General features: G+C 36.2%; 8 protein-coding genes and 2 long non-coding RNA genes across 11 annotated transcripts; 5 read left to right on the top strand and 5 right to left on the bottom strand.

Moving 5' to 3' along the window:
- Nucleotides 1-5,459: 5,459 nt before the first annotated feature.
- LOC131936242 (mitochondrial ubiquitin ligase activator of NFKB 1) lies at nt 5,460-10,915 on the bottom strand. The gene is made up of 5 exons (XM_059293150.1): nt 10,631-10,915; nt 8,761-8,908; nt 8,014-8,213; nt 6,918-7,101; nt 5,460-6,501 (listed from the first exon to the last, which is right to left on the bottom strand). The coding sequence occupies exons 2-5, from the start codon at nt 8,884-8,886 to the stop codon at nt 5,950-5,952; spliced, it is 1,062 nt and encodes a 353-aa protein (XP_059149133.1). The 5' UTR covers nt 8,887-8,908; nt 10,631-10,915; the 3' UTR covers nt 5,460-5,949.
- Nucleotides 10,872-17,710, top strand: LOC131936243 (uncharacterized). Its single transcript, XM_059293151.1, has 6 exons — nt 10,872-10,949; nt 14,156-14,399; nt 14,808-14,955; nt 15,257-15,405; nt 15,949-16,128; nt 16,846-17,710. Exons 2-6 carry the CDS (start codon nt 14,189-14,191, stop codon nt 17,025-17,027), a joined length of 870 nt encoding a protein of 289 aa, XP_059149134.1. The 5' UTR covers nt 10,872-10,949; nt 14,156-14,188; the 3' UTR covers nt 17,028-17,710.
- Nucleotides 17,711-18,525: 815 nt separating this feature from the next.
- Nucleotides 18,526-21,580, bottom strand: LOC131936241 (elongin-B-like). The gene is made up of 4 exons (XM_059293149.1): nt 21,519-21,580; nt 20,221-20,364; nt 20,000-20,102; nt 18,526-19,715 (listed from the first exon to the last, which is right to left on the bottom strand). Exons 1-4 carry the CDS (start codon nt 21,519-21,521, stop codon nt 19,600-19,602), a joined length of 366 nt encoding a protein of 121 aa, XP_059149132.1. The 5' UTR covers nt 21,522-21,580; the 3' UTR covers nt 18,526-19,599.
- Nucleotides 21,581-22,807: 1,227 nt separating this feature from the next.
- LOC131936240 (uncharacterized) lies at nt 22,808-26,726 on the top strand. Of its 2 annotated transcripts, XR_009386035.1 has the most exons (5): nt 22,808-23,273; nt 24,051-24,289; nt 24,695-24,835; nt 24,951-25,067; nt 25,432-26,726. It is a non-coding gene; the product is annotated as an uncharacterized LOC131936240 (long non-coding RNA). The 2 variants fall into 2 exon arrangements; XR_009386034.1 differs by lacking the exon at nt 22,808-23,273 and having other exon boundaries at nt 23,882-24,289.
- A 1,853-nt stretch (nt 26,727-28,579) lies between these two features.
- On the bottom strand, nt 28,580-38,655 carry LOC131936238 (Na(+)/citrate cotransporter-like). Its single transcript, XM_059293147.1, has 9 exons — nt 38,627-38,655; nt 37,579-37,695; nt 37,160-37,255; nt 36,069-36,173; nt 32,043-32,140; nt 31,420-31,538; nt 30,120-30,281; nt 29,402-29,539; nt 28,580-29,012 (listed from the first exon to the last, which is right to left on the bottom strand). The coding sequence occupies exons 1-9, from the start codon at nt 38,650-38,652 to the stop codon at nt 28,887-28,889; spliced, it is 987 nt and encodes a 328-aa protein (XP_059149130.1). The 5' UTR covers nt 38,653-38,655; the 3' UTR covers nt 28,580-28,886.
- LOC131936256 (Na(+)/dicarboxylate cotransporter 3-like) lies at nt 38,654-44,333 on the bottom strand. Its single transcript, XM_059293169.1, has 7 exons — nt 43,742-44,333; nt 43,064-43,213; nt 42,520-42,635; nt 41,147-41,313; nt 40,742-40,817; nt 40,334-40,418; nt 38,654-38,731 (listed from the first exon to the last, which is right to left on the bottom strand). The coding sequence occupies exons 1-7, from the start codon at nt 43,844-43,846 to the stop codon at nt 38,654-38,656; spliced, it is 777 nt and encodes a 258-aa protein (XP_059149152.1). The 5' UTR covers nt 43,847-44,333.
- A 5,456-nt stretch (nt 44,334-49,789) lies between these two features.
- On the top strand, nt 49,790-52,030 carry LOC131936249 (uncharacterized). The gene is made up of 3 exons (XR_009386036.1): nt 49,790-50,012; nt 51,263-51,409; nt 51,958-52,030. It is a non-coding gene; the product is annotated as an uncharacterized LOC131936249 (long non-coding RNA).
- A 3,584-nt stretch (nt 52,031-55,614) lies between these two features.
- Nucleotides 55,615-74,426, top strand: LOC131936255 (mucin-17-like). Its single transcript, XM_059293168.1, has 20 exons — nt 55,615-56,568; nt 59,099-59,315; nt 60,676-60,854; nt 61,217-61,621; nt 62,342-63,067; nt 63,669-63,915; nt 65,252-65,362; nt 66,208-66,318; nt 67,111-67,234; nt 67,837-67,971; nt 68,164-68,213; nt 68,467-68,638; nt 69,086-69,351; nt 69,735-69,883; nt 70,363-70,525; nt 71,072-71,221; nt 71,852-72,074; nt 72,487-72,605; nt 73,282-73,416; nt 74,068-74,426. Exons 1-20 carry the CDS (start codon nt 55,615-55,617, stop codon nt 74,424-74,426), a joined length of 4,995 nt encoding a protein of 1,664 aa, XP_059149151.1.
- Nucleotides 74,427-77,210: 2,784 nt separating this feature from the next.
- LOC131936263 (sulfotransferase 1B1-like) lies at nt 77,211-84,072 on the top strand. Its single transcript, XM_059293176.1, has 6 exons — nt 77,211-77,282; nt 78,312-78,477; nt 80,730-81,056; nt 81,861-81,964; nt 82,147-82,312; nt 83,369-84,072. The coding sequence occupies exons 2-6, from the start codon at nt 78,315-78,317 to the stop codon at nt 83,482-83,484; spliced, it is 876 nt and encodes a 291-aa protein (XP_059149159.1). The 5' UTR covers nt 77,211-77,282; nt 78,312-78,314; the 3' UTR covers nt 83,485-84,072.
- A 204-nt stretch (nt 84,073-84,276) lies between these two features.
- On the bottom strand, nt 84,277-122,226 carry LOC131936264 (uncharacterized). The gene is made up of 43 exons (XM_059293177.1): nt 122,066-122,226; nt 120,819-120,923; nt 120,366-120,576; nt 119,763-119,834; nt 119,155-119,274; nt 118,540-118,706; nt 117,576-117,845; nt 114,826-115,019; nt 114,057-114,414; nt 112,774-113,248; nt 111,477-111,670; nt 110,869-110,933; nt 110,101-110,267; nt 108,875-109,164; nt 107,759-108,004; nt 107,160-107,335; nt 106,230-106,381; nt 105,775-105,945; nt 105,126-105,265; nt 104,172-104,441; nt 103,270-103,770; nt 102,796-102,946; nt 101,946-102,301; nt 101,323-101,460; nt 100,242-100,363; nt 99,765-99,902; nt 98,729-98,834; nt 97,988-98,250; nt 96,656-96,884; nt 95,834-95,967; nt 95,558-95,720; nt 94,664-94,764; nt 92,991-93,305; nt 91,665-91,738; nt 90,654-90,937; nt 89,610-89,719; nt 88,966-89,158; nt 87,407-87,936; nt 86,789-87,061; nt 86,358-86,441; nt 85,831-85,958; nt 85,609-85,711; nt 84,277-85,303 (listed from the first exon to the last, which is right to left on the bottom strand). Exons 3-42 carry the CDS (start codon nt 120,562-120,564, stop codon nt 85,626-85,628), a joined length of 8,205 nt encoding a protein of 2,734 aa, XP_059149160.1. The 5' UTR covers nt 120,565-120,576; nt 120,819-120,923; nt 122,066-122,226; the 3' UTR covers nt 84,277-85,303; nt 85,609-85,625.
- Between the last annotated feature and the right edge of the window lie 637 nt (nt 122,227-122,863).

Below are 122,863 nucleotides of genomic sequence, written 5' to 3'. Positions count from 1 at the left end.
TTTCGGGGGGGGGGGGGGGGGGGTAGACTTTCTTTGGGGGAGGGGGGGCGGACACTGTTAAAAGTATATATTTGGGGGCGGTAGAATTTTTTTTTGGGGGGGGGGGGCAGAGGCGTAGCTAGGGGGGGGGCGGGGGGGCGGCCGCCCCGGGCGCCGACCCTATGGGGGCGCCAAAAGGGGTGGGAAAAAATTTTTAAAGCTGATTTTATGCTGCAGTTTTAAATTATAAACTGTCTAAGTTAAGAAATGTAATGGCTACACGCCTTTACATACTGATTTAACTGTTTTCTACCTTGATTTCTTAATGTAAAACATATACTCTTAAGAAACAGTGACCGGCAAAACCGCTTTGAAGCTTTTCCTAGATGGGGGGGGGGGGCGCTTTTTCAAGACTTAAAACGGAAGAATTTACACTAGATTGTTGAGTCGATAAACGTTACCACTATTAAAAGAAACCAATTGTATTAAAACTATTGTACGATTGTTGAACTGTAAAATACGTTAGTGACTTTTATCAAGATGGTGCAGGGGGGCGCTTTTAGGCTAAATAAAATAGCAAAATTACACAGGATTCTGAGTAAACAACCTTTAGCTCTCAGAAAGAAACGAATTGTACTGTGCATTGTATAATTGTGTAACGTTTTTAAAAAAAGTTAGTTACGTTAAAAACAGCTCTACAAACTTTGTCCAAGATGGTTGTGATGAGTGTGTGTGGGGGCGGGGGGCGCTTTTTTCGCTAACAAAAATCGCAAGTATTTGTACTGGATTGGTGAGTAGATAACTCTCTTAACACTTAGTAAAGAAACCAAGTGTATTAACGCGTAATGTACAATTTCAATAGCCAGTTTTGTTAAAAAAAAAAAAGACGCGACTAGTTCTTTGTAAGATTCTTACGATTCTCTCAACTTCAACGTGAGAGATCAGATAGTTTTGATTGATTGCATTACATCTTACCTGGATCACTGAACTATATTAGAGAGAACTAAATATCACGGATTCTTGAATCCCTAAGCCACTAACCACCACTTTTTTCCATGCTCTTATTTCATTCTCCACTGTCTGTAATCTAGCTCCAAGCCATACAGTAAAAGAGACCACATTTAGTTATAGATCCTGATTTAATTTTTTTGACAATGCATTTGAATTCCACATTTTCTTAGAGTGTTAAAATAACTTAAAACGCGTTTTATTGCTGCTGATTATAATTAGAACGTCATGGGCTATCATTAAATTGATTGTTACTGCTTCTTCAATCAATACAATTAGTTCTGCATTTGTTGTTGACGTTGTGCGAGCAGTGTTTCTTTCAGACTTTTTTCTCCGTGGGGGCACTTGAAATTTTCGAGGGGGGGGGGGGGGGCGGTAGACTTTCTTCGGGGGGGGGCGGACACTGTTAAACGTATATATTTTCTATATATAAATTATATAAATTTCATTTCGTTCTGGGGGGCGGTAAAAAATTTTCGGGGGGGGGGGGGGGGCTTTGCCCCCCCCCCAAAGAGATATCTGGAAGAAACTCTGTGTGTGAGAAGGCAGGGAAAATCTGCAAAATCCAAGACTACGAGCTGTTAACATCCGTTGAATTCCAGTTTGTTTTCTCTAGCTTGTTTTGTCATACCATCAACCAATCAACGAAATACCCATGTCGTATTCCAATGTGAACAATAAATATTTCTGATAACTTCTTCTTGTATGTCACTTGTGTGTCCTTACTCCAACAAACTTCGAATCCAACTATGTACCATATCACAACAGAGATCGTTCCAAAACTAGAACATAAAAGGCTGGTCTAAACATATTAGCGTTAGCTACAAACTACCCTCTAACACAGATCAGGCTTATTTTTTTTACTGACATTACTAATCTTTCGCAAAAAAAGTTAAACGCATCTTAATGTGAACTAAATTGTCGTAAAGTTTTAAGGAATGAAAATCATACAATGTAATTATTAAACCTTGTCCGGACTGTAGCATACACGCTTACACACACGCTTACACTCTTACCCACACACAAGCTTATATATAAACACACTATCACACACACATAATTATACACACACACATGTATATATATATATATATATATGTATATATATATATATATATATATATATATATATATATATATATATATATATATATATATATATATATATATAAGCGGGGGGGGGGGCGCCAAATTGAAAGTTCGCCCCGGGCGCCGGGAAGGGTCGCTACGCCTCTGGGGGGGGGGGGGGGGGCGAAGAGACGCCTGATACATGTTGGAAGCTTCAAATACATTTTTTTTTAAAAATCTACGTTCCATTCTAATGAATATTTGGTCATCACTTAATCTATTTGCCCTGAAGTCAACTTACTATTTACGCTAGAATTTTAGATGCCATTTACTTCTACTCTGGGAAAAAAAAAATTCCAGCTACTGATAGAAGGTTGTTAGATCTACTTCTCGTTTTCACATAAACTCAATTCGACTTTCTTAAGGATGATACCACATTTCCATGAAATGGATATTCAATCTAAAATTGAGGATAAAAATGATTGTGTCCCAATCGGCCTATATATAGTAATCACTTGATCAGCCGGATGACCAGGGTGAGATGTTATTCGTGTTTTCACGCCGAAGAGCTGACCACGGACGTAGGGCCTATAATAAGGGGCTGATAACTTTAGTTTGGGACTAAGATCGCAAGTTACTGCAATGATCGGTGTAAATGCCAAGCACCACCCAACACCCCAAAATTTATATTTTTTTTATTTATCTAAACAGTGATATTTCTTCTTTTAATATTGAGTATGCTAGGACAACATACATGATTTATTAAATTAAAAGAACATTTACTTTTTAAAATATGAAAGTGTGTCTTCATACTTTCTGACTCCACCCCTTCCCTCTCCACATCACACAAGTCGTCCCCCGCCCTCCACACCAGGTGTGTGGCTTGTTTACAGAAACCCTTAATTAGCCTATTAATAGGCAAGTAAAACGGGCCTTTTTATGAGCTACAACGCTATTTACTAATGAAAGAAATTTTGCATGGGGTTTTATATGAGACGTCTTTTGTGGAAGACTAGGTATTTTTGGTTATAATGTCTCAATTCCTTCAGTGCGAAATCCTTGTAGTCCTATATACAAATAAAGATCAGAAAATAAGTACAATTACCAAAATAATAACGGTTAATAAATAGTAAAATAAATGTGTATGTAATTAAATGAGAATGGGCGCGGAAAGAAAAAGTTATTTCCGAATGAAACGGTTTGTATATAGCCTACTTCTTAGAAAAATGATTTATTTAGAAATCGTTAGTAGTATCTGGTTTGCCATTTCCTTTTAGATTATCATCAGCAGGGGCGTAGCGAGGGGAGTGCGGGGGGGTGCGGACCGCACCGGGTGACACCATTTACGGGGGTGACACCAAGGCAAAAAATAGCAAAATATATAGAGAAAAATGATAATTCCACTTAATAGAGTGATTAATTAGAGTGTTAAATAGCCTTTTAAAGAGGTGGGGGGTGCAAATCGAAAGTTTGAGGGGGGGGGGGGGTGTAAATCGAAAATTGAAAGTTTGTCCCCGGGAAGGGTCTTTGCGCCTCTGGGGGGTGACACCATTAAGTGCCGCACCGGGTGACACCCGACCTCGCTACGCCACTGATCATCAGTGTTTCTTCCAGACTCTTTTCTCCCGGGGGGGGGGGGGGCTTGGATTACTATATGTATTAGATTTTCATCTGTATTTAATTACATAAACCCCAATTTAGAGAGAGAAAATAATTATACCATGTTTCAGGGCACATTTTTATTATTTTAAATAAATTATTTGCATTAAGTAGGCTAAATTAAGGCATTCAGACAAAAAATATTAACACAAAAAAATAATAAATATATGTAGGAAAACATAAAAGAAGTTTAAGTGGTGGTGGCAGTGGCGTAGTGAGGTCGAGTGTCACCCGGTGCGGCACCTAATGGTGTCAACCCCCCCCCCCCCCACTCCAGCGCAATATATATATATATATATATATATATATATATATATATATATATATATATATTCTTCAGACATTATATATTGCAAAGTTGAGTTGATGTAAGTTCCTCCCCCCCCCCCCGTCACCCCACGGTGATTGCTTTAAATTGTGCTCAGATAATACTAACGATTTGTATCTATATTTGGTTATAAATTCAACTGGATGTTGCATGTTTTCTTTATCATTAGCAGGTTTACGTTATGGGGTAACACCCCCCCCCCCCCCGGCACCTCTCCCTCTTCCACCCGTGTCGGGATTTGTCCACTTTGCTCTTAAAAGACTATTTACTTCACTGTAATTAATTATTTAACTAAGTGGAATTATCACTTTCCTGTATATATTTTGCTATTTTTTGCCTTCATGTCACCCCCCTAAATGGTGAAAAATCAGCGCGCTGTTAAAATATTTCACACAGCTGTTTGGCTGATTAACTTGTGCCCCATTAGGTTTAATTAAGGGAGACCGAAGTTGTGTTGTTCACTCATCTGTGCATTCTCGTGCTGACAAGGAGGTTCGCAAAACCTTAGCAGATCAATTACATACTTAAACAACACTAGTGCTAAACTAAAAAATATAACTTGTTAACTCACACTCACAGCTCAATAAATTTATTTAAAATTACTAGGTGTTAAACGTTGATGATTAACAATAGCAGCCGGCAAATTTTGCGCTCTCCTCCCCTGAAAAAATGTCTTAAAGGAACCTGACTTCAGAGGGTAAATGCTTCGCGAATCGCGACGGTTAATGATTTAAGGAAAATCGATTGTATATCTTTACTAAAAGATTGCTGGTTTAAAATATCACAAACATTTTTATAATATTTTATTTCATCTTGCTTTTTTTTATTAGTCGTGTAGATCTGATCAATAACCCCCATAGAGGGCGGTGGAGGGTTCAGCTTTTGATGTTACTCTTTGTGACTGAAAAGGTTTCTTTTTTTTTCTTCTAAAAATTACAAGTTAAGTTAGGGAAGACTACCTCTGGTCAGAAACAAATCATTTTGCAATTTCGTGGTTATCCCCCCTTCTTTAAAAAATATTTGTTGGTGCAGCGTCTCTTTCAGCACGACCACCAACCAAAGCTGTTTCTGAATTAAACATGTTGTATTACAGTAAAAAAAAATGTAAAAAAAATAAATAGATGAGTTTCAGGATAAACAATAAATTATATGTATTTGATTATGATAATGCTTTATTTAGACAAAAAAAAAAATAATTTAGAATGTTTCATGGCAAGTTTTATTATTTTAAGTAAATTATTGGCATAAATTACAATAAGGCATTTAAGGCACTTAAAAAAAAAATATTTACAAAAAATAACATTTGAAGGAAAACATGAGAAGAGCATTACTGGTACAAAATAAAATAAAAACACTGTGCATGATTTGTGATTTGGTGCGGGGGGGGGGGGGGGGGGGGGCACTCTCTCCCCAAAGAGATGTCTGAAAGAAACTCTGTACCCTAATGTTAGCCCACCTTATATAAATCTAAGCTCTTTGACTTCTGTTCTATAATGAAAAACTGGTACCCGGTTTTCAACAGGAAATTTTCATAGGCCAACAATATTATGGTACAATAACAGTTTAAATTGTCTAATATTTTCACCTAAATTATTTAGTTGGGAGTTAATGCAATATATAAAATAGAATATAAATAAAATGAGAGCCTAACTTATTTAGTTGGAAGTTAATCTAGGCCTACATTAGTGTACAAGAAATATTATCTTCATGAAAAAAGATTTAAGAATATTTTTCAATTCACATAACTAACAATAAACAGTGATGACCTGCATTGTTACAATTGAGCTCAGCACTGTAATGATATGCACATATTTGAAAACCAACACAAAAATTAGCTTTCAAAGGAATTTCTAAAAACCCTTGATTAAAAAACTACAAAGATATACTAAATAAGTTAAGATGTATAGCTAGGGATGGTAAACTGGAATAAAAGAAACATCTGCTCGACATATGGGACATTTCTTTGGTTCAGATAGACATTCAGCGCAATCACCACACAGGGCTAGATGTCCACATCCAACAGCCACACATTCTCTTGGGTTTGTTAAACAAACAACACACAGTTCCTCATCAGAGCTATAAAAATCTCTATCAGTATCAGTATTAGCTTCTATTATGTTACGTATGGCCTCTAACTCTAACCGTGTCTTTCTCTCTTCCCTCACTTTATTTATGTGTCTGCAAATCATGTACGCCAGCAAGCTACCTCCAACTAAGATGAAAATCGCAGATTTTTTTTTCAACTGGAACGACTGATTTTCTAAGTGGTGAACTAATTCGCGTAGTGTCATTTTGGTGATAATGTAAGAACCAGTGGATGGTAGGGGTGCTGTTATCTTAATTTTTCCCTGATCCAGGAACACTTTACCGATGCTTAAAACAGCTGTTCCATTGAGTAGCATAGACTCTGTTTCCTGAACTCCTTTCGTTACATCTCCAAACAGCCTGTCCAAGCCTATCTAGATGGTAAGAAGTAATAAGAAAAAATAAGACGTGTTTATGTAATCAAATAGAATTTACAAACAATTTTCATGTAGTTGTGGTTTTTTTTGTAAATTGTTTTTCTTAAGTTTACTTTAGTAATTACAGATGTTTTGGCTCTTTCCCATTAAACCCAAAAAGAGAAAGCAACTATGCAATTTTATAATTTGAATTGGCTAGTATTTACACCCACCCAAACCGAACAATAACTTAACTAATCCTAACCATAAAAGAGCAACAAAAAAATCCTACAAGCTAATTTACAAAAATAACTATGATTTTCAAATTAATAAGATATAGGCTAATTATTGCGTGTATGTGTTTGATTTCAAAGTGAGCACAAAATTATAGTTCAAATAAATTTTAAAATTTTGATTTAAAAAATCTGAAATACTTTTGTAAAAATAGAAGATCTTTGTTTGAACTTGTCATGGGTAATGTCCAGTTCCCCTTTTATCTGACCAGCACTTTCACATTTATGTACTTCAACTCTGTACTTTGAATCTTCTGGCTCGGCAGTCATTAAAGCAAACTGTGCATATGAAGTGGAATCCTGAACCACGGTTTTAAAGTCGATCCTTGTAAAATAATATTACATTTTAAAATGTTATAATCTTTGGTGCTGATTTGTGCAAAAGAAAAAATAATATTTCATCAAAGAAAACTGAAAAGTAATTAAAAGAATCTTTAACATAAGAAGGTTATAGTTCAAATAAATGAATAAAAAATCTCCACTTTATTAATTAGGAAATCTAGATAAGGAAATGAAAGACATAGTTAAAAGTTCACATCTGAAAGCTACAATCAACAGTTTGTACATTCCCCACTACTGTTAACAGTTCAATAGGGCTTATATTAAAAGTAAAATTATAATTAGAGTATTCTTATTGACAGATAAAGTAGAGTTAATTATTTTCTGTCAGCCATGGCTATAAAGGAATGTGTGGTCAGCACTATGCAGTCACCTGTATCTTTCCCCAGCCTGTCTAATACCCAATAAAACATAAAGTTTCCATCCTATGAGCAGAAGCAAATATAAGTCACCCTGAAGTACTACATCACCATTCAATAGACAAACAGATCACTTTGCTCAAACGGTTTATGAAAGCTTCATATAGAATAATTTATTTGATGAATTATTGACATTCTTTACTGAATCTGAGCAAACAAGCAAATAAATTGTAGGTGTAATCCAAATCCATTGCATGAGCTTAGATGATAGATATGAAAGTTATACCTCTTTATGAAAACATAAAGAAAAAGTTATTATTTTGGACATGGTGATCCACAGGGCAGATGAAGTAGAGTTTAACTGTTTCTGTGACCTTGGCACAACTGCATTTACTTTCCTAAACGTGAGTCTTGTACCCATCAGAGTGTGTATGGACACAAGTCAGTATCCAAACTAAAACATTCAAGTTAGTAGTCCTGTGCTCTACCATCTGACCATCCCACACAAACAAAAAGAAAAAAAAAAACAGAAAATTTACCAATTTCCAGCAACGTATTTAGATTTATGTTCTGTCATCTGTAAGCGTTGTATAACACCCTGTTGTTCTCCATACTGGCTTTTGAGGGTGTGTTCTGTTGCTGTCACAACACCCCCCACTGCTGCATAGGCTAAACAATAATTGCCTTGTAACTGCAACTGCTTGTATAAGTCTGAATCTGGGTGCCATACTTGCAGATTCTGTGGTGATTGTTATTCATATTATTGCATATAGTCCTGTTATATATATATATATATATATATATATATATATATATATATATATATATATATATATATATATATATATATATATATATATATATATATATATATATATATATATATATATATATATATATATATATATATATATCCTATAATATTTTAGAAAGTATACTGGTTTTATTATTATTAATCAGTCCCACATAGCATATTTATAATGGGATCAACTACAGCCACCTTAACCCTAGCCCCAAACTTTACCCTCTCACTGACCTTAATCTTGACCCTAACCAAATTCCTGATTCTTTTCATTACACTAACCATGATCATCCAGAAAAATAACTTAACGATGAAAGTAGATACTAAAAGTGATTTATAGATCTCACAATGCGAATATACAATCATTATAATATATAAATAAGCAGTAATCACATTTTAGTTTAAATGCTATATATATTGCTATTATCCAAAGTCTGTTTACAATATAATACACACAAATATAAATTGTATATTGTATACTTACTTTAATTTGTCTAGCTGTTTCTGTGTGAGATCTGTACAAGGCATAAAATGTTAACCCTATGAGACTTGATATTGCACTGCTGATACCAAGTATAAAGTCTAGCTGTTCCATCATCATGTGTTTCATTCAGGATTAATAATACTGTTCACTGCACAACAAAACAGTAAATGACACTGTTATTATCAGCTGTTTGAGAGATAAGTTACTGATAAGCTTATAATTTTTAGTCTTTAAAGTATGTAAAAATTCGAGTACAGGCTATGCTATATTAATTATTAATTACATAAACATACAACATCATTTGATTTTTAGTGATGCTATGTGATGCAAAAAATAAAATAAAATAACAAAGTCTCAGAATTTGCACAGAAAACAACACAGTAACCAAACATTGTTCTTGCATCTCATTTTTTTATTGACCCAATCACATGTTTAACTTTTATCATTAAAAAACTAATTATATGTAGCATGTTATATATAGGCTATACTATAGGGCATATGGCCTATAGAAAACATTTGTGCAATCATTATAACTGTATACAATATACACTTTTAAAAGTATGTTGTAGATAATGTGTAAATGTTTTTAATAAATAATATATAGATTCTAGCCTGTGTGTGTAAGATTTACTTTGTCTGCCAGTTTATGTATAGGCCAACAGACCTGTAATATACAGGGTTTCTTGCAGCCATTTATCTAGGGAGGGTAGGGGGCACTGGTTAAGTATGTCCTATACATATTTACATATGCCGAGGTCACAGAAACAAGTGAACTCTACTTCACTTGCCCTAGAGACCATCAGGTTTGAAAAGGGAACTATACTTTACGAATATATTTTCAATATAAGTAATTTATTTTTTTCATACAATTTTATCCAAGTGGTGGATGTGTTCTGGGGGAGGTGGGGGGCACTTCAAGGACAATACCTCCCCCTTCATAGGGTGCCTGAAAGAATCACTGCTGGTATTGTATAATAGTATGGCCTATATAACTATATAACTAATTAATATTATAGGTCATGACCAATAGCCTATATATATATATATATCCGTGGCGTAGCGAGGTCGGGTGTCACCCGGTGCGGCACTTAATGGTGTCACCCCCCAGAGGCGTAGCGACCCTTCCCAGGGACAAATTTTCCATTTGCACCCTCCCCGATCAAGTTTTTGATTTGCACCCCCCTCAAACTTTTGATTTGCACCCCCCCTCAAGTTTTTCTCTATATATTTTGCTATTTTTTGCCTTGGTGTCACCCCCCAAAATGGTGTCACCCGGTGCGGTCCGCACCCCCCACCCCCCCCCCTCGCTACGCCCCTGATATATATATATATATATATATATATATATATTTATTTATATAGGCCTATATATATATATATATATTTATTTATTTATATAGGCCTATATATATATATATATATATATATATATATATATATATATATATATATATATATATATATATACATATAGGCCTATATATATATATATATACTATTACTATATATATATATTGAATCTATATACTATATATAGGCCCTAGGCCCTGCCCCCCCCCCTGGCCTATATATTTATAATTTTATATAATATAATAATATACATAATTCATTAGGCCGATACTTATGCTAGGCCAGCTGATTGGCTATTCACTATACTATAGGCCTACTATTACTATATTCTATCTATTCTAGTTAGATTATATTCTATCCTTCCCCCCCCCCCCCCCCATAGATCTATATCTACTTACTATACTTTAGAAACTATAGACTAGTACTAGATCTAGTAGTATAGTATAATAAGTATAGAGAAAGGCTATGTAAAATATTAAAATATTATTAAATAAGTTATTATTGAAGTAAGAATCGATACCTCGTCCTCATTCATGTCCATTTTACACACTCTAAATACATCCAGATTTTCTAAATCTAATAACTAATATGCAGATCTAGAAATATAGATTTTAGAATCTAACTCTACACTGCCATTATGGGCCATACGCCTATCAAGTTATCAACGCAAACGCAAATAGGAAAACAATGTTAAATGACTATGCCTAGGCCTAAAAAAATGTAGATCTAGATATTTTTAATTTAGGGTCTAATGTCAAGGCCATATCTCCTAAAGTAGTAGACTGCTACCATCAGCTGACAGTACTGTGCAGCAAGTGTCGATCTAGAATCTATGACCGGTGAGGTTTACGTGTCAAAAGTTTAAATTAGTACTTAGATTAGATCTAGATCTAGATCTAGATCTAGATCTAGATCTAGATTTAGATCTAGATCTAAATCTAGACAAGATAAAATTCTAGATCTAATCTAGATTAGTATCTTATATAGATATCTAGATCTAGATATATTCTGATATATCGTTTAATCTTTCCATCGACATTTTTGAGTAGACTAGTCTAGATCTAGACTAGACTAGACTACTAATTCTACTATTCTAAAGTACTCTACTCCAGCCACTAGCCACTAGCTAAAATAGGCATAGAATTCATAGATATTGTAGCTAAGCTAGAATAGAAAGTTTTTTGGTAATCTATCGTTTTAGTTTAGGTACGTAAAATCGCCCGCGACTTGTAATGTGAAAAACAGGTGACTCCTTAAATTTTAATAGATCTAATTGTTTCACATTTTGAGGAGGATTTATGTTTTTTAAAATACAAAAATGTTTCCTTGGTTCATTTAGGCCCTAAATTTTAGGGCTTTTAGGCCTATGTACTCATGTACCTATTTTTAAACAATTGAATTAAAACTTTTCCGTAATAAATGAAGACTAGCTATGTTTCCAACGATTGTAGGAAAAAAAGTCACAGGAAAAAAAAAACAGAAAAAAAGTCACAGGAAAAAAAGTCACAGGAAAAAAAGTCACAGGAAAAAAGGTCACAAATATATATTTGCATGGTATTTGTTAATACTTAATACTTTTATGTATTAAATATTTAGAGAGAGCAAATTAACTTAGGATTAATTAAATGTTATGTAATGTGTGCAGGCTGTATACGCATAGGAATGTTTAAAATTCATCTAAAAATATTTATTATAAGTATGTAGATTGTAATTATTTTAAACTTAAGATTAGTAGCATTTAATAGAATGCTCCAAAGTCCACGTTTTTCATCGTGTTTTTTTTAAAAATACCAATATTAAATTACCGTGAAATGGTAAGTTCATCTGACTTGCTGCCCTCAACTCATGGCAACAATAGTTATGTTTAGTTCAACCACCTTTATTGCCCACATTTATCACGCTCATTACATAACAAAGCATATGATCAAAACAGAAAGCCAACAAGGTTCAAAGGCTGTCATTGACGCATAACGTCAACAACACAAAATATGTTGGGACAATGCCTACTGAGGAGAGGCCGACCAGAGAATAGCCTACGGCAAAATGTGCCTAAATTTCTTTTATAATTAACTTTTCTACCGCATATTTAACTAAATACGTAACAAAAGTTGAGATTGTTGTGTTAATTATCTTAGAGTATTTTTACTTACAATTGTTATAAATCATAATTGTTTTAACGTCTATAAATAATTTATGCTATCAAAAAATACAAACCACAACAATAAACATACAGAATTTTACAATACTTAACAAATAAATAAAAATATTTCTAAAAAGTTTTTTGTGACTTTTTTTCTGACTTTTTTCCTAGCAAAAACTGACTTTTTTTCTGTGTTTTTTTTTCCTGTGACTTTTTTTCCGTTCACCGTTTCCAACAGATGCAACCATGCTCAATTACTATAGCAGCCATCTTGTCTAAGTTTTATTTTTATAAGCTAATAGCGCCAGATTCAGTGGGAAGCCACTCTATTTTACAAATGGCTGCTGTTTATATAGCAAATCTTGCTCTCAGACACAGCTGTTTAAAGTTAATTTTTGGCCTATATCAATATATTTAGCCATTGATTTAGGTTTATTATTCATTTATCTATAATATTTGACACAAACATATGACAATAAACTTCTATTAAAGCCTTGACAATGAGGTAACGTTTTCGTACATTAATAGCCGCGGGCGATTTTACGTACCCAAAACGATAGATTACCGTTTTTTTATATTTATTATTTTATAGATCTAGAGTAGATAAGATATCTAGAACTATAGAACTAGATTCTAGAATCTAGTTTTAAATTGAAATCTAGCCCTGTCTGTTTGTTGTTGTTTGTTAGTGTAGTTTTTTTAAAAAGTCATTAGTCAGTCTAGATTTATATCTAGCTGGTCTATTATATTAGTCTATACGCTAACTAATTCAAGGCCACAAGGGTGTAGGACAACATGACAAAAGGCAGACAAGGACAATAGGCCGATAGCCGACTGGACATAAGCCAGGCCAATAGACTCATGTCATGTTTGCCTGTCGTCCCTACTGGGACATAGGCTGCTGACAAGAGCTTTCCAGACATCTCTGTCCAGGGCTAGTCTCTCCAACTGTCTCCAGGTGTATCCAATCTTCTTGGTGTCTTCTTCCAGGTCACGTCTCGGCCAACAGACTAAAGTCACTTAAAGGCCGACAGCCAAAAGGCTGACAGACCATAAGGCAGACAAACATAAAAATACTAATATCGCATAATATGTGTTACTAAATAGATCCTATCTAGACAACCAACAAAAAAAGGCATGAAATATGGCGCAGTTCTAGAGAAGAGACATTTCTAGTTGCTATCTTTAAAAGGTGAACCATCAAGTCCAAGCAACTGAGATTACGAGAGTGTCTTAAACACAAAGGATCAACACCTAAATTTTGTAATATAGTCACTGCTGTTTTTATAGCTCCTTCTATGTCAGCAAGGTGAGACAAGCATCAAAGTACAGTCAAAAGCCGCTGGCACATCGCCCATATACAGTTCACCCATATACAGAGACGATGCTAGTTGCTATCCTTATAAGGTGAACACTGGGGGTCCATGTGCCTGGGGATGACAGGAGTGTCCAAAAATACAAAGGATAAACAGATAGGTGGCGTTACCAGTAAGTTTCACAAAGAAATATAAACCAAATGAAGTTGACCGATCACGTGCCTTGACCGGACTACATATTAAACATATTTATACTATATTCGTTGGATTGATCGATTCAGTTGTGATACAAGTGTGCCAAGAACAAGGAAGAGAGGAAAATAAGATGGGGGCAATATTGCTTGGTGAGTCGTAAAAAGAATGGAGAAAAAAACAATATTTTCAGAAAGATGACAGGATATCAAATGTCATTGTAGAACGTGCAAACAAAAGTAGGCTTGAATTTTTATGTGCCATAGCATATAATTTATCATTCTAGAACCTATGTTTTCTATGTTGTACTTTAACATTATCATTATGTAACTGGTTTTAATCAAATTTAAATGTCTGTAAAGTAATAAATACATTTATTAAAAATATTATTCTTTAGAGTTGTATTTGAGATAAAAGATCAAACAAGAAGATGTCAAGCACTGATCCTGCAAATAGTGCAAAAACAAGATTGAGAATTCTCACATATGTGACTCCAGAAGTTCCCATCACGATTTTCACCATGCTTCGAGATTGCATCGAAGAAGTAACAGAAATGGAAGTTGATCTTATGGTAGAAGATAGATTCCCAGGTCCAAGCCCTTCACGAACAAATCCTTTCTCTGCTGATTTAGCTGACATTGGTATGTCTAAATTCACACCATTTTCTCACAGAATTGGTTTAGAAAATAATTGCTAGGCCCTATATTCTATCAACAAACACATTTAAAAATCTGTTCTGCATCTAGCTGATGTTGCTAATATTTAAAATACTGACTATCTTAAATCTAGCTTATCCTGAGAGTTTTAAAGTATCACCAGCTATACAGTTATGTGATTGTAGCTAAACAATTAAAACCCAGAATACTGAGGTCCATATTTTAAAAAAAATGAAAACTGCCCTATTGTAAAATACAATACTCTATTGAGAGTACATAATAATTTAATATGCTAGTATTTTTGTTAGGACATTTTTTTAAAACAAGTATGAGATATTTTTCAGTCATTATCCATTTTACTGATTACTTGAATGATACATTTTATGTTTTCAGTCATTATGCATAGCACGGATTACTTGCGGTTAAAAGTGCACAAGCAGGACCATATGGAGCTATGTCGTGCCGCGCCTGTACACAAGCATCCACTAGTGACTGACAGGCCAATCTATTTCTCAGAAATTATTATCAATTCAGCCAACAAGTGAGTTTTTTCTACAAAAAAAAAATGTTACAATAATACTGAATGATGTTTAACAATTATTTCAAACATTTATAGAACAGTGTGTTGAATTTATTTAGCTGTAACGGGTATCTGGAGACTAAACTGAGCTCATGGATGCTCTGGTGACATAATTGCTTCACAAGGCTTTAACAATGAATTAAAGAACTCTTACCTCTCACTTTGTTTTTAAATTTAAAAGAATATATTAGTTTTGACAACTAGCTTGAAGATGTAGACAAATTATTATTGAAGTGTGCAGGTGATTGTGTTTATTTGCTAGAGAAAAGTACAAAAGCATCCAAGACCTGAGAGGCTGCAGCTGGGCATACAACAATGATTCATCTCTCAGTGGAAATCTGGTTGTTTTGGATTACTTGAAAAAACATTTGAAAACAAACGCAGCTCATTTTGGGAACATCATTCTCTCAGGTTTTGTAGAGTTTATTTCTTTGTGTTTTAAACTCTGCTGCTGTTTGTCTTATTGTTTCTATTGTTGTCTCATTGAATATATAGTTCGTCAAGATTTTTGTCTTACTATTTTCTGCTTCTGATTTTTTTTATTTTTGTCTCATTTTATCTGTTGTTTGTCTAGATTTTTGTCTTTCTGTTTCTGTTTTTATTTGTTTTATTGTTTCTATTGTTGTTCATCTTTATTTTGTTTTATTGTTTCTGTTGTTTCATTTTATCTGTTGTTCATCTAGATTTTGGTCTTACTTTTTCTGGTTTTTTTTATTTCTGTTGATGTTTTTTTTTAATTTTGTCTTGTTGTTTCTGTTAATTTCATTGTTTGTATTTGTTTCTTTTGTAATATGACAGTTGTCTTTTTAGCTAAACTACTCTTTAATTGCATTAAGAAGTAAATGTATTTCAAGTTAAATCATCTTACTTCTTAAATCTTGTAACAGTTTTCTATTATTCAACATATTGAATTAGCTACCTTTACTTTAAATAGCAAGTGTCATGTTTTCATAGGTTCTCACCTGAACTCGATAAAAATGGTTCGGGATTTTAGAGTAGAGGCTGCGGCAGTTGACTCAACGGTACTGGCTGGCTACCTGCTAGAGCATGAAGACCATCACGACAAATTTACCTCCGTTGAATCTCTAGGACCATTACCTATTTACCCATTTCTTTTCAACAGTCGTTTGTCAGGTATGCATGTTTTTTTTGTAGTTGGAATTTTTGTAAAATTAAGTACCCTTTTGGACCTGATGCTCCATGAAAGCCGGTGAAGTTGGGTTCGTCTGTTTCTACTGCGGCAGAAAAAAATGTTCTGCATCATTTCCCGCCATGTTAATCTTCCTAATCTCTAATCAAATGCTCATCAGAGCTAGGTGGAGCTTTTAAATCTCATGTGTTAAGTTTGTAGGGACTGAAAAGTACCCTAGACTAAGATTTGTCTATCATTTCTGAACATTTTTAACTAGATATCTGCATGAGTATTTCTATTTATAGGCTAATATAGTTGACTATTTTAATTGGCATCATTACATACTGACTAGAAAATAATTTAAATACGCAATAATTTTTGCACTGTTTATTAACAGTGATTCAAGCAATTCTTCAAATGGTTAAAAACTAGACTAATGTCAATCTTCCCCCCCTCCCCTTAAAACAGCCTTACATATTATTTTATTTAAGTGTAGCTTATTCTTTGTTCTTAATCATACTACTGGAGGTAATTACCTTCAACTTGATTTAGTTGTATTCGTAGGTGTAGCATGCTAAGTGCCATATAATTCATATATGGCCTGTAGTCTACTTTTCTTAAATGTAAATTTAGTTAAAGCAACATGTTTTTAAGTTTTTTTATTTTTTTTCTCGAGCAAATGACTGTAGTTAATTAATATATCATCTGTTTATTTACAGCTAGACTAAAACACAAAATCACAGATATGCTACTCTCTTTAACCAAGTCACCCAAATGGGCAGTCCAGCTCAATGATTTGGGTATACTCAGATTTGTGCCAGTGGAACCAGAATTTTACCACTTAGAAGATGACATTGTGAAAGGCACACTTGGGCTGAGCATTAGTGCTACATATTACTAAAGATTGATCTATATAATAATTAGCAGTGATTTTTATTAAAAATTAACCCAGGGAAATTATTTCAGTATTCATGAAAATATGTTTATACACTGTTGAAAAAATATAATAAATATTACATATATTTACTGCTCAAGTATATTTTGTAATGCTTAATAACAAGTTAGTACTGCTGTACAGGAATATATTTTGTTACTCATGCTAAATACTTTTTTTTTAAAAGCATGTTTAGGACAGAATCACAGTGGAGGAATGTCATTTTTAGCAACTTAAAGATTGGGTAAAAATGGGGGCTATTTAGTCTTTTAATTTAAAAAATATTTATGTGATGAAGGAACTTGTATATTGAATTTTATTTTAAATCCTGTTTATTTTAGAATTTTTAAAGGTAACATGTTTAAGATTTTTTTATGTAGTTCAAATTTTTTTTTAAAGTATGTGAACATTTTTCTCTGATAATTTTTTGTCTTAAACTCCAGTAAAATGATTCATTTTTGTTGATCCATTAAATATGTTGTAAATTCATTTAAATATTTTATAAATACTCATTTTTAAAAAAAAAAAGTTGGTTATTAATCATAAGGGTAAAGCTAACATTACTTTTTTTTGCATCGATTAATCATCTTTGAATCAAGAAAATACTTGTATATACATGCTTATTATTATTAAACAAGTTTTTATTCTAAGTTTCATTGTTGTTTGCCTGTGTATTGTCAGAGAAATAAAAAAAAGTGTTTATTGCTAAAGCATTAACCTTGTGAAATGGTTACATTGTGTATTACATTTGTTAACAATATTGTGGCAACCGTTTTATATGTAAACTAAAAATCCTATCACTTTTGCATCAGATCCTATTCTATTTCTACATGCTTTTGCTTGATTTTCAAAATGTATCTTCCATGACTGTTGGCCCACCCATTTTTTTCTTGGTAGTTAAATCTCATCTTTTGCTTTGTCAGCTTTATTCCAAGTAAAAAAGCTATCTGGTGACTATGACCTATAGACAATTGTTGAAGATGTTTACATTTAAATTCTATTAAAAATAAACCTTAGTATTTTTGATAAAGATGAAAAATATAGTGTGAGATGTCAAGCAGTAATTTCAATTAAAGGTAGACAATATTGGCTTATTCTGTTAGAAAATGCTGTCAATACTGATCTAGCATGTGTGAAATAACATTTGGCCCAACAGGTTGCTACTTTAAACAAAATTATTAAGAAAAGTTCTACAGACTTTAATTGTATAGTACAACACTGGCTGTAATTTAATGTGTCAGTATAGAATTTTGTCTCATTCTTCCCATTTCCCACTTAAAGGAAGTTATAGGTTCTTAATAAAATTGCATTAAAAATAGAGAGCATGTAATGAAAATATTGTTACAGCATAATTAACAAACTTGTGAGAAACAGAAATTTAAATTCTTTAATAAGTTAACACATCTTTAACCATAACAAAAAAAACAATAACAACAACAACCAAATATAATTGGCAAACAGCAGCTGAGTGGTAGAAATTAAGATTTAATTTGTTTTTGGTCAACATTACAAAACAGAAAACATTCAAAAGCTTAGTAGGTCAAATCTATGAGAAGTCCTTAAGGTTATGTCGACAGTGTTTCTGACGTGAGGCTGTTGCGTCATTGTGTATACATAGTGAGCAGATTAACCATCTGTTTTACAAATTGAAACAACACTGGTACCAGAAGGTGCATTTGTATAAACTCCAAGTAAACAATACCACATGGCCAATTTACTGACACACTTCCCAGCTCGTTTATAATAAATATTTCTATACAATCGGGTAAGAAATACATTTAAGGAAAACCATTAAGACTAGTAAAGTGCTAGAATTATATATAAGCCTTCAAAAAGTGCCCATTATTTTTTAAATATCTAGTAAACAAAATTAATAGGGTTAATTGTATAGAGTAAAAAAAACTCTGCACTAATGATATAAAGATTTAAAGAAAACACCAAAGAAATGCCTGATCACTTGCTGTCACTTAAAAAAGGCTTGCGCTCTTAAACACACATAGAAACATGACCAGGTTACAGTAGGATACAATATTCACTTGTATAAAAACACTTTTCATGTTCTATAAATACAAATTTCACAATAGTTTTGGTTCTTTACCAAATCAAATGTATAATTATGACCAAGGTTTCATAATGTTTTGAAGAACATATTTCTCAATTAACACTTTGTATAATCAATATTAAACCTCAAGAAAAACAATTACACCCATTAAGTGGAAAAAAAATAATTATTCACACAAAAATTGAAACACAAGTAGCTAAAGTGATTCTTGCACTCTTAATTTAAACGCTCATACAAAAAAACATGTAACATCAAATACAATAACTGCTTATAGTAATAAAACTAGTACGGCTTTTACATATCTATTCTAATTTATAAACATTTTTTATATATATTCCTAAATATGAGCTTACTTTATAATGTGTTGCTCAAAGCCAATAAGCTTCATCAAATTTTTAAAAAGCCAAGGATTATCTAAGTGTTTGTATTTGCTTTATTGCCGTTATTTTCCCTCTAAGTTTCTCTGGGCTAGTTGCTTTACACAGTGTTAGATTCAGGTTGGTGAGCCTGGTTTGCATCCTGTGGTTTCATGACATCGGGCAGTTCAGGTGGGCTAGACAAGGGATGAATGTCCAACTGTTCCCATTCACCATCTAAAAAAACAGGTTTCTGTAAGTCTCATCATGAAATTGAAAATCATGAATAAAATAAAAAAACTGCTGATAATTTAAGCTAAACATTGAAAATTTTAAAATTCTATTCTAAAATATAGAACATGCAACGAATTAATTGAGCAGTAGAACCTTAAGAAACAGGAAAACATACTGTGTTTAGTTTAATAAATGGACTTTCACGACCCAGAACACTTTGTATAATATTAATATAGAATTAACAGATTATGGTAAAAACAAACGAGTACAAAATATATTCTACACACCTTCTGTCCTAAAAATCAAACCAATAGTAGCAGGCGACTGAGCTCTAGCCACCGAACTGGTATAACCGTACTCAGACAATAGTTTATTTTCATCAGCTATGATCTATAATAGAACCAAAAAGTTTTGTTAAGAGGAGAATCAAATGCACTATTACTTGTAATGAATTAAAACCTGCAATGTAAAATAGGCTGATAGTGAGCTTAGTTGAGTGAAACCTTACAGTGTCATCTTTGTATAACCTCATCTGATCTGGTGGTACTTTAAGAATTCCTTCAATAATTTTTTTGACCTCGCCCATTTTGGTGTTTTCCTTGGCATCTGTAAAGATGGTTGTCTTTTTACGCCGAATCATTAAAAAGACATCCTGTTAATTAAAAACAAGTTTTTATTATTAGTATTCCTCCTATAGACTAGAAAAAAAGTAGATATTAAAAAAAAGCCAGAAAACAAGCACAGTGAGTACAGCTCTAATTTAAGAAAAATATTAAACTCAAAAAAATTAAAGATTTTCAACAATAAAATGCTAGGTGTAAATTACTGTATTATCTCTATATCACTATTATATAGTTTCACTAGTTTGTAAGTCATTGTAGTGTAGAATAAGCTTATTTGTCAAAGCTGGTATTCATCAAATAGTTCAAAGTCAGATGAGATCAAATATGGAAGTTTCCAGCCTGATCAAAATAATAGATTCTTATCACATACTTAATACATAAGAAGACACATGTGGAGTTTGTTATTTTAAATTATTTTTAATAATTAGCCTACTTTTAATAGACAACAACACAACATTACAACACAACAACTTCAACAAGTACAAGAATGGTCTAGAAAGGCCCATTAAAAAATTAAATATAGGGAAGCCTATGTTGGATGTCTTATGTATTTTATTATACTGTCTCTAAACTACTCTAAAGCTCTGTAACTCTGTAGGCCTATGACTTAATGACTTAACCGACTAGAATCTAGTCTTAACTAGATCTAACTAATAACTAAACATTCTATCTAGATCTAGATTCTAGTAACTAAGCAAGACTAAGAGCAAAAAAAAAAGAGTGGATCAAGAATTCAAAAAAATAGGCCCTACACTACTGGGACTAAATTCTAGATCTAGATGTATTTGATGTAGAATTCCTAGCTGTTGCTCATGTTAAGTAGGATTAAATGAAAAAAGTCCTACTGAAATAGATCAATTCATTATCTATAACCATTGTGCATAAATCCATTTGAGGTAGATCTAGATCTAGATTTCTAGATCTACTCGAAAATAGGCGATGATTGATTCAGGATTTGATTCATCAAGGATGACGCCATTTTTTTATTAAAAATTCCAATGTTACGCCTAAACAAGCAAATTAATACTTCATGTCAAGTAAAATAAAATAAATATTGAACAGCTAACAACTTTAATGAACAATTCCTTTACAATAACATAAGAACCTTATTTTATAACAAAACAAAAGCAGTTAGATTTTGCTAATCAAATTCTAATATAAAATTGAGACCATGGTAACTTACCATTGTTTGTACCTATCTAATCTACCTAAATTCCAAAATAAATAGCTAGTGACCGAGAAGCTTCCAAATAACCGAAACGACCCAAGAATTAAGAATTAGTGTAGCTATTATTTGATTTAGATATATACTTCCAAATTATCCGTTGCTCTTGTTACAGATTTACTTTAAACGACAGACCTACATCATGCATAATATGATCACATGTGTAGACATAATATGAACGATATTGCTTAGTAAGGAGACTAGTAAAATGCAATGGCGTGTCGAGGTATTTAGATGTCAGGTGCCAACTGACGGGGTAGATACTTAGATACCCCATACATATATTATATAGGCATATATATATATATATATATATATATATATATATATATATATATATATATATATATATATATATATATATATATATATATATATATATATATATATATATATATATATATATATATATATAGGCCTATATATATATATATTGCAAATAAAAAAGCTTTTTTAAAATGTTCGACTTAGCTATAGATGAAAACTGGAAACAGAGTTTCTTCCAGTCATCTTTTTTTTGGGGGGGGGGGGGGGGGAAATTTATATAGAAAATATATACATTTAACAGTGTCCGCCCATCGTAAATTTTAATCCCTGTCACACAAAGGTTAGGTTCATGTCTATAATTAAGGCGTCAGACTCGCCTATATATATATAGGCTACTTCTCTTATAATCTGTTCTGAAATTTATGTCCTGTAATTAATTCTGGTGAGGTTGTATATTGAATGTGAGATGTTTCAATTTTTGTCCCAGAACCACTCGACGAAAACGAGTGTTCGACTATAATAGAAGAGAACCTTGGAAGGCAAAAGCGGCCGGCCCTATCACACCTTACAACCTAAAGAAAAACACTTCTTCATCTGTCAATGTCTAACCATATACTGTCCTATATTAGACCCTTCCTCCAGCTTTCAACGTTTTGCCTAAATTTAATACCTAGGTCAGTTCGGTTGGGAGTTCATTGACTCGACCTTATTACCCTTAGCCAGTACACAGCTAGGTGTGAAACCAGTTCCATCCTATCAAATTACGGCCTGTCCAGTTCAGGTGGAAGGGGGGGGGGGGATAATCCACTAACGGTGACCAGGGTCCGATAACGACCCCCACCACCCACCAATATACGTTAAATCGATATGGGCTCAATTACTCTACAAATACCACAGTCGACCTTATACATCTCCGCCATCCATCTCTGTCCACTGCTACTTTGATTAGATCTACGGCGGTCAGCTCCGTCTACCCAGCTAACACAGTATGTAATACCAGGGTCGGCCCAACCTTGGCCCAATGTTGTAATCATGGCCAAACATTGGACAAGCTTACGCCAGGGTACAGCCAAGATTTGTACATGCTTGCATCCCTTGATACCTTGATATTTAACCGTTTTTACCTTGGCTGCCAAGATTACACTGATTTATGGATTCACTGCAGAAATTTTAGTTAAATATGCTTGTTAAACTTAATATATGTTAACTAAAATTAATTTATCTTTTAATATCATGCTCTAATGTAAACATAGCATCAATAACAGACTACGTTGCATGTGTTAAACATTTTGTTAATCTTTTTAAAATTGTGTGCGCTACTGCCACCGGCCCCCTGTCGCCCATTGTCCCTTTATTCACATTCCTTCCTATTGTTCGCAAGCCAGCATCCCGGTCCTGCGCCATTTTTCTTAACAAAAGACTTTGTATCCAGTCACAGTAAAACAGGTAGGCCCACTGTAGCCATTTTAGTTCAACAGTGAGAAGTAGTATAACTGTATTTATGCAGAATCTGGAAAACTCGTATTTTTTTGTTGGAAACTTTCACTTTATGGGCCTAAGTCATCAAATAAAAGTTATAAAAGGTAGACTCTAGTTTATTTGAGGTAATAAAATGAGCCTAGATCTAGTCTAGATCTATATATTAATAATACTAGTCTATATTCTGTTTATTTTGGCATTAGGCTATAATTACATTTTACAATAATCTCCTTTATGATAGATCTAGATTCTAATAATACTAAATAACTAAAAATCGTAATCAGAGGGCGGTTAATTTTGACAGCACTTTTTTTGTATTGAAAAGTATGCAAGTACGTTTGGGGTTATATTGATTATTGATAGATCGATGTATTTATTGGTTTTCAACTTTAGGTATAATTATCACGCACAGGGAAAGGGGGGGGGGGGGGCTTAAATGTTTATAAATTAATAAATAATCATTCACTTTAACTTTTTAAAAAAAAACTTAATTTTATTGTTCTAGGCCTATTTGTGTAAGGATTTGAAACTGTCTTTAATAATTAATTCAGAGAGAGAGAGAGAGAGAGAGAGAGAGAGAGAGAGAGAGAGAGAGAGAGAGAGAGGAACAGTAGACACAATTATAGAACAAATTTCTACATGTTAAACAGTGTATTTTGATAGGTATTAATTTTGAAAAAAATTAGTCAACTAGAATTCTAAATTGATTCAAGATTGTCATTCAAATTTCTATTACTGTTACAGCTCCCTATGGGAGAATAAGATGTCATCATCATCACTCCTTTGTGGCCCCTGGGGAGCAAAGGGCTGCAACCACACATCTCCAGCGGACTTGGTTTTGGGCTGCTCCTCTAATCTGTGCCCATGAGAGCCCAGCTGTTTTCGCTTCCTCCTCAACCGTTCTCTTCCATGTTTTCCTTGGCCGGCCCACCCTCCTTTTTCCCTGGGGATTCCAGTCTAATGCATGTTTTGATGAATAAGATGTAAGTTGTGTAAATAGTAGTGTGGAGACCTCAGAGCAACACTTAATTTCATGACCAACAGCGATAAGATGGTACTATTAGTAAGCCATACTTAATGATCAACACTACTCATATTATCATATAGAGGACAGAGTAGGCAAATGGTTGAGGACACTATTGCTAAAGTAAACATAAAGCCAAGTTAGTAGTACATTCATCAGTTCACCTAAGTCTGATATATACCCAATTTAAGACTATGAAATAAAAAAGGTGGCTAGATATAGTGTTGACTACACAATCCTTTATATACAGAGATCAAATAAACAGAGATACTTAAAAATTAGTATCTAATCTGGCTATCATTTATTGTATCACTCACTCATTTTATTATTATATTTAATAACTAAGAATGCCATTTATTTTCAGGCCTCCAGGTGTTGTGTATATCAATCAGCCCACTTGAGATATATTAATCTTTTAATAAATTATAAGGTCCCCACTGCTTGATACTTCACCAAATACTGGCTACACCAGAAGATGACTAAATGTTCTTAACACTTAACAACTGTAAGTTTACATTGTTTCAAAGTGAATAATAATTTTCATTTAGTAATTTTTGCTTGCATGTAATGATCAGCATGTGTAGTTAATGCCTTTACTGATATTAGTAAAATAATTTCAGACCACAAGCATTACTTCTGGGTCACTCTGAAGGGTCTAATCGTTCAATTACTGAATTAATAAAGTTGATGAAATTGCTCAAAAATTGTCTGGCACCTTCTTAACTCAGAGACATAGGGTAAGGGGTTTATAATATTTATATACATACTATTATTTTTTTTTATTACCAGGTCTTTTTTTTTCACTTTTGTTTATAAATATATATATATATATATATATATATATATATATATATATATATATATATATATATATATATGCAGTATAAGTGTTACCTGGGTAGCATGAACACCCCAGACCACCAGTCTTTATACCTATATAATATATCGTTACAAGGTAGCAAACATGTTGTTAAGGGCTTCTTGTTGTATGTTCAGTGCAGTGCAAAATAAAATAAACATAATAAATTTAGTGCAAAATGAGCAGTGTATGGTTGTAATTATTTCATAAATGACTTTTAGTGTGTAACTTATCTTTTTTAGAATGTGGATGGATTATGACATACCTTGCACAAATCAACAACCAGGCTTTTATTGGATTTGAATCCCAAAGGAAAGAGAAAGTTTGTTATCCAAAACAAACATGGAAAATATCAGAAACCAACAAAACACAAGCAGGCAGAGTGTTATGGACACAACTTTGGGGAATCTCCTAAAACCAAGTATAAAAATAGAGAGGTGTGGTTGTGTCTCTCAGCTCCACAAGGGTCCACAAGAATGAGGACAACATTGATTTTTGTAATAATTTTAGATCAGATTTAAAAAAAAAAATTGATCAGATGGATCAGGTTAACAGTTTTATACATATTGCATTTAAGTGCTTAACGAAAAGAAAAGATGCTCTTACCAAAATAGTCTAAGAACAATGCTGATTTTAAATTAATAAATTGTTTCCTTTTGTAATAATATAATAATTTAAGTTGGCATTGTATGTATGTTTAGTGTAGATTTAATGCCCTAAATGAAATATACAATTGACATTTTTTTCTTTAAAGAATTAGTTGCAAATTTCTTTCATTATTTAGTTTCACTGTACAATCTGAAAAAAGCTTGCAACATTTGTATTGACAATACTTCTGCTGGTGATATTTATTTCTAATTAATGAAGTAAATTAATATATATTCAGTTTACTATAATTAAATACCTCATACTCGAGACAAAAAAACATTTATTGAATATCGCAGTGATATTCCTGTTCTACACAATGCGTATAAACCCTCGAACCATCTGTCTTTTGAAAGATTGTACATTTTGTATACGCAATGGCATTCATTTCAACACTATTTAACCACAATTATAATCTAGAGATCCTGAACATATTTTCGTTCTGTTATTTATGGACAAGGCAGACTGGTCCAGCATTAAAATGTAAACCTTAATTAGAATACTTAAACGAGCTATGCAATTAAATGTTGTTAGACAAATATTTTATACTTTTTATTTTTAATGTTATGTTTACGTATCATAGTACAAGACAGCTTCTGTATTCTTGTACAGTAAATTAAGTTTTTACATTAGTTTAATTTAAACTGTAGGCCTGCTTAACATCTGTTACATTATATGAAAATGTTTTGTATATTTGTTTTAATTTGTTTGTATAAAAGTCAAAATGAAAGTTACTACACTATTATTTACATATTCTTTTTCAATCAATACTTTATAGTATAGTTATAATTTTCTTACAATTGAATGGATGGTATAATACAGATTTTAATAGATGAGCAGTTCTTGTGTATGTATTGCTGCTTTACTACATTTTGATTAAAATTTCTTTCACATTTTGAAATTACCTTTGTAAATATTATGACTGATATGAGAATGGATCTTTTTGTATGCTAAAAATAAAAATTTGAGCCAAGATGTAGCCAGGATATAATACAGGCTGAGCCAAGGTATAGCCGAGATATAGCCATTATTGGGCCAAGATGTAGCCAGGATATAATACAGGATGAGCCAAGGTATAGCCAATATTGGGCCAAGATATAGCCATTATTGAGCCAAGATGTAGCCAATATTGGGCCAAGATGTAACCATGATATAGACAATATTGGGCCAAGATATAGCCAATATTGAGCCAAGATGTAGCCAATATTGGGCCAATATGTAGCCGGGATATAGCCAATGTTGGGCCAATATGTAGCCGGGATATAGCCAATATTTGGCCAAGATCTAGCCAATGTTGGGCCAATATGTAGCCGGGATATAGCCAATATTGGGCCAACATTGCGCCAACATCATGCCGAGTTTCACTACCAATGTTTCGCCAAGGTTAAGCCAATGTTGCACCAAGATGTAGCCAATATTGGTAACCAATGTTTAGCCAATATTGGGCCAATATATGTGTGCTGACTGGGTAATCCTTGATGTCACCATCCAGTGTCATCTTTGCCCCCCCCCCCCCCCCTTCTTCTCCCTCCTGGCACAGTGCCTTGCAATGTTGATTTCGATAGGTCGTTATCAAAAACGATATATTAATTCATATTCTTAAGGGTGTCTTTACAGAGTATTAAAAAACTATAATGGCATTCTCATTCTTAAGTATGTTCATACAATGCATCAAAATCAATTTAATTCCCCGTTGGATGCTTCCCAGTCCCAAGTTTCTTCTGCACGCCACTGGTAAAATGTTATGCTCAAAAGGTTATTATCATAATAAACGTGCCATCCTTAGTGTACTACCCAATCATCTCTATCTTCTTTGTCTGGATACCACTTTTAATGGTTCTATAAGTATTCTTTTTAACTCCTCGGTTGAGATGGTATTTGGCCAGATGATTATCAATACTAGTCGTAAGCACTTGTTCTGGAAAGCTTCTAGTTTACTCTCAACTGCGTTTGTGGGTTTTCTAACATCCAATGACACTCAGCAAAATAAACACGCCTAATTTAATAGAAAGGCTTAATATCTTTTCTGATTTTAATATATTCCCTGGCATACCAAAAGAAAGGTTAGCTTTCCCTATTCTATCTTTTTAAAATCCTATTTGAAGCATTCACCTGCAACTGTGACTCCGCTTACCAAATAGATGAATTCTCCCTCTTCATCTTTTTGTTTGCCTTTTTTTTCAGGCTCAGTGGTCCTTTGACTTTGGCATTAGTTCACAAGACTTTAGTTTTCAGTTTTTAATTCTTAGCAGAGTTTCTTCCAAACATCTCTTCGGGGGGGGGGGGGGGGGACGGACGGGGGGACACGACACGCCCCCCCCCCCCACCCCCGAAGAAAGTCTACCGCCCCCCCTCCCCGATCGAAATGGAATTTATATAGAAAATATATACTTTTGACAGTGTCCGCCCCCCCCCCCCCCCCCCGAAAATTTCAAGTGCACCCCCGGAGAAAAAAGTCTGGAAGAAACACTGATGCTTAGGTCTACCATTGTCAGTGTGTTTCAGATATTTTTCCGGAGGGGGGAGAGAAGAACACTGTTTGACGTATATATTTTGCATATATACTCTATTTTATTCGGGAGGGGGGGTGTCCCCTCCTCGCCCCCATAGAGATACATGAAATAAACTGTTATCGGCATCCCATGAAAAAATAAGACAATTTAATCCAATTGTTTGAATGATTAACATACTGAACCAAAACTAAGAAAAACAACAAACTGTTTAAAATCGTTATAGATCCGTTAATTCTCTACATTTAAAATGAGTACTACTGTTACAAAAATATTACTTAACTAATTTGAAACATGTTAATCAACGCTTGTGGTATAGAAACCTCTTATTATTTTCACGTCATTATTTAATACGTTGCACATTACACGGATGTTTTGTAATGTGATGCCCTTTACACAGAGGTAATGTAATGTGATGTCCATTACACAGAGGTAATGTAATGTGATGCCCATTACACAGAGGTAATGTAATGTGATGTCCATTACACAGAGGTAATGTAATGTGATGTCCATTACACAGAGGTAATGTAATGTGATGCCCATTACACAGAGGTAATGCTAGCCCAGGCAGGAAACGATCCCAGATCAAATAGGGAATCGCCCCAAGTGTTGACACCAAGAACGGCTACTCCAATTCCGAAAACGTTCAAAGCCAGACCAGTCTTAACCTGTCAACAATAGCAAAAGAAAAAGTTATTGATGTATACTGTCAACAAAGATGACAATTTCTTCACCAATAACAAATATTCATGCGCACACGGTCCCATTATGCTTTCATATTTCAATTGGACACAATTGGACGATTTTTTTTTCCGATGTGGTGTCACCTCCCTTTCCCCATAAAAGAGACGTTACTGTGTTAGGGACGTGAACAAGTTTAAGCATATAAAGTAGGCTATTTAGTTTACAACCCGTAATTTAACAGCCTTATTTAAACACATTTATGTCTTGTTTACTTATTGGATACAAATATAAAATGCGACCTTTAAATCAAACATCACCCTATTATCTTTCGCTCACATAAGATAAAAATCAAACAAACAGCCCCGTGGTTTACCATATCTATGACCTTGACATCCCCGTATGCAAACACAAGCGCGTTGGGCGCTGTAGCCATGGGCAACATGAAGGCCAAGGACGATGCTACGGTGGCGGGAAGCATAAGATACAAGGGGTGGACTCTCATTACAGCAGCCTGAAAACGTTACACGGTTCGTCAAATTGGAGAAAGTACATACGAATAAGAATTACAGCATACAAAGGTTTAGGCTACGAAAGATCTTTAAAAAAGGGAGGGAGTAGGCAGAGATTTCGTAAAAAAGAAATGGTGCAAACAGAGAGGTTCAGCAACAGCCACAAGTAAGCTAAATATAGCCGACCCATAAAGAATACGGATCTTGTCCAGATAAGTCCCACAAAAAGTTAACCAAACCCACCCCCTCCCACCCAAAAAAAAAAAGGATACGAAACTTGTACTATTATTTTTTAACCCTAATCCAACCTTATCCCTAGAAATGAATAAGGAGTTGTGTTTATGTCGTGCGTTTAAATATTCAAATGCCTAGGTTTCTGAAATAGGTCAAGGTTGCGTGCTGTCAAAAAAAAAAGGGGGGGGGGGGCATTAGTGGCGGGGCTTAGTTGGACACTATCCAAAAATACAATTCAGCTACTGTGTTTGCTATCTATAAACTCAATCTTTCAATACAATTGATATATTTTAAATACTAATTATATAATTAAAAATATTGAAAACATGTCAATAGAAACATCCGTACCAGATTTTTTAACATTGGCAACAGCAGAACCGCCACCACCGTATTTGACGACACCTCGGTCAGTGCTGACGTCAGAGCGATGACCAGCAGACACGTGAGCCAAGCTGGCATGTGCTGCATGAACATGACATTGGAGGCGATGACCTTGGACAGCCCAGATACCTGCATCAGACGTGGAAAACATTTTCAACAAGAAATTTTCAGTATTAAAAAAAATGCAGAAAAAAGTTTTAATAATAAGCCTTTTTTTTGTAACAATGCATTAAAAAGGAGAAAATAAATGATTTTCTTTAAATATGTAATAATACACTAGTTTTTGAATAACTAAAAAAAAAGATTGGGTAACTACTTTATCAATTGAATACCTTTACTAAAACAAATCGGCCAGTTAGAAGTAATCGAAATTTCGCTCGGCAGTTTCGATCCATGATGACACTTGACAGACAGACAGACAAACAGACGGACGAACAGACAAACAGACAGAGGAAGCAAGTAAAATAAAAGGCTTGTAAAGATGACACCGACAACGGTTGAACTAATTAGCGAAACATTTATTTGTAAAGCAACTTTATCTATTGATTTTCAAAACAAAAATGTAAACCAACACAAGATGTGAGGCTTGAGTTTATATATGACACCCCTACACTACCGTACAACTCTACATTTTCTGGCTCTAGCTTGTCAGTCGTTAGATTTTCTCACATAGTAAACCACAAGTTTCGATACATTAATTGTATGAATACGTGATATTTACGTTACAGTAGTTTGTAGGCTTATCCCGTAAGCCAAAAAAAAAATAATTAAAAAGTCAGATAAAACTACTAATACAAATATAATATAGGCTTACTTTTTCATGGGAGGAAATTAGAGCGCTTAAGGGGGTACTCTCCGATTAAAAAAAAACAAACTATTTAATTCTACAGAGCAAACTATTTTTACTCTACAGTTTTTTTAAAGGTACATCCACAGATGTATTTACATAAAAAATTGGTGGTAAAATCTTAGTAACTATGACTACGGCGGTCTTCTTAAAAAATAACCGTTTCGTAGGTTTCCACAATTAATAAAGTATTATATTTTAAGCCTAATAAACAATAAATTCATAACCTTCTATTATATTTTGGAGTACTCACTAAAAATTTTAAGTTCAGATCTACAAACTAATTAACTATGAATTTTCAAATAGTGAGTCTATTAAAAACACTAAATTTAATACCCCAAAATTCCCCATAACTTTTGGCGAATCAGGGGTTAACGTCGGTACCTTTACCATAGGCGAATGAAGGGTTAATGTTGGTACCTTAATCCCCTCGGATAGCGCAAAGCCTCCACCAAGAAGGAACAAAACTCCCCAAGGTACTTTCCTAGATGTCGTCTTCCATGTTAGTATAGCAGGCATTGATCTAGATTGGCTGGTATCTATACAATAAGCGGGAATAAAAGTTACTTGAAACATTAAAAGAAAACGTTAAATATATAGTCTAAATAAACGTCTAAATTTATAAAAAATTAAGTCTAAATAAAATTCTAAAAAAAAAACGAAAATAAAATTCTAAATAAATAGTAGGCTACACATAAAAGCGTAAAAGATTAAATAAAATAAATAACATTTTTTTAAACGTTAAACAAATCTCGCTTCATGTATTGATGACCTCATGCTTCCTTCAAATATCAACAGACTCTTTTTTGTCTAACCTCGATTATCCTGTAAACAATTTTAAAATTCACATTTCTCCCCATACCTTCCTAATACCCCTCTTCCTTATATTTAAACTCCACTCCTTTAAGTTACATCCCCTATTTCTCTGCAATAGTTACCTCCACTGTTTCTATATACACTACCCGCCCCCAAAACTTACCCTTCCACATTTCCATCTAACCCCACCCAAACTTAATTCCCCTATTTCTCTGTACTGGATTTACCTCCCTTCCTCCTAAAGAACAACACGTTTGGTCTTGTGTTGGGGAAGACGAAGAGACTAACAGCAAGGGCTATGGCGGTCGTGCCGTCTGTAACATACCTAAAACAAATAGAGATTCATAGCCTGAGCTGTCGCACCGTCTGTAACATATCTAAAACAAACTGGTAATCCGCACACGTAGGTAATAATTAATAGTTTATAGGACTATAACATTATAGTCTAGAATCTAAGTTAAGTTGACTTTCTTTTTCAGCCTTTGACATGTAATTTACAGCGTCAGTTTGTATTGCCTCCCAGTTCGAATCATCGGCTTGCCAGGACTGATGCAGATTTACAAAAATAAAACATCTTTTTGACTTCCACTTTCATTAATTGAAAATAGTTTATTCGTAAATAATATAAAACATAATTTCAATGTTTTAAACCTGAAAATTTAAATAATGAATTCAATTGTGATTTAATGCTCTGTGAAGCCGCAACCATCGAATCTGGTAAATATTGAATCTGGCAAATATTGAATCTGGCAAATAGAATCTGGCAACCATCGAATCTGGCAAATATTGAATCTGGCAACCATCAAATCTGGCAACCATTGAATCTGGCAACCATTGCATCTGGCAACCATCAAATCTGGCAAATTTTGAATCTGGCAAATATTGAATCTGGCAAATAGAATCTGGCAACCATTGAATCTGGCAACTAGAATTTGGCAACCATTGCATCTGGCAACCATCAAATCTGGCAAATTTTGAAACTGGCAAATATTGAATCTGGCAACTAGAATTTGGCAACCATTGCATCTGGCAACCATAAAATCTGGCAAATTTTGAAACTGGCAAATATTGAATCTGGCAAATATTGAATCTGGCAACCATTGAATCTGGCAACCATTGCATCTAAAATAAAAATAGAAGTATAGGGGAGGGGTGGGGGTATAGACTCAGCTGTAGCTGAAATAAATGTGTGATTAAAAGATAATTGAGCGCTGTATGCATTATGTATGGTGTGTAGAGTAAAAACGAGACACCTGAAATCTAACAATAGAAGAATGTTTGATAAGTGTCTGTATTTTTTTTTAAACAAAATTTAATACACAGTCTATAAACATAAAAAAAAAATACACTGAACAGTGGCATTCCAAATAATAGATTTCTATTTAAGTTGCAGATCCTAGCTGTACCTATGTTTTGCGCATGGTTATCATTGTGTTGATTTCCCATATAATAGAACGCATGCTGTCTACGATCTCTTTTAACTGTTGATTTTTCAATTTCACACTATCCACCATATCACGATGCTGGTCTATAACATAATAATAAGCTTCCGAGAACGGTAGAGTCCTTTCTAGCTCTTTACCCACATAGGGTATCAATTCCTGTTCATTTGGTATTTCAGTGATGTCATAAGTTTCATTAATTTTAGCATAGAAAACACGAAGTTTTTTTGAAATTCATAGTAATCTGTTGTAACTGTTCACCAAGCTTGCCTTTACGTTCTGTGTATTGGTTACCATGGAAATTAACATTGTTAGGGAGCTTCCCTGTTTTGTGAATTAGATGTGTCTAATACTATGCAAGTAAATTAATATATGTTAACTAGTGCTGCCTAGTGTCTGACAAAATGTGATAAGTGTCTGTATAAACCATGATGCAATATTTTATGCTATATTGAAAGTTTATATAAAAAATTAGAGGTTCTGGTGGTAAGAATAGAGTGGAATTGTAAGAAACCTTTCACAAGTTGAGAAATTTAGTATTTATTACGTTAATTGTTTTCGTAAATTAAAGCGAAGTAAAATTATAATTCTAAAATTTATCAAAATGAAAAGATAATCAATAATATTTAATATCTATTTTAAATACAGTAATAAAGAATGAATCGCATTTAAAAATTTGTTACTATAGTATTTATCTCTAGTTTGATCAACTTTTCGAAAATGACTGAAGTTGTATCCCTTGGTTATTTTAAATTCTTTATGCGAAGGCTGATTTTCAAGACAATGTGTGTACACTTTACACCGTTTAATAATTATATTTGTTATATTGAATATTACAAATATATATAAATGTCTATATGTAGGCCTTAATATATATATATGTATATATATATATATATATATATATATATATATATATATATATATATATATATATATATATATATATATATATATATATATATATATATATATATATATATATATATATATTTGTAATAGTCAATACTTGTATCTACATTTTTTAGAAAGTCTTATAATCGTGTAAAAAAAAAAATAAAGAAATCGAGATTTTTGCAAATCTCGACGTTTTACAGCTCCATGAGTCGGAAAAACATAGTTTTGCACTCTTGTCCGTATGTCTGTGTGTGTATGTGTGTCTGTGTGTGTGTGTCTGTAAACACGATAACTTGAGTACCGTTACAACTAGGTTGATGAAATCTCATATATAAGCATTATATCAAAATCGTAGATCCGTATCAACTTTTGAGCGATTTCCGATAACCGGAAGTGGTACTTTTTCTACTTTCAATTTTTCAAAAGCCTATAGCTTGAGTACTATTTAAGATAGATAAATGAAATTTCACATAGAAGTAAAAGATCTAATTCTCTGCCTTCTTTAATATTTTGAGTAATTTCCGTTGATCAGAAGTAGTAATTTACACTATTTCCTATTTCTCAAAAAACGCATGTGAATTTATAAAGTACTAATAATATTCCGCACTATTATGCACATTTTATTTGGCGTTTACTTGGTGAGCAATTCTTTTTTCTATGAGATTTTATTCTATTGTAAAAAGTTTAAGTAATTAAAATTGATTTAAAATCATGCCTATATCCCGAGTTGCCATCCTTTGTTGTTTCATATAAGAATATTGGAGAAAATTTAGGGGAGATCACTCCTGGTTTATTTAAACAGTTTTCAGTATGCCATGGTGAAATTTAGTCTTTAGCTTTCACCTCTGGCAGTAACATTGTAAACTATGTAAGCTTACAATAGCAGTAACATTGTAAAGTCTGTACGCTTACAATTTATATGAAAGAAATGTGGAACACTATAATGCTAAAGCGATTGTCTCATTTTATATTACATGTACCTGTCTTAGCCAGACTTCGGTTCATTATATTGACTCGACTAGACCAAACTAACCCTTGACAATTCCATCGCATATACATGCACATATGCTGGCATACAAACTTGCAGATACATATCGACATACAAACTTGCAGATACATATCGACATACAAACTTGCAGGTACATATCGACATACAAACTTGCAGATACATATCGACATACAAAATTGCAGGTGCATATCGACATACAAACACTCTGTAAGCTTACACCACTGGCAGTATCATACACATACAAACGTGCAGATACATATCGACATACAAACTTGCAGATACATATCGACATACAAACTTGCAGATACATATCGACATACAAACTTGCAGATACATATCGACATACAAACATGCAGATACATATCGACATACAAACTTGCAGATACATATCGACATACAAACGTGCAGATACCTATCAACATACAAACGTGCAGATATCTATCGACATACAAACGTGCAGATACATATCGACATACAAACATGGAGATACCTATCGACATACAAACTTGCAGTACATATCGACATACAAACTTGCAGATACATATCGACATACAAACATGCAGATACATATCAACATACAAACTTGCAGATACATATCGACATACAAACATGCAGATACCTATCGACATACAAACTTGTAGATACATATCGACATACAAACATGCAGATACCTATCGACATACAAACTTGCAGATACCTATCGACATACAAACTTGCAGATACATATCGACATACAAACATGCAGATACCTATCGACATACAAACTTACAGATACCTATCGACATACAAACATGCAGATACATATAGACACACAAACTTACAGATACCTATCGACATACAAACATGCAGATATCTATCGACATACAAACGTGCAGATACATATCGACATACAAACTTGCAGATGCCTGGGTTTGAAGAACGTTGCCCACCCAGGGAAGGTGCCAGGGAACCGAAACATCCACAGCACCACCAGGGCAAAGAAGTGAAGGAGGACGATCACCTCGCTGAACCTGCCGCAGGTATGTCAATCAGGTTAAAGATAAAGCCTTGGAAGTACGACAGTTTGAAGTATTGAAAAATAACACACTTAGATGTATTTATAGTAGTTTCAATCTGACGAAGATCAAAGGCGGAAACCTGTGTTTTCATACAACAGTAAATCGATTGTATCTCTTTGCTATTAACCTTTTCATTAACCAAACTAAATCATGAACAATCATTAACCTATCTCATTACAACCCCTACCGACACATTCCTGTTGATCACCATTAACCCTCACCAAAGTACTTCATTACACCAACATTAACTTCCCCCCCGCCACAAACCCACCTAATTACACCACCATTCACCCCACCAGCCCATCTCATTACACCAACATTCACCCCCCACCAACCCACCTCATTACACCAACATTCACCCCCCACCAACCCACCTCATTACACCAACATTCACCCCCCACCAACCCACCTCATTACACCAACATTCACCCCAACAACCCATCTCATTACACCAACATTCACCCCAACAACCCATCTCATTACACCAACATTCACCCCAACAACCCATCTCATTACACCACCATTCACCCCACCAGCCCATCTCATTACACCAACATTCACCCCAACAACCCATCTCATTACACCAACATTCACCCCAACAACCCATCTCATTACACCACCATTCACCCCAACAACCCCTCTCATTACACCAACATTCACCCCACCAGCCCATCTCATTACACCAACATTCACCCCAACAACCCATCTCATTACACCACCATTCACCCCACCAAGCCACCTCATTACACCATCATTAACCCCCCTCCCACCCACCCACCCATCTCATTACACCACCATTCACCCCACCAACCCACCTCATTACACCATCATTAACCCCCCTCCCACCCACCCACCCATCTCATTACACAGTTAACCCCATACCAGCCCACCTCATTACAGCACCACTACCCCCCTACCGTTACATCTCACCAACCCACTTAATGTTTCCAAGTCTGCTGTACTCTCCCTGTATCGTCTGCTTCATCCGCTTCACTTCATCTGACGTCACCATTGTCTCGCACTTCAAGATTCGTCTGCAAATATCACGTGATACAGATTATGTGAAGTCAGAATGTGGGGTGAAAATTCATTTTACTTTTAAACTGGACATAGAAAGCAAGCAATTCTTTCAATTAGATTTATGACTCTATAACCACCACATATCTTCATTATTAGGAGGAAAACATCTGCGGTTTAGCGGTCAAAGGGAAGTAACTGCTGTATATTTACACGTTTAAAAAAAACTACATTTTACCTCCCCTAGATCTAATAATATCTTATTGGCTATTCATCATTAAAAATGTTAACACCTTGTTATAAACATTACTCAAACTATCATTTTATTGAGTGACGTCACCTGTATCCAAAAGCCGAAATACACATCCAAAAATAGCAGGCGATGAGGATGAGGAAAGCCGTGGGAAATCCAAACGTCATCCACGATGCGAACGTCACGACCGGTTCACGCGTCATGCTGCGCGCGTAGACAAAATAGAAACAAAAAATAAGTAGAGCCGGGGATGTTTTGTTGCTGTGTATTAATCTCCTGTTTTAACGACTCACACAATCCAATTCGGTTGCCGCCTAGACTGTCAGGTTTGGATCGGGAACTTTACTTTTTTACTCACACCATCCAGTGTTTCTTACAGGCAGGGGTACATGAAACTGCCCGGGGGGGGGGGGGGAAGATACTGTTTGAAGTATATATTTTCAATATACATTTAATTTCGTTCAGGGGCGGGGGGGGGGGGGAAGAGGGCGGTACAGCCCTTCGAATTTCGCAATGCCCAAATACCACCCTTACCTCACATTTGTCCTACGAACACAACCCTTTCCTTTTTCACCTGCATCCCAAGAATACTGGACTTCATGATTACCATCTCCCCTAAGTACCACCCTCCCTGAATATCACTCTCCCTGAATACAACCCTCCCTGAATACAACCTTCCCTGAATACCACCCCCTCTAATACTACCCCTCCCCTGAATACCACGCTCCCTGAATACCACCCTCCCTGTATACAATCCTCCCTGAATACAATCCTCCCTGAATACCACCCTCCCTAAATACCACCCTCCCTGTATACAATCCTCCCTGAATACAATCCTCCCTGAATACCACCCTCCCTAAATACCACCCTCCCTGTATAAAATCCTCCCTGAATACCACCCTCCCTGTATACAATCCTCCCTGAATACCACCCTCTATGAATATCACCCTCCCCTGAATACCACCCTCCCTAAATACCACCCGCCCTGAATACCACCCTCCCTGAATACCACCCTCCCTGAATACAATCCTCTTTGAATACCACCCACTATGAATACCACCCACTATGAATACCACCCTCCCATAATACCACCCTCCCTGAATACCACCTTCACATTCCACCTACGACCACTCACTCGGCCACCGTGCGACTGAAGACCATGTTAGGTGGACAAGCTCTCGGGGTCAAGGTTGCTCAATTGGTCATCGTCGTCCTCTGTGTCTGCCGAAGTGCTGGGTTTCTGCAGTGGTCAGATATTGTGGAAGATGAGAGCACAGAGGTCAGCCAAATCAAAAACATACACACAGAGTTTTTTCCAGGCACCTCTTCGCGGGGGGGGGGGGGGGGGGAGGGGGGAGAAAAAATGCTGGAAGAAACATTGTATACACAATTTAGTCTGTATTACGCGTAGTTATATTGTGTCACAATTTGTCACACTTTGTCAAATTTCGTCAAACTTTGTTACATTTCGTCACACTTTGTTACATTTCGTCACATTTATCCACAATTTGTCACATTTCGTCATACTTTGTCACGTTTCGCCAAATTCCTTAAAATTCGTCAAATTTCGTCACACTTTGTCACATTCCTTCATACTTTGTTAGGTTTCGTTACACACATAGTCACACTTTGCCACCAAAAGACTTTATATTTTTCCTTTTAAACAGACGTGCCAAAAATTCAGTCTAATTAAAACTCCTATCTAATCAGTAAATTAATTAAACCAATCAAATTAGTCTTGTTGTAAATAACTGTAGTATTTGTAAATTTTAAAATAAAAACTTTGCTTAATTTAAGACATCACAGATCGCTATAACCTCATCAATGAAATCCCCCCCCCCCCCCCCTCTATTCCTCTCCATTTATAGCCTAGGACTAAAAACCTCGGATAGTACTAATGGTAGTAAAACAGGACTCGTACACCGATAAAACCCTTTCAATTTTTTGTTGCGGTTTTGAAGCGGCTTACCGCACTTCGTGGCCCCATTTTATGCTGACGCAAACTCTACCGGGCGGGGACAACGTATGATCTATCATGCGCGTCAGTTAACAAGCACAAACTTTTTAAAATGACGCTACTAATAACATTTCAGTGTGTCAACAAGTTCTTTACTGCTACCCCAATGTTAACGCTTTTGTCTGTCAATAAATGCAAGCTTAGTATACGAGAAATAAAAACATCAATTATTAAACAAATACACTTTACATATTACATTAGTATTAATATATACATTCATTACATTGTCATAAATACCATCGATACATAGACATAAGCACCTTGATTACATTGATATAAACATCTTCATTACATCGTCATACAAAACTTCTTTACATCAACATAAAAAAAACTTCATGACATTAATATAAATACATGCATTACATCGTATTCAGTGTTTCTTCCAGACTTTTGTCTCCGGAGGGGCACTTGAAATTTTCGGGGGGGGGGGGGGGGGGGGGCGGACACTGTTAAAGGTATATATTTTCTATATAAATTCCATTTCAATCGGATGTTGGTCTTTAAAAATGTTCCGCGGACTTCACTTATATTCCTCCTGCACATTTTATTACGTCATTGGTTATTTTAGCTACACAAAAACATGCTAAAATTTCAAATCCCATCGGGCTGTGAAAAAAAATTTCTCTTAACGTACTCAAACTGGAACAGACTGGAACAAATCTGTCATGTAGTGACATAATAGAATATATATATATATATATATATATATATATATATATATATACATATATATATATATATATATATATATATATATATATATATATATATATATATATATATATATATATATCAACATTCGTCGAGAAGAAATGTTGAAAGTACCGAAATTTCCGATTGGTCAATGGTAGTGATGAGCTGCGGATCTTCTATTGTTTGTAGGCCGTTGATTGGCTGGCTATACTCAGTGCTGAAGAAACAGAAAAACCTTGGCTAGTACATCAAGTTTGTTCACACTTACGACTTATCAATTAGTGAGTAATCCCCTGGAGAAATTATTCTGTTCTAGACGTGTACTGTTGTGTCAATGTCGCAGATGGAAACGCGGTTGGTTTTACAAACTCCTTTTTTCAGAAAAGAAATGGTTTTTAAGACGCGAATATTCGAAATAGTTTAATTTTGAAAATACCATTGAAAAAAAAAACCCCGCGCCATTTCATTAAATAAAATAAATCAATTTGATGTGTTGTTGATAAAAAAAGTAACAAACATTAAAGTAACATCAGTGTTTACCCATCAACACCTGGAGTTATTCGCTCTGTGACTTGTGTATAAAAAATTGTCTCCCTTTCGGTGTTTGTACTTTCACCTGTAAAATAATTCATGTCAAAGAGAACTCTATTGAGTGTGTCGTTATATTTTGCTACAACATTTATTGTTTAAAAACATAATAACTCCCCAATTTTAAAATCAGTTTTAATAATCAAAATATTATATTTTATAAAAACATGTTTGTAATGAAAATATAGCAGTAATTTCTTAAAATAGTTTTTGTTGTTGTAATGAGCACATTTCACAGTTTCTAAATAGATTTTTAAAAATTACAAATAAATATTACAGCGCTAGATTGTTGTTCTGTTATCACATAACGTGTACACAGCTGACCTTGAAAATGTCACCACCCACCCAATGTCTGACCTTGACCTTCAGCCGCCGGACACACCGTGCCACTCTGGACCTTCCTAGTGGTCGCGAACATCTTGACCAGCAGGGCTCGCGTCACTGGCATCATCATGGCCGTGGTGGCCGTGTTGCTGATCCACATCGAGATGAAGGCGGTGGTCACCATGATGCCGAACAGCAGCCTGGGGGTGAGGGAGGGGAGGGGAGGGAAGGGGGGAAGGGGAGAAAACAGCTGTGAAGATTAGTGACATGTGACTAAAAGAAATTCAAGTTCAAGCGAAGTATTAGTAAGTAAAAGTAAAGTTCTCTTTCAAACCTGACGGTCTACGGGGCAAGTGAAGTAGTGTTCACTTGTTTTTATGACCTCGGCATATAAAAAGATAGTGTGGTCAGCACTATGCCCAGCCGCCCTTACTTTCCCTAACAGGAGTTGGGTACCCTTCAGAGTTGGGTAGACCCAGGAACGGTCTACTGACATGAACCCGGATTCGAACTCGAGACTTACGGGTTAGCAGCCCGTCTCTCTACCGCTAAGCCACTCCGTCCCTTAAGCAAAGCAAAGTATTAATTATGAGTGAAATACAATGAAATAAAAATCTCAAGAACCTATCCGGAAAGTAATTATCAATGAAACAAGTAGTTCCCCTTTCAAGCCTATCGGCCCAAATGGCAGACGAAGTAGATTTCATATGTTTCTCGACCTCGGTACATGAAAGAATGGTATAGTTAACACTATGCCCAGCTGCCTTTACTTTCCGTAATAGATACACACCACAACATGGGTCATGTGGTAGAGCGCTCGACTGCTAGCCACAAGGTCCAGAAATGTCCAGCAGGCCTGAGTCCGAGCCGAGATCTGAACAAGGCCCTCGAGCTAGCAGGCGAGCGCTCTACCACCTGACCACACTGTCCCACGATGAATGAAATAAAACAGAATAAAACACTCGAACACCAACAGAAACATAAGAGTGGATACAACCAAGTATAAGTCTCAAGAGAAAAAAATAGGCGCAGTGTTCGATCAGAATTTTTGATACTATAGCTCGAAACTCTAAAATGCAAAAGGGGTCTGAGTGCTCTAAAGTCTCGAGAAGAGGCTCGACATTTGGGGACAGCAACCCATGTAGGAGAGAAAACTCCACAATCTGCTTCCTTTTACTTTCTTTTTGGGTGGATACAAGTTGTAGAAGCAAATCGAAAAAGAAAAGCAGGCTGAATTCAGAGTTAATGTCCTACATGGCGCATAACATGTTGACACGTAATTGTGTTGGAGGAAATTCTATTCAGCTTTACAATTAATGACGGAGGAGAAGACTTTGTAAAATAAAATTTAAAAAAAAAAAAAAAAAAAACTGACACTTCTATCTAGCAAAGAATGAAAAGTTTACCTTCTCGGCTGGACACCAATGGCCATTAAAATTCTCAGGGCAAACCTCTTGTGGAGACCAGTCTCCTCTATTGCTATGGCAACGATGATCCCACCCAGCAGTAGAAAAATTATGTCCTGTAAATATAGATCTAGCGCAAGTTGATATTAACAAAGCTTATATTTCATTAATGACCTGGGTAGATGTCGGCGTAGCAGTAGAAAAATTGTCCTGTAAATGTAGATCTAGCGTAAGTTGATATTTATTTAACAAAGATTACGTTGTATAAATGAACTGGCTGGGCCGAACGTCTCGAGTTCGAATCCCCGATGAGCACCCAACTCACGTTAGGGAAACAAAGCCGGCTAGGCATAGCTCTGACCAGACCATCCCCTCATCGATTAACTCTACTTCATATACCCCTTGTGTCTTGAGAAATGACTGTTTTCTTCTAAAAAAAAGTTTTATTTTAGTCAGTCCAGCTTATTGTCCACATATTTTTTTCATTTGTCATCCGTCTTTATAATTAAGTGTAGAGCTCAATGGAAAAAGAAAAAAGGCGAACCTCAAAAAATACTTTACAAAGTCTTGAAGAGGACACCACGCCCAGCAAGGGCAATAACACGATGGGGATGAGGGCGGTAACCGGAAGCGGAAGTGACTCGGTGATCCAGTAAACAGTCATCAACACCACCACATAGCCGCATTTGAGTTCCTGTATAAAACCTCCACTTAATTAGTCTCATTTAAACCACCCCACTTAATTAGTCTAATTTAAACCACCCACTTAATTAGTCTCATTTAAACCACCCCACTTAATTAGTCTTATGTCACTAATTTGTGATCGACCAACACTAAGGACTTGTGAAAACAGAATGACAAATACAATAACACGGTCAGCAACAATCAAGTTATAACTTGCATAAACAGACACGATTTGAAAACATAAAACAACACGACTTTCAGACGCGATAGGCGCAATCAACAAAGATGAGAAGCAACAAACATGACCAAAAGCCAACAAACACAACGCATGTGCCCGAAATCCAATAAACAACATGTATGACCACAAACCAACTAACACAAAACGCCTAACCAAAAACCAACAAACACAGCAACAAAAACAAACAAAAAAAACAAGTACAACAGACACCACCAGAAACATACAAACACAACAAAGATGACCAACAAATACATACGCAACAAACACACAAAACAACAAAAACTTCAACCAATAGCTCACCTGACTTCTCTGAGAAAACGGAAAAATCATCGGGCAGAGCAGCACCGGCAGGATAAGAACCAGCCACGTCTGCCATGTGGCTCTCAGATGTTGGACGAGTCGCATGGTGCGTCCAGAGTCCACACTACGTCATCAAAGTCTAAGCACTACGTCATCAAAGTCTAAGCACTAAATCATCAAATTCTACACACAACGTCATCAAATTCTAAACACTACGTCATCAAATTCTACACACAACGTCATCAAATTCTACACACTACGTCATCAAATTCTACACACAACGCCATCAAATTCTACACACTACGTCATCAAAGTCTAAGCACCACGTCGCGAAATTCTACTCATTATGTGATCAAATTCTACACACTACGTCATCAAATTCTACACACTACGTCATCAACATTTTTAATCCTACGCCACAAAGCAGCCCTATTAATATCCGAATTCACCAGAAAAGTTTTGGACTCTACGTCACCAAATTATATCACTTCAACTTTATTTTAAGATTCCAGGCCTATACACACAAAGCACTCGAGCTAATTTAGACAGATCGTGGATTCGTGTTTATCCTGTACAAAATATTTTATGTTCAACTTTTATAACAACCAACAGCAACGGTTAAACATATAGGTTACGTTTAAAAAGCTTGACCAATGCATTTCTTACGGTCACGAGTTTCAACATTTGTCGTGACCTACTGTTTCATTTGTGATACTGCACTCGTCACGAACCTATTAAAAAAAACGACCAATTTGACACAGATAACATCTTTGTGAAGAAATCCAAGTGTTTAATGTCTTTTAGCAACAAATCTTATGCAGAGGCGTAGCGAGGGGGGGGGGGGCGGGGGGCGGGGGGGGGGGGTACGGATCGCATCGGGTGACACCATTTAGGGGTGTGACACCAAGGCAAAAAATAGAAGAATATATAGAAAAACTTGAGGGGGGGGGGTGCAAATCGAAAATTTGAAAGTTTGTCCCCGGGAAGGGTCGCTACGCCTATGGGGGGGGGGGGGGGGGGGTGGGGGTGACACCATTAAGTGCCGCACCGGGTGACCCCCGACCTCGCTACGCCACTGATCTTATGTAGTTTTAAAACGAGGATATCATGTTGTACTGATTTTATTTGATTAGCTCTAAATTCATTTCTTAGTTGTATTTAACGTCAATATGAATGTTAAGTTCAATGGACCGCCAACAACAAATGTGAAGTATGCCTATTAGGACTTAGATTTTCTTTTAAATAATTGTTTAAACTAGCCTTTACAGCCCCGTATGCGTATTTTTTTCATTTAATTAACCAATTAGCCTACCTACCATCAAACCCTAATGCATAAAATTGAAAGTTTTGTTTATTTATTGGGAAGAGAAATAATCAAGCCTACTTTCCCTTTTTAAATTACAAAATTTTTTCGTTCTTGCTGGAACGTTCTGAGCCAACAAAACACTTATAGTCAAATCGTTTTCATAACAATCGTAGTATGAGTAACAATTATTTGGACATGAATAAACTGAATATGTGTATATGCTATTTTGACCGGCCACTTCTCAAAGTGCCGGGAAATGCCGAAGCAATATTCGAAGCCTAATGCATGACTTTGTGGTAAGCCAATGAGCCGGCGGAAAATCAAGACCAGTTTTTTAACAGTAAAATTGCCGACAGATTATGTGTAGTGTGTGTGGGAAAAGTGTGACAACGATGTCCACACAAATTGTGGAGTAAGCTATCTAGGATAAAGCTCCCTTTTCGAACCTCATTGTCCATGGGGCAAGTGAAGTAGAGTTCACCTGATTTTGTGACTTCTGCGTATGAAGAGATAATGTGGACAGTACTTTGCCTAGCCGCCTTTACTTTCCCTAACATGCGTTAGGTACCCGTTAGAGCATGTTGGGCTCAGGGACGTAATACTGACTTCAATCCGGATTCGAACTCGAGACATTTCTGTTAGCAGTCTAGTGCTCTACCACTAGGCCACACCGTAAGCAATCAAGAATACAGAAAGAGTCTCTTGCAGTCTATGTAATAACAAAATAGAAATGAGGAACAAGAGGTAAACAGGCTCATGCTGGTTTGCAAACTCGAGGTGCCAAGATGCTCAAAGCTAAGCTGACAAAGTCCCACCATTAAAAGTTGGAGATCATGTACTCATCTACATGCCTGATGTTGTCAGAGGTCGCGGTGATCCACGAAACGTCTTGAAATTTTCCTGAACGTCGAGGGTTTTTTCTATAAGCAGAGTATTGTGTTATCAACCAACTGTTATCAACCAGAAGTGAGTTCCATTCTGCACGAGAAACTGCTCACATTGACATCTGTGTAGGCTAATTTAACCAGTTCCCGATTCAGCCAGCCAGTTCCCGATTCAGCCAGCCAGTTCCCGATTCGGCCAGCCAGTTCCCGATTTAGCCAGCCAGTTCTCATTTTGTCCTATTTTCCCCATTTGACCTAGACATATACATACAGAATGCACGCTTATCGTTGCAACTCAAAAGATCTAGATTAGCATATAAACACTTGTTGACTATCGTCTTCCCATTCTATCAATTGAGATATACAAAGTGTGTTTGTGTGGATAGAAATCGATGCTTTTTACAGAAAATGTAGTCAGACTATGCACTATGAAAATTAATAAGTCAGGGTGGTGGGGGTGGGTAGGTAGCGTGGGGTGGGGCGATTTTTTTATTACCTGGCCACTGGTGTATGTAGCGTTCCACAAACCATGAACATATGCATCGTTCCGTATGAACGACTTTCACCGAGCTAGTTCGGTTCAAGAAAGTCCTCAAAGACTTTTTTGCTGGTCTATTTAAAAAGTTTTTAGATGTTATAAAATAATTTTTTTGATAGCTTACAATTAGACTCTGTCGACCCATGAATGGAAGTGTATTCATCATGAATAGATAAAACCAGTGGCGTAGGCAGGGGGCGGGGGGGTTAGGGGGGGGGTTAGGGGGGGTATATATATATACCCCTCGGTATATATAAAAAGTATGAGGGGGGGTGCAAATCGAAAGTTTGACCCCGGGTAAAAATTGGAACCCCCCCCCCCCCCCCCCCCCCCCCCCCCCCTTGAGACGATCCTGGCTACGCCACTGGATAAAACACTTATATAATGCAATATGTGAACACAATTCCCCACACATACATACATATACATAGTAATATATATGGGCATATATATATATCTATCTATCTATCTATCTATATATATATATATATATATATATATATATATATATATATATATATATATATATATATATATATATATATATATACGTATATATACATAATATACATATGGGCATATACATGTATATGACGATATAAATAAATAAATAAATAAATATATATATATGTGTGTGTGTGTGTGTGTGTATGTGTGTGTGGGCATATATATATGGGTATATATATATATGTATATATATATATATATATATATATATATATATATATATATATATATATATATATCACCAGGACGTAGCGCCTATTGCTACCATTCCGCCATACCATCATGTGACCTCTATTGGACGAATCAACGACCCAAATCCTGATGTACCTTTTCCCAGTCGGGTCTCTTTACCTCTCCACTCTCACTTCATTTCCCTGCACTTAGTAATCATAACCCACGAGTGTTATAACCTTAACCCAACCAGAGAAAAACGAATTGCATGGCTTGAAACGTAAAGCCCCACTTGACGACGCATGAGCTCTTCTAAATTGAAAACCACGGCACTCTTCACAAAACATGGTTCAGCTAAATACCGCGCTAGAACGTTTCTTTGTAGTTGTTCGCGGTTCATGCTATTTGACGGTATTTATTGGTGTGTTGGGGACTGGGAGGGTGGGGTTACACTCTAATTCTTTTCTGGAATGTGTTTCAAAACCTGTTTTTTTTTCAATAAGTTTTAAATAGCACACTTGAACACGAAGACAGACGTACTCTATGAGGAAATGGTAAACACAGACTAGCATATATATACACACAGACACACATATACACTCAGATATACAAGTATACATATACGCACATATACAGATGCAAAAACACACAAATATACTTGCGAAGACACACATATACGTAACATATACATACGTACACGCAGACAATATATACTTACGAAGACACACATATACATACACACAAACACATTTATATACTTACGAAGACGCACACACATACATACTCGCAAACATGCATATAACACTCACACAATCGCAGACAAACAAGCAGATATACAGGAATGGAGACTAATATTTCTTGTACAACACAAAGGAGACGTCATACCATGTTATTTAATCAACATACTTCTGTGTTTGCAGTCTCTTTATTATTTCTCAATAGTTTGTACAAACTCTATTTAATTAGATTTATTTACTGTAATTACTACATTACCAATCCCATGCTTATTACGTTTACAAAAACAAATATCACTTCAACGCTTTTCATAGACGTCATTCGTCATCGCGAGCGACTTTCTACGTCACATTGTTCTCACAGACGTTTCCTGCAAATCCAGATTTAAAACTGAAATTTTTTTGTTATCTCTCAAGTGTGGGCGAATCCTCTAAAATTCCGGGCCATACAAAACACATATTTCACAAAATCCTATGTCCACCTACAACTTTAACCGTACCCAGTTCAACCCAGTTAAACCCAGTTAAATCCAGTTGAACCATAGATAACAAGCAAAAGCCTACTTCGGTGTGATTAACGACAATAGTTTTCCTTTGAACTACAACAAAGTTTGATAAATCACGAGGTTGATATACCGTAATGGTCAGACTAACCTCCACGTAAAGCTGACATTATGTGACATGTTATAACCCCAGTCAATGGTGCGCAACAACTCACAGGCATATGGTAGTTGTGAGACAGTTTAAAACATAAAAGTATAACGTCTTGATATTGTGTTTTAACTCTTGAAAATCTAGATCTAGTCTACGTATATTAAATAAACAATTAAATATTAAGATAGTGACGTGTGGACGAGCTGGTTTAAAATAATATAAGATAACATCTTTTTTTTTTTACGTTTTGTAAGCACATTGTTATACAACCATCTTCAGATTTAAATAACAGCACTAAACTTAAATAAATAGCGTCATTTATTTTTACCAAGGCTTCAACTCAACTGCTGACATTTTTGGAGCCACTTGAGCTCAATTTTGCATACGCCCAGCACTTAAATGTTAAATCCCAACCCCCATTCTTGTGGCCTGACCCCTCAACCTGTTTCCTATTTGCGTAATCCCAACACAAATTATATGCAATAATACAGAGACTCTCGGATTCTGTACAATTAAAGTAGCTAGATTTGCTAAATGGTGGATAAGCCATACCTACATATTCATCAAACTAGTATCGCAGTTAACGCTGATTATTCTCCAAACAGGGTAACAATCTAACACAAAGTATCAGGTACTTAAAATTTAAATTATGAAAGTAGCCATATATCTAAATTTTTAACACCTGTGTTTTCGGATCATCTCATTGTACACTAAGTTGGGAATGGCTCTAATGAAAAGCACAAATACACACAATGTAACACAACAGGACTTATAAAAACTTGTAATATTAATATTGGCAGAGCTACTGATAATGAAACAAAATAAAACTAACAATGGACTTTAAAATAAAACAAAGAAGAATCACGTTAAAATATGCGGGTTCCTTTGTTCACTTGAAATATACCAGTCAAAGAAAGTAAAAAAAAAAACCTTTCCCTTTACGGTGACTTTTGTAAAAAAAAAAAAAAAACAAAAAAAAAAAAACAGTTGTCTTGAGTAGTAAGGGACGTAACCTATAAACCGAGGTTAACTTATTTCCCCTGAAAGAGCAAAACCTTAACACAGAAATTTTATTCTCAATCCACCACCACCACCACCACGACGACAGTACACCGAACTTCTCACTTGAGAACCATCGCAGAAGAGACACAGCAGCTAGCAGACATATTTTCTTTGCACCTCTATGCTGTAAAAAATTATGTCAACAAACTGTGTCACGCAAGGGTTGTTGTAGTAGCGTCAGAACAGACGTTTTTAACGTCATGGATTAAATCAGACACGTTTTTAACGTCATGGATTAAATCAGACACGTTTTTAACGTCATGGATTAAATCAGACACGTTTTTAACGTCATGGATTAAATCAAACAAATGTTGTCGGGATGTCTTCTGTATGTACACCTGGCTCTGGGTTTGTTGTTGTTTTTATAAGGACGTTTACAGGTGGGAAAAATAAACAACCACAGTGGCTTCGGCAGGTAAAAAGTAGGTAAACAGTAGGTAAATAGTAGCATGGACCTGATGATTTACTATGTAAAGTTATTAAGTGTAGTATGTATACCTTCATTACAAAGTATATATACTATACCTATGCATATATATGCATAAATTAAGCTGATATAACACATCAATAATGCTATAGTTATGTAGTTTTATGTAAGCTTACTGATAATATATATAAATATATACACACACACACATATATATATATATATATATATATATATATATATATATATATATATATATATATATATATATATATATATATATATATATATATATATGTGTGTGTGTGTGTGTGTGTGTATGTATGTGGGTGTGTCTATTTCAATATTTGAATTAATTAAGCTTATATAAAACTACGTTTATGTTGTATATAAACTTACTAAATATATTTAAGTGTGTGTATTTGTGTATATATACAGTCGAGTGCTGCTATATGGTAAGCAGAATAAGGGGTGGGGGAGGGGCGGAAATAGAACTGTAGGGATTATTTTTCTCTACCTTTCCTAATCTGTCTCTACCCCACCCATCCCGCTACACACTCCATCACCACCACCACCAACAACAACACTTGCGATTCGTCTAGTTTTAAACCGAGGTCTAGAAAACAGAATGTCTGTGTTTCTGGAGGCTGCTAGCTTTAAAATTGTCAACATATTCTAGCTTCAGTATTGGGGCATCAATATTTAAATTTACTTTAGATAAGTCTCCTTTCCACTTATTTAAATTCGATCACCGACATACATCAAAAACAACAACACGGTCCTGTATGTATACACCCACTTAAACATATCTCAATCTTAGATCACTTACACACACAAACATTCCAACCTCAGTCTTTTTATGTACGTATGCTTTATCAACATAATTATAAAATACTTTTTCCTTTTATACCGTATTTTGGGCCGAGTACAAAACACTTTGGTTCAACTACTTTCAAACTCGACGGATTAATGTCCCATAACTTTTTCATACAGGAGGTGGGAAAACGCCGAGACCCAAACAGGTTCTAAACCCTAGGCCTGTACTGGGTGGGTAGGAATATAAATATCCGGGGTGGGGTCGAACAGGGACTGGGGACCGTACAGGGACTGGGGAGTACAATGGACCTGATATAGCAATATTGACATAGGGAGTTATGACAGTGACGCCGCCCCCTTAATACTCCTCCACAATAGATATGATAAAAAATAGAGCGAGGGGTTATCTATTTTTGTTGTAGTGAGACTGAGGGTGTTGGAGTAGAGGTGTAGTCCAGCATCTGATGCTGGATGTCGTGTTGTCCAGCTCACATGATGGTCAGCGGTGTTAGGGATGATGGACATGACGCTTGTGTGTTGGACGTGTGCGCTGTTGGCGCTGACGGCTAGTAAGTTGTTTTTTTTTTTTTTTTTTTTTTTTTGCTGCTTGTTAGAATGTGTTTTTACTGCTTGTAAAGGGCATTCTATACTGCTGATATTAGTAAGTTTCATTTTAAAGTTTTTATACTGCTAGTAAAAGTAAGTAGTTTTTGTTCTTGATGGTATTAGTGTTTTTTTTTTACCATTAATGGCCGGTAGCTGTAAGTTTTTTTACTTCTATTTTTTTTTTGCTGCATTACGGAGACATTTATTTATTATAAGAATCGAACATTGGGAAAATAGAATAGGGACACACATTTGGACAATCTGGTATAAAGTCAGGAATAAACGGACGAAATAACAAATGGAATTAGGCACGAAGATATATATATATATATATATATATATATATATATATATATATATATATATATATATATATATATATATATATATATATATATATATATATATATACGTGTCGGTATTAATATCTCAAAGATTTAATTACAGACTGATTGATTAATGAACTAATTAATTGATTTATTGATCACACTACTTGTATCACATTTCTAAGGTTCAGCGGCAGCCCAATCATGTGGCGGCATTTACACACTTAGTCTGGACAAACAGGAAGTTACAATATCTAGTCCAGGTAAAATATTTGTTTTATTTAAAGTTAAAATATCCAGTCCAGGTAAAATAGTTGTTTTATTTAAAGTTAAAATATCCAGTCCAGGTAAAATAGTTGTTTTATTTAAAGTTAAAATATCCAGTCCAGGTAAAATAGTTGTTTTATTTAAAATTACAATATCCAGTCCAGGTAAAATAGTTGTTTTATTTAAAGTTACAATATCCAGTCCAGGTAAAATAGTTGTTTTATTTAAAGTTACAATATCCAGTCCAGGTAAAATAGTTGTTTTATTTAAAATTACAATATCCAGTCCAGGTAAAATAGTTGTTTTATTTAAAGCTACAATATTCAGTCCAGGTTAATTAGTTCTGTTATTTAAAGTAATAATATCCAGTCCCGGTTAAATAATTCTTTTATTTAAAGTAAAATATCCAGTCCAGGTTAAATAGTTCTTATATATCAAGTAACAATATCCAGCCCAGGTAAAATATGTAGTACGGATAAAACATTATTTTGCAATTTAAAAGTTACAATATCCAGTCCATGTTAAATATTCGTGTTATGTCGAGCAATTAAGATTCAGTTCATGCTAAAACCCTGTTAATTAAGATATTTTTAAGCCTAATTAGCCATGGTATTTTGATTGTGTAACAGAAGTTAGTATTTTCTAGGACATGGCACGGAATATCCGAAAAATGCCGCCTGCCAGTGGACGTTTATCTCCCCTTCTAACATGGTAAGTTATCTAACTTTGATCGTAGTTGTCTCCCCTTGTTAGACGTTTGTGTGGAACTCGATAGTTTAGATATTTTAATAAATATCTAAACCCTCTAAACCTTCCAGTTCCTGCAAGTCATTAAATTATTCTTAACACTACTGTTCTAGTACTTCATTAAAAATATACTTAACCCTCCAGTTCCTGTAAGTCATTAAAATATCTTAATTCTTAATCCCTTCAGTTACTGTAAGTCATTAAAATATCTTTAACCCTTCAGTTCCTGTAAGTCATTAAGAAATCCTTAACCCTCCAATTTGTGCAAGTCATTAAGATATCCTCAACCCTTCAGTACTTGTAACTCATTACAATATCCTTAACCCACCCCCCTCCCCAATTCGTGCATGTCATTAAGATATCATTAATCCTTAGTTCCTGTAAGTTATTAAAATATCCTTAACCCTCTAGTTCCCACAAGCCATTAAAATACCCTTAACCATCCAGTTCATGCAAGCCATTAAGATATCCTTAACCCTCCAGTCCCTGCAAGTCGAATTATTAAATTATCCTTAACCCTCCAGCTCCTGCACTTCATTAAATGATCCTTAACCCTCCAGCTCCTGCACTTCATTAAAATATCCTTAACCCTCCAGTTCCTGCAAGTCATTAAGATATCCTTAACCCTCCAGTTCCTGCACTTCATTAAAATATCCTTAACCCTCCAGTTCCTGCAAGTCATTAAGATATCCTTAACCCTCCAGCTCCTGCACTTCATTAAAATATCCTTAACCCTCCAGTTCCTGCAAGCCATTAAGATATCCTTAACCCTCCAGTTCCTGCACTTCATTAAAATATCCTTAACCCTCCAGTTCCTGCACCATTAAAATCTATTTAACCCTACAGTCGCTGCAAGCCGAGTTTCTGGACTTCGAGCTGGAGTTCCAGACCAGCTGTTTGTTTGATCGTCTGCTGGTTGACACCACGTCATGCGAGTTCCTGACGCCACAGATGTTCTGCGGGGTTTCGATCCCGGACCGTTTTACCTCGGCGAGCACTTACTTCTGCTTGAGGTTCACGTCTGACGTCATCGTTCAGAAGCGTGGGTTCAAAGTTCGAGTGAAGCTGTCAGGTGAGTCTGGTACATAACTCCTGATTAGATCTTATTAGTGACTCATGATTAGATCTTATTAGTGACTTCTGGTTAGATCTTTTTAGTGACTCCTAAATAGACCATCATACCTTCTTAGTGACTCCTGATTAGATCTTATTAGTAATTCTTGATTAGACATTTTAGACTCATGGTTAGACCTTATTGGTAACTCCGGATAAGACCTTTGTATTTGTAATTTTTCACTAGACCTTCTTATTGGCCAATTTTTAATGAGACCTTCATATTGGTAATTCCAGATTAGACATTTTTTGTGTGTTAATTAGGCCTTATTGTTAACTCCTTATTAGTGTCACACCAATGTAAATCACAAAAGTCAAGTTATTGTTAGGGACGATCGCTTGGTATTAATTTTACATTGATTATTAAACATGAGCTACGAGTATATATCATTAAAAACAAAAGCAAATTGTTATCAAATTTAAACATGTGTTTAGCAAACTGTTTTCAAACTTTTATTTTATAATTATTCATCGACATGGCCATTTGCCATTCATTTCAATTAACGTATTTTCACGTAGAGAATTTTAACAACACATTTTAAATTAATCATCAGAGTTTCAATGTCTTATCACACATGCTTCTATTGCAGAAAGCAGCGGCCAAGGTCAGAAAGAACTTGACCCCACCTCCACTGACCAGTCCATCAGCAGGTCCCTGGTGTCCTGTGGTCAGTTCCCCTTCATCGTCCGCACTAACATGAGCCTGGAGAGTCCGGGGTTTTCAGGGGGGTCGTTTTACTCGGCCAACATGGTCTGTAGGTGGATTGTCATGGTTGACTGGCGACAGGTGAGTTGGGGGGGGGGGGGGGGGTAGTGGATGACGTCACACATCAGTTGTTCATGTTTGGGATGTGACACATCAGTTGTTCATGTTTGGGATGTGACACGTCAGTTGTTCATGTTTGGGATGTTACACATTAGCTGTTCATGTTTGGGATGTTACACACCGGAATATCACACATCATTTGTTCATGTTTGGGATGTCATACATCAGTTATGTTATGCCAACGTTTTTCGCGTTACACAATCCTTTGTTTAGTACTCCGCATCCACCAATTTCCCATGTCATACATTAGTTTATGTTGTTATGCATAATGTTATGTTATCATACATCGGTTTACAATATTGTATACATTAGTTTATGGTTTTATTTATGATACATGAGATTTAACATTACGCATCAAGAGTTTTTATTTTACTAATGTCAGTTTATGACTTGCTACTTGGAATTTTAATTTTATTAATGTCAGTGTATGACTTGCGACTTAGAATTGTAATTTTTATTACTGCAGCTAAACGAAGCGTATATCGTACGCTCGATAAACTCCAAATCTAGCTGTATTATGGTTGTATCATAGCTGTTTTATTCACAGTTTAAAACCTTCATCTTTTGGTGGGTATTAATTTCTATCGAATAAAGATTTACGAGAATGATACACTTAATAGAGACGACGGTTGACCAATTTTTTAAAATAATTTATTCATGAAATATGCTTTTATGTTTTCTGACTTTTCATTATCTTCACTTGCAGGAAGCGGTGCTAGAGTTCTCGGCCTTGGACATAGAATACCAAACGACATGCAGCTACGATAGTCTGCAAGTGATGGATGGGGAAGAGGCCAACCCCGATTTCCGGCGCAAGTTTTGTGGTAAAACCCTGCCCGAACCCTTGCGTCTGCAGACTTCAAAGCTGGTTCTGTTTACATCGGATGCTATGGTACAGGCTAGGGGGTTTCGGTTTCGGATAGTTTTTGTGGAGAGATCCACACCGGTTGGTGTAAATACCCCAACGACTGTAAACACCGAGACGCCCGGATATAGCAGTGTTTCCACTCTGGTGTCGCCATCTATAGGTCAGGCGGGGCTTGACGCGGCTGCTAGGTCGGCCAATGGTGTACACGAATCGACAGCAGCAGAAGATATGCAACAAACTACAGCAGCAGAAGATGTACAACAAACAAGCACTACAGAGGATATACAACATACAACATTAGCAGACGATATTCAAAATACAACATTAGCAAACAATATACATTATACAACAATAGATGACGATATACACCATACAACAGTAGATGATATTCAAACTACAACGACAGCAGGCAATATACAATATACAACATTAGCAGATGATATACAACATACAACAGCAGATGACAATTTACAACATACAACATTAGCAGACGACCTACAACACTCTACAGTGTCGCCATCTGTACCAGTGGTGATGTCAGAGCCAGCTAGCCCAGAACCTGGCGCACCATCACCATCACCATTACCATCCACACCTGCATATCCACTCCATTCTTCTGCTGATGTCGCCTACACTTCAACATACACCCTAGCATATACATCCACATCATCACATCCTGAATTGGGAACAATCCCGGAAATGACCCCTAACTCACCAAACAAAAGTTCATCAACAAGCCAGAGTAGCTTCCCTTGGGTCAACCAATCAGCAACATCCTCTACGACCACTGGCTCTTCGGTGACTGCAAGTGAAGTCCAGGAGTTAATTAGTTCTTCAATCCCATTGGTGGATATATGTAGTCACGTGATTTATCGTATTGACGGCGGTCACGTGTTTATAGCCTCGCCAGGACTGACCAATAGTCGCCCGCTGACGAATAGATGCGACATGGTGGTCGTAACGGGCAAACAAAAGGTGAGTGTGTCATGTGTTAATAAACGAGGTCAGTATTCTCGTGACGCAGCTCATATTGGAGTGTGTCAGGACCGTGTTTTAATTACTCCATACCAGTGGCGTAGCGAGGTCGGGTGTCACCCGGTGCGGCACTTAATGGTGTCACCCCCCCCCAGAGGCGTAGCGACCCTTCCCGGGGACAAACTTTCAAATTTTCGATTTGCACCCCCCCCTCAAAACTTTCGATTTGCACCCCCCCTCAAGTTTTCGATTTGTCACCCCCCCCTCCCCTCAAACTTTCGATTTGCACCCCCCTCAAGTTTTCGATTTGCACCCCCCCTCGAACTTTCGATTTGCACCCCTCCCCTCAAGTTTTTCTCTATATATTTTGCTATTTTTTGCCTTGGTGTCACCCCCCTAAATGGTGTCACCCGGTGCGGTCCGCACCCCCCGCCCCCCCCCCTCGCTACGCCCCTGCTCCATACGTATTAAAACAACAACTCGTATGTAAACCTGCTCATTGCACTGCACTGTAATGAAGATTGTGTTGTAACAGCCGGTGGTAGTGTTAATTTTTTTTACACAATACAAATGTGTGATATTTTATACAAACACCCTATTCAAATTAAGCTTAAAACACCACCGGTACCCTTATTATATAGATCTAGCATTGTTAGATATTTCTCCATCCTCCCACTCAGAACGAACAACAACATTTAATAACATTTTTAAATGCTATGTTAACGGTAAATTACGAGAATCCCATGACTTAGAGAAAATCCCTTGTTGCGTCTGTTTTAAAACAGCAAGTCTTTATTTGTAGAGCAAAGATAAAGAGAGTGATTGGTATTTTACTCTAAATAGCCCTCAGAAGGCTATTCGTACTTCGCTATTTCTAGCAGACCAATCAAATTTATTATTAAATTCATTGTCCTGCGCATGCGTATATAATTATTTTTATTAGCTTATGTATGAGATTCCAATTTTTAGATTGATAGAATCTGTTCCGGTGGTCGAAGTGGTTGTGCATTGGCCACCCACCCCTAGACACCAACCCCTTGTCTTAACCCACCCCTAGACACCCTCCCCTAGACACTCACCCCTAGACACTCACCCCTAGACACCCACCCCTTGTCTTAACCCACCCCGAGTCTTAGCCCACCCCTAGACACCCACCCATTGTCTTAACCCACCCCAAGACACCCACCCGTTGTCTTAACCCACCCCTAGACACCCACCCCTAGACATCCACCCCTAGACACCCACCCCTAGACACCCACCCCTAGACACCCACCCCTTGTCTTAAACCACCCCTAGACACCCACCCCTTGTCTTAACCCACCCCTAGACACCCACTCCTTGTCTTAACCCACCCCTAGACACCCACCCCTTGTCTTAACCCACCCCTAGACACCCACCCCTTGTCTTAACCCACCCCTAGACACCCACTCCTTGTCTTAACCCACCCCTAGACACCCACCCCTTGTCTTAACCCACCCCTAGACACCCACCCCTTGTCTTAACCCACCCCTAGACACCCACCCCTTGTCTTAACCCACCCCTAGACACCCACCCCTTGTCTTAACCCACCCCTAGACACCCACTCCTTGTCTTAACCCACCCCTAGACACCCACCCCTTGTCTTAACCCACCCCTAGACACCCACCCCTTGTCTTAACCCACCCCTAGACACCCACTCCTTGTCTTAACCCACCCCTAGACACCCACCCCTTGTCTTAACCCACCCCTAGACACCCACCCCTTGTCTTAACCCAATCCTAGACACCCACCCCTTGTCTTAACCCACCCCTAGGCACCCACCCCTTGTCTTAACCCACCCCTAGACACCCACTCCTTGTCTTAACCCACCCCTAGACACCCACCCCTAATCTTAACCCACCCCTAGACACCCACCCCTTGTCTTAACCATAACTCTACCTGTCTGACATGTTGAACTGGATAGTTAATCAAATTTAGTTTTCAACAAGAAAAGATGTATACCTGTATCAGCAGAGGTGCGAGCTGTTCCACCAAACACAAATCTAATACTATTTTTAAACTTTCATTTTTGGAAAAGAACGCCAAACCCAACTAAGTTTGACTGAACCAATTAGATTAAGGGTTACGATTAAATCCGTGATAAGATCAGGATTATGTTTAAGATCAGGACTGTCGTACAGGCAGTTTATTGCTTCCCCCCCCCCCCCCCGAAGAAAGTCTACCTCCCCCGAACTAGATGGAATTTATATAGTAAAAATATACTTTTACTAGTGTCCGCCCCCAACCCCCGGAAAATATCAAGTCCCCCCCCCCCCCCGGAGAAAAAAAGTCTGGAAGAAACACTGGTTTGTTGGTTAGCGCCAGGGTTAGTAAAGTTGTACTGGTAAAAATAGTAACTATTGGCTTTCTTTAAATGCCCGCTTTGGGTTTGATCCTGGTCTGGTTTTCACACCTTGACCCCCCCCCCCAGACGTAGAGCCTTGTTACTACATCTTGACCATCTCCCCCAGCTATAGAGCCTCGTTTTCACATTTTGACCATCTTCCCCCAGGTATTAAGCCTCACCCTGGAGTACCTGAATCTCCCCGAGAGCGACGACTGTTCCTTGGATTGGCTGGAACTCTCGTCAAAATCTGGCCGCATTGGCAGGTTCTGTGGCCGCAGACGTGGTGACAGTTTGCAGACGACCGAGTACTTTATAGCCTTGACCTTTTCATCAAAGGACATACAGACACAGGCGGGGTTCATGATGAAGATTGAAGCTCTAGGTGTGTGTACAATTTACGTTGAATGGTACATTTTTACAGAAGTGGTAGGTCACACATCTTACAGTGATTGGTAAATTTTTTCAGAGGTGGTAGAACATACATTTTGCAATAATTGGTAAACTTTTTTACTTTCTCGTATACAGAGTATAGAGGAAGTATTGTAATCGTGCACAAAAATCACATGAAATGTTGACAGTTTTCACAGTTTTACACCTCATTACTTCATCACATAAGGAGTATAAGGGACTTATTTTAATCGGGCAAAAAATTATAAATCCACATTTATCAAAATTTCGTCGTTTTATGCTTATTCGAGTCTGAAAAACTGGGTTTTGCAATTCTGTTCGTGTATCTCTGTGTGTGTTTGTATGTCTGTAAACACGATAACTTGTGTGCTATCGTGTTTCAATAAAAAAAAATTTCCCACCTCCAGAATTAGTAACATCCTAACGTTATACATGATAATTAATATAAAAGATGTCCTGGAGGTCCGCATGTCGCATGACAAACGAGCTCATGAGATCAGGATGACGTGAAGAGGCGGGAGACCCTGTACGTATGTCGCAAGATTTTCTTTGTCGGCTACTGGATACATGGGATTCTACGTCAGTGATTAAAAGATGCCTACAATTTGATACATGGGTTTACGTCAGTGATTGACAAATAATGGCAAGCTGTCGGAAATTTGATACATGCGTTATACATCACTGGTTTGCAATGAAGAAGTTTATATAAAACTGTAACAAAACTAATGTGATATTCTAATCCCCCTCCCACGCTGCGAGTGGGCGTACGCAGGATGTTGCGCAACACATGGTTGTATGTTTAGGGAATACTTCAAGCGGATTGGGGGGTTATGGTAATCATACGGCGAGGTTGTTCTTCGCGGAGGCTGTGTTTCTTTCAGTCTTTTTTTCTCATTTGGGGGTGGGAGGGTGGACACTGGTAATAGTAAATATTTCCTGAATAAATTATATTTCGTTCAGAAGGGGGGGGGGCGATCTTCCGGGTGGGGAAGGAATGTCTCTCTAAAGAGATGCCTGAAAGAAATACTGCGCGGAGATGGGGTGAGGGAGGTTAGTCTAGGGGGATTTTTGTTTAGGTGTTTTTTTTTAGGACCGAACATTATAGCGACAAGGTTTATTCGGCAATGTTAAAATACTCCAGATATAATGTTCATCGTACTGCTAATATAGCATTGAAGTTTAAATTAATAACGCGTGGAGGTAAATCGGGCTAATTAGCCGCTAGTCAAGAAATCATTGTCTCCCACCCCCTCGGACCCCTCCCCTACAAATTTAGCAAGGATTGTTACATCTAGTTCCGCCGGTTCTTGATCCAATTTTTTTATTATTTTCAGAAACGAGCTCGCCCAGCATGGCCGCCACCATCCAGCCAATCAGCGAGGCCGTACTATGCCAGTCGACGGTGGACTACTTAGACAACAGCCCATTGGTCCTCACAAGCCCGGGCTACCAGCTGGGCTTGTACCCGCTCAACATGGACTGCCACATGGCCGTGTTTACAGCTGCTAACAGAGTACGTCAGTCAATAGTTGGTCAGCTGACAGTCTCGGCATAGGGGAGAGTGATTGAGTGCAGATGAAGTAGAGTTCATTTTCATGTGTCCTTAACTCTTCATATGAAGGGATGCTGTAGTCAGCACTATGCCCACTATATCGCCCCCACCCCCCCCCCCCCCCACCGAACGAGATGGATTTTATATAGCAAACATACATTTTTACTATTTTCCGCCCCCCCCCCCCTTTCCCGAAAAATGTTGGTTAGAAATTCTTTGCTGATCTAAAGTTTCAAAACATGAGTTGGTCTTTACTCTAGTAAACTATAGCTCTACAGGCAGATATCATAAATAACAATCCTGTATTTTTCTCACTTTGACAGAAAATTATTTTGTCCATACTGGACTTTGAAACGGAAGGAAACTTCAATTGCTCGTACGATTACGTCATTGTGTATGACGGTGCAAGCCCTCAATCTAACTCGCTTGGACGCTACTGTGGGAGAATCATTCAGAAGGAGGTTATAACTTCCGGGTCAGCTATTTTTATAACTTTTATATCCGACTCTATAGTATCGAAAAAGGGCTTCAAGATAAAGCTTGACGGAGTCAACGACGATACCATTAAAACGACTAGTGAGTTAATGCAGGAGTCGAGTACACAAAAGACGTCTGCGATACCTGAATTCAGCACTTTAATGTCGATACTGACGTCACAGTATACAGCGTCAACTTCTAAGTTGGAGGAAAGTGCAACAACATTAACAACAGAACCACCACAACCAACAGCAGAATCATCAACTACAACAACTGAACCACCAACTACAACAACTGAACAACAAAAAACAACAACTGAACCACGAACTACAACTACAGAACCACAAACTACAACAACAGAACCACCAACAACAACAACTGAACCACCAACTACAACAACTGAACCACCAACTACAACAACAACAGAACCACCAACTACAACAACAGAACCACCAACAACAACAACAGAACCACCAACAACAACAACTGAACCACCAACTACAACAACAACAGAACCACCAACTACAACAACAGAACCACCAACTACAACAACAGAACCACCAACTACAACAACAGAACCACTAGCTACAACAACAGAACCACCAACTACAACAACAGAACCACCAACTACAACAACAACAGACCCACCAACTTCAACAACAGAACTACCAACTACAACAACAACAGAACCACCAACTACAACAACAGAACCACCAACTACAACAACAACAGAACCACCAACTACAACAACAGAACCACCAACTACAACAACAGAACCACCTACTACAACAGAACCACCAACTACAACAACAGAACCACCAACTACAACAACAGAACCACCAACTACAACAACAACAGAACCACCAACTACAACAACAGAACCACCAACTACAACAGAACCACCAACTACAACAACAGAACCACCAACTACAACAACAGAACCACCAACTACAACAACAGAACCACCAACTACAACAGAACCACCAACTACAACAACAGAACCACCAACTACAACAACAGAACTACCAACTACAACAACAACAGAACCACCAACTACAACAACAGAACTACCAACTACAACAACAGAACTACCAACTACAACAACAACATCAGAACCACCAACTACAAAAACAGAACCAAAAACTACGACAACAACAACAACAGACCCACCAACTACAACAACAGAACCACCAACTACAACAACAACGACTGAATCACCAACTACAACAACAACAGAACCACCAACTACAACAACAGAACCACCAACTACAGCAACAGAACCACCAACTACAGCAACAGAACCACAAACTACAACAACAGACCCACCAACTACAACAGACCCACCAACTACACCAGAACCACCAACTACAGCAACAGAACCACAAACTACAACAACAATGACTGAATCACCATCAACTACAACAACAGAATCGCCAACTACAACACTAGAGTCACCTTCTACAACAACAGAACCACCAACTACCACACCAACTACTGCCACGACAACACCAACCACACCAACCACACCTACGCTAGCCACCACTGCCTCTACTGATCCCGTATTAGAAACAGCTTGTTCTGGCGTCCCTTACCTTCTCGCCACCTCAGGAACGATAACCTCTCCAGGCTTTACGTCAGGCCACTCCTACCCCAATGACGTCACATGTCAGTGGATCATTGAAGGCGGGAACAACAAGGTAGGTAATCAGTTCAATCATATTAAATATCAGTTTAGAGTTGCCCACTTGTAGAGGTACTTATACATTTTAAACTGCTTGAGGTGTATTGTAGATTTGAGAAAAGAAATGCTTATAAGATTTCTACAAAAAGTTTACTTAACTAATGAAACCCACTTGGTGAATTGAATAATGCTTGAAACGGCAGCGAGAAAAATTCTAAAAAAAATTGTGAAAAAATAGCAAACACGTTTTCGATATGGAGATAATTAGCAGTTGTTTTACAACAGATGAGTCTGAAAAGAAAAAACAAGTCGGTGGATTTTTCTTTTCAAAAATGTATAAAATATACAACACTAAAATTTCCAAGGTAACAGAATGTACTTTAACTGCAGTATTCTTTAAGTTTGAGGTAGTTAAAAAAAAAAACTTTCATCAAAGGTGGGGGTATCAACAGTTGATTTAATCAAACTTTAAAAATGTCGATCTACTGTTGTAACAAATATTATTGTTTTTTTTTTAAATCAGTTTAATGATAATTTATTTGTTTTATAAAGTTTATTAAAACATTTTTTTTCTTCCATTTCTTCGATGATTTAATCTAAAAAATCATTTCCCTCAGATTATCTCCCTGCATTTTACAACCTTCGACCTGGAGCAGCAAGCGTCATGTGACTACGATTACCTGGAGGTGTCTGGCGTCGACAACAACACGCGGACGGTGCTTGGGCGCTTCTGTGGTCAGCAGAGGCCCGATGACGTCACGTGGGTGGGTCAGAGGCTGGAGGTGACGTTTGTCTCAGACAGGATGGGTAGCAGGCCAGGCTTCTCGCTGTCGTACAGGGTGACACGGCAGCAGGCGGTCACAGGTGGGTGGTGTCTCAGACAGGATGGGCAGCAGGCCAGGCTTCTCGCTGTCTTATAGGGTGACACGGCAGCAGACGGCTACAGGTGGGTGGTATCACACAGGTGGGTGGTAGGTGGGTGGCGTCACACAGGTGGGTGGCAGGTGGGTGGCGTCACACAGGTGGGTGATGTTACACAGGTGGGTGGCGTCACACAGGTGGGTGGCAGGTAGGTGGCGTCACACAGGTGGATGGTGTCACACAGGTGGCTGGCAGGTGGGTGGCGTCACATAGGTGGGTGGTGTCACACAGGTGGGTGACGTCACACATGTGGGTGGTGTCACACAGGTGGGTGGCGTCACACAGGTGGGTGGCGTCACACAGGTGGGTGGCGTCACACAGGTGGGTGGCGTCACACGGGTGGGTGGCAGTTGGGTGGCGTCACACAGGTGGGTGGTGTCACATAGGTGGGTGGCGTCACACAGGTGGGTGGCGTCACACAGGTGGGTGGCGTCACACAGGTGGGTGGCGTCACACAGGTGGGTGGCGTCACACAGGTGGGTGGCGTCACACAGGTGGGTGGCGTCACATAGGTGGGAGGCATGTGGGTGGCGTCACATAGGTGGTTGGCGTCACATAGGTGGGTGGCGTCACACAGGTGGGTGGCGTCACACAGGTGGGTGGCATCACACAGGTGGGTGGCAGGTGGGTGGCGTCACACAGGTGGTTGGCGTCACATAGGTGGGTGGCAGCTGGGTGGCGTCACACGGGTAAATCACGTACAAAAGTCGGTCACACAGGCAACTGATACTCATAGCTAAAACACACGGGCAACCGATGCTCATAGCGAAAACACACAGGTAACTAACGTAACACGTGTAATGACGTCAGACATTTAGTGACGTCACACAGCTGACTCAATCAGGTAAGTGACGCATACAGGCTATTGAGACCCACAGCACCTGACGCCGCTTGCAACTGAATACATTTGGATTTTGTGCAACAGACAAACATGTAATGCGCTGGACAGCTAACCCGAAAGTCTTGGTTCAAAGCAGTAGAATGTCCCTGAGCCCACCCAGCTCTGATGGGTACCAAACTCACGTTAGGGAAAGCAAAGGCGGCTGGGCATAGTGCTGACCACACTATCCCTTCAAATGCCGAGGTCACAGAACCAGGTGAACTCTACTTCACTTTTACTATGGACAGTCAGGTTCGAAAAGACAACAAAACAAGTCATGACACCTCCGGATATCAAACACAGCTACGCCGTATGTATACATGTCTGTGCATGTCTTCTGATGTATGTACCAACAACATCTCTAATGTTAAGCTTCACCAAGTCTACCTTCTCTCGCAGTGTGTCCTTCTGGTCGTGTGGCATGCAGCAGTGACGTCAAGTGTATCCCAATAGAGTGGCTGTGTGACAAGGAGCCTGACTGTTCGGATGGCGAGGATGAAAGTGAATGTGGTAAGGCTAACTACCGACATCAAACAGTGGAGATGCTTGTTAACTACATCTTTCACGAGTATCAAATTTTTAAAATATTTTTTTAAAAATACTTTTATTTGCAATTTAAAACAAGTGCATCATATTTTACATACTAATGTACGTATTTTAAATAATAATGTACTTATTTTACATAATAATGTACGTATTAAAAACATATTGAAGATGGATTTACAAATTTATACATATAAAATAAATTAATAGATATGCTGTTTAGACCATTTTTAACAACATTTATATACAAAGTTTATACAGGGAGGAAATAAATAATAAGTATGTGCTGGTGAAAAATTTAAAGTCGAGTGAGAGGATGGTTCATGGGGGCTAAAAACATTCAAATGGGGATGAGGGTATTTGCGGGTTCTGGTCCAGTGATTCGTATCTAAACAATATTTATAGGTTGTTTGGTTGTTGAGTATGGGGTAGGGGTGGGCAGGCGTGAAGCAAGCGACGTCCGGACGTTGTATAATTTCATCTCATGTTTAAAACACCGTGTTCAGTTGGAGTAAACAATTTTACTTTTAAGATATTGCGTTGACAACAGTGAACATGGCTACATTTAATGAAATTAGAAGGATTTCGCGATTTAAAAAAATCAGTACACTTTATTGAGTATTATGCCAACACATTATTATTTATGTAATAGCGGAATACCCGTGCTTTGCGAAGGTTTTAAAATATGTTTGAACAAATCTTTAATTTAAAAAAAATTGAAATTGACATATCATTTATAAAAAAAATTACAAAGATTTTTAATACAGCTCAAAATGTCTTTAGAAGTTTATTATATATTATTTTATTTACAGACGAGTGTGGGAAGGACGAATTTGCCTGTTCGGAGAAGAGTTGCATCCCTTTCTACCATGTTTGTGACGGGGAACCTCAGTGCCAGTACTGGGAGGACGAAGCCGTCTGCTGTAAGTTGGGTGGTGTGCACCAGTAGCTTTTTTTCCTCGCCGTATGAATGTGTAAGGTATGTGAGTTAGGTACCCATCAGAGCTGGGTGGACAGGGCCATTGACTTGAACCGGGATTCGAGCTCGAGACTTTCAGGTTAGCAGCCTAGTGCTCTGCCGCTAGGCCATCTTCTAATTGAAACAAGACAAACATTAAATTTTTATTCCTCTCTAAGCATTGGACACATATTATTTTTGTGCAGTGTTTCTTCCAGACCTTTTTGTCCGGGGGGGCACTTGAAATTTTCGGGGGGCGGGGGGGGGGGGGGGGGGCGGTAGACTTTCTTCGGGGGGGGGGGGGCGGACACTGTTAAAAGTATATATTTTCTATATAAATTATATAAATTTCATTTCGTTCGGGGGGGGGGGGGGGGCGGTAAATTTTTTTCGGGGGGGGGGGGGCTCCGCCTCCCCGAAGAGATGCCTGGAAGAAACTCTGTTTTTGTGATGCTATTCTATTGTTATCGAGGTACCTGCTATAGGTTGAGGCGATACGGCCATACAGTTATTTGTAGCGTCATGCTTTAGTAATAAAGATGCCATAACGATCCGTCGTTTATAATATGACAATTATGGATTTTTGTACCATCGAATAAATTATAATTTAATTATTTATTTTAAGAAATTTATCTATGCATTAATTTTTTTTTAATTTTTTTTTGCTATTTAATTAACTAATTTAAAGAATTTTGAAAGGTATTTTTTTTATCTTTTATTTATATCTTTTAAAAGATATTTTAAAATAATTTGGCAGCAAAACTTGACGAAAGTGGCACACTGGAGGTCATGGCCGAAGGTCGTTGGTTTCCGGTTTGTGCTGAAGGGTGGGAAGAAGGTGGAGTTAATGCCAGATGGGCTTGTGAGAATGTTGGAAAATTGTAAGTTGTATTTGTGTGAGTATATTGTGCCTGTATGTGTTCATTGATTAAATAACAGGTAGCCATAAAATCTAATTATAGCAGTCTTGTTAAAAAAAATCTCAAATTTATAGTGCAGCCCATGTTTGTAGACAGGCAAATGAACCAATCATGACAATCTTGAAATTAAGTTGATAGGGCTATAGATATAGATCTAGTAAAGATTCATAAGCCTGTTTGTTTCCAAAATAATAACATTTTTACTTTTGATAATAATGAATTAAGGTATTCATTTCATAGATAAGATTTATGAAAACACAATATTTTAAATTATTTTCATTAAATCGTGTTTATCTAAAGTGGAATTTGGCTGTTTGTAATGATTTTAAATTAGGTGTGTGTGTCGATGTGTGTTTGTGTGGCTGTGTATAAGAATGTGTGGTTATGTGTGAGAATGTGTATGTGTGTGTGTGAAGCTGTATGTGAGACTATGTGAGTTGTTATATGTAGGTGTGTGTATGTGTTTAAATACAAAATAGTTACAACTGTTTTTAAAATCATCTATGGACGACCCTTTAGCATGAATGTATTGTTGTAGTCGTGTGACTTTTGCTCCTCCCCAGGCAACCCGAGTCTGTGACTGGAGTGTTGGTCCAACAAGCCAAGTTCTTTGCTCATGTGTCTGTCATACAACACAATTTGACAAACGTTGCAGTGTTGACATCATCAAATAGCTACAGTACAGAACTGCATCTCAGGTCAGATACTTGACTGCTGTAGACTGCTGTAGACTGCTGTAGACTGGTGTAGGCTAAATACAATTTACTTACAATAAAAAGGAGGTTAAATAATTTTGACATTGATTTATTTTATTTGGCTAAATTATTTTATTTAAGTTATTATCTTTTAATAAAATACCACTCACTTTTCAATAAATTATATTTTTCCAGCTCAAATTGTGAAGAGAATCTTGGTGTCCAGCTTATTTGCTCATCAAAGGGTAATTGTAGTAATTGAAAAGTTGATTTGATTTGTTTATTATTAAATATTAAGAAAGCAAAACAATGAACAAATAGGCCTATAGTTTTTTTTATATATATATTTAATTGTAAAAATAAATTTTTGATAATTTCTACCAATTAAACATTTTCCTATTTTCAAAACACAAGCAAAAAATGTAAATAGATTCTACTTTTAATACTTCTAACAGAATAAAATTTAATTTTAAATGTCTAAAATTTTTCTAAAATAAGAATGTGGTCAGCGAGCTAATCACCTGCCTCAGCCTTATGTGCTGGGTGCCAGCAATTCTGTGGATGGCCAGTGGCCATGGATGGCCGCTGTATTTTCTGGATCTATGTTTACATGCGGAGCTTCTCTGATATCTGACCATTGGCTGGTCACTGCTGGACATTGTGTTTACAAGTAAGTCATGTTGTTACTTCACTTATTTTCCTAGGCTACGTAATGGTTGGCCAAAGTGCACTTGCATAAACTATACTTTTAATCAAATAGTATAAATGGTTTTACTGTAAACATATTTTAACTTTTCCAAAACTCACAGTTGTTTCCTAATCGCTAATATAGAAACATTTGAAATAGGTTAATCAAAAATAATGATTTAAAACATCTGTTATTTGTTAGAAATAATTTTGCAATAATATTTTTCGGAAATTTTCCCAGATTTTTACCATTTAAAAAACTAAATTAAAATCTGTTTTAGAGCCTTTTGAGAAAATATTACCTCAGCTTTATTTATTGAACTTATACTAAGATTCTTTTTTTAAACTTATATAATTGTAATTAACCTTGTTTCAAATTATAGTTTTTTTTAAAAGCTTTAATTACTCTTTACACACCTTTTATTTTCAGCATGCTTAACTCCCCTCAAACAACGACTGTCCACTTGGGGCATGTCAACATTAACTCCCCTGAAATGATCAGCATCCGTGTCTCAGAGATTGTGATACACCCAGAGAACAACTACATCTACAACAACGACATCGCCCTACTGCGGCTGGAACAGCCTGTCACCCTCAGTGAGATGGTGGCTCCACTTTGCCTGAGCTCAGTGGTCCGACCTCGGAGCTTAAGTTTACCGTGTTATGTGGCAGGCTGGGGTGTCAGTGACAAACTGAGTACGTCTGTCTGTAACATATTCCATATGTCTTACCTAAGTCTGTCTTTAACATATTTCATATTTGTCTAAATGTCTTACCATTGTATTGTATGTATTGTATATAATATGTCTAAATGTCTTACCTAAGTCTGCCTTTAACATATTCCATATCTTTATTAATAATAATTTCATAGTGCACATTTACTTCATGCATTATTTTTGTTAAAAGATAAACATTACTTTTGTTTGTTTTGGACTTATCAAGAATATCCATTGTTTTGATAAAATTGACTTAAAAGTTTAGTAAAAGTTAATTTAGTAAAGTTACAAGTTCATAATAATTCATGCTTTAAACTGCTTTTACGTAGTTAAAATTTTTTATAACATTACATTTTAAAACAGACATAGCTTCAGGTGAACTGAGTTCCATTCTTCACCATACAAAAATAAAACTGTGGGACCAGACAAAATGCCAGATGGCGTATCCTGACAGGGTGAAACCAACTATGCTGTGTGCTGGTTATCAGAATGGGGAAATGGATGCTTGTAAGGTGAGTCAACATTTGGATGGGGTGGGATGTTTGTGTTGGTTGGATGATGGGGTGTGGATGTTGGTGTGTGGATATTGGTTGGATGTTAGTGTGTGGATGTTAGTTGGATGTTTGGGTGTGGATCTTGGGTGTGGATGTTGATTGAGTGTTGAGGTGTGGATGTTGGTGTGTGGATGTTAGTTGGATGTTGGTGTGTGGGTGTTAGTTAGATGCTGGGGTGTGGATGTTGGTTGGCTTTGGGTGTGTGGATAATATTAGGATGTTGAACCATGGATATGTTGGATGTTGGGTTGTGGATGTTATTATGATGTTGTAGGTGATGATGTTAGTCATATTATTGATATAATGTCTGCAAATTAATGCCTGCCAGCAGTTGGGTTGTGGATATTAGTCCTTATGTTGATGTGATGTACTAGTAACTGTTTTGCTGAGAATAACCATGAGTTACAGTTAGTGCTACAACTTTCATGTTTGTCTAGGGTGACAGTGGTGGCCCCTTGATGTGTCTATCTGCACATAACCTGTGGGAGCTGGTGGGGGTTGTGAGCTGGGGGGAGAGCTGCGGCCAGATTGGCAAGCCAGGGGTGTACACACAAGTGGATTCATATCTGACCTGGATCAGATCCGTCATTGGTGACCCAGGTACCTTAACAAATAAATATTCTATTTAATATTAATATCTAGTCTGGATCAGATATGTCATTGATAGATTATTTTAATGTTCATATTTGTATAAGATCTGTCATTGATGACCAAGGTATCTAAATAGTAGTTTACTTTAACGTTCATGTTTGAACTGTATAAGATCTGTCACAGACAACTCGGGTCTTTCAACTCAAAAGATTCTGATTAAAATAAATTACACTATTAGACCCACAGTGTTATTTCACTACCCTGTTTAGACAAAGAGACTGGAAAAACAATTAGCATAATGACATTGCAGATTAGATACCGGATCAAAGACCTACTGTTCTGAACCTTTGCCTAGCATAGTATTATAACTTAAATTACAACTTGTCTCACAACATCCAATCTCTTCAAATCTTTACTAATCAATACATACTAAGAAAAATAATTCATCCATTTCTGTATAAAATGTAAAATCTCTTTTTTGAATTTGTTAAATAAAATAAATATTTTTCATTGTTACAAAATTAAATAAAAGACAAATGTAATGCATGTTTCCAGAAGGTCAACATTTCAACTGTGACTTTGAGCACCCAGATTTTTGTGGGTATACCAGCCAATCAGAAAGTGAATTTGCTTGGAGCAGAAGGGCAGGGGGCCTCCATGTTCCCTCAATGCCAACTATGGACAACACCTTCAAAAATGCAACAGGTGGTGTTAGACAATTTCAAATATCAGCCAAGATAAAAAAAATATCTCTGATTTTAAACAAATATTAGCCAAGATAAAAGTATCTCTAATATTAAACATTAAAAAAATATCAACCAAAATAAAAATATCTGTGATGTTAAGAAATATCAGCTAAGTCGAAATAGTCTCTTTATAAATTTTTGTGAATCTCTGATAATGTCTTTGAGTTTTTATATTTCAGTTTTAAATGGGTTCTAATAATAAAAATATAAAAACAAATAGTGTAAGAATATTAATAGTTAATTATATTATAAGGCTGGAGCATATGCCTGTTTTTTTTAATGTATTAGCCTATGTTTTGAGTTATGATTGTCATGTATCATATTGACTTAGTATACTGTGGTGATGGTTAAAGATGTATTGTAGCATACATTTAATTTTGTAAAACTGAAAATTATGATAAGCTTGACTAAATCAAAAGCTGGGAGAGGATTCTATGTTTTTCTGCTGATATATTTGAATTCTGGTATAGACCTATTTATAAATATAATTAAATTCAACAAATATCTGTTGTTTTTAAATATAATTAAAATTAAATTAAATAATTTTTAAAAATTATAATAAAAATCTTTTGTTTCATTCATTTATTAGGACACTATGCATACACATATGTCCCTTACAACACCAAGTACAAATCAGCTATACTGAAATCTTCAGCCATGGAGGTAACAAATGAAAAAAGTTGTTTGCATGCTTTTGTACTGGTCTATGATTGCGAGTTGTGTAAGATGGAGGTCAAGGCTGTCAGTTCTACTGGCATCGTCAGTCAGGTGTTGTTTCAAGTGTCGTCAGCACAAACAACATCTTGGCTCGGGTAAGTGGGTTGCAAGATTTTAATTTTAATTCTAGGTATTTAAATTTTATTCTATTCCTTTCTAAATCTATATTTCCTTTATATCAGATAAATGTTGATAATAGCTTGGTTCAATAATACCATTTTAAAATAAATTTTAATTTATCAAGAATTTCTGTAGTTTCCTGCTAAGCCCAAATAAAAAATTCTTATTTTAATATAATGGCTGGAGTATGTGCTTATGTCAGAATAAAGAAAATGGGTTGGTTGGGAACTAAGTATTATTAGAAACATTTTTAATAAAAGAGTATAAAAATAAATTATTCTAGAAACTTCTGGTTAAAGGAAAATACAACAAGTTTAACACTCGATTAAACAAAAAGGAAAATGTTAATTATGTTCTCAAAAATAGCTTGAACCTTGTTCATTACAGTTTTAGTGTAGACATCCCACAACAGACTCAAGAGATTCAGTTCATCTCAACATCTGGTAGACTCTCTGGTGGTGGAATAGCACTGGATGATGTCTTTCTGGACAAAGGCATTTGTGAAAGTATTTTAATTGTTTTCTTTTGGTAGTTAGTCTAAAAAATGTTTAAATGATGTAATAAGTTGGGGGTCATCCATAAATGACGTCACGCTTTTTTTGACGATTTTTTACCTCCCCCCCCTCCCCTCCGTCACACTTTGTCACAAAAAGCCAGACCCCCCCCCCCTAAAATGACGTCACACCTCAACCTACAACCCCCCTCCAAATTGCAGTTGAATTTTTTTTAAACATTGATATTTTTCCAAAATCTTGTCTAAACTATTACAATTTATTAAAACAGTTATCTAAAACGCGAAATAACGTCTAAAATTCGTTTTCTAACATTGCTTTTTTATAATGCAAAAATGTGACGTCGCAACATCTGACCCCCCCCCCCCCCCCCCTCCCCCTCATCACACATCGTCACAAAATTACGGACCCCCCTCCCCCCTACGAGTGTGACGTCATTTATGGATGACCCCTTGTTAAACATTTTTCTTTACATTAGGTAAACAAATCAATATAAAATATTATCAGCTTATTTTGTAGAATCATTTCCAAATTTTTTTCATTTAAAACAACTGTATTAATTCTAGATCGATATGTTTATTTTGTTTTTAATTTTAAAAAATTAAACCAATAATTATAATAAAACTAGTAACTTAGAGATTTGATCTGATATCAAGAAGTTTTGTTTCAGATACTTTACTCATCAACTGTGATTTTAATTCACCCACTACAAATGGTGAAAACAGTGGTTCATTTTGTGGATACACCCAGGAAACTGTATCAGATGATTTCAACTGGGTTGTTCAATCTGACACTAACTCTAATGGTAATTCTAAGATAATTTAATTTTTTAATATTATGTAGACCTGGAATTATAATTCAGCTGACTAAATGAATTCAGCTTTTTTGGTACAAGGAAGTTATCATGACATGTGCATATGCACACCAACAGTGAGGGTTACTCTAGCATTCAATTACTTCACATATAGTAGACTTACTTCCCCTGGCCATTAGAGAAGTCTGGCAAATAGAGAAGTAGACTTACTTGCCCTGGCCAATAAAGAAGTAGACTTACTTCCCCTGCCCAGTGGAGAAGTAGACTTGATTTCCCCTGGTTAATAGAGAAGTGGACTTACTTCCCCTGACCAATAAGGCTGGTAAGTAGGTCACCAACCAGTTCTATGGCTCATGCAGGTTTTATTGATGACCTACTTACCAGCACTATAAAGAAGTAGACTTACTTCCCCTGGCCAGTGGAGAAGTAGACTTACTTCCCCTGGACAGTGGAGAAGTAGACTTACTTCCCCTAGCCAGTGGAGAAGTAGACAAATACATGATTTATAGATAGACAAGACATATTTTTGTTCACAGAGTCAACATTGGGGTCTACTGATATATTAGAAAACATAACTGAATTATACGTAAAAGAATTGTACCCTATCCATCCGCTAAAAAAAAAATTTTGCATATTTTCCAGATTACTTCCTTAGAGCTTTTGGGCCTTTTAATTTTCCTGGCAACATCGCTGGGATAATGTCTCCAGCAGTCAAGACTGCCATTTTTATGTGCCTGAGTTTTCGTATGAGAACATCTGCATCTAACGTGGGCTACCTTCAAGTCTGCAAATTGTTTTATTATGGTGGCTATGCATATCCGGATTGTTCTTTATGGACTTCAAGGTTCAAGGCCATCAGCCCAAATGTCTGGAGTGAAGTCCAAGTTCAGATCGAGGCTTTAGGAACAGATTTCTATATAATGTTTGAGATGACCAAAGGTCAAACTATAGGTTACATTGATGTAGATGATATACAAAGATTTGATGGTAATTGTTTGTGATACTAGGTCATTTAAAGTTAATAATAATCACACTGCAAACATTTATTTTTTATATAATTACAATTTATTATTATTATTTTCTCTGGGTTTTTTTTTCAATTTGATTAAAATTTTAGATTTTAAGTGGTTATATGAATAACAAAATGCCATATGTCTTTAAGTAATATAAACTTCTCTTAAGTTTGGTTCTGAGTTGTACCTTTATGGAACTAGTAAAAAAAAAAGATTCCCTGCAATTTCTGCAGCAAAGAAAAACATGAAACAATGTTAACATTTTTATCTAACATACTAATGTTATCTATCATAAAATTTTTATAGTTCCACACCACAAAGCAGTTAACTAATGATTAAAATGACCCGCTATATATCACATACAAAACATTAGGATTTCATGCTGTTGACACTAAACAACATTCAATATTGTTCCACATTACAAGCAGCAAAATGTGACCCAATACATAAAGGATTTGTATAACCATCATTATATTTTTCCCCACATAATTTAGTTTCTCTTTTGGAGTGGTGGAGTTCAAGAAATTAAAAACCTAAGTACAAACAAATTTTAGTGAGGCTTAATGACCTAATCCACCACATCAAAATCTCAGCATCCAACTAGAAAACTGCTCCCATACTATTTGATCAACAGAACAGTGTGATCTGAAATAAGCCTTTTTTTGGCTTGGGTTTGTTCATCTTTGTTAGTGTAATGTTTCTTGAAAGCTTTGGATCCAATTACTGTTTGAATTTTATAAAGCAACCTATATAATCTGTTATAATCATTTGTTTATTAATTTAAACTTGGAACAATAATTGTAAAAAGCTAATTCATCTTATTAAAGATGCATTACAAATAATGATGTTATCATGGTACTTAAACATCTGCAATACTGTTTTAATCTTTACATTGACTTGTTCAAGGGCAGAATGCAAAATATATTTATTATGTTAATTTATTGTAATGTGATTTCATCGTGTATAATGCTTAAGTCTAGCAGACTTCTTTTACCTGTAGAAACAGGGTATGAGAGGTTATAGCAGAACTATCAATATTGTAATACAGAGAAATAATTAATTTAAAGAAAGAATAGTAGGGCAACAGTATAAAAAACTGGATCAAAGAATGTCATTCTAAGTGTCACCAGACAGCAAACATTGTGAGCAGACTCCAGGTGTAATATTGCTACATTTAACAGAATGGACATAACATGAGTTGAAACTGATTATTTGTTTTCAAAAAACATTTTCCACCAACAGGAATTCAAGTTTTCAATACTATAAGATTTGTTCATATTTTTTTTTTTATTGTTGTTATTTTTTTTAAAAAACAATTTGGAAAATGTGAGTTAAATCGATCTGTTTCTGAAACTTCAGCAATATGTACTCAGCTAATTAGATATCCACGTAATAAAATTTTTTAAAATTGTGTACATTTTTAAAATAATTTCAGGTAGGCCTTAATTGTTGATCTTGCATTTTAAATTGACATATACATGTTATATATAATATTAACACTTTAATATATCAGTAACCATATTATATTGCTACCTCACTAACTCTACTAATTATATATTATAATTTTTAAAAATTACTCTGCAGTTATATTGTTTGGCTTCATATGTTTTGACCGACATAAACAATGACTTTGTTGATGATATAAAGCAGTACATATTAAAAGAAAATATATTCATCTTTGGACACTTCACTTTTGCCTGTATGTGTGTGTGTGTGTTGAGACAGTGGTTGGTGACTCTTGAATCCAGTGTGGGGAAAAAGTTTATAAAAAAAAAATTCAACACGCAAAACACAATAGAAGTTTCTATTATAGTTTAAATTAAATCATGTTTTTGTAAACTGAAGTGTTTTGGTGCCTTAAAATTTAACACTTAGAAATGCTTAATACAGGTAAATATTCTTCTCTTTAAACTATACCATCAATAATAAGCTAGAATAATATTTTTTTTTTTTCATTTAATTTTTGTGCATTCCATACCTTCCGGATAATTTTAAATCCGCCATATGCAGATCAATTGAATTTTTATTATTACACGACAACATTATTAATATCATTCATTATTTCACCCACCCACTTCTAAAACAAGAATTCTGAAGAAAACTTATTATCATAACCGTCCACCGCAAAACAATTTTATTTCGTCACTCCAGAATTTGAAGGCATGTTGGGATTTCCTCTGGAAATTAAAATAAAATTGCATTTGGTGTTAAGTGTGTATAATTTTTCTTAATTTTTTTTTTTGGAAGGGTTTATTATTCATTACTTAGGCCTATTAGTATTTTCATTAAAAATCTGACATTTAAAGAAAATCTGGCACTCATCGGAATCTTTGAAGTTGCCGAATTTTTTAAAAACATGAATCCATCCTGATAAAGAGACCCATAATTAATTAATTATGTCTAGTTAGTATGATTGAAGCGTCGTTGTTTGTGGGTACATTGCCATAAAAAATTGTTGCAAAGAGAATCATCATCGGGTGCCTGCTCAATCATTCATTCTCCTCACACAAGGCGTCCCATCGTCCCCTCTTACACACACTACCCGTGTGAATTGGTCGCTCTTGTGTGTACTGCATCTGTGTCAATCGTCATAGGTGTGCTATGCTATGACGGCTAGGTGCTGCCAAACCAGATTCCGTACGGCGGGCTAATCAAAAGTGGGTCGTAGCTCGGCCACAAGGAAATGCTACTTGTATATCTTCAACATTTCAAGTCATCTGTTTAATCTTGATAAGATTTTATTTCAAAATAGAGGGCATTTGTTCTCTATAGCTATAGTGTACCACATTCTTTACTAGCACGGAGTAGTACACAAACAGTCCTTACGGTGTGCATATTTCTTAGGTAAGCAAGATATTTTATCAAATATAAACCTACCTTTATTTTTATCCTATTCATTACTTCTAAGAAACGCATAGGCGTTAATTGTAAAACGTAAATTATTATAATTTTAAAGTGATATCAATATTTTGCTATTTTAATAAATCAACTTAATGTTGGTTATGAAGGACTACTATATATCTATGCCTTTCTGTTAATTTTTAAAGCATTGTGATTCTTGCAAAATTCATATAGGCTACTTAAAAACGAATAATTTGTATTAGAGCTTGTCAATATAATTTCATTGCATTAAAATAATTTATTAAGCTGGGATCTTAATTTTCAAACTTCCTACCGGCTAAATTAAATATTTGGTTAAAATAAAATTCTTCCTCGTCAAGGTCAAGTAGTGCCCCAGTGAGGTTAAGCTTGGTTACGGTTCAGTGAATTCTTCGTGTATTCGTTGCATAAACCTAGTTCACTATTTCACTTTGTTAAACAGCTTTGGTGTCGAGTTCAAAGATAGGGCTCTGGTGGCTGTTAAAATATGACAGCGTCGAATTTATTTCATGCGCAATATAACGTACACAAATATTTCGGATTTTAGACTTTTAGACCCCCCCCCCCCCCTCCACACACAACGTCCACTTTCGACAACCCCATCCCCCTCCACGTGGACGTCCAAAGAAAATTAGCATACTTCTCAAAACCAAAGTCGATATTTTTTTCGAACCACCCCCTCCCCTCCCTTCCCCTCCGTTCGGACGTCATAAAGGGATAACCTCTAGCTATAATCATAGGCTCTAAATTGAATGTAAGTTTGAGCTGGCTATGTTGTGTAATAACACTTGAAATTTTTTTTTGGGGGGGGGGGGGGGGCGAGAAAACACTGGTAATATTATGTTTTTGTAAATTCTCTTTCGTTCGAGGAGGAGGGGCGGTAGACGTATCCCCCACCCCCCTTCCGAAGAGATGCCTGAAAGAAACGCTGTTGTAGGAAGGAATGCAATTACAAAACAGTTTTTATTTCCCCATGCACTGCAGTTTGTGCAGACAATGCCTCTAATAAAAGTGGCAGACGACAGTGGTCACACGATGCAACTTCTAGAGTGTAACGGCCAGTTCGGATCCCCACAGTTTAACGAGGAAGCCATGCTCAACATCCGGGACTTTCCGCTCAGAGAAGATGACGTCATTCTCTGTTCTTATCCGAAATCAGGTAAACAAATCTCCCCCTTTCACCCCCCCCCTCCCCACAGGAACGGGTGACACTTTAGTCGTTTTGCATTTCTGGGTTAAAGAATCAAACTTTTTTGTTTGTGTTTTAGACTGTGTGGAATACAATGACAAGAAAAAACAAACTCATGCTATCTGTTAAAGACGTATAATAATGTCATTCATGCTTTATTAATACATGAGTAAACAAGTAGAAAAAAACTAATGTATAAAATGTCGATGCATCTTATACTTCCTGCCTAAACTCCCATTGTACACTCCCATTCAACACTATTATTCCAAACACCATTATAAAGGTACTCTTATCATAAGTATACTCCCATTCAACACTCCCACCCTAAACCCCCACCTTACACTTCTGTCGTATACTTCCATCATAAATTCCCATCCCATACTCCCACACTAAACCTCAGTCCTATATTACTATCCTACCACACTCTCATCTTCAACTTCCTTCATACCCTCCTACAGTGGCGTAGCGAGGACGGGTGTCACCCGGTGCAGCACCTAATGGTGTCATTCCCCCCCCCCCCCCCCGTAAGAAAGAAAAAATATGTAATTATGTATATGTATATAATATATATATATATATATATATATATATATATATATATATATATATATATATATATATATATATATATATATATATATATATATATATTCCATATACACTTGTATACACATGTGTATATGTAGGCCTATTCAATTTATTTTCTTCTGGATGTTTTTTATTTTTTAAACCCCCCCCCCCCCATTCCGCGATTCTCAACCAAACAGTTTTCCTCGGGCATATTTTGCAACGTTGAGTTGATGTAACTTCCAGCCCCCCCCCCCCCCCCCACTCGCTTCGCCTCTGCCCTCCACCCCCCTCCCCCCATAATCCCATCATATCTTCATGTAGCTAGAGGTGAAAAACGATTTTAATCTTATAAGAAGGGTCAAAGTTGAACCAATTAATTGTACCAACAAAGATTTGCCTCATTATGTTCCTAATACGATAAAAGTTGTGTCATGATGAGTGCATAAATCGTGACCTTGTCCCATCATGAAAAACTAGGTCATGTACATAAACCGGTATCTGAGTGTTCATTTAACTTTTAGCACGGCCCATTCCGTTTCCTCTTAGGGCTCGTCCAGTATTTCTTCCAGACTTTTTTCTCCGGGGGGGGGGGGGGGGGGGGGACTAGACATTTTTTTTTGGGAGGGGGGGGGGGCGACACTGTTAAAAAAATATATTTTCTTCATAAATTCCATTTCGTTCGGGGGGGGGGGGTAGACTTTCTTTGGGGGCGAAGAGATGCCTGGAAGAAACTCTGGGGTCGTCCATGAATGTAGTTTAACTGTTGTGCCAATTTTTTCTTCCCACCCCAATCTCATAAGAAAATGCGAATATCACATGAGTTGTTTCCCTTTAATCAGGGGATATAACCAATAAAACATCAAGAAAATATAGCTGCTATAAATATAACGAGCCGACCCGCTGCGTATCATACGCCGCTATTTAGTTGTTTTTTTTCTTCTACTTTTCAGTAATTTATAATTTGTGAATTCGACAGTACCAATGCTGCCATTGAAAATATTTGCTTAAAAACACTACCCCCCCCCCCCTAACGTGAAAGCAGCCTCCTCTTAGTTACCTCCTCTAAGTTTAAAATCGTTTCTAACTAAATTATCTGCCCCTAATAGCCGTCACCAAACCCGTCTCTGTGATTGTAAAATGTAAACAGCGTGACCACAGCTCACCAGACAATGTGGGGGTGGGGTGGGTGTGGTAGTGATAGTGATATAGAGGAAGAGAGGGGACTGTAAGGCGAGGTTGCAGCTTGTTTTCTAACGGCTCGAAGAAGAGAATTATATATATAGATATACTATTAATTCTTTATTTTAAAAGATTGATAAGCTGATAAAATACTGATATTGTCAAAAACATAAATCATTTTTTATACTGAAAATTTCGCAATAGGGCCAAACATTAGATAAAATGATACATTTTTATGAAAAAAAAAAACCTTAATAATTCTTAACCCCCCCCCCCCCCCCCCAGCAAATTGAGATTTCCCACCCAACCACATCTTGTCTAGGAATGTGAAGTCAGTTAAGGACACCCCCCTATCCCTTAGATGACAGTGCTAAATTCTAAAGAACTACAAAACTTGAAGAGCATTAGAAGTCATTAGGGTATAATTAGACCATAGACCTTGTCCTGAGATATTTGTTGACACATCGTCTAAGGTTGTCACTGGTTATGGGAGATCGTAAGGATTCTTCAGACCGGGCAAATCACATCAGAAGATGGCGTTCTAGCCAAGGAGAGCTTCATGATGGAGTGGAGACCTTATTCCTGCTACCAGTTTCTGCCTTCTCCCCGCGTCCTTAACAACCACATGACCTTTGACATGCAGCCCAGGCAACTGCTAGAGAAGAGGCCAAAGGTCGTGTTTATTTATAGAAATTTAAAGGACGTTGCCGTTTCTTTTTATTACCATCACCTGGGCATCGATAAGTACAGTTATAAGGGAGATTTTGACAGCCATATCAGACGATGGGTAGATGGCCTAAGTAAGTAAGTTTTGGATACATTTTTAATTTATTCAATGGAGTCGGCTAAAAATGAATTTTGGGTCGAATTTTTTTTTGAGGGGAAGGGGGGGGGACTTGATATTTGGGGTGTGGGCGGACACTGGTAAGAGTACGTTAGTTCTGGGGGGGGGGGGGGTAGACTTTCTACGTGATGGCAGGCCCCTCCCCCCCCCCCCCGAAGGGATACCTGGAAGAAACCTTGCTAAAAGTAAATTAATGAAATAATGTCACACGTCAGCCGGTTGACCAACCACCCCTAAACCCATATACGTCTGTGTCCCACAGTTCAAACACATTTTATTTGAGGTATAAACAGGCGTAGCGACCCCTCCCGGCGCCCGGGGACAAACTTTCGATTTGCGCCCCCCCCCCCCTCGAACTTTTCATTTGCCCCCCCCCCCCCCTCAAACTTTCGATTTGCACCCCACCCCTCGAACTTTTCATTTGCACCCCCCCCTCAAACTTTCAATTTGGCGCCCCCCTAAGGTCGGCGCCCGGGGACATATGTCCACCGCCCCCCCCCCCCTCGCTACGCCTCTGGGTATAAAGCAATACAAACTTATGTATAATAGATTTACTGCAATATCAGTAGCCCTACGCCGTGAAATAAAAAACACAACTAAAGGGAAATAACTACTTGCGATATAATTTGAATAAAATAAGTTTAAATACTTTATTGAAAATGACAAATAAGTATTATTTATTTCTGATATAAAAGTCCAATTAAAAAAGAACATCTTAAAACTTAAAAATGTTCTCATGATTTTTAAATTATTTTTTTAGCCGACAATGGATCGCCATTTTCTTATATTTTGGGTTGGGAAAAAGGATTATCTGAACATCCCGAGTTACCTGTCTTTGTCGGAAGCTTTGAGGATTTTAAAGAGGTTAGAGTTTTACTGATGCAAACTTTCCTATTCCGTTTATTATTACTATTTTGTTAAAATAACAGTTGTCCATACAATTGACATTTTAAAAAATTATGACATTGTAAACGAGATTCGTTTTAAAGTTAGCATCAAGATCTAGTTAAATTTTAGTAAGATGAGAAAAATATATTTTTTTTCAGAATAATTTTTCAGAAGTCAAACGGCTGTCGGAATTTTTGGGCCATCAATACGCTGATGATTTTCTCCAACAAATTTGTTGTGCTACGGAGTTTGCAGTTATGAAAAAAGTTCACGGGGAAAAATCTTTCAAAACACCGGATGGTGAGCCCGTCATGTACAGGAAAGGTAAAATAACAATTTTATCGAACCCAGACAGGGAGGTAACTAAATAATATTTAGAGGCAGGGTAGATAATCAAGTACTGATTCCTGCTTTATAGAGTCTAGAAAGTTAACTAAGTATTACTATTAGATAACTTATATTTTAACTATTTTAATTCAAGAAAATTCATGTTTATTTTCTTAGTTTTGTGCGTTTTAGCACTACCCATAATAAAGGTATTGACTTAAATAATTTAGGAATTATAGACAGGATACAAATTACAAGCAAATATAAACTTGTATTATTATCAATTATTAGAAGTTTAATATTGTAAATTAATAATTAGTTATTGATTTTGAAGTTTAAAAATTAAAAAAAAATAAAGTAATGGATTCTAGTTAAAGTTTAAAAAAAAATTAAAACCGTTGGGGAGCAATAGTAATAGCTTGTGCTATTGATCATTGATAAGAAGTTTATTATACTGTTAATATCAGGGATTGTTTGGTCGAAGTTATAAAAATCTTTTAAAAAATAATGCAAGGGATAAAATTCTTGTTACATTTAAGAAAAAAATTAAAACCGTTTGGGAGCTATAGATTACACTCATTTTCACATTTTTGTATTGACTATTTTGAAAAACCGACCTCACCCTTCTTTGAAGTGAACCGGAGTGACCAGGGAAAGTAAAACAACGAAAGTCACAACAATTGTTTTCCCGTGATAAAATACACAATAGCAGTTGTTTATTTATAAAAAATAATATAACACCCCCTATCACCAAACCATACTCTACTAATCCAAATTAAATACAAAAGTGTTAGCTGATTTACTATTATATTACTAGTAATTATTTGTTTTAATATTTTTAGCCTTAATAAAACCGGAAGTCATTTTGTACTTATTTCTCAAATGATATAAAAAATTGAATTTTGGTTGAAAAAAATGCTTTCTGGCAACAGCCATTTGGAACCAACTTTTCAAGCCTATTGATCATAAATAAATATATATTAACTTGTATAATAGAATTTTTTAGAAAAATCAAAAATCTTTTGGTATTTAGTGTAATGTTGTTATTTTCAGGGCAAGTTGGGGATTGGAAAAACCACTTTACTGTAGCCCTAAATGAATGGTTTGATGATGTTATCAAGACAGAAATGGCAGCCTCTAAACTAAAGTTTAAATACACTGTGGAGTAGTTGACTGTTAAACAAGAAATCTCTCCGTAGTTGTACTAGATACTATACACATACATCAAGTTACCTATGTTACGATGATGTAGCCAGCATTTGTCAAACGTGCATGGGTTGGTTTCTACAAATAGCCAAACAATGTTTTGAAAATGACTCAGATCTACAGTCTGTACTGTAGATGTCGCTGAGACCTCCCAGCTCTAAATGGTACCTGATGCAAGTTGTGGCAAAGTTCAAAGGACAGAGGGTGTAGTGCTGACATTGCAATTCCTTTAATAAGTCTAGTTAAAAAACGTTTGAATAAAATCACATTTCAAATGGGTCAAAATTAATATTTACCTCAATCTAAGGGATGTTGTGAAGTAAGTATAAGTTTGTAAAAACAGATTTGCTTTACTTTTTCTTCCCTATGATAAGCAGGTCTGTAGTTTCTATTAGTTAAATAGAACCACACAATCTTTCTGAAATTTATAAACCTTAAGGATTGTATTGCTTGGTGTAATGTCCTACAGTGTTTGTGTTACACTAGTTACAGGCTTGTATCCACTTGTTAATCATGAGATTAGCCAGCCACTTTAGAATTTGTATCTTGTCCATAAATTTTTTGTACCAGTTTATATGAATGTAAACCAAATTGTGCTAAAATAATGCTTTTAAAAAATTATTTTGAAGACGGCATTATTTCCTAAATGAATAAAATAATTCTAATGTCTAAAATAAAACTTAGCCTATATGTAGGCCTACTTTTTACTTGTCTTGCTAAAACAGAACATTTTAAAAATAAAACAAAAAAAAATAATTAGCAATATTTTTTTTATTCTTTTAAACCATTTTTTAAACTTACATTTGTTTTCATTTTCTTTACAAAAATAAATGAACTAATATATGAAACCTATTTGTAATAAAAATGGAAGTATAGTGTATATTCAGATGTGTAAATAAAAAGTTTCAAAATATGGTCAACACAACGCTACACAAAGAAAAAAACAATGAGGCCTGACATAAAGTAAAACAACAGTCAAAACAATGGAATGTACAAAAATATAGTTTTCTATATTACAGATATAAATATAGGTCCTTACACTGTTTATCACAAAAGTTTTTCAATTAGACCTGGCACTCAAGTGTTGTGGTGTGATCTAATTTGATTATTTTCATAATTTAATTGTGACATTTTTAGCACATGTAATGCAACAAAACTGATATACTCCACACATTGAAATTTGATTTTTGGCAACTTTTGTCTTGATCATAAAATATTCACAAATATTTAAAGTATTCATCAATATATCTATATATCTATATATAAATAAAATAAAAATTGTTACATAGTATTTAACTTCAGGGATTAACAAATATCAAAGCAACAGACTTTCCACACATAACTACATTCTTATCTGGTAACAATCAAGTTCTAAAATGTGAAGAATAAGATTCATAGATGGTGATTTTATAGTTTAAAGTAATGGAAAAAAAAGATATCCTTAAATGGAAGAAAACTTCTTTTTTAAAAAAACTATTTGGATCTATATTGATCTAAGTAATCTGTGTTAGCAAAAAGCAAATCAATCAACTGCATTCAACCAGTTTAACTTCAAAAATATTTAAAGAATACAACCAAATGTATTTTCAAAATTAATTTGGTTCTAAAATGATTTTTATCTTCTGTATCTATTGAAATGTAGCTAAACAAACAACTGCATTCAACCAGCTCCACATTCACAGTGAGTAGAAAAATAAAAAAGTTGCAGCAGGCTTTCAGTCCTTGCATTGAGATAACAGGAGAACAAGAACATGTTTTGTGTGGGCTATGCACAGGCGAGATCTGAATATGAGAAAAAAGTAAAGAGTTTCATCACTATAAGGCTAGGTGAAATGAGCATGGCTTTTTTTTTTACTTCAACTCAAGTACAAGTTGTGGAGGGGACTAAATAGCAGTACAAACACATTAATACATTGTATTAAATTTTAAACATTTCAAAAGTAAGGAAATTTAATCCACCATACTTAATTTAAATTTTTATTAAAAATTATACGTTAACAAAAGAAAAAAAAGATGGAATTTTTTTTTTAAATCTCTAGCACCAGTAAATAATAGACAGCCCCTACATAATAATCTTAAGAACCTACCATGATTAGTTTCAAGTTTAGATCCTTTTCTCCTTATAATTGTCGTAATCATCAAGCTGATAATTCTCATTACTGTATCCCATGTTGTGGCCATAGTCTAAAACTGAAAAACAGTAATATATATTTATTTAGCACACTGGCCATGTAAATTTTCATTTAGCCTGACTCAAAAGAAAAATCTGGCACCATCATCTTAAATCATGATTTCCTTTGCGTCATTACCTTCAGAGGTCTGGTCGTCCTTCTCTTTATTAGTCAGAGCTCTACACAAGAGGACAGACTTGCGGAGGGGCATGGCTATCACCAGCAGGGTGGCGTTTACCAGGTTGCCTATAGTCACAGCGGCATCCCTGCATGGGGGGGGGGGGATGAATAATTACAATATTTCAATATGTGATGATTACTTTAAGAAAATATTTCTAAAGGGAAATAAAAATATACTAGTATGTAATAAACTTTAAGAAAAGATACCAATCCAGTATATATCTGGAAAAAGTCTACCTAAATTCAATATACAAACTCAGTAAAATGTATTGTGTGTGTATATAATGCACTACTGTAAATGCATACCTTTTTAAAATCCTTAATGGCAATGTTAGTTTTAAATGTTTCAACTAGAATCCAGAAAGTATTTTGTGGAAAAAAAAAAGTTCAAAAATATGTTTGTTCTTGTAAAGAGTTACATTTTAAAGCTATGGGGATGTGTGGACATCTGAGAATATAGACCTATTGTTGCAATAGCCACTTACCTGTATGGTGGCTCAGCACTTGTTGACACAATCATCCAGACAACAAAGCATCCAGCTGTGGCTACACTGCCAAACAATATCCACCTGCAAGGGAGACAATACTTTATTATTTTACACTGTATACATTATCTCATTTTAAAACCTTCAACACTAATATTGTTAAGTTTTAACAAATGCAGATAAAAAACCATAATGATGTATAATAGAAGGTCGTATAAAAAGAGTAGATATGTAAAAAAAAAAAAAGAGATTTCAATAAGGGTTGACAATATTACAAGTGGAAATAGCCCAGGGAAAGATAAGTAAATCAAGATTTTTCAAGAAGTGTAGCTAATATTCAAGAGGGCAGATAAATTGTTCAACAAAGTTAGGTAATTTGTCAAGGGTAGGTAATTTAACATGGGTAACTAATATAATATGAGTAGACTAACCTGGACTCAAAGTTGTTCCTGTCAGAGTCAAAAGTGATGGCAGAGAAAATGGCCGTGACGAAGACAATGAACATCACAAAGACCATGGACAAGACAATCCCGGTGTCATAGTCGGCCGGTGGGTCACACCACCAGTTGTCATGACGCGTGTTTCCCATAGGCAGGTTGCTGGCAGTGGGGTGGACCAGGATGAGCCAGATGATAGGGATGATGCACTGGACCAGCACAATACCAATTGATGTCATAAACAGAGCACAGGCTGATGATATACCACTGGAATAAAAAATTTTAATTATGAACAGAAATTCTATGGCTAGGATTAAATTCACAGCTAGGTAAAGTTATTAATAAATTTGACTATAAAACTAATTCAACATATTTAAAGTTATTGAGATAAGAGGTTCCAGCTATGATGGCTGAGCCGACTCAGCTTAAGTGGGTACCTAGCAGTGGCATGAGTAAGCATAAGAAACAGATGACTGTATTATTCAATAAAAATATGATAGACTCCACGGTAATACAAAAAACTTCTTTTTGGTCTTGACAGGTAAAGTAAAAACAAAACTATTAAATACACCATTGAGATAAGCTCTGAAACAAGACACAGCCTAGACCCACCTGTATCTTTCCTTGTCATCATCCACCTGGCTGAACCTCCAGTTGTCAATAGCCTTCAGCAGCATGGGAGCAAAAGCTATCATGTAGACCACACCCATGAGGAACCGACGGCTTCCGCAGGTGCCTTCGTTAGCGTTAACAAAGAAGGCGAAGTTGATAACGTAGATGCCGAGAATTCCAACGATGACCATGTACCCAAGAATAGACGTGCCCCCTTTGTTTTGGTAGGCAGCTAGAAGGAAAATGAACAGGATCAGAGTTATGAGGAGCCCGAGGGATGTCAGGATGGCCACAACGATGGCCCACACGGGCCACTCGTACATCAGGTCGCCGTTGTCGTGGTAGGCGTAGTAGTTGCGGGGCCTGCTGGGGGCAAAGGTCATTGTGTTTGTGAGGGAGGAGGTTTTGCTAACTTCGGCCGCCGCAGCACATACGCAGCCTGTTTTGCTGGTGCAGACTGAGGTGATGTTCAGCGCGGATTTGGCCTCGGAAAGTTGACTATCAGTTAAGTCGGTTGCTACCAGGAATTTCTAGAAAAGAAAAATGAAAAATATTATGTATGTTACACCAGAAATTTAAAACAAAAATATTTGTGAGTACCGGAATTTCTAAAAATATTAACCTTACAAAATATATTAGGCGTAAAATATTTAACTTCCACATTTTGGGCAAATTACTTAATTGCAAAAAAGTTTATTTCTTCAAAGCATCTCAAGGTCCACGCAGCTCTGATGGGTACCTAGCAAGATCATGGGGTATCCCTGAGTCCACCCAGCTCTGATGGGTACCTAGCAAGATCATGGGGTATTCCTGAGTCCACCCAGCTCTGATGGGTACCTAGCAAGATCATGGGGTATCCCTGAGTCCACCCAGCTCTGATGGGTACCTAACAAGACCATAGGGTATCCCTGAGTTCACCCAGCTCTAATGGGTACCTAACAAGACCATAGGGTATCCCTGAGTTCACCCAGCTCTAATGGGTACCTAGCAAGACCATTGGGTATCCCTGAGTCCACCCAGCTCTAATGGGTACCTAACACGACCATAGGGTGTCCCTGAGTCCACCCAGCTCTAATGGGTACATCAGTTGATGCTGACTGCACAATTCATTAAATACCAAGGTAACCAAAAGAGACTACCTCTACTCCACTGGTGTTGGTGATTTAAAAATAAACCACTAGATCAATTTTCCTTAGTGAAAAGCAAGAATTTTGTATTGATTTTAGTGTTAGTTTATAATACATTTTTTTGAAATGCTTTGCTGAAAAAATACCCCAAGTAAATCTCTATTTTTATTTACACAATTCAGCAGAAATAACAGCTTGTCATAAATGTCTACCAACATGCACTAAAATAAAAGTACCCATTTTGACAAGAATATCCTTATGGCAAATATTAATTTTAAAATTCTCAGGTGACATCTCAATAAAGTGATTGGTCAGCTCTATTTTGTCTGGCTAAAGAGTAAGCTGGGTGGACTTCGGAATGACCACCCAATTACCAAAATCAAGACAGAGTATCACTACCACACATCAGCTTTAATCCTCCCCCTTACACACCTTGAGTTCCTTGATAGTTACAACACTGGACTGATCTGCCGTGGCGCTGAGTATGCGAATCTCAAAGCCAGAGTTCCACCACCTTGTCAATTTCTCAAAGTCAAATGGCAGGTCATTGGTCAGGTTGGCCAGCTTCAGATCCCCAGCAATGGGCACGGCATTCAGGTTCAAGGTCACATCTAAGGTTGATTGCCTGCATGCAATAAGCAATTGTAATGAACAACTAGGTGAATGAATTTAGGTTGATATAGAAATCTAAGTTTATGAGATGAATCCGGGTTTATGAGATGAGCCCAGGTTCATTAAATAAGAACAAATTTAGGTTTATGAGGTAGAAATTAATCAAGATTGATGAGACAAAGTCTTCTGTACAAATCTAAGCTAATTAATCAACTGTTTTTTACATGTGAGTAATTCTACACATATATTTTTAAAAAAAAAGAGCCTATAGAGTTATAATGCAAAAGTGTTTCATTAAAAACTGTTCAAGTTTTACATGATTAAAAAAATCATTTTAAAATCAAAAACCTCATGAAGACTATTCCATAAAGTTGAACTTGCTTATGAAAGAAATAATACAACCCATTATATGTACATTGTGGTAAAGCAACATAGCTGCCCATGTCATGCTGAGACCAAAATACCTGAGTGTTGCTCTGTTTATGCCCTGTCCAGCAGGTTGAGCTCTGAAACCTGCAGCAGCTGCATACGTGGCCAGGATTGTGTTCAGTACGTAATTGTTGGTGCCATTTGCCTGCAGGTGTGTAAACAGCATTAATCAAACACATAGAATTCATGTTTTTACAATCATATTGTGTTCAGTACGTAATTGTTGGTGCCATTTGCCTGCAGGTATGTCAACAGCATTAATCAAACACATAGAATTCATGTTTTTACAATCATATTGGGTTCAGTACATAATTGTGCCATATGTCTGTGGGTGTGTCAACAGCATTAATCAGACACATAGACTTCATGTTTTTACAATCATATTGTGTTCAGTATGTAATTGTTTGTGCCATATGTCTGTGGGTGTGTCAACAGTATTTAATCAAACATTTAGAATCCATGTTTTTGAATCTTCTGAAATCTTTATTTTAATTTTTAGTTAATTTTTCAGTTTTGTTTTCTTTATAATTTTGTTCAAGGCAGGAATAAAAGATGAACGGCGTGGCTGAATGGTAGGGCTTAGGTCTACTAACCCGAAAGTCTCAAGCTAGGATTTCGGGGCCAAAGTATGTAGGGCGCGAGTCCAACCAGCTCGGATGAGTACCTGACTTATGATAAGGCCGCTGGACATAGTCCAGACCACACTATCTCCTTGTGTGCCAAGCTCATTAAAACATGTGAACTCTATTTCATATGCCCCATGTGTGTTGGGCACGAATGGAGAAAAAATTAATGATGAAATCTGTCCAATGGTCTGATATGGACCATAATCATTAACAATGAGCCTAAACACAGCAATTTTATAAGTTATAATAAAAACAAATCAAAAGCAATCTCAATAATTAAAGAAATGAACTATTTAAAAAAAAACAACAAAGAGCTATGTGTCTACTTTTTTCCATTTTAGGCCTATAGTACTGTCCCCCATGTTTTGAAGCTAGTCTGCTTTATACTTGCACAATATGTAGGGAACTAATTAAACAAACCCTGTATAAAAACTACTGAATATTTGTCCTCACCACTGCTTTACTACAGTCTGGTTTGTTAGTGCACTCATTATACCACTTCAAAGTAGGCAGGTTTGTTTTGGCAAAGTTTTGGAAGCTCTCCACAAGGTAGCTCTTCCTTCTCGTTGTCACAAGTTTCACCGTCTTCCCCGGGGGTATGATGCCTTTCAGAGAGTCGGGGGTCACATCCCACTCCACCCCCAGCACCCAGATGTACTGGTCAATCAGGGATGTTGACAGTGACATCACTTGTCTGACAAAGTCCGTTGTGCCAAACAGAATCACGACCTTTGAACCTGAACAATTAGGTAAGAAAGTAGATAGTTTGGGCTCTGTAAAATGACATGTCATTAAAAACAAAAAAATATTTCTATTATTTTCTTGATAACATTTATTGTTCTTTGGAAGATAACTCAGTCATATTTCTTAAATTTTGGTTATCTCCTCTAAGACGACTTTGTACTTTAACCAAAAAATAATTTTTATTATTTCTGCTAAGACAACTTTTGAACTATCATCTAAAAATTATTGACCCAAATGATGCACAACAGAAAACGGCGCACAAAAAAGTGCTCAAAGAAATTTATTTTCTTTAAATAATTTATATACTTTAGAAAAGAATGTCTACATATAAACTGTAGCATAATAAAACATTTTCTACAAAATATGAACAAAATTTCTAAGTGTATTCTTACACTTTGTATTTGCACATTTTTCTGGGAACCACTAACATTATTTCTATTATTTCCCCTAAGACAACTCTGTTCTATCATCTAAAATTATTTCTATTATTTCCTCTGACAACTTTGTTATATCATCTAGAATTAATTCTGTTATTTCGTCTAAGACACTCAGTTGTAACATCTAAAATTATTTATTATTTCCCCTTAGACAACTCTGTTCTTTCATCTAAAATTATTTATTATTTCCCCTAAGACAACTCTGTTCTATCATCTAAAATTATTTCCCCTAAGACAACTCTGTTCTATCATCTAAAATTATTTCCCCTAAGACAACTCTTACCTTTATCTCCATTCAGCTGAATGTTGGCTGCAGTCAATTTGTCATCCAAAGCAAGAGGTTCACCAACACACAGGCTAAACCAGGGACGAAAATGTGTACAACTTTATTATTTTAACATCATCCAAGTTTTATAAACACCATAACTTTATATTAGAATTTGTTTTATATCACATTTTTTACATATTAGTAAAAGTTGATTATATAATGCTGTATGATGATTTTAATTTGTTCATTTATTGTTGTGATATTTACATAAAGTAGAAAAGTTTCCCTTTCAAACCTAAAGGTCTATGGGGCAAGTAAAGTAGAGTTCACTTGTTTCTGTGGCATATGAAGAGATAGTGTGGTCAGCACTATGCCCAGGCACTTTTACTTTCCCTAACATGAGTTAGAGTGATGTTTACATACTGCATTAAATAAACTAGTAATTGTGATATTGTTGCACTAACTTTACTATGTGACAAATCAGAACATCACAAAGTGATACAATGTCAGAACATCCCGATGTGATAAATCAGAACACTATATGATAAATCAGAACAACACTATGTGATAAATCAGAACAACACTATGTGATAAATCAGAACAACACTATGTGATAAATCAGATCAACACGATGTGATAAATCAGAACAACACGATGTGATAAATCAGAACAACACAATGTGATAAATCAGAACAACACGATGTGATAAATCAGAACAACACGATGTGATAAATCAGAACAACAGGATGTGATAAATCAGAACAACAGGATGTGATAAATCAGAACAACACGATGTGATAAATCAGAACAACACGATGTGATAAATCAGAACAACACGATGTGATAAATCAGAACAACAGGATGTGATAAATCAGAACAACAGGATGTGATAAATCAGAACAACAGGATGTGATAAATCAGAACAACACGATGTGATAAATCAGAACAACAGGATGTGATAAATCAGAACAACACGATGTGATAAATCAGAACAACACGATGTGATAAATCAGAACAACACGATGTGATAAATCAGAACAACACGATGTGATAAATCAGAACAACACGATGTGATAAATCAGAACAACAGGATGTGATAAATCAGAACAACAGGATGTGATAAATCAGAACAACAGGATGTGATAAATCAGAACAACAGGATGTGATAAATCAGAACAACACTATGTGATAAATCAGAACAACAGGATGTGATAAATCAGAACAACACAATGTGATAAATCAGAACAACAGAACATCACAAAGTCATATGTTAGAACATCACAAAGCTATCTGGAAGTATTAAAACATGACAAACGAAAAAAATTTCAATACGTTACATACTCATTCTTCCCAGCATAGTAATCAAACTCCTCCCAAGCATAGATCCCCTCAGCCCTGTCACTCTCAAACACAGCATCCACATATTTCCACTCCAACTTGCTGAACAGAGATGCCAGGGTGCGCATCATGGCGCTGTTTGGTGCAATGGTGCGAAGGAGGTACTGCTTGTCATCTAGCAGACTGCTTAAAGCATTGGGGCTAAGGTAGGTAACTTTGGGGTTTTCCAGAACTCTGGAGGCTGCTGCAGTGTTTAGTTCCCCTAGGGTGATCACTGATGCTATCTTGTCTAGAGTTATGCCAGAGCTTGGGTCAAAACTGAAAGGTTGAAGGTTTAACTGGGTAAACCTTTGTGTGCTTAATTATAAATAATAATTAACATTGAGAAAAATTGGCACTAAAGAAAATCACCACAAACAGAAACCCCACATCTAAACTTGGCACTAAATAAGACAAGCACAACAAACCCCACATCTAAACTTGGCACTAAATAAAACAAGCAACACAAACAGAAAGCCCACATCTAAACTTGACATTAAATAAAACAAGCAACACAAACACAAAGCCCACATCTAAACTTGGCATTAAATAAGACTAGCACCCCAAACACAAAGCCCACATCTAAACTTGGCATTAAATAAGACTAGCACCCCAAACAGAAACCCCACATCTAAACTTGGCACTAAATAACACAAGCACCACAAACCCCACATCTAAACTTGGCAATAAATAAGACAAGCCCCACAAACACAAACCCCACTTCTAAACTTGGCACTAAATAAGTCAAGCACCACAAACCCCACATCTAAACTTGGCACTAAATAAGACAAGCCCCACAAACACAAACCCCACATCTAAACTTGGCACTAAATAAAACAAGCACCACAAACCCCACATCTAAACTTGGCACTAAATAAGACAAGCACCACAAACCCAACATCTAAACTTGTCACTAAATAAGACAAGCACAACAAACCCAACATCTAAACTTGGCACTAAATAAGACAAGCCCCACAAACACAAACCCCACTTCTAAACTTGGCACTAAATAAGTCAAGCACCACAAACCCCACATCTAAACTTGGCACTAAATAAGACAAGCCCCACAAACACAAACCCCACTTCTAAACTTGGCACTAAATAAGTCAAGCACCACAAACCCCACATCTAAACTTGGCACTAAATAAGACAAGCCCCACAAACACAAACCCCACATCTAAACTTGGCACTAAATAAGACAAGCACCACAAACCCCACATCTAAACTTGGCACTAAATAAGACAAGCACCACAAACCCAACATCTAAACTTGTCACTAAATAAGACAAGCACAACAAACCCAACATCTAAACTTGGCACTAAATAAGACAAGCCCCACAAACACAAACCCCACTTCTAAACTTGGCACTAAATAAGTCAAGCACCACAAACCCCACATCTAAACTTGGCACTAAATAAGACAAGCCCCACAAACACAAACCCCACTTCTAAACTTGGCACTAAATAAGTCAAGCACCACAAACCCCACATCTAAACTTGGCACTAAATAAGACAAGCCCCACAAACACAAACCCCACATCTAAACTTGGCATTAAATAAGTCAAGCACCACAAACCCCAACATTTAAACTTGACACTAAATAAGACAATCACCACCAACAGAAACCCCACATCTTACATAGAGTTACATAGTCCTGCTCCTTCCAGCAGCCCATACAAATCTTGATCTACTCTGATGTTGTTGGAGCATGTGTCAATTGCCAGAACTCTCAGCTTGTTCTTAAAATGTTGAAAATGTTTACTTAAGTTTTTGTTTTAAATACATTTGAAGGGATTTTTTATTTTTTAAAGATAGAGCATACTACTCTTAGTACTACTTGATTTAGAGTTACTAGGCGATTCCACAGGACATCACTGAGACTATGTGATGGGTAACTGTGGCAAGGCCCTAAGTACACCATGCCTTCATATGCCGAGGTCACAAAACAGGTGAACTCTACTTCATCTTCCCCTTTGGCTGACAGGTTCCAAATATATCCTGGCCCTTCATTTTAATAAGATTCAAGTATTTTGTAATGAATCAATCATCTGTTCGTTCTTCCAGAATATTTAAACCAAATTAATTATCTATAAGCTTTTATAGATGTCTTTCAGAGCATTTTATTATGATTTGATGTCCCATATTTAATTTTGTATTGATGCTTTTTGTATAATAATAAAGTAAAGAAAAAAGTAAAGACACACTGAAGAACATGGATCTGCTGGTCGAAATGGCAAGTGAAATAAAGTTCACCTGTTTCTATGAACATGGCATATGAAAGGATACTTTTCTATTTCAAAGCACCTTTACTTTCACTAATGTGAGTCAGGTACCCATCACATCTGGGTGAACTCAGGGGCATCTTACGGACTCAAGCTCGGGATTCCATTGGTTCTACTGCCCGTCCCATCAGAATGATTCAGCGTGTAAATAAATTATACAACTAAATACACGTTATTACTAGCTTAAACATAGATGAAGAGGATTACCCTGTCTGACTGAGCAGTGACTAAATTAGACAAAGAGGATTACCCTGTCAGACTGAGAGATGACTTGTTGGATGGTGTAGTAGAAGGCCAGGAACTGCTGGTACCCCTGCACATTGAGGTCACCACAACGGTAAGGGTCAACACCTTGCTGGTGGATGTCAAAAAATCCAATGATCACTGGGGCGGTGGAGCTTAAGTTGGCGTTCCTGGAGATGAAGTTAATTTTATCAACATGGAGGTCAAAAACTTTGGCTCATACCAAATCGCTGCTTCTACTTGAACTGAGAAAATTAACTTTTAACACCAAAAGAAAACTTACGGGTGAAACAGGTATCGCACATCACTGTTTCTAATCCCCGGGCACTCAGCGCAGGCCTCCCGTCTGTTGCACGTACTGTCCCAGCTCGAGCTATAGCTGGAGCTGATGTTCACCGTCCCATTGAAGGAGCCAATCTGGAATTTTTAGTTTTGTCTTATTTGAGTCATGCATTGTTAAGTATGTGAGCAGTAAACTAAGTAAGGTTCACTTTTGGACAAAATGGCCCATGGAGTAGGTGAAGTAGAGTTCACCTGTTTCTGTGACTTCAGCATATGAAAGGATAGTGTGGTCAGCATTACACTCAGCCACCTTTAGTTGCCATAAACTTAGTCAGGTACCCATCAGTTGGGTGAATTCAAGGACATGCTATAATTAGCTTTGAGACTTGGTTAGCAGATAAATGCTCTACCGCTTGACTTTGCCGTCCCAAGCATACCAGTAAATGAAAACACTATAAGAATGTGGAGATTTACTGTAATCTCCTAGATGGGTTGCTGCCCCTAACTAATAACCCTTGTCAACTCTCTACTATTAGGTTAGTAATCACATGCTATCTCACCCAAGCATGCCATCCCCATCTTTTTAAAACTAAGCCATCAAAAAAATTCCCTAATAAGATATTCTATTGTCCTGCAATCTCTTTAATGAAAGTTATGATTATTAACTACAATACTATTAGTAGTGATAAGAACATGAATAAGTTCTTTATTCAAGCACTGCATCAATAATTAAAAATGTTGTAGTTACTTAAGTATAGAGATGATCTATGAAATACAAACTTAATGTAAGATTGAACAAATGTGGGAAACATTGAAAAATTACCTGATTGTACACCACTCCATCCAGCAAGCCCCTGTCTATGGAGAGATACCTGTAGTTGGACACGCCTGAGCGGTTGACAAAGTTGAACAGGTTGCCAGCTGGGTCAGTGAAGCGGACACCTTCCAGTTTAGTGGCCAGCTGCGTGCGACGGTCAGAGCTGCCTTTGTAAGCCTGGCACACGGATGAGTACGAGACACCTTGAGGAAAATAAATTTCTGTCTTTGTAAACCTGGCACAGATTTGTATAGTTTATTGTACACAACTTACATCAGGGTCTTATGTTGTAGTTTATTGTCCACAACTTACCATCAAAGTCTCATGTTGTTAAATTTATTGTACACAACTTACCATCAAGGACTCATGTTGTATAATTTATTGTACACAACTTACCAACAATATCTCATACTGTATAGTTTATTGTACAAAACTTACCACATTTGAGTTTCAGGGTCTCATGGTGTAAAATTTATTGTACACAACTTACCATCAAGATCTCATGTTGTTCAGTTTATTGTACACAACTTACCACATTTGACTTTCAGAGTCTCATGTTGTTCAGTTTATTGTACACAACTTACCACATTTGACTTTCAGGGTCTCATGTTGTATAGTTTATTGTACTCAACTTAACACATTTGAGTTTCAGGGTCTCATGTTATATAGTTTATTGTACACAACTTACCATCAGGATCTCATGTTGTTCAGTTTATTGTACACAACTTACCACATTTGAGTTTCAAGGTCTCATGTTGTTTAGTTTATTGTACACAACTTACCATCAAGGTCTCATGTTGTATAGTTTATTGTACACAACTTACTACATTTGAGTTTCAGGGTCTCATGGTGTATAGTTTATTGTACACAGCTTACCATCAAGGTCTCATGTTGTATAGTTTATTGTACACAACTTACCATCAAGGTCTCATGTTGTATAGTTTATTGTACACAACTTACCATCAAGGTCTCATGTTTTATAGTTTATTGTACACAACTTACCACATTTGAGTTTCAGGGTCTCATGTTGTATAGTTTATTGTATACAACTTACCACATTTGAGTTTCAGGGTCTCATGTTGTATAGTTTATTGTATACAACTTACCACATTTGACTTTCAGGGTCTCATGTTGTGTTGTTTCTTATACACAACTTACATCAGGGTCTAATGTTGTATAGTTTATTGTACACAACTTACCACATTTGAGTTTCAGGGTCTCATGGTGTAAAGTTTATTGTACACAACTTACCACATTTGAGTTTCAGGGTCTCATATTGTATAGTTTAATGTACACAACTTACCATCAAGGTCTCATGTTGTACAGTTTATTGTTCACAACTTACCACATTTGAGTTTCAGGGTCTCATGCAGGGCGAAGGCAGCAGAGTAGACAGCATTGATAACGAAGACGACCCCTGGGTCCTGCTGGTAGCCTGGGCTGGTGATGATGCTGGCAGGGGTCAGAGAGCAGGCCCTAGGGTAGCCCATGGGGTTGGCCTTGGAGGTGTAGCAGTTCTGGATCTTCTGGTAGTACTCCTCAAACCAGGGGTTGTAGTTGGAGTTGGACAAGGTTTTGGAGTTCATGTAGTTTTCAAAGTCCTAGGGTACAGAACACATGGGTGGTAGGTGGAGGCATGTATGTGTGTGTTAAAAGGTTTTGGAGTTCATGTAGTTTTCAAAGTCCTAGAGTACAGAACACATGGGTGGAGGCATGTATATGTGTGTTAAAAGGTTTTGGAGTTCATGTAGTTTTCAAAGTCCTAGGGTACAGAACACATGGACGGTGGGTGGAGGCATGTATGTGGGTGTTAAAAGGTTTTGGAGTTCATGAAGTTTTCAAAGTCCTAGGGTACAGAACACATGGGTGGAGGCATGTATGTGTGTGTTAAAAGGTTTTGTAGTTCATGTATTTTTCAAAGTCCTAGAGTACAGAAAACAAAGATGGTGGGTGGGGGCATGTATATGTGTGTTAAAAATGATAGGTCTGTGTTTCTTTTTTTTTTTAAACTACTTTTTGGATCTATAAATGTTATCCATGTATGCATTTCTTCCGATGTGACCTCTATGTACTACCTACCTCAATATCATCAGCATCCAACTTCAATGTGATAGAACCAACAGCAGCTTTCTCAGCACCTGATATTGCTTCCTGGTTGTCAGCCCAGGCCACAGATCCAATGAACCTGACAATAAAGTAACAGATGTAATAAACCTGACAATAAAGTAACAGATCCAATAAACCTGACAACAAGAAATAAGATCAGTCTTATGAAATTAGATCAGCTTTTCTAGTGCACTTACACGCGACTTTGCTAAAACTTTAGTTCTGCCTCAGTTCTGTGTAGCTTCTTTCTTCTTTTTGGCTCTTAATTGTAAGGTTGGAAGGGATTTCCTCCAACACAATTAAGTATTATGTGTCAACTTGTTATGCGCCATATAGGCATTTGACTCTGATTTTAGTCTGCTCTTCTATCTGGATTTGCTCCCATAGCCTTTGTCCATCCAAGAACAAACTACAGGGCAGCAGTTGTTTGATTTTGGAGTTTTCTTAACTAGATGGGTTGATGTCCTAAGCTATTGAGTCTAATCTGCCCCGGATGGTCAAAAAATAATTGTTTTATATTTATATTGCTGTAGCTAAGTTAAGCTACGTTTCTGACATTTTGCCAAGTTTGGTTATGACTTGAATAAACATTTTCCACAATCTCCCAAAGTTTCAGGTTTAGTTGCAGGGCTTAAATCTATAGGATGTCCACCTAGCTCTGATGGGTACCTGACAGTAGTCAGGGAGGTAAAAGGGACTGGAGGTCAAGCTAACCAGATTACCCTATATATAGAGGAAATAGAAAAAGACGAACTCTTCTTCATGGGCCCTATGGACAGATAACTCAGAAGTAAAGTTCCCTTTCATTATTGAAACTGTACAAGGGGTAAGTGAAGTAGAGTTCACCTGTTTCTGTGACCTCTGCATTTATGTGGGGCAGCATGGTAGAATGGTAGAGCATACAATGGCTAACCCAAAAGTCTCAAGTTCGAATCCAGGTTCAAGTCCAATAGCTCAGAAAGGGTACTTTAACTACTTTCTAATATCTCTCCATTATGCTGCTTAATACCTGAATTTATTTTGGGCTCTGGGAGATCGGGTGATAGCTGCCAACAAGGCATTCACATATTCAGCTCCGATGAAGGTGATGACTGTATTAGCTGCAGGGATCTCAATCAACTTGGACACAATGCTGTTTGCTACTTGACTGTAGAGAAAAATAAAATATTTCTTGAGAACATATCTATTTTTACTGATAAAAAATGAAAACTTCATTGATAAACTGAGCTACTTCAGTGTAGAATAGTATTTTTTTAAAAATACATCTTTTTGGCTACTTCCCTGAATTATTCCAATTAACAAAGTAAATAAGCAAAAATGTAAATTTACTGAGATTAAATTGGTCCCAGTTTGTAAAAGTGAAAAATTTATCTGGCCACTTATGGGCTAACAATCCCAATATTTTGGTAGGATACAGTCTGTGCTACACCAACCTTTGGTCCCAATTAGTTAAAGTTAAAAGTGAAAAATTTATCTGGCCACTTACGGGCTTACAATCCCAATATTTTGGTAGGATACAGTCTGTGCAACACAAATCTTTTTACTAGCTGCCTGAGCAATGAAGGCATCTCTGGCTGTGTTACCATTACTGTTGTCTTCATATAGTATCTGAATTTTTAAAACAGTTTGATGAAACAAAGTTTTTAAATGGTGCTCACAAAAATAAACAGTAATGAAATGTGTGTATCAATGAGCTGCAAATGGACATCCATCCACACATGGGACAGTCCAAGGCAAACCTGATAATGATGGGTAGAACAAAGATATAATTGATCAATATTAGAGTCACTATAATTTTTTTAACACTAGCAACTGCTGTTAAATGGTAGACTATTGAGAGCCAGTATATTACATGTGATGCAGTACATATTTGAGGTTAACATATAGTGACTATTGTTAACATTGAAATAAGAGACAATTAGAGTAAAATAGTAAAAGATAGTACATATCTGTGGTTAACATTGCAATTAAAGACACCAATTATTAAACTGGTGAGAGATACCTGCTCATATCTAATGTTAACTCTTTAGTGTTAACATAACAATCATAGACACCAACTATACAATTAGTGAGAGATACATGGACATATCTGATGTTAACTCTGTAGTGTTAACATAACAATTAGAGATACCTGCACATATCTGATGTTAACTTTGTAGTGCTAACATTACAATCATAGACACCAACTATACAATTAGTGAGAGATACCTGGACATATCTGATGTTAACTCTGTAGTGTTAACATAACAATTAGAGATACCTGCACATATCTGATGTTAACTTTGTAGTGCTAACATTACAATCATAGACACCAACTATACAATAAGTGAGAGATACCTGTACATATCTGATGTTAACTCTGTAGTGTTACATAACAATCATAGACACCAACTATATAATTAGTGAGAGATACCTGTACATATCTGATGTTAACTCTGTAGTGTTAACGTAACAATCATAGACACCAACTATACAATTAGTGAGAGATACCTGCACATAACTGATGTTAACTCTTTAGTGTTAAAATAACAATCACAGACACCAACTATACAATTAGTGAGAGATACCTGCACATATCTGATGTCCAGCTGGTCCAACAGGCTCAGCATTGCCGACACCTGGTTCCCATCTGAGGGCACAGTGCGGAAGAAGTAAGGAAAGACTCTCTTGTCACTCAGGTCTTCACTACCAGAAGCATAGCTGATCTGTAAACACAAATTGTGTGATGTTTAGGGAAAAATTAACCCCTACCTTCCTACCTTGTGACTTTTACAGTTTTAATGTCCACTTATACTTCCATTTATGATATAATAATAAATAAAAACAGGTATATTATAATGGAAGATATGGGACGGCGTGGCCTAGAGGTAGCCCAAAAGTCTCTAGTTTGAATCTAGGTTCAAGTAAGAAGAATTTTCCTGAGCCCACCCAGCTCTGATGGGTACCTAACTCAAATTGGGAAAAGCCGAGGTGGCTGGGCATAGTGCTGACCACACTATCCGTTCATATCTCTGAAACAAATGAACACTACTTCATCTGTCCTGTGTGTCTTGGGCATGAACAGGATAAGATGATAATAATGGAAGATAATATAAATTTGTTTTGTTTCCATAAAAATAATTTAGTTCAATACAAAATATAGCTTCATTCAACACTTGGTAGAGTTTAGATCAAGACAGTTTTAGTATACCTGTGGGATCTTCAAGTCTGTCAGTATTTTGGCCAAGTAGATGGAAGCCGTGCTATCATAAGACCCAATATATGCATCAATCAAAGACGGGGGGATGGTAATCCCATCTCGAGTAAGGGTCGTGAGACCATTGTTTATGTTGCTGACCAAATACCCTCCTCGGACTTGAGAACCGCAGGCGTCCAGCCCAACACCGCCCAGCTTGACGTTCTTCAAAATGTCGGCAAACTGGCCCTTTTTGGAGTTGACTTTGTCCAGGGCGTAATGGAAGGCTTCCAGGAGAAGGAACCCGTGAATCTTGTTGATCCCACCACATGTGAAAGGGCTCAAGGATCGGTCGTGGACGTCAAACATACCTGGGGAAACAATATTTTTTAATTGCTAGAGCACAGTCTTCATGTTTATATACTACAGAGGTGACATATATTTAAGTTTCACAGATATGGTCAGTTAGGTTTTACAGTTATGGTCAGTTAGGTTTTACAGTTAGGGTCAGTTAGAAAACAGTCTTGTGTTTACATTTATATATTACAGAGGCGACGTTGACCTGTTATTTGTGTCTATGGCAGATTTGTTCAGATTTCACAGATATGGTCAGTTAGGTTTAACAGTAAGGGTCAGTTAAAAGAAATGTTATGAAAGACTGTTTATTACTTCATACACAAAAAATCTTAGAAGGGAAACAAAATAACTGACACAGCTTTTCCAGTTGATTTAAATAAAAACACATGCACACACAACTAAATAATATACTTTTGTAGCATATAATATAGTCAGTTAACAGGTGCAAGGACTGAACTCACCACTCAGGTGTGTCTAATGTGGACAGGTGTAACTAATCTGTGCTTACCTCCCAGGTAAATATCCCCAGTCGTGTATGAGTAGTTGAGAGCCCGTATGTTACAGGTGATACAGGACCCGGCACATTGTGATACAACGGTAGAGTAAAAAGATAAACTGGAGTCCATTAAATCTAGGGATGATCCGGCGTAGCTCCCTATCTAGATAGCACAAGAAACATCGTACATCATTTATTAATATACGTATGCAAATTGAAAATTTTTAAAGAAAAATGTATGGCATTTATTCATGTATTATCAAAATAGATGTTTTTAAAAAAGAAATGTTTTTTATTACTTTAATATACATTTTAAAATATATTTTTTAAATATTTAAATAAAAGAAAATAATGTATATTTTATTCATACATTTTCAAGCATTTTTTAAAACTTGGCTGTATACAATTTTTTAAAAACCTATTCAAACTACTTTTTTTTAAGTCTGCATAAGCCATCATTTATACATAAAGAAAATATTTTCTTACTGAGGTGTAAGCAACAGCCCCATTTCGCCACTGTAGAATGTCGTACGCTGTGTTGCCCTCTCTGTCCAAGAAACGGAAACTGTTCTGTCCCTCATCAACAAAGCTGACGTCGTTCAGTCTCTGGTTAAATCTGTCAAGCTTGTTAGATGAAGCGTAGTAGACATAGCAAGGTGTCACGTAGTTTTGTCCACAATAATCACGTATGGTCAGGTCCAGGGCATTGACTATAGCGTAAACGCTGTTGATGGTGGATAAGACGTAGTTGTCTTCTTCGTAGCTGGCGCTGTTGGTGATGGGTTTGAGAGGCATTGGACATGGGCTAGTGTAGGTGGAGTACCCTGGGAGGTTGCAGTTCATTACTTTCATGTAGTATTTGGCAAAGTACGGGTTGCTGATGGGAGAGCTGTTGATGTAGGCGTTGTATTTTGACAGGGTGTTTTTCTTCTGCATTTTCAGGCTGATTATAGGGCGGGTTATGCTGCTGGAAATTTTCTGCACAATCTAGATAAAAAATGGTTTTTATAATTAAATTACTGTGAGATAAAGTTATTTAAAAAAGAAAGTAAATAGAGATTATATAAGTGAGCTTTTGTACTAAGTGGTTTGGGATGAGATATAAGCTTGTGAAAAAAAAAATTTGAACTGACCTTTACAATTTGAATTACAAATAGTTTTAACATAAATAATGGAATAATGTGCAATATTTTGGAATAAATTTTAATGTTGAACTAATTTTTAATACATCACCCATTTACATTTACTGATACATACATTACAATTTACATATGTGTAAATTTAAATTACTTTTGCTTACTTAATCTCAGCTCTTTGCATATTTATAAAAAATATATTCAAAATATTTTCTAAAAAATTTACTGTAAAGACATTAAAAACATACTAACCTTAGTGTAAGGCTCAGGCATGAGAATGACCAGCCTAGACCTGGCATTGCTGTCAGCTGCGACAGCGGTCAAGAAGGTGTCGGTGTCGGAGCTGCCCAAAAACAGGACAACAACATCTGTCCTTTGTGCCAGCAGTGAAGCTATAACTTGACCGGCAGTGTTGGTGGACGACAGCTCCTGGCTGTTGGTGATACAGATCCCCTCTGCTTGAGTGACAGCAGTCAGTGTGTCCCTGCCCCCTCGCCCGTAATCATTAGCTCCATACACCAGCTAGAGAAATAAGAAGATGGAGACGTTATTTTTTTATACCGCTGGAACTAAGCCAAGCCTCATCAGCCAACTAGAAATAACAAAATGGCTGGGAGTTTTTAAACTGCTGGAACTAAGCCAAACCTCCGTACATTAACTAGAAATAAGAAAAAGGAACTATTTAACCAGTCTCATCACACCAACTAGAAATAAGAAAATGGAGGGGAGTTTTTAAACTGCTGGAACTGAGCTAAACCTCCATACACTAACTAGAAACAATGAACTGAAGGTGATCTTTTTATACTTTTAGAGCTTAACCAAAGCTGTTTATGATAAATATGAATACATATTTTTTAACTGAGTGTGTGTACTGTGACAGTGTGGGTGTGATGTGGATATGGTGTGGAACTGAGAATGTCTACTGTGCCTTCTTTTACTTCAGCAAATGAATGGGTAGGCATGTAAAGAACATAACCTTTTTTGACTTCTCAAACACAGAAATTGTGATACAATTACACTTTAAAGGCACAACTGATAATTTTTTTTTTAACAAAAACTGCAGTATAAAATAACTAAAAATGAATACACAAAATATACCATCCACCAAAAGATAAGAAAACTAAAAACTGATTAAAAATAAAAAAAAAAACAAAAAAAAAACCATACATAATAAAGATCACCGGTATTAAAGTGAGTTGATCTCACCTGAATGTAAGGAAAGCCAAGAGCCTTGATGATCTTCACCAGAGCCAGGGCAATAGTTTGGTCTCCCTGTACAGTCCTGAAGAAGTTGGGGTAGGACTTCAGTTTAGCTGAGGTGGCTGATGGACTCACAATGGCAACACCTGAACCAGTAGTATACAAATGGTTTTTACATTGTGAGAAACATCACATGAAGCCTCACAAAAGTGTTTAACATCACATAATATTATAACATTATAACACAGTAAAATATTTTAAGGCTAAACAACTATTAAGGAGCTTCACAATAATATTGTGAAAAATCTAGCAATATTAATATATAAAATTACAACATAAGGACAACAGAATTACAACAACACAAGGACATAAAGTCACCACTGCTGGTTAAAACAACAACCCATAATAAGACAAACCCCACCCACCCTCCCATTAACCCACCCATCACAGACAAACCACTCCCATCTTCACACTTACCCACCCATCACAAACCCCACCCATCATCCAATTAACCAACCCACTATAGACAAACCACACCCATACTCCCATTAACCCACACATCACAGACAAACCACTCCCATCTTCACACTTACCCACCCATCACAAACCACATCCACCCACTTCCCACAAATCACACCCATCAAGCCACACCCACCAAGAGGATTTAAAATTTTCTCCGCCTCATCAGTGCTGGCAGTGTTGTCAGTCATCCACGCCAGCACCTTGCTGTTGTCCACCCCAATGTTGTTCATCAGTCCGGAGTAGACCCCAGAGACAAGCAGGTTGGTGCGGTTTGGGTTGTTGCAGTGATCCATCACAAGACTGCCTGTTGAAAGAATTAACTCACTTGTTCTAGAGGTTTTGGTACATTGAAAATACAGACTTCAACAATATGTATATATTACACAGTTATTATTATTTGACTGTATTCTAAATATTAAAAATAAGGACTACAACAATATGGATATGAAACAAATGTTTTCATTTGAAAAAATTAGAATTAAAATAAAATAAGAACTACAACTATTTAATTTCTATACTTTTGTGTCCATTACTAAACAATTATAACTAAACTTAAAAAAAAAAAACAATATACTATATAACACTCACCAAACTTGACTCCTGGCACAGAAACACTGGCTAACTTTTTATTGACTTGATCAATGGCAAAAAGCATGGCCGCCGTGTACTGTGGGCCATTGCTTAGCCTGATGGCACCACACACATAGGGCTGTAGCAGGTCTGGACCTGGGTCACTAGCACTATAGAGGCAAGACTCAAGGTTTACATACAAGAGTCAAGGTTTACATACAAGAGTGAAGGTTTACATAATAGACAAATGTGAAGGTTTACATACAAGAGTCAAGGTTTACATAATAGACAAATGTGAAGGTTTACATACAAGACAAGAGTGAAGGTTTACATACAAGACAAGAGTGAAGGTTTACATACAAGACAACAGTGAAGTTTTACATTGTAAATGTTACACTTCTTACACAACAAGACAGGCCCTGACCTAGAACCCCACGGTAATAAAGAAAACAAATGCAGTGGGAAAAAAGAGAGATGATATGGAAAGGGACAACTACTACTGCTGCACTTTTGACATCTCATTGTTTAGTGAAACTATCTCAGGACCTAGTGTAACTACTTGTACACATTTCCCCTCATCTCACTGGTAGACTATTAGTGAAACTCTCCCAACACCCCACACCTAGTGTAACTACTACTACACTTCTCACATATCTACATGACCACTGCTTGTTGCAGTGACCATGATTCTAATACATCAAAGTTGGGACATTCTGGTTTTCTAAAACTTTATTTTCCCTAACGTAAGTTAGATACCCATCAGAGTTGAATGGACTCAGGGATGTTCCAATAACTTGAACCCGGATTCGTACTTGAAACTTTCAGATTAGCAGTCTAGCGTTCCACCGCTAGGCCACGTCACCCCATTACCATCAAATAAATTTAGCCTTTAATTTCCATTAGTGGCGTTTGTATGCAACTATAATGTGTAGCATAAAAATATTTTACCTAAAAGCCCCAGCAATCAGCCAATCACCAGTGTTGTACTGAATGTTTTGAATTGAAAACATGTAGTCACATGACAGACAGGCTCCACTGCATCTAGAAATTCTGGTTTGGTAGTTGCCCAGCAGACTGGCAGTCATGCTGGACAGCATCTGGTTTTCTGTGTTGAACTGTCCAAACTGTATTACAAAAAAAAAATATCCTATACAAACCTGGATAGGTTTAAAATATTTCAAAGCTAATTTCTAAATTGGACAGCAGTACTTCAAGAAATTAATAAAACAAATCTGAGTTGGTCTAAAATATGTCAAAAGCAAAAATCTTAAGCCAACTGCTCTTTAAAAAAATTGTTACTACATAATGGTCGATTGATTTAAAATGCTAATTCAAAAATCTTAAATCAACATCACCTGAAAACATTGTTTCAACATAAACTTGAATTATTTTAAACTTAATTCAATTGAATTAAAAATTTCTATAACAGATTTAGTAAATTGAAGAAAACACCCTTATAAAATCTTGAACATGACCTTCAGTTACTTTAGGAATTCCTATCACAATCTTCATTCTCCATAAAAATATTTTTAAAACCCCAAGACTACCTGTGTGTAGGCGCTCTGTTTGTAGACAAAAAATCTATAATCCGTAATCCCTTCTCCGTTTTTGATGCCATAGCCATTAGACTTGGCCAAATTTTGTAGCTTAGCGTCTAGGAGCATGCTAATATTGGCAGCAGAACGGAAGTTAGCGCAGAGGCCTGAGTAGCCGCTGCTACACAGTTCAGTGAGAAGCTCGTGTAGTTTGTCTGCCAGTGTATACACACTCTGGATGATGTATGGAGTTTTACCCTGGTCAAATAAAAAAAATACAGTTAAGACAACCACTTCTAGAGTTGCACAAAACATCATAAAGAAATATTTTCTGGAGAACAGAATATTTAGTTGAATAACAGATGAATTACACTGCTCTAAAGCCTTCTGATCAAATAACCAAAGGGGCATATGTGTTGTCCTCTGTATTAACTATATTTAGAATGTTAAATAGTGAAAACATTGTGAGTGTGCTAATTCATACAGTGCAAATCAACAAAAGCTTTAAATTTTTTCTCTAGGGTACTGAAACAATTTACTAAATTATTGAATGAATGATGATTTACCAGTCATGGATTGATAATCTATATATATAATTCTCTTCTGGGAGACGTTAGAAAACAAGCTGCAAGCGCGCCTTGCAGTCCCCTCTCTTCCTCTCTATCACTACCACCCCCACCCCCCTTACATGGTCAGGTGTGCTGTGGTTGACGATAAATGTTTACAAAACAATCGTAGAGCCGGGTTTGGTGACGGCTATTAGGGGCAGATAATTTAGTTTGAAAAGATTTTAAACTTAGAGGAGGTAACTAAGAGGAGGCTGCTTTCGCGGGGGGGGGGGGGGAAGAAAGGGGGGTTTAGTGTTTTAAAGCAAATATTTTCAGTGGCAGCATTGGTATTGTTGAACTCACGAATTATGAATTACTGAAAAGTAGAAAAAACAACAACTAAATAGCGGCGTATGATACACCGCGGGTCGACTCGTTTACCTATAATATATGATGATTTACAGGTCACTGAATGATAATTTACTTGTCTGTCAAAGAAGGATGGATACCTTACCTGTCAAAGAAGGATAATTTATCTGTCATAGAAGGATGATTTACCTGTGAAAAAAGGATGACTTACCTGAAATATATTAAAGCTATCACTAGCAGTACAGGTCCTGCTGTACATTCCTCTGGTGGATGGATCTAGAGAACACAGGTTGGAGATCTCAAACAGTTCACGCAGGAATGGCTGGGCCTGGATTATGGTTAGGCTAAGAGACCTGATGTAGGTGTTGAAGTCAGCATCCGCAGCCATCTCTAGACCCAATACAATGGACCCTTCGGCCGCTGTCTCTAGACCTTTGACGTAGTCTGGATTTCTGGCCCACATGTCTGTCCCAGCTACTAGTTGCAGCTGTCCAACAGCATCTTCAATGCAAAAACGTAAACAAGAATTACTTTTAATTAAACACTTCTTAGAATTACAACGGTACTAAAAAGTACTAATAAAAATACAAAGGTTAGTGTAGAAAAATTTTTTGGTTATACAGTCATTTTTTTTTTAAAGGATGGGTGCTTTTGTTTAACTCATTGGTTTCTGTGGCTGTTGCTGTTGAAATTATTGAGGTTGTCTCCCTTAACCTTAGTTTTTTTTTTTTCGTTTTTTAAAAAATGCGACACCAAATACTCAGCATAGCTAGGAAATTGTACTTAATCCTCAGGCTTAGCAGATCAAACATCTTACGCTTAAGTATACCAAACAAAAGGAAGACATTACCCCTCCCTGCCCAAAAAAAAAACTGTGGTAGGACATAAAGCTTTCTGTCATATAGAGATAGGAATAGGATTAATGATAGGAACAGGGTTTAGGAAAGGGTTAGAGTAAGTAATTAAATGTTCTCAATGCAATGAGCTTTTTTGCTGATTTATAATCTGTCAGGCCAGTTAAGTACTATATACAATACTGGATTTCTCACTTTACAAATGTGTATAATAAGTATTATTGAGTGGGGTGGGGGGGGGGGGGAGAATGTATAAAAAATCTGCTACGTTTCATTCATACTCATATTATTATTAGAGAACACTATAAGCAAAGTCAGAAAGATCTATGCCTCTCAATCTACTAGGGAAAACAAACATCAGCTTAATAAATTTCTTTTATCCTACAGGTAGAGGGGGGTGGAAACAGGCGTTGTAGCAGAAATAGCAATATAAACAGAAAGTGATATTTCAACCCTTTCAAATATCACTTTCTGTTTATATTGCTATTGTAGCCTACAGTAACAGTGTAATGAGGCTTACCACTGGAAAAGCACAATAAACAACTGATTAAGTAAGTAATATTTCTATGAAGAATATACTAACTTCTTGAACGGAGGGCTGTAAGCAGGCCCCTAACATCTTCTTGACCTCCAATGACCACAACAACCTGTGACTCGTAGTTGCCTAGCAACATATCCAGCATAGTGTTGTAACGACTGGTCAAGGTACTGTCAAACAGCTGAACTGTGCTCACCACACAAATACCATAGCTAAGAAAATTATAAAAAATAGGATACAGAATTTCACGGATGAAACTTTTTTCTTGCCAGAAAAAGGACGCACAGCCATGTTTCTGACAACAAATACAAATATTTTCTACTTTTTTTTCCAGATGGAAACAATATTAAAGAAATTTTTTTAAATATAAGCTTTTAAAAAAATTCACTCAACATTGTTTAAAAATTTTCCTCAAAAGATAAGGTGATGTTTCTGTAAAAGGTGCAACGGCTTCCTAACATGTTATGTATCTAATATTTACATTTTTCAGTTGTTTTCAAAAGGTGATTATTATTATTATTATTTAGTTGTGCTCATTGTTAAGAGAAGTAACTCTAAATTCAAAGAGTGTTAAAAATTTTGAAGCACTCTTTTTAAAGAGATACAAAGAGATTTTTAAAATTTAGTATCATAACATAATTCAAATGAAGGATAAAACAACATATTAAAGTAATATTTGCAAACAGTTTGTTTTAAGTAGCCTACATTCCTATAGTCCTAACTTCAAAGCCTGTTATTGTGTGAACAGGATTTCCTATCATTCTTAAATAAGTGAGTATTTTCAACCTGAGTAGATAAACAAAAGCAACTTACTTGGCAGCCACTTTGATAAATGTTTGTGTCATGTCATTGTATGGACCACTTGAATAAGTTGCCACCTAAACAAAAAATTTGATTGAAATATTTCAAGTTTGCTATCTTGAATCACTAAACAATTTTCTTAAAATTTTAACAAGTATAGAAATGGGTTGTAAATTTTCATCTTATTTTATTTTTATGTTAAGTTTTTTTCTTTTTTAAATTTATTTTTGCTCCAATGATCTAACGACCAATACATCAGCCAATTCTAATGTTCAAATTGTTTAAATTATAATTAGATCTTAAATTACATATCTTGACCAAAAAATTTTAAAAAGACATCTGTAGATATTTAAAAATCCAACCTGTGATTTCCACATTAAAATGAAAAAATGTTAGAGTATCTGTAGGTCATTGTGAACTCACCAGCTTACAGCTTTATTTTTTTATCCATCTCCCTATTTCCTCTATCCCTAATCTAAATTTAGAGATCCTGAGTTACTATTTCTAATTTCTTGTCCATTTTTCAAACTCCTAATTTAAATTTAGAGATCCTGAATTACCATATCTACTTTCACAAGCCCACAGTCAGCATCTCATTTATGAACCACTAAACTTCTCACCTGCACATATTTCCATCCCAGAGATTGGAGCATGCTAGCAACAGCACTGTAGAAGACCTCGTCGTTGGGTACAGCTCGTGTGAAGTAGGGTGTTGCAAGGCTGTTTCTCACGTCAGGCGTTGTAGCCCCAACCTGTACCTCAGGGATCATGTAACTGGATAATATTGGGCTCACGCTCTTCGCTGTGTCACTCTCTGAAAATTAATAGTTAACTAGGCTATAAAGAAAAGCTGTTACATTTTTAACTTCCTGTTGGGAATAAAAACTATGACTGGCTTGCGCTTTGTGCAGTATGACGTTCTAGATAAAATTTCTAGTTTGCAAGAAAAAAATTCTTAGATTCCAGATTCATGTGTGTAAAGCAATTGATTACATTTGGCTAGCTTGTTCTTCCTTCTTAATCATAATATCTTAAGGGATTTCTTCCAACACAATTAACATGAGCCCTATTCACTCCAACTTCAGCCTGTTTTTCTTTCTAGATTTGTTTCCATAGCCTTTGTCAACTCAAGAACAATCTGCAAGGCAGCACTGCCGCCTAGGAATTAAGCTAAAAGCTTTTGATCCTTATGAAAATGTTGCCAGTACAAAACATTGTTGTACTGAGTTGTTGTTTTTAGCGCAATTTCCATTCTGGAGAATTGCGTTTATTAACTCGTCATTTCTGGGAATGGATGGATGAATGAATGTATGGATGAATGTGTGTCCGGGCTTTAAGTCGTATCTCCTCCTCAACGAAGCAATATCGATGACTAGTTCCAAAAGCAATTATGTTAAGCAAGTTACGAGAATGAGCATAGGCCATAAAAATTCCGGGTTTCTTTCATGTATTTCCCGGAAAAGCCAAAAAACCTCAAAAAAATGTAGTTTTTTGCCCATATCTCGGCAACCAGACCACTTAGCGACTTGAAACATGTACCAATCGATTCCTGCCATAATTTAGAACAATATTGCCGAAGAAAGTTTTCAAAAATATCCTCTCGTTCGGTCACAAATTTTAAAATTACATAAACACCTACAAACCGATCGTTCTTCTAGCTTGAACGCACCGCAGCATTATACGTCAGAGCTATTTTTAGATAACATAAGGAAATTGCGCATAAATGTCACTAGACTTTTTTAATTAACTTGTTTTATCTGCCAGTGTTGCTTAATGGAAAACTTTTTGTTGTATCCCTTTCTGCTATGTCAATTTGAATTAAAAGTTGTTTTTTAAAGTTTCAAACTCATATTTAAAATAATGGGGGAAAAATAATTTTAAAAAAAAACCATTCAAGCAACTCAAGACTTTCCTCACCTGTCAAGTCAATGAAGGCGCGTATTGTGTCTGAAGGAATAGCTGCTCCACTGGCGTCTGTCAGACGGTTATTTCCACTCAGCAGGTCTGTGAGGAACCCACGTGCTACCAGTGAGTCTGGGCAGACATCTGCAATCATGTACCCCAGGGATACTCCATTCAGCTTGTTAGGGTTGATTCTTTTATAGTTGGACAGAGCCCACTCGATAGCCACGAGGGATGATAATCTAGGGATAATCCCATCCCCGCATGTGAACGGGGTACGGCCAGGTAAGTGTGCCTGGACTAACGAGGCGATAACGATGTCACCTGGGGAGTAGCGGTAGGTGACGTTTCTTTGAGGCAGTAAACAATTCAGGCATCCTAAAGACTGGCATGTAGCCGTAGGATTACTTGTTAGGACGTTATTTCTTGTAGAGTCATAGAAGACAGGCTGTTTGGTTAGAGTCAGAACACTGGATACGTATGCCCCTATCTGAAACAAAAATTCAATTTGATTTTTAAATTATGTTTTAAAAAATAATTAAATATTTAAACAAAAAGCAGGCATCAGATGTTAAAAGTCAAAATAATTTTTCAACAGAACTTTTCCAAACATTCCTACAGTGTATTTAGCAATGCTGGACATAAAGTGTTATTCCAATGCGTAGGTACAGCATATAATCCCTGTAAAGCCAGCATAGCATAACCAGGCAGGATTCAAGCCTACCACTCCATGAGGCACCAATATACCTAGCCTGCTATGCATCAGGTCAGACAAGTAAACACAATGACCAGTTAGCTGTTTCTGATCATCCAATTCATAACTAACATATGGTGACACATGCAGGCACCAATATACCTAGCCTGCTATGCATCAGGTCAGACAAGTAAACACAATGACCAGTTAGCTGTTTCTGATCATCCAATTCATAACTAACATATGGTGACACATGCAGGCATGAAACTAGCCGACTGACCTCCAGCCCTTATTAAACATAATGGGTTGTTTATTTGCATTTATTATGTCACACACATGGAAGATGATACAGACATATAGGAGCTTCCTTGAATACATGGTAAACAACAAGATGGGGTGACAACAAGGAAGTTTTACTGTAATATACATTTCAAAGATAAAGGTACACATAGGTACAGAAAATAGTCTTTTTTAAAGATGGAACAGTAGGCTATATTTAGAATTATTAAAAACTCAAATGCATAAATGACCTTAAATTCATTCACAAACAAACAAAATCAGTAAAATATATCTTCCTAAAATAAAGTTAAAAAAGCCTACTTGCCTCTTCAAATGTATAGCTACCACCTCTGTTATTGAAATTGTATACAGTAAACTCAGAAGCGTCTGAGTCACCAAATGCATCAAATCTGATTCTTTGGTTCCTCAAGCCAGAGACAGAGAAAGTATCGGGAAACGTGTAGTCAACTTTTTGCAGTATAGAATAAAAGTCTTGGGGTGATATTCTGCTTAAATCACTGCATAGTCCTCTGTTGTTGCTACATGCTGTGCGAACTGCTGAACCATATGCAAACATGGACTTGATGGTTGGGACTACCCATGGGCTTTGGAAGTAGTAGGATAAGGACGGTGGGGCAGCACAATTGTTGGCTGCAAATGAACAGCTGTAGGTTTGTTCATACCTGAATATAAATTAAAAAATTAAATATTTAGAGAAGAAAAACTGTCACTTTTTATCATTCTTTGTCACATTTTTTAATTTATTATCTAAAACATTTCCATCCCATAATAAAAATTACTGAATTGTGTGGCCATTTTGCTATGATTAAGTCAAGGCCAAGAGTGCATACTATTGCTCAGTGAGCACATGACCTGAGTAGGGGAAAGAAAGCTGGGTATGGTGCTGATCATACAATTCCTTTAAATGCTTAGGTCAAGAAACTACTCCCCCTCCCCCACTGACCATCATGGCTGAAAGGAAACTTCACATCTTTCCTTAATAGCTCATCAAAACTAAAACTCTAGGCATTACAAATATACAAAAAAAATATAAAACCGTGTACCATTATTATCTCTATGACAGAAGTACTAACCATTCTTTAAACCAGGGGTTTCCAGTATTGTTTAGTGGACTGGATTTGAGTCCAACAAAATAATCTTTGAATTCTTGAATGAATGGGGAGCGAGGTAAAACAACAAGTGCACCACGAACGCGATTCAATGAGCTCGGGTCTGTTGTAATATCCAGGCCAGTGAGTATCCACTGGGTGCTGCTGAAGCTGGTAACCTGTGAATATCAATTATACTAGAGATTATTCCATGACAAGAAAGATATTCGATGCTATAAAAGTAAAAGGGACGGCATGGCCTAAGTGGTGGAGCGTTAGGTTGCTAACTCAAAAGTCTCAAAGTTTGAATCCAGGTCCCTGAGTCCACCTAACTCAAGTTAAACAAAGTAAAGGCGGCAGGGCAAACTGCTGACCACACCTTCCCTTAATGGATATTCAGTAATGATTCAACATAAAAATATTGATATATTATAAAAGTTAACTCTCATCACTGCTTATAAAATTGTATCTTATTCAATACATGTTTTTGTAAGTAAAAAAAATGCAGGAAATAGCTAATTTTTGTTTATCATTTAAAACAAATTATATAAAGGCCTAATGGAAATCCTATGACTAAAAAATCATCTAGTGCTGCTGATTATTTTATGTTTCAGCTAAATGGATGAGATGTTCATTATGAGTAAAACTAGAAAAACAACCAATCCAAATTAAGTTTTGAACGTGTTTATTTGCCAATTTGAAAGTGTATGTGTGGGTAATGCTTACTGAAATGACTAGCGAAATGACTTAGCCAGATTTAGGAGACCCTAGAATATGACTAGAAAAATGTATCCACAGGACTCTATAGGACATGGATAACATATCTTATCCACATGACTGTGTTTAACATAAAAAAACTTACCTCATCCACAGCTATACAACTCAGTAGGAACAGCCTAACATATTATCCATTGCACTCTTTAGGACATGAGACAACTTACCTAATCAACAGCTATATGACTCAGTAGGATAAGCCTAACATATTATACATGACTTACCTCATCCACAGCTATCTGACCCAGTTGGATATGATTAACATATTATCCATGACTTACCTCATCCACAGCTATATGACGCAGTTGGATATGATTAACATATTATCCATGACTTACCTCACCCACAACTATATGACGCAGTTGGATATGATTAACATATTATCCATGACTTACCTCATCCACAGCTATATGACGCAGTTGGATATGATTAACATATTATCCATGACTTACCTCATCCACAGCTATCTGACCCAGTTGGATATGATTAACATATTATCCATGACTTACCTCATCCACAGCTATATGACGCAGTTGGATATGATTAACATATTATCCATGACTTACCTCACCCACAACTATATGACGCAGTTGGATATGATTAACATATTATCCATGACTTACCTCATCCACACCTATATGATTAACATATTATCCATGACTTACCTCATCCACACCTATATGACGCAGTTGGATATGATTAACATATTATCCAAGATTTACCTCATCCACAGCTATATGACCCAGTTGGATATGATTAACTTATTATCCATGACTTACCTCATCCACAACTATATGACGCAGTTGGATATGATTAACATATTATCCATGACTTACCTCATCCACACCTATATGATTAACATATTATCCATGACTTACCTCATCCACAGCTATATGACGCAGTTGGATATGATTAACATATTATCCATGACTTACCTCACCCACAACTATATGACGCAGTTGGATATGATTAACATATTATCCATGACTTACCTCACCCACAACTATATGACGCAGTTGGATATGATTAACATATTATCCATGACTTACCTCATCCACAACTATATGACGCAGTTGGATATGATTAACATATTATCCATGACTTACCTCACCCACAACTATATGACGCAGTTGGATATGATTAACATATTATCCATGACTTACCTCATCCACAACTATATAACGCAGTTGGATATGATTAACATATTATCCATGACTTACCTCATCCACAACTATATGACGCAGTTGGATATGATTAACATATTATCCATGACTTACCTCATCCACAGCTATATGACCCAGTTGGATATGATTAACATATTATCCATGACTTACCTCATCTACAGCTATATGAGGCAGTTGGATATGATTAACATATTATCCATGACTTACCTCATCCACAACTATATGACGCAGTTGGATATGATTAACATATTATCCTTGACTTACCTCATCCACAGCTATATGACGCAGTTGGATATGATTAACATATTATCCATGACTTACCTCATCCACAGCTATATGACGCAGTTGGATATGATTAACATATTATCCATGACTTACCTCATCCACAGCTATATGACGCAGTTGGATATGATTAACATATTATCCATGACTTACCTCATCCACAGCTATATGACGCAGTTGGATATGATTAACATATTATCCATGACTTACCTCATCCACACCTATATGACGCAGTTGGATATGATTAACATATTATCCATGACTTACCTCATCCACAGCTATATGACGCAGTTGGATATGATTAACATATTATCCATGACTTACCTCATCCACAGCTATATGACGCAGTTGGATATGATTAACATATTATCCATGACTTACCTCATCCACAGCTATATGACCCAGTTGGATATGATTAACATATTATCCATGACGTACCTCACCCACAGCTATATGACTCAGATGGATAAGCCTAACATATTATCCATGACTTACCTCATCTACAGCTTGCATGATGACCCTGCTCTGAGATTCTGAAGCCAAAAGTACCGCTGCCCCAAAGTTGCTGTAACCGCTGTTTTGTAGCACAGTTTTGTAGCTGTCTTTATCAACGCTAGCACCAAGGGGTAAGGAAAAAGACACACACAGCCCCTGGTTGTATGTAGCTTGTAGCAGCTGCTCGTACAGGTTTCTACCATTGTCGTCGTTGACGTACACAACAAGAATATTCTGCCACCTCAGCTGGATTAAGAGTTCTGTGACAGCCTGAAGCAAAGACGTTTCAAGCATATTGTTAGTGTTCTGTGTGTTGTTAATAAAAGTGATGTCATAGTTAGACTAGCAACAGACATTCTAAATTGAAGTTTTAAGAATATAAAAATAAATATTGGGCTATGAATACTTTAAGATATATTATACAAGGCTAATTCATGCTTCTAGCTGTTAACTTGGGAATTTGTCTGAATGGCTTTTAAAATGTAAGTCAATTTGTAATGTAACTGTTTATTTTAACACTTTTTAACCATAAATTCCAATCAACCACCCAACAATGTGGATATATTTTTATAAACTAATCGGCATGTTATTCTCATAACCTAATTACTCAACATTCCTATAAGCTCAATTACTATAAGCATAAATTTGATTTCCCATGAAAAGTTTAAAATGTGCTTTCAAAAAGCTGCATTACAGAAACCAGTCTAATATTCAACAAATGAGGGATGTGTGGTTGAATAAGACGGACGCCAAGTCCACCCAGCTCTAATGTATAATGGAGTCAAGTTCAAGATAGAAAATATGGTGCTGGACAGGAAGTAAAAGTAATTGATCAACCCAATTTTAAAAACCGCAGAACAAGTAAGTCTAGATCTGTAAACGTACTTAAACTTTTGAACATTTTCTTTTTACTTCTTTCAGGAACGACCATAAAAAAGCATAAAAATTAAAAACTGCACAGTACCTTGGCTAAAATAGTATTTGAAGGAACTGTTCTGAGAAATGTTGGGTATCTGTACTTGTTGCTGAGGTCAGTTGCCATGGCAGCTGGCGACACCATACCAACAGATAACTGAGAGGCAAGTTCAGCAGCTTTCATGGAGGTGGAGCTAGACAATGATCCAACCACACCTGAAATTCAAAGCATGTTATCATAATTTTTATTTAAAGTTTGATGGGTTCCTAGTCTTTAATAGAGTTGTCTCCCTGTAAATTCAGAAGTCATTTTTACGTTTACTTAAACTAAAATAGGTTTCATATTGTTAATATAAAATTCAGAACTCATTTTTCATTAACTTAAAGCTAAAAATAAAAATAGGCTACTTAAATTCTAACATCTATTTACAAAGAATAGATTTTTAAAGTTCACAACTTTGTTAGCATTGTGGGAGAATTTTAAAAAACTAAGATTTTAATTCAGAAGCTATCAAAGAATTTTTTAAAAATAATCGCTGATTACATGAGATTGATTTTTGAAAATGTAATTAAAGGTAAATTAATAGTAATTTTAATTATTTCTAAGTGAGTCCAAATTTTGGTAAGTGCTAAGTTTAGACAAGGGAGATAAAAATTAGTTTACCTGTCAAAACCATAGTGTTTGATGGACAGAATGGGTTATTTGATGTAGTTTGTGGATAGATGCTCTGCAAGCCTTTCACTGCTTGTCTAGGGTTAGAACATGTATCATACACGGTCATGCCTGCAATGAAGATTATATACATGTCTTAAGCATAGAATTTGTGTTTTAATATAACATAAAAAAACATTTTACAAGTGGATCCTCCAAATACATATGTATGGCTCCATAGTCTAAAAGACCATTGGATGATTGTGCATTGGACGTTAAGACGAGAAGAGCCGTTTTGGAGGCGATCCCTTCCAACACTAAAATTAAAAATGAAGAAGAAGAAGAAACTTTGGAAATAAACTGGCAAAGAAATACAAAGCCAGAATGTCTTGGCCCAAATTTGGAGGAATCGCCCAAAACTGAGTACGATGGAGAGGTGTGGTTGCATCCCTATGTTCCAGAAGAGGTCCACAGGAATGAAGATGATGATTGTAGGTAATGTCAATATTGTTTGTTCCAAGTATTTTAAATATTGCTTATAAAAAACACTTAACTTTTATACATGAAATGAGTTTTTTTTAGTAACATTTAGTTAAAGAATAAAAGTAAAAAAATCTTACCATAATTAATACCAAATTCGTTTTTCATTAGTGTGATAGCATATCTGGCAGCCTCGAAGACTTGCATCATTGCTAATTTAAATAAAAAACATTTTTAAAAAGTGGAAGTTTTAAACAATTTTCTTAGCAACATTAATTGTACATATCAGTTACAAATGATGCATGTAAGAACACTAATAAGGTGATACAACAGCTATTTTTTTAAATCTATTATTGCAGTTACAACCCTGTCCTTAACATTAGACCAAGTCAAACTTTGATCCAGACAATTAGCCTAACACCAATACTGGTAGAGAATTTTTTTTCTTTTATGCTGGATTGTCCTAGCATTTAAAAAAAAACAGATTACACAAAACAACTATTACAAGTTTAACCATTACTGATGGTCGTACTTTCATGCTGGTTACAGTAAAAATAAGAGGCTAATCTATTATGATTTGGGTCATTCTTATAGGACTATATAGCTTACCATGAACAGAAATTCACCTTTTTATCCAAGATCTTCAATATTTTATTTTCAATGGCCTACCTCACCTCATTTTACATCTTGATTTATGTAGGCCTATTTGGCCTACTTAGACTACTCATCTCCAACCTCTTTACCTGGATTAGGCTTTCCACATCCAATTCCATTTATGCCAGGTTCTCGAATATCAAAAAGGCCTCCAATAAGTACTTGTGCATTTAATGCATCAACACTGACTGACTGCTTATTAGATGAACAGACTTGCTCAAGAACAGTGTATTGTGCTTGACAAAGGCTCACTATGAAAGCAGCTATAATAAGCCAGAGCTTTCCCATTTTGTCCTTCAGCTGTGAATAAAAAACCTTCAGTTAATATTAGTTTGTGAATCATTTGCTTCTTATCTTTGTCAACTTAATTGTCTTAATTTAATATTTTAGCGTATTGAAGTAACTCTAGGGCCTATAGGTATAAGGCATATTACTTATTGTTTATTTAATTGAATTTGTAAGATAGGTTATTAAGGCAAATAGAATCTAAATAATAAATTTAAAATAGGCCTATAGATCAAAATTTATTTGAATTTTTTTACCTCCCTCCCTGGCCTACGTTAGTAACACTTGATTCACTTGATGAATTATTATTGTCTATCACATCCACACTTGGGCTTCAAATCATGAATGCACACATACCTGAACTAAACAAAATAAAATTAATTATTAATTATATTTCTTAACCTGTTAAACTAAACATAAAACTTTAAAAATAAAATATGCTATTGCTTTTTGTAGATAAAAGCCTTTCTAGGTCCTAGATAGTAGAATAATTAATAATAATTTATAGTGAATAGTGTGTAAGAGTGTAGTGTAAAATTAAGTGTAAGCATATAGATTATAGATCTACATCATCATTATTATTAATTAATAATATTATTATATTAAATATGTATTATAGTCCTAATGAATGAGTAATGAGTAATGAGCCCTAATAAGTAATAAAAAAGTAATAATGACAATAGGCCTAGAATCTATATAGATTATATACTTTAGTTATAGTAATAGTTATAGTATTATTAATAGATTCGGTAATCTATCGTTTTAGGTACATAAAATCACCCGCGACTAGTAATGTGAAAAACAGGTGACTCCTTAAATTTTAATAACTATTTCTCATTTTGAGGTGGATTTATGTTTTGAAAAATACAAAAATGTTTCATTTATGTACCTGTTTTTAAATAATTGAATAAAAACTTTTCAGTAATAAATGAAGACTAGCGATGTTTCCAACAGAGGCAACCATGCTCATTTATTATAGCAGCCATCATGTTTATTTTTTTTTTATGGAAACTTATATAGCGTAAGATTCAGGGGAAGCCACTCTAACTTACAGATGGCCGCTTTTTATATAGCAAATCTTGCTCGCAAACACTGCTGTTTAAAGTTAATTTCTTGCCTATATTGATGATATATTTAGCAATTGGTTTAGGTTTATTATTCATTTATCTATAATATTTGACACAAATATATCACAATATACTTCTATTAAATAATTAAAGCCTTGACAATGAGGTAACATTTTCGTACATTACTAACTAATACTAACCGCTGGCAATTTTAGGTACCTAAAACGATAGATTTTAGATTACCATAGATTCTAGTTAAGTATAGATAGTATTAATTAATACATTACAATGTCTTGAATTCAATCATTAACTATCATAACTAATAAACGCCAAACGGTAACTTGAAAACAACGTTTCAACGTAAATATAAAATAATATTAAACTCTAGTCTAGTTTATGAGCACCAACAAAAAAAGTTGATGTTCTTGTTATTTTACCTTAAATAAAATCTATGAATTCATAAAATATCACAATGCACCACCCTCTAGAAAATAAACACAGACCGGTGTGTTGCCCAACCCAAAGACCAGTAGGACGACACAAGCAAATGCCAAGCATGTTTATAAAAATAGCTCATTCAGTTCTTTTATTGTGCAGTATAGCTTAGAATTTTCATTACGAGAACCAGATTTCAAAACCTGTTCCACAAGTTTTGCCTATTGGCCAGATATTTCCAAATGGTTTAGTAAAATAAGATCTAGCGCAATAAATATTTTCTTGAGTATTAGATCTAATTACAAACTATTAAAGATGGTATGAAGAATTAATTTATGATAATCAGAGTGCCAAATTAACATTGAATTATCTACTCAAACATGTTTTACGGATTGTTAGGCACATTAAATATAAAATTCAAAACTGAGCGTTAAAATTATTATTATGAGCGACAGGTCGTCAGACATGCCATACTGTCTTTACTTAGATCTATATGTAAATATAAATTTTTATTTCGAAATTTGAGTTCCTTAGAAAATTAACACCATTGATTTAGCCTAGATCTAGTCTATATGATTTATTTTTTAGAATTGTTAAGTAATTTTTTTTGCTAAAAATTTATTTTTTAAAGATGGACAATTGCTAATTTTTAGTGGATTAGCTTCCGATGCAATCATATTATTTCTAACATTATTGTCATTTTGTGGTATAGCTTACGGATCAGAGCCGGCGTTAGGGGGTGGCGAACGGGGCGGTGGCCATAGGCCCCGCGCTTGAAGGGGCCCCGCGCTTCAGCAATG

The sequence above is a fragment of the Physella acuta genome, unplaced genomic scaffold (assembly GCF_028476545.2).
Source record: "Physella acuta isolate Inbredline_101_S28 unplaced genomic scaffold, ASM2847654v3 ptg000173l, whole genome shotgun sequence".
Lineage (NCBI taxonomy): Eukaryota > Metazoa > Mollusca > Gastropoda > Physidae > Physella > Physella acuta.
Note: the sequence above shows the minus strand (reverse complement) of the source record. Positions and strands in the feature narration are given on the sequence as shown.

What these genes read in the sequence shown, in the direction of transcription:
- LOC131936256 (XM_059293169.1), bottom strand. Translation starts at nt 43,846, where the DNA reads ATGCGACTCGTCCAACATCTGAGAGCCACATGGCAGACGTGGCTGGTT. An exon ending in CGTTTTCTCAGAGAAGTCAG is followed by an intron (nt 43,214 to 43,741) that starts GTGAGCTATTGG and finishes GGTTTTATACAG; the next exon opens with GAACTCAAATGCGGCTATGT. An exon ending in TTGACCAATCGGAAATTTCG is followed by an intron (nt 38,732 to 40,333) that starts GTACTTTCAACA and finishes TGACCACTGCAG; the next exon opens with AAACCCAGCACTTCGGCAGA.
- LOC131936242 (XM_059293150.1), bottom strand. Translation starts at nt 8,886, where the DNA reads ATGAAACACATGATGATGGAACAGCTAGACTTTATACTTGGTATCAGC. An exon ending in AAACAGCTAGACAAATTAAA is followed by an intron (nt 8,214 to 8,760) that starts GTAAGTATACAA and finishes CAATCACCACAG; the next exon opens with AATCTGCAAGTATGGCACCC. An exon ending in AAATACGTTGCTGGAAATTG is followed by an intron (nt 7,102 to 8,013) that starts GTAAATTTTCTG and finishes TTATTTTACAAG; the next exon opens with GATCGACTTTAAAACCGTGG.
- LOC131936255 (XM_059293168.1), top strand. Translation starts at nt 55,615, where the DNA reads ATGGTACAGGCTAGGGGGTTTCGGTTTCGGATAGTTTTTGTGGAGAGA. An exon ending in TTGAAGGCGGGAACAACAAG is followed by an intron (nt 63,068 to 63,668) that starts GTAGGTAATCAG and finishes CATTTCCCTCAG; the next exon opens with ATTATCTCCCTGCATTTTAC. An exon ending in CACCTTCAAAAATGCAACAG is followed by an intron (nt 71,222 to 71,851) that starts GTGGTGTTAGAC and finishes TTCATTTATTAG; the next exon opens with GACACTATGCATACACATAT.
- LOC131936263 (XM_059293176.1), top strand. Translation starts at nt 78,315, where the DNA reads ATGCCTCTAATAAAAGTGGCAGACGACAGTGGTCACACGATGCAACTT. An exon ending in ACGATGGGTAGATGGCCTAA is followed by an intron (nt 81,057 to 81,860) that starts GTAAGTAAGTTT and finishes TTATTTTTTTAG; the next exon opens with CCGACAATGGATCGCCATTT. An exon ending in GCTTTGAGGATTTTAAAGAG is followed by an intron (nt 81,965 to 82,146) that starts GTTAGAGTTTTA and finishes ATTTTTTTTCAG; the next exon opens with AATAATTTTTCAGAAGTCAA.
- LOC131936264 (XM_059293177.1), bottom strand. Translation starts at nt 120,564, where the DNA reads ATGGGAAAGCTCTGGCTTATTATAGCTGCTTTCATAGTGAGCCTTTGT. An exon ending in AACAGAGCGCCTACACACAG is followed by an intron (nt 107,336 to 107,758) that starts GTAGTCTTGGGG and finishes TTTGTAATACAG; the next exon opens with TTTGGACAGTTCAACACAGA. An exon ending in CAGACTTGAAGATCCCACAG is followed by an intron (nt 101,461 to 101,945) that starts GTATACTAAAAC and finishes TTGTGTTTACAG; the next exon opens with ATCAGCTATGCTTCTGGTAG.
- LOC131936241 (XM_059293149.1), bottom strand. An exon ending in GGTTATACAAAGATGACACT is followed by an intron (nt 20,103 to 20,220) that starts GTAAGGTTTCAC and finishes GTTCTATTATAG; the next exon opens with ATCATAGCTGATGAAAATAA. An exon ending in TTTGATTTTTAGGACAGAAG is followed by an intron (nt 19,716 to 19,999) that starts GTGTGTAGAATA and finishes CTGTTTTTTTAG; the next exon opens with ATGGTGAATGGGAACAGTTG.
- LOC131936243 (XM_059293151.1), top strand. Translation starts at nt 14,189, where the DNA reads ATGTCAAGCACTGATCCTGCAAATAGTGCAAAAACAAGATTGAGAATT. An exon ending in ATTATCAATTCAGCCAACAA is followed by an intron (nt 14,956 to 15,256) that starts GTGAGTTTTTTC and finishes TTTATTTGCTAG; the next exon opens with AGAAAAGTACAAAAGCATCC. An exon ending in TGGGAACATCATTCTCTCAG is followed by an intron (nt 15,406 to 15,948) that starts GTTTTGTAGAGT and finishes ATGTTTTCATAG; the next exon opens with GTTCTCACCTGAACTCGATA.
- LOC131936238 (XM_059293147.1), bottom strand. Translation starts at nt 38,652, where the DNA reads ATGGTCTTCAGTCGCACGGTGGCCGA. An exon ending in CGCTATCCGAGGGGATTAAG is followed by an intron (nt 30,282 to 31,419) that starts GTACCAACATTA and finishes CGTCTGATGCAG; the next exon opens with GTATCTGGGCTGTCCAAGGT. An exon ending in ATGTCAAGGTCATAGATATG is followed by an intron (nt 29,013 to 29,401) that starts GTAAACCACGGG and finishes TATTGTTGACAG; the next exon opens with GTTAAGACTGGTCTGGCTTT.